The 133,263-nt window shown below is 37.9% G+C and overlaps 2 protein-coding genes and 1 pseudogene across 4 annotated transcripts; 1 reads left to right on the top strand and 2 right to left on the bottom strand.

Annotated features, from left to right (window-relative positions):
• The first annotated feature begins 10,172 nt into the window (after window positions 1-10,172).
• Window positions 10,173-41,492, top strand: ASIC5 (acid sensing ion channel subunit family member 5). The gene is made up of 10 exons (XM_035023203.1): window positions 10,173-10,212; window positions 13,158-13,464; window positions 22,978-23,215; window positions 24,845-24,970; window positions 27,571-27,720; window positions 28,880-29,027; window positions 31,693-31,749; window positions 33,934-34,102; window positions 39,234-39,325; window positions 41,302-41,492. Exons 1-10 carry the CDS (start codon window positions 10,173-10,175, stop codon window positions 41,490-41,492), a joined length of 1,518 nt encoding a protein of 505 aa, XP_034879094.1.
• Window positions 41,493-65,051: 23,559 nt separating this feature from the next.
• On the bottom strand, window positions 65,052-117,004 carry GUCY1B1 (guanylate cyclase 1 soluble subunit beta 1). Of its 3 annotated transcripts, XM_035022844.1 has the most exons (15): window positions 116,883-117,004; window positions 116,467-116,577; window positions 116,144-116,217; window positions 99,090-99,190; window positions 97,495-97,613; window positions 86,077-86,274; window positions 84,360-84,590; window positions 76,537-76,653; window positions 75,431-75,564; window positions 72,701-72,898; window positions 70,333-70,570; window positions 69,151-69,291; window positions 68,444-68,598; window positions 67,486-67,612; window positions 65,052-66,262 (listed from the first exon to the last, which is right to left on the bottom strand). In XM_035022844.1, the coding sequence occupies exons 5-15, from the start codon at window positions 97,585-97,587 to the stop codon at window positions 66,239-66,241; spliced, it is 1,656 nt and encodes a 551-aa protein (XP_034878735.1). In that variant the 5' UTR covers window positions 97,588-97,613; window positions 99,090-99,190; window positions 116,144-116,217; window positions 116,467-116,577; window positions 116,883-117,004; the 3' UTR covers window positions 65,052-66,238. The 3 variants fall into 3 exon arrangements, with proteins under 3 accessions (XP_034878735.1, XP_034878734.1, XP_034878736.1); XM_035022843.1 differs by lacking the exon at window positions 116,467-116,577; XM_035022845.1 differs by lacking the exons at window positions 116,144-116,217; window positions 116,467-116,577; window positions 116,883-117,004 and adding an exon at window positions 100,831-101,720.
• A 13,098-nt stretch (window positions 117,005-130,102) lies between these two features.
• LOC118022431 lies at window positions 130,103-130,621 on the bottom strand (annotated as a pseudogene).
• Window positions 130,622-133,263: the final 2,642 nt, after the last annotated feature.

The following is a 133,263-nucleotide window of genomic DNA, read 5'->3' on the forward strand; positions in this document are numbered from 1 at the left end:
GAAAGAAAGAAAGAAAGAAAGAAAGAAAGAAAGAAAGAAAGAAAGAAAGAAGGAAGGAAGGAAAGAAAGAAAGAAAAGAATGAAAGAAAGAAGAAGAAAGAAAGAAAGAAAAGAAAAGAAAAAAGAAAAGAGAAGGGAAAAGAAAAAAAAGAAAAGAAGAGAAAGAGAAAAAGAAAAAGGAAAGAGAGAAAGAAAGCATTGACAAAATAAAGGGGTTTGGACAAAAGACTATGGTGAAATAAGTAGAAAGATAGATAGTTTAACAATTTGTTTGCAGATTACTCTGGTGCCTTCTCCAGGCTGATAAGAGTCTATTTCCAGTAAAATGAGAATTTATTTACTTTTTTTCAATATTTTATTTATTTATTTGACAGAGACAAAGCGAGCGAGGGAACACAAGGAGGGGGACTGGAAGACGGAGAAGCAGGCTTCCCGCTGAGCAGGGAGCCCGATGCGGGGCTCGATCCCAGGACCCTGGGATCATGACCTGAGCTGAAGGCAGGCACTTAACGACTGAGCCACCCAGGCGCCCCAAATGAGAATTTATTTCTTGCCTTTAAGCAGAAAAGGGGGAGCTTTTTCTGCATCTACTACTTATTAATTGTTTTCAGCTTAAAATAATTTTTAAGTCAAAGAAGTATATTTTGGGGTGACATTTTCTGGTTTCCTTCATTAATTACTGCTTGATCACTTCAGTTGTTCTTAGTATTTTTATCTAACTAGGTATTTCACACACACACACACACACACACACATATACCAAACTTATTCACTTAGCAATTCTTTTGAAAACCCTGTTTTTTCTTCAGGAGAGAGGTTATATCAAATTGAAAGACCTCACAGAGAGAACAGGTCTTTGCTTTTTTTTATTCAAACAAAAATATACGTATTGTGACAACACATTAATACAAAAATGCACCAAGTCACAAATGAAAGTCACTGGAGGTCCACCTCCCAGAAATAACTAATCATTAACTTGAATCATATGCTCCATGAATTTTCCACTGTCCAGAAAAACAATTGTTTTTCTTCATTTTTTTTTAGATTTTATTTATTTGAGAGAGAGAGTGAGTGAGAGAGAGTGAGCATGAGCGGGGGGAGGAGCAGAGGGAGAGGGAGAAGCAGACTCTCCCCTGAGCAGGGAGTCTGAGGCGGGGCTCGATCCCAGGACCCTGAGATCATGACCTGAGCCAAAGGCAGATACTTAACTGACTGAGCCACCAGGATGAGCCCCGATTATTCTTAATATTATAATTTTAGGCAAAGTTTTCTTTACTTCTGTTGAAAAATAAAAGTTTGTCTACGAAAATGTCTATTACACAATATTTCAACCTCAGCCAAGACACATTCATATCCTAAGCAAACAGGTATTTCTTGCTTAATGGGTTATTTTCACCCTACTGAAAACCTCTGAAGGTCATCCCCTCTTCTTTAGCTATACTCCCTGGCTTGGTGACTCACTCATTCTAATGGACTTAAATACAATCCATTTACCACCAATTCTCAAATGTCTATCTCCAGCCCAGACCTCTTTTCTGAACTCCAGACTCATATCTCCAAATGCCTATTGAACATCTCTACCTGGATGGCTAATGGACATTGCAAACTCAACATGTCTGAAACTGAGCTAATCTTTCCCCATCTACAAAATCAACTCTACAGAGTCCTCTTTATCTAATTTGATAGTAATTCCATTCTTCTGATTGCTCAGGTCAAAACTCCTGGAGTCATCCTTGACTCCTATCTCTTTCTCACAACCCACATGTAATCCACAACAAAATCCTCTTGGCTCTACCTTTAAAAATGTAAGAATCCAACAGCTTCCTTCAACCTTCAACACCCACTCACTCACCCCACCCACCCACCACACACACACTATTCCCAATACCTTTAGCAAGAATAAATGTAAATTGGATCATGTCATTCTTTAGACAAACCTACAAAGATTCTCTGTTTTATTAAAATAAAATATAAAACCTTCACAGTGGTCTACAAGCCCAGCATTATATGTCTCCCCATTACCCTTCTGACCCTCTCTCCTCTCTTTCTCTTACTCTAGTCCACCTACTCTGGCTACTTTGCTCCTCCTCAAAAGCAAGTAGCTTCCACCCAGGACCTTGGCTCTAGCTATGCAGAATGCCTGGAATGTTCTTCTCCTCCTGAGTGATTCCTTTATTGCTCTCAAGACTGTTCAAATTTGACCTTTCCAAGTATGTCTACCCTGCCTACCCCACTTTTTATAATAATTCACACCATCTCCTCAAATTGAGAACTCTTGATCTCTCCTGCATGTTTTATTTCTTTTTTCCATAGCACATTTCATCTTCCATCTCATTAGGTAACTTACTAGTGATTAGGTTTATTGTCATCTCCTGCTAAACTAGAAGCTCCACAAAAATAGGTATATTTGTTTTGCTCATTGGTGCATCCTTCACAGCTGGAAGCAGTATCTGGGCCATACTAGCTATTTTATCTTTGTTGAAGGAAGGTAACTATCCCTGGGAATTTAATGCTAAACCCAAGTACAGTGTAAAAATATTTTTCATTATTCATGATTTACTGAAAATGTTACAAAGAATTTGGCCTTATGCTATGACATAGATGTTCATGAATTTTTTGCCTTTGTAATAACATTTATTTAAAAAATCTTCTCCATCTATCCTGGCATTCATCTGCGCTGTCACATTTGTTTTGTCATAGAGCTGCACAAGGGTTTCATCCCACATACAACCTCAGCGGTCAACTTTGAAAGACAGAGCTGAACTAGACTGTATCATAAGGCTTAAAATTCTTGTATTTGCCAAGGAACCTCACAACTTTTTATATATCCTCACTTAAAATTCATCTGATTTCTCTTCAGCCTGTGTACTAAGACAGCTATAACAAATTACCACAAATGTGGTGGCTTAAAAACCAGGAATTTATTATCTCATAGTTCTCTAGAAGTTTTAAGTTAGAGTGCTGTGAGGACCACACTCCCATCGAAGGCTCCAGGGGAGAATCCTTCATTGCTTCCTCCAGCTTCTGGTGACTCCTGGAGTCCCTTGGCTTGTGGCTGTGTCACTCCAATCTCTGCCTCTGTCTTCACGTGGCCTTCCTCTGTGTGTGTATCTGTGTCTACCTTTTCTTCTCTTTTCTCTATAAATACAGCAAATATTGGATTTAGAGTCTACCCTAAATCCAAAATGATTTCATCTTGAGATCCTTAACAAATCACATCTACAAAGACTCTATTTCCAAAATAAGATCCACTGGGGTTCCAGGTCGACATGAATTTGGGGGGAAACTATCCCACTGTAGTGTATAAAATCCACATGGTAAAATTTTTAAAATCACTTACATTATTCATCATGATTTGTGCCTCTTGAATGTTCAATTTTTAAATTTTGCCGTCTTTGAGTTGTGTTTTTGTTTTGCTTTGCTTTCTTTTTGTAAGATACACTAAGCACACAACTTACAACCTTCCTTTAGAATAGTCCTCAAACGTATGGAAATAATGACAAATAAATATTTTTGTTCTAAGTAGTTGAGAGCAAATGCATTTCTCTCAAATGTTCTATTGCACAGAAAGATAAGGGATTAGAGTCAAGAAAACAGGAAAAAAAAAACAACACATAAAATTGCAGTTAGAATGTTTGTATAATTGGACCCTGTCCAGGTAACCTTGACCCATGTACTACATGGCAACTTCCTGGCCCTACAAGTTAAGCATTAGTGGAGTCCTTCCCCCTACCTTGACCAATAACAGGAACATTTTCAATACTGTGAAGAAAACCACAGAGGTGTATAAACAGAGGATGTTTCACTGATGGTGTGGCTGCAGCTGAGTGACAAACAGAAACCTCCCACAGACTGAGCCAATAGCAGACCATGGCAGAAAAAGGGAGTAAGAAACTCACTAGCAGATTCTCAAAAGCCTTTCATTTTCAGAAAGTTGAGCACTCCAGCTAGGGATGGGCTTTTTAAATACACGAATAATTAGAATAGATCCATTGTACATTTCATATGTTTGTTAATGATGATGTCACAGATATGTAACATTTTCTTGTGTATACTACTCCTATATAAATTATAAAGCAGTTGCTTCCTATAGTTGAAGATCTAGGAATGAACATTTCATTCAATCAATATATGAAAACATACATCAGAAGAATTCTGTTTGGATAACAAGTTCAATGTCTTATTAGATACACTCAGGTAACAAGAAATAGAATAAAGAAATACATAATATGCTCTTCACTGTTGTTTTGATCCAAGAAGTTTGGCTTCTAGTACATCTGCTAGAAAAGCATAAAATAAATATAGCTTAAGCAAATTGTTGAGTTATTTAAAAGGAACATCTAGAAGTCAGCATGTCTATATGTTGCCTTACCCACACTTTTCATAACCACTCAAATAATTGAGAGCTGAGATGACCCTGAACCCTATCTCTTCTTCTGCAGCTAATTATTTTAGTGCTTTAAATTAATTAATCTGAGTCTAAAGCATTACAAGGTTTTCTTCTCAAATTGACAGTGTTTTTCTTCTAAAATATATTTGAATTACTGGGTTTTAATAGAAAATTATAGAAAATGAGACAGCAGTAAGCACAGTAAAGTTAGTTAGTCCTTCCAGAAAAGTTGCCAATTTAGAGAAAGAACCCCTTCAACGAGTAACCACAGGGCTATGTTTTCATGTATAGAACAATAAAATAATCCATTGCTTAAAAAAGAAGCAGGGAAATCAGAAATTAATGCTCTTGTTTCCAGAAGAATGCCAACAAAACTACAGAAATAATGATAGAAGGAGAATATCATCACTTTGGAAACACTGTTAGCAATGATTAATTCAGACAAGATTTGTTGATTTGTGTTAAAACTCACTGCATGAAAATCTGGTAACAAGACATTCTAATCTCAACGAATCACTCCCAGGATTACTTATTAATTACAAAAGGGAACAAGTACATTTACAAAGGACAAATCTGACAGCACCTTAACCAAGAGATCAACCATGCTGTCCATAATAGGAGAAACTGAGATTGCATGCTTCTTGATGTGATGCTTTGTGAAGAACACACATCACTTTGTTGTTCTCCAGTAACCTTAAATATTTGACTTGAACCTGATAATGAAGAAGAAACTATACAACCAAGAGTTGAGAGGCATTCTGCAAAACATCTGACATCAATTCTTCAAAAATAGCAGTGTAGGGGCGCCTGGGTGGCTCAGTCGTTAAGCGTCTGCCTTCAGCTCGGGTCATGATCCCAGGGTCCTGGGATCAAGTCCCGCATTGGGCGCCCTGCTCGGCGGGAAGCCTGCTTCTCCCTCTCCCACTCCCCCTGCTTGTGTTCCCTCTCTCGCTGTGTCTCTCTGTCAAATAAATAATGAAAATAAAATCTTAAAAAAAAAAAATTACAGGGGCGCCTGGGTGGCTCAGTCGGTTAGGCGACTGCCTTCGGCTCAGGTCATGATCCTGGAGTCCCGGGATCGAGTCCCGCGTCGGGCTCCCTGCTCGGCGGGGAGCCTGCTTCTCCCTCTGACCCTCCCCTCTCTCATGTGCTCTCTCTCATTCTCTCTCAAATAAATAAATAAAATCTTAAAAAAAAAAAAAAAGATTCTGGATCGGGGAACCAAAACATTATAAATTGCCTTACTGGAGGCGTGAAAATATTATAAATTAAATATCTTCTGTTTGGGGAAGACATGAGGAATTCTGAGAATGGAATGTATAATGAGTAATGGTGCTGTATCAGAGTAAAGCTTCCTGAGTGAAAAAAAATTTTTTTTTTTAAGATTTTATTTATTTATTTATTTGAGAGAGAGAGAATGAGAGACAGAGAGCATGAGAGGGAGGAGGGTCAGAGGGAGAAGCAGACTCCCTGCCGAGCAGGGAGCCCGATGCAGGACTCGATCCAGGGACTCGATCCAGGGACTCGATCCAGGGACTCGATCCAGGGACTCCAGGATCATGACCTGAGCCGAAGGCAGTCGCTTAACCAACTGAGCCACCCAGGCGCCCCTGACTGAAATTTTTGTATTGTATTTCTGCAGGAAGTTGTCCTTTTTTTTTAAGAGATAAGAGGATGGTGCATTTAGAAGTGAAGATAAAACAAATGTGGGAAAATATTAATAATTAGAGAATTATAGTAAATAGTATTTAGGTATTCATCGCACAGTTCTTGCAACTTTACTGTAAGTTTGTGCTTTTATTTTTTATTCTTTTAAAGATTTATTTATTTATTTAAGAGAGAGAGAGAGAGGAGGAGAAGGGACAGAGGGAGAGTGAGAAAGAATCCAAGCAGACTCACCCTGGAGCGAGGAGCCCTACAGGCGGCTTGACATGGGGCTCCATCTCTTAAGCTTGAGAACACGACCTGAGCAGAAACTAAGAGTGGGACGCTTAACCAACTGAGCCACCCACCATCCCAGTTTGCACTTTTAAAAATAAAAGTTTGGAAAAAAATTACACTAATTTTCTTATGTTAATGGGTGTCATGAGAAAACTACAAGGCTGGGACAAACTTTCTATTCATTCACAAATATTTACTGACTGCCTCCTACCTGCCAGACATTTTTCCAGAGTTAATAGATCAGCAAACCAAACAGGCAAAGAACCCTGCTTTTGTGGAGCTTCTATTCTCTTACCTCATGTCTGAGCTTACTCCTCTGTTATATGGGTGAGGGAGGGGATGGCAATAGGGTTAGACTTGGTGATGTCTATTGTAAGGTCCCTTTCTACACCAATGCTGTCATTTTAGATGCATGAATTTATTTGTGTTGAATACATGTGATATGGTGGCTAATTTTTTTTCACTTAGTGTTTTAGAAAAAGGTTATAGTGCATTGAATACAAAAGCACTCACCGACAATGCTTACACACAGGGTATAACAAAAACTAGCAGTATCACTTCTGCTTTTTGTATTATTACAAACCAAAGCAAGATATCATCAAAGTATTTATTGAAAACAAGCTAAGTTGTAGGTTCACTTTAGTTTTTCTTTCCAAAATTATTAAGAAAAAAATATCTATTTCCAATAAAAGAAGAAGTATTCTTTACCTTCTCTTCCTTTGCAGATCCCGTACACTTTTTCAAATCTGTCTAAATATAAACAGAAAAAAACGCATCACTATTAATGGTTATGCATTATCCTAAACAAAATGTGATTTTGTTTTAATTCAAAGCTAAATTTAAAAGTAGTAGCCAAAGATGACTTTTTAAAATACCTTTAGATACATGCCAGTTCAATAGGATCAACATTTTTATGAAAAACACATGAATTTTTTTGAAAAATAAAGTAGGAAATATTTGAAAAATACACATTTGTGTGTCTATATAATTGATACTGGGCCAGAAAATACTTCTCTAGACACTGCATAAAATTCTTGTGTTTTATGTTCTGGATTCAAATTCGGGGTCAGATGAGAGGTTTTTTTTCCCCCTCCTCTCCATTCTCCTTTATTTCACCTTTTGCATTTATCAGTAATGATCAGTGACTTTTCTGCAGTTGATGCTACTTTTGCTATGACAATTCGGAACTCTTTTTTTTTTTTTTTAAAGATTTTATTTATTTATTTGAGACAGAGAGAATGAGAGACAGAGAGCATGAGAGGGAGGAGGGTCAGAGGGAGAAGCAGGCTCCCCGCCGAGCAGGGAGCCCGATGCAGGACTCGATCCCGGGACTCCAGGATCATGACCTGAGCCGAAGGCAGTCGCTTAACCAACTGAGCCACCCAGGCGCCCCGACAATTCAGAACTCTTTAGATCCTTACTGCTTTTGGTTTGCCATTTAATGACCCACCTTTGTGTGTGTGTATGCTGTGGGGTCGTGTCGAAAGGGATCTGAAAATCTATCTTTTACCAAGTGCACTCACTATGCAAATCAACTGCAAGCCCAAAAAGTAGGAGGAAGGAACATGGGGGTGTCTGTACTTTTAATGAGATCTTTCAGAGAGTTAAGGAAGTTCAGGTGAGGAATAAAAAATAAGGGATACTGTGGAAAGGATACTCGGCTTCTATGTCAATCAAACAGGGAAGAACGGGGCAAAGGAGTGGGAGATTTTCTCGCTAGACAGAGAGGATGGAATTTAAGTTTACTAAAAGTTGCTAATAGAGTGGGGGAGACCGTGAAGTAATTGTAAGCTGAAGAGAGAAGCAGCAAAAAAGCAGCAGTGAAAAGTTCATCTTAAAGTGGAGGAGAGATGAGGATCAGCACACTGATGATGAGTGCAAGCAGGGGTAAATACTTTCATCATTTTTAAATGTCCCAGAAGAGAGGGACGAGTTTGAGCAAATACAAAAAAAAAGAAGATGCTTTCTTTTCTTTTCTTCTTTATTAAGTAAAAGATAGGCAAAAAAAAAAAAAAAAAAAAAAAAAAAAGATTTTTTTTTTTTTCTTTTTTTTTAATAAAAATATTTTAAAAAAAAAAAAAAAAAAAAAAGGAGAGATCTTGCCTGTTCGCCTTCCTTTCTGTTGCACTCTTTTTCTCTCTCTCTAATGCACAAAACCATTGTGGGGAAATAACTAAAGGTGTGGGCACCAAGAAAGAGGAAATGAAGTGGGAGTGAAAACATGAAGAAACCTTAAGAAAATTGCTAGTTATTTCCGAGACTTGGTTAAACCATGAAGCAAATGAAATATAGCTTTGGAAGACTGTTTTTCTCTTGATTTTTCTTCCCTCACCCCCGCCCCCCTCATAGGAACCCCTCTCCCCTCCCTCTTTATTATTGTTCTCCACCTGGACTGTTTTTTCTGGACTAGGCCCCCTTCCTACCAGTCTGTTCCCTCCTTGAATCAGCTAATGACTCTACCCTTGGAAGTTCAAACAGTGGATAACTGATAATTAGGCCTACTTAGCACTCTAATCTGTTACCTGGTTCATCCCAGGGCTCCCCAACTGCTCTGGAAAGAGAGTAGGATGAAGAAATGAGGCACAACAGGAAGGGAAGGAAAGGTGAATAAGTAAGTCAGCTGTTATTCCTCTCAGGTATAACCAAATTTTAAAATACTCTAGCTGAGGTTGTAATGTAACCCCAGAGAGGACCTCTTTCATAGAGAAATCCATACATCATGAGATTGACCCTCTTCCTGAAATCTTTAATTTGTTGGGGAAGTCATCCCAGGACTTTCATTTACATCCCTTGAAATTTCTTAGCTTGCTTCCATATAACACTAGTTTTAACTTATAGTACTGAGTTTCCAAGGAAATATATGTAAAATATATCTAGCCATGGGGCGCCTGGGTGGCTCAGTCGTTAAGGGTCTGCCTTGGGCTCAGGTCCTGATCCCAGGGCCCTGGGATCAAGCCCCGCATCGGGCTCCCTGCTCGGCGGGAGGCTTACTTCTCCCTCTCCCGCTCCCCCTGCTTGTGTTGCCTTTCTCGCTGTGTCTCTCTCTGTCAAATAAATAAATAAAAAATCTTAATATATATATATATAGCCATGTTAATGGTTAGTGTTACCAAACACTAGGCTCCAAGCAGAGACACATGCAGTTCCTCAGTTGTGTCAACAGGTGGTGCCATTTATACACAATCATGCATATTTTCCAGGTTATTATTTAATATAAGTTCTAATAACTTCTCAAAAATGTTAATATGAACAAATAATTGGCCTTTGTGTTTTACTGAATTTGTATGCTTCTGGCAATCATTACTTCTGGAGGAGAAGTTTTCTAATGTTTTATTTTGTCATTGTCATTGATTACTATTTTTGTTTAAAACAGTTTCATTTGTATAATAAGAAAGTAACTTCAACCGGAAAAAGACATTTTTACCCCCCAAATTTCATTTCAACTGTGTTTTGATTCAAAGCAGGATAAAAAGAGAGGTAGAAATAAAAGAGGCGGCTCTCGTCCAGGTGCATCACTAGGCTGCTCAGGGGTGATTCTAAAGCCACAGATTTCTGTCGGGATTCTCTCTTTAATTCTGAGAAAACGATTTCCTAATTATATTTTTTGGTTTCACTCTAAGATAGCTTCTCATCAGTCCATAAATACCCATAGCTAGTTCTGCCAGCATTTTTGGTTTGCAGATTATGTGTTGTATGAGGCAAAACATAGCAACACAAACATTTAAATTGCCCCCATGTTTTACAACCTCAACTGCTGTATTTTATATAAAGGCCACAAAATGAATATGGTTACTGATGAAAATTGGATATACACCAAGGACTCTGCATGCTGAACTTGAGAATGGAGCAGACTGAGAAACCAAAAGCATCTGCTGAGAAAGGTGGGTAAGGAGTCAACTCCTCAGAGCGGTTACCATGTTCATTCCTACAGGTTAGACATTAGCCAAGGGAAAGGGGGATTATTTTTTTCATTTGGGAAGTCTGATTTCCAATATTTCATGGATATGAGTAATAGTGTTTGTTACATAGGAAAGAAGCAATTTGTATGAGGGAGTTGAACGAAAATAGTTGTAAAATATTACTATATGCTAGAATCTATTTTTGGTTTTGTTTGTTTTTCTTTTTCATGTGCTTTTGTGTTTTTTTTGTTTTTGTTTTTGTTTTTTGGTTTCTATTTATCATGTGCCTACAAGTTTTACTTTTAAAAATACAGAAAAACATGTTTGATGTTCTTCAAAATGCCTCTATAAAGATCAGTGTTCAATGCAAGGGCCACTTGCCATAATTACGTAGTATTTACTTTGTTCAGGAAAGTAAGACTTTTCCTTTGCTTTGCAGGCACTCTGGTGTGCCATTTATTAAACCAATTTTAACCTTCCTCATGGTAATATTTCACCTTGTTTCTTCACTATTCGTGTACAATAGTAATTATTTACAAAATTCTTTTAAAACCTTAGCAAATGATTAAGAATATTCCAGTAAAACCAAAGCAATTGTCAAGGAGCAGATCTATATTAAACAAGCTGATTTTCAACAAATAAGCCTGAAACATATTTTTCAGGGTAATGCTTGCAAACAGCAATACTTTGGTTGGCCAGTTACTGATTACTAGATTACTCTTCCCTTTTGAACAGCTTTGAGCTCCATACTAGGAAGGGGGCCAGATGCCCAGAGACTGAGTTGTCCTTCTGTAAGAGTCATTTCTTCGTGTTTGTAACTAATGGCTACATAATACACAAAAGAACACTGTTAAATTTATTTTGCTAGGGAATAAAAATAATAGCTTTTCTTATATTTCTGATTCTGCCCTGGGACTGTGCCCGTTACTTTATATATACATTACCTAATTCAATATGAAAAACAACAGTATGTGGGACTATTACAAAATTTTTGTCTAAACTCAAGCTAATCAGATGAATACAAAATTTCCTGCTTAGTGTATAGTCTGTAAAATAATTTTAATATAATTTGTACTTCTGTCCTAACACTGCAGATGAAATGGAGTCCCTTAGAAATTGCTTATAGGTACCTTTTATATATCATGACATAAACTCAGCTCATTGACTGGGACCTATGAAGTATTAAATCATGATTTAATGATAAGCCACATTGAAACCTTTTAGAAATAAATTAATGCTGATCAGATGACAGAAATCATACTTCTTGAAGCAAAAAATATAAACATCAATTCACTTAATTATGAGCATTTGTGAGGCCATTAAGAACTCATTTCTTGGGCGCCTGGGTGGCTCAGATGGTTGAGCGTCTGCCTTCGGCTCAGGTCATGATCCCAGAGTCCTGGGATCGAGTCCCGCATCGGGCTCTCTGCTCCTTGGGAGCCTGCTTCTCCCTCTGCCTCTCTCTCTCTCTCTCTCTCTGTCTCTCATGAATAAATAAATAAAAATCTTTAAAAAAAAAAAAAAGAACTCATTTCTTAAATAAGAATTGTAGACAATGTTTAAAACTCCCTGAATATTTTACCACTTGCCACGTCACTACTAAATTAGCAGAATAACAAAAATAGCCAAGACAAATTGAGTACTTACCATGGTTCAGATGATACGCCAAGCCATCCCCAGGTATTATCTTATTTAATATTCACAACAAACTCATGAGGCAAAGAGTGTTCGCCTCTCAGATGGAAGAGGAACCAGGTATTTTTTTTTTTTAAGATTTTATTTATTTATTTGAGAGAGAGAGAGAGAGAACACAAGGGGGAGAGGGTCAGAGGGAGAAGCAGACTCCCTGCTGAGCGGGGAGCCCGATGTGGGACTTGATCCCGGGACTCCAGGATCATGACCTGAACTGAAGGCAGTCGCCTAACCAACTGAGCCACCCAGGCACCCAAAGAGGAACCAAGTATTAGAAAGATGAAGGAACTTGGCACAGTGTCTGAACAGTAGCACAGGTTATAAGAGGCAAGGCCTAGACCAGGAACCTGATATTTCTGTTTCAAAGACCATCTCATCCTCTGAGCAGTTCATAGCCTTCCTTCAGCGAAGAAATTCTCCATATCTTCTACAGAAAAATAAAAACAAATTAAAACAACAGAAAACTCGGAATATGTTCTATACTGCCAGAAAAAAATTTAGGGCCACCTTTACCAGTCCTTATCAGTCAATATAAATAAACATGAGGTGACTGATTACTGACACTATTGAAAGAATTAATTCACTTTCTCAAGAGGCTGAAGATACACTGCTTAACTGATAATGCAACTTTAGATATTCCAGACTAAATACAGAAGTTCAGCCACATAATACACTACTGTAGATCAGATTGCTTTTTAGCCCCACTTACTACCCTCAGAAGAATCAGCCTGGTTTTGCTCATGACATCTAAGGGACTTTGTGATTCTTCCACAAGAAACTGTATTTTATTTATTTATTTATTTTTAAGATTTTATTTATTTATTTGAAAGAGAGCATGCAGTGGCAGGGGGAGGGGCAGAGAGAAAGGGAGAAGCAGACTCCCTGCTGAGCAGGGAGCCCAACCAGATCCCAGGACCCTGGGATTTTGACCTGAGCTGAAGGCAGCCACTTAACCGACTGAGCCACCCAGGCACCCCAAGAAATTGTATTCAAAAATGAGAGCTAATTTTTTGAAAATTATGAGTTGCAAACTGCCCATTTGATCAGACCCATGCCATCAACATGTCTCCATCTTGATACCTAAAGAAACCATGGAACCCAAGATGAATTTGGAATATTTATGTATTATACATACAAAGGGTAACCTGTTTGAACTTCTTTATGTTTCTCGCAGACAGCTTTGAGGATTTCTGACTCACTACTTTTGTTTGTTTCATTATTTCGTTAAACGTAAGGACTCTTGGAAAAGATAAAGCTATGGCTTTCCAAGAAACCGCTGCCATCTCCCACTGATCGAAAGAAGTTTGACCATGACTTTGCCATCTCCACTTCCTTTCACGGGGTGCACAATATCGTTCGCAACCAGAGCAAAATTCGAAAGCTGATCTGGTTGGTGGTGGTCTTGGGCTCAGTCTTACTCGTCGTATGGCAGATCTACAGTCGCTTGGTCAACTACTTCACGTGGCCCACCACGACGTCTATAGAGGTTCAGTATGTGGAAAAGATCGACTTCCCAGCTGTGACATTTTGTAATTTAAACAGGTAAAAATTCCTCTTTTAGTATAATAAGTCTCTATAACTTTGTTAGTATAACCTTTCTTGTATCACTGAAATATAGAGTTTTATTATGTGATATTTAATGTATCTAAACCCATCAAGTTCTTAAATTATACTTAAAAACCCAAATTTAGGAGGGCAAAGAAGCGTGTTTGATTTCTTCTTTCTTTTCTTCCTTCTCTCTTTCCACAATTATTTACTAGGCAGCACACCAAATCCTGTGGTTAGATCAACGTAAAAGTCTGGATCCTTGTGATTAAAGAGTTTGTTAATCGGCAAAAAAGAGAGAAACATGAACAATCACAATGCAATATGCATGGTCATTGTGCAGTACCATAAAGTATGCTCTAGGGCTCTGAAAGCACAGGGGACAGGTGATGGGCTATGTTTGGGGTATCACAGAAGTCGAGTATCAAGGATGCCCTAGACATCTGCTAAACAGCGGTTTCTAGGTGGGGATGAGGAAGAACCTGAAGAGGGAACCACTGAGCAAAAGTAGTTTGGAGACAGGAAATGTTCGGATGCATTCACGATGAGACCTTTAATGTAACAGAGAGGGGCCAGCTTCATGGACGTCTGACCTGTGCAGTCACACAGGGCCCCGAGCTCGAAGAGCCTCACACTTGGTTTAATGTTCCGCTGCTCTTGAGTCCTTAACTACAACTCCCTCCAGAAAACAGCAATTCAACAATTACCCTAAGTCTCCTGTAGGAGGGTAGCTGTCCCCCAAGAGGCCTTCCAGAGAAAGCCCTGTATTTGCCTATGGATGAGCCTGAAAGATCACGTGTAGGATTTATCTGGGAGGTGGGGGGGGGGGTTGATTTCCTTAAGAACCACCACCGATCCACTACCTGTTCATGGACAAGCCACTTAATCTTCTGAGCTTCGTTTGCTTTTACATTAGATGAGATAAGAAATATACCATTTTGTCTCATTCCTGGGATCTTCCTTGGACAGGTGTTCCATATGTATTAGATATTATAGCATGTTTGTGTGACTACTAGATATGTGTCAAGGTGTGTGTCAAGAGTAAAAGCAAATCAACCCACCCCTCAAAGGTTTTTAAAACTATTGTCTATGTTAAATGGTCTGTGTTCTAATACAAGCAAAGGTTGGTTGAAGATATCTGTTATTAAAATAAAATGTATATGCTATTTTGAGAATGGCAGTATAAGGAATTTCACAGACCTTCTCTTCAGAGAAACAACCGTAACTGGTAATATATATTTTTAAAAAAAGCAATCATTGAGGGGTAAATCATCAAAATATAAAGAACTCCTACACCTCAATAGCAAACAAATAAAAAACCCCTAAAACGTAATGACCCAATTTAAAAACGTACTAAGGATTTGAATAGACATTTCTTAGAAGAAGACATATAAATGGCCAACAGGTATATATTAAAAAAAAAAAAAAAAAAACCCTCAACGTCTCTAAACATCAGAGAAATGCAAATAAACAACACAATTAGATATCACTTCACACCTGTCAGGATAGCTATTATATAAAAAAACAACAACAACAAAACAAAAACAAAGACAGCAAGTGTTGGTGAGAATGTGAAGAAATTGTAATCTTTGTACACTGTTGGTGGGAATGCACAAGGGAGCATCCACTATGGAAAACAGCGCAGAGGCTTCTCAAAAAATTAAAAATAGATTTACCATATAATCCAGCAATTTCACTTCAAGTATATATCCACAAGAATTTAAAACAAGATCTCAAAGAGATACTAACACTCCCATATTGATTGCAACAGTATTCATAATACCTAAAATGTGGAAATAATCTGAATGCCCATTGATAGATAAATGGATAAACAAAACGTGTTATGTGCATACACTGATATATTATTCAGCCTTATAAAAGAAGGAAGTTCTGCAATATGAGACAGCATGGATAAATCTTGAGGACACTATGCTAAATGAAATCACAAAAAGGTAATACTACATGACTCCACTTACGTAATGTATCTGAAATAATTAAATTCATAGAATCAAAGAGTAGAATGGTGGTTGCCAAGGACTGAGGGAAAGGGAATGGAAATGGGCAGTTAGTAATCAATAAGCATAAAGTTTCAGTTATACAAGACAAAGAAGCTTTAGAGACCTGCTGGGCGGCATTGTACCTATAATCAACAATACTGAATGGTACACTTAGATTTGTTAAGAGAGTAGATCTCTCTGTTCAGTGTTCCTATCACATAAAATAAAGTTTTTTAAAAGAATTAGTAGTGGGGCGCCTGGGTGGCTCAGTTGTTAAGCGTCTGCCTTCAGCTCAGGTCATGATCCCAGGGTCCTGGGATCGAGCCCCGCATCGGGCTCCCTGCTCAGCGGGAAGCCTGCTTCTCCCTCTCCCACTCCCCCTGCTTGTGTTCCCTCTCTCACTGTGTCTCTCTCTTAAAATAAATAAATAAAATCTTTAAAAAATAAAAAAATAAAAATAAATAAAAGAATTAGTAGAAAAAAGAGAAAATCATTGTATCTACTACAATATTTAGAATATAATAAAATGTACCTAAATACATTTTTTTAAAGGAACCATTAAAGTCTCTGGAAATTGTCCTCGGGGAATATAGCAAATGAAGAAACACTTATTTAAAAAAAAAAATCCACTAAATCTCAGTAAGAACAGCGAAAGTCTATAGAACTTGTGCCACAAACCTCTCCCTTCTCTCTTGACATGACGTGAAGCTAAGGTCTAGGTGGGTCTGACCAAAAAGACAGGGCTCTGTCTCTTCCCACTTTCCAGTCAAGGGCTACACTGTGCGCCAGGAAATGCAGGCTGCCAGCACTACTCATTCAGTTCAACTTCATATTGCAAAGGCTAAATTCTAGATGTGTACAGGTAAGAGACCGGGAGTTCCATTACTCGTGACTCCCACTTACAGGGTAGAAGCTCTACCCTGGGCATGGTAGACCAGAACACTTAATTGCCTTCACCTCAGCCTGCTCAAGGGTGGAGGTTCCACACTGAGAGAGCCATGGTCAGAAGACTATAAACCACTGCCCTGTCCAGAATGCTGCTTATAAATATTTTACCCAGTGGGAGAGGCGGGCCATAAGAACAAAGAAGTCTGCCGTTCTCCCTAATGGAACTCTTCTTGTAACAGAGTGTGGTGAAATTCAACTTGGCTTGTAACAGAGTGTATGGTTCAAGCCTAAGGATGCCCTCAAAACAACAGAGATTTTGGTGGTAAACAATTCAGAGGAGGTTAGTAGGTTTATGAGAACAAACTAAACTATAGGCCAGCTAGTTTTTCGTAAGAATAGAGAGAAGAGATATACAAGAAGAGTTCTCCTGGGGTTAGAAGAACTCTCAAAGACTGGCCTCAAAATCTACTCCTTTAAAGGGGCCCACACTTAATTAGATTAGACTGCAGGTCAGTCTATGCCCTGGAGAAATTAAGATAATGAAAAGAGAAACCACAAAATGAGAGAAATATTTGCCAAAGACATATCTGATAAAGGACTGTTATCCAGAACACACAGAGACCTATTAAAACTTAAAAATAAGAAAAACTTGATTAAAAAACGAGTCCAAGACATTAACAAATACCTCACCAAAGAAAATGTACAGGTGACAATTGAGCACCTAAAAAGATGCTCCACATCAAATGTCATCAGGGAAATACAAATTAATATAACAATGAGATACCACTAGACACGTATCAGAATGGCCAAAATCTAAAAGAGACCTCACATCCAGGTGAAGAATGTGGAGCAACAGGGACTCCCATGCATTGTTCTCATTATTGAATTTAAAACAAAGTATGTTACTGGAGATAAAGAGAGTCAGTTTATAATGATAAAAGGGGTGATCTCTCAGGAAGATATAATTCAACATATACAGTTGCATACTTCAGTACCCCACTTTCAGTAATCAGTAGAACAACAGAGCAGAAGCTCAACAAGGAAACGAAAGACTGAGCAGACTTGAACATCCATATAAACCAGAAACAAACTAGACCTAAAAGAATCTGTGGGCCATTCCATGCCATAGCTGCAGAATACACACTCTTCTCAAGTGAACGTGAAACATTTATGGCAAGGCCATAAAATAAACTTCGATAAATTCAAAAGATCTGAAATCATTCTGAGTATGTCCATCAACAGCAATAGAGTGAAATCAGAAATCATTAATAGAAAGAAACTGAGGTGTGGATATTAAACACCCTAATAGCCAACAAGTCAAAGAAGAAATAAAATATTAGACAATACTCTGAGGTGAATGAAAAATGAGGATACAACATAACAAAACTTATGGGATGCCAGGGTGCTTGGATGGCTCAGTCAGTTGAGGATCTGACTCTTGATTTTGGCTTGGGTCCTGATCTCGGAGTCATGGGATAGAGTCCCAAGGCAGGCTTCAAGCTCAGGGCAGAGTCTGCTTGTCCCTCTCCCTCTACTCCTCCCCTTCCCCCCGCTTGCATGCGCTTTCTCTCTCTCTCTCTCTCTCTCTCAAATAAATAAAGAAAATCTTTTAAAAAAATTATGGGATGCCACTGAAGCCATGCTGACAGGGAAATTTATAGCTGCAAGCACCTGTTCTAGAAATAAAGAAAGATCTCAAAGAAAATATTTAATAATCTATGATATATGTATTTTCATAATTTTTAGTATAAAAATGTAATTCATTTTGCATAGCTCAAATCACAAATCAATGATTTAGGCTCTTGTGTTGGTGTATCTTAAAAAAAAACTGATAGTGTATTCTAGCTCAGTTAGATACCATAAATACCCAGACCAAAAAAATATATATATATTCAATATTTTAGAAACTATAGTTACAGAATAGGGAAATTCTTAATTATAAGGGAGTTATTCTTTCTTAGATGACAAAGAACTTAGGTGACAACTGTACTGTAGGGGTAGGAGATATTTTCATCTCCCAGAGTTTAGTTTTATAGGTAGATACTTTGAATCTCAGTATATGAGCATCTTACTCAATATAGTTCAGCAAATTACTGGCTGATGAGGGAAAGGACTCAAGCCATCTACTGTCTGGTTCTCAAAGCCAGTGGTCTTCAAACGTTTTAGTTCTTGGGCCATATAATGGAACTTTGAAAAACTATTTATTCTACATGCATATTTTAAATTGATATCTAAATTTTAAACTGTAGTTTTAAATAAGTTTATTTCTTATTTTAGGAGATCAAAAATATTATAAATTTTACGAGATAGAGTAGGATAAGGATCGACGGTCATAAGAATAAATATTTTATGTGATTCCATGAAGTTTTAGCGATTTTATTGCATAAAGCACATTGATATAAGTCACATAAATTGTTATCTACGGACTTTACTTGATTTTCTCAATAATCGAGAAGTCGCACAGAATAACCCAGCTACATTTAAAATAACAAATTGTACTACTCTGTACTACTATAGCTTTTCTCAATTCAGAAGATCCCAGCAAGTGCTCAAACCCCTCGTGTCTAACGCCAAGCTTCACCCTAATCAGAAATATGTGCATGACAAAGCAAGACAAAATGTAAGGAGCCTTGATTAATTCTTAGGGTCTTTTCTGAGGCAAGATACAATTTAATTGTGTAGGGTCTACTAGAAGCTCTGAGTTTGCCAAACACCAGTATGCATTAGTATATGCTAAGATTTATGATGAGTGACAGGTAAAAACTCTCATAAATGGGAAAAGTACCATTGTGAACACAGGCTCTTTTTAAACCTTAGGTGAAAGTTGAAGATCTGGAAATTTATTCCCTTAAAACTGACTGTGCATGCGTACCCTCAGGTCAATACATGTCCCAGTCTGAAGACCATTATTCTAAGCTGCATTGCCTCCAATTCACACGAGAGAAAGTAAAGCGTACGATTGCGATTTCCTTTTTTTTTTTTTTAAGATCTTATTTATTTATTTGACAGAGAAAGACACAGCGAGAGAGGGAACACAAGCAGGGGGAGTGGGGGAGGGAGAAGCAGGCTTCCCGCTGAGTAGGGAGCCCGATGTGGGGCCCGATCCCAGGACCCTGGGATCATGACCTGGCCGAAGGCAGACGCTTAATGACTGAGCCACCCAGGCACCGCCCATTGCTATTTTCTTAAAGTCACTAGTTAGGGACTGGAAAAAAGGTCTGCTGTTGGCTCCTAATATCTGTACTCTTTCTAAACTACCTTATCAGCAGGAATCGATACCTGAGATGAGGAAATTTTCTCAGATTTTTCTCAGATTATTAGGAAGGGTTTACTTTTTATCATGGGTCTCAGGGGCCTGTGCAAAGTATATGACGGCCTAGAGTAGATAATTTTTGTAACATTCCCCTCCTTTATATAACAAAATTATTTTCAGTTACAATTATGAAATTAAACATACAGCAAAATGGCCTCTATGTATTTGTTCTAAAAAAATTTAATTAAGTAAATATAATACAAAAACAGGAAAAAAGTAATACATTGATAATTTTTAACATTAATGTACTTTTGAAATAAAAAGAAAAGAACTTTATTTTGGATCTGTCAGTGTGATGAATAATTGTAGCATCGTAGCTTCCGTTTTTCAGCCTTTTGCAAATTTGTCAATTGTTTCATCAAAATTAACCTTCTTTATATATTCATGCTGAATTGCCAACACAGCTGGGTTTGTAGGTATAGTTTCATCCACAGTTGACTGAAAAATACTTATTAGTTTTAATCTTGAAAAGTTCTTTCCCACGAAGCAATGACTAAATAAAGAGGACTTAAACTCATCAGGATACATTTGGCAGAGGTTTATAAAAATCACACCTCACAATAAATTCCAGGAATTGCAATACTGCGTGTGGTTTTGTTCCTGTGGGATCTATTCTAGGTTCTCTCAGATGTTCCTGTGTTAAACCTGTTCACTAAACTATCTTCAGCATAAAATTAATCACAGATTTCCATTATATCATATTTGGTAAAGAAACAAAACAACAACAACAACAACAACAAAACCTCTGAAATTTGTTTTCTTCTGCTAAACACAGAAATAAAATAAATAAAGAATAAAAACAGAAATAATGACTGGATATAGTGAATACGGATGTTATTTGAGCTATTGTATTAGAATGAGTAACTCAAGTTCCGTTTATTTTCCCAGTAGTCACTGTGCTTCTTGGTTTATTCCAAATCTACTGTTTAAATATGAGGTAAGGGATTTTAAATCAAAGATAAAATCATGACTCTTATACAAAGATAAAATGAGCACATGTCAAAGATTTTATTTCTGTAGAGAACTGTAAGAGACTAAAATTGGCTCATAGGAGAATCCAAACAGCAGACATTCTTCCCTATTTTTCCTCTCCATAAAATGATCTGCAAAATATACATTTCTTGTTAATACATGCTAGGCTTCGATCTGTTTTGGTGGGATCTGATGAAGGGCTGAATCAGGCATCAACTTGGACAGCAGATGGAATGTGTGCCTTTGTGTCCCCAAATCTGGGGTGTGTAGAGACATTCCCACATGCATTCTGTAACTGGCTATCACTTACTAACTTGTTGCAACAAAGCAATGCATTTTTATTAGTGTCTTCTTTTGCCAACCTCTTACTAGTATATGTTAAATAAAAGAGTAAGCCAAACTCTAACTAAGCAAGATTTCTGAAAGAATAGACGTGGGCAGGTTTAGAAATTTAAATTAAAGTCGGAAAGACTCAGAGCAAGACACTTTGGTGTTAGGCTGAACAATATGTCTCAATTTTTTTACTTCCTTTGTTCCAAACATTGTTAACTTTATTCATTAAGTCTAGTTCATCAGCCTAAATCGCCCTCATGGTCTCAACTATTTTGATGTAATAAAAAAATCATTTCAAAAGAATATTTTAAAATGCCCTCCCTTTTACCCTCTTCATTTATTTTATTTATACCTCCTACACGTGTGAGAATTCTTTCTTTTCTCTGCATAGTCGTTTTGAAAAGAATCCAGTGAACATTACTATCAGCCTGGGTAGAACCCCCAAAGTTGCAGGGCTTTGGAGCAGATCCCTGGTATGGTGTCATCATTCAGAGAGATAGAAAGCTGAAGGAAGTTCAAGGTCCATTCCTCAATTAGGTCTACCACTGTGATCCACCCCCACCCCAAATCACTTACAAATGTAGACTGTTAACTCCCCAAAGATCACTAGAAACACATTTGACCAAGAAAAGCAAGGTTGTTGGATATACTCTCATTAGGCAGAATACCACCATCAGTTAATAGTGTCTCTAAGGAAAGGGGAAGTCAAAAGAGGATATGTATAGGATTCTAGAGCCTGGGCTGGTGGCTATAAGGCAGGCCTTCAAGGTTCAAAGCTGGTTAAGTAAGAGATTCTATTTAGACTTGACCATGAAAACAGTTTCTCATCTCTAAAAGGATGTATGATGCTGGTTTGGGTGTGTTTTTTATTTTCCATGTTTTGTTTTATATATGCTCTACCTTGACTGAAAAAGGGTTTAATGTGGCTTGTAGGAGAAAGCAAAAGATAATAGAAAGTGAAGGTAAAATATAAAATCTGGGTCAGAAAAGAAGTCCAGGAGTGAGGTCACATACACACAACCCAAGCACCACATGGCTCTGTGTACTTAGCAAGAGTGGATATACTCTTCATTCTATGCTTTCCAGCAGTAAATTTGAATGGAGAGTGTTTGTTCAGTTTCAAGACTTACATAATATCCAAAATATGAAAATACCAATCAAATTTTGAAAAGAATATATGGTACGCAAATAAACAACCATACATAAGGCAAGGCAGAAATTGCTCAGCAGAAGGGAATTAACAGCGTACTTATTGTAGTTAGGGCAAATAGGTTCCTTCTGCTTTAATTGCCAGGAAAATATTTGGACAATAAAGGGGGCATTAATTTCATGAATAGTTGAGACTCTCACTATATTCCAGGCACACTTCTAAATGTTTTAGGAAAAATAACCTAATCATCAAAATAACATTTGAGGTAGGTTTTTAACATACCCTGATTTTACAAGTGAGGAAACCGGAGTCTCAATGAACTGATGTCATACCATTAAGCGGCTCCAGTCCTGGTTGTTGCCCCAAACTAACAAGCTGAGTCAGGAGATGTACCACAAAGTGCGTCTGAGACTGAAGTTCCCACTCTACCATTGTAACCAGATATATACAAGGAAGATGTTGGAAAATAGTTCCAACATAACCACATGGGCACAGTACAAAGCCACAATGACAGAGCTGGGATTTGAACCTGGGAAATCTGGCCCCTGAGTCTATATTCTTAGTAACTTCACATTCCCACCTCTCTCTTCATGTTAGATCTTGAAGATCCATTAGGATGTATCCAGATCAAGGTCTGGAAAGTATTCTAGGTAAATGAAACAACACGTTCAAATACAAGGCAAATTGCAGGATGTGGCAAAGACCTCTTAGGAATTCAGTTTTGCTTGAATGTATTATGAATGAAGGAGAATGTAGCAGATAAGCTGGAGAAGCTAATAGGGTCAAGATGTTTGATGTCTGTCCTCTAGGTCATAAGTGTTTGCTATTCTAAATATTGCCTTTATTCTTACTAATAGGTTCCAAACAGAAGCTGCAGCCAAATTTAGCGTTATTTTTTTCTTATGGAATATGGTATACAAAGTCCTCCGTTTTCAGGAAATCAGGTCCAATTACACTGGCTTTAAAGAAGCTATTGATTTTCTTGCAAGTCATCAAGACTTCAGCATTACAGAGTTTGTAAAAGAAAATGGTTTTTATCTCAACAATAGCACTCTGTTGGAATGTGACTTTTTTGGAAAGCCCTGTGGTCCACAGGTAACAATTTGATATTTCTTCAAATATCATCAACATAATAAACGACTGCACTGTACTGTTTCACACTCAGATCAAGTTTACTTTCATGGGGAATCAATCTAAATTTGCTCAAAGAGTATATTTCATTAGCTCAGCCTATGACATCAGGGGGTGTGGAATACACATGAGACATATTTCTTTTTCCAGGTAGTTAGATAAGAGAAGATAGAGAAGAGAAATCTTTGATTACTTTTATTGCAGGATAATCTCCAAAAAAAAAAAAATTAACCCAAGGGAATATTTTAATATTTCCCATTCTTCAATAACATATTCCAAGATAGCATTTTTATTATCATTAAGGAGCCAACATTCAAAAAAAAATTTTTTTTTCGCTTGGAGGCTGTAGAAAATGAGCAGCCACCAGCATTTGACTGTGAAAATTATATATATTTCTCTAATCACTCATAACATCCTGTTTTTATCCTTTATATAATTAATTTACATTTCAGATAAAATGTTGGGTATCCCTGGAAACTATTAGCAAAGGTATATGTAGGCACTTTGACACCCTAGTTCTAGTTTCAGTAATTCTGTAGCAAGTGTTGTTAGGTGATTCTGAGTAAACTTCACAAATTCATGATTCTGGGACACAATTCCTTATCCTTCTGGTAGCCTTCCTTAGCACACAGAAAACAGACAAAAAAAGGCCTGACAGACATCTGACTGACATGAAGCCCACTTCTAAACTCTTAATTTAGAGAAGTTCTTCTGTGTTGCTTGTTATTTACTAACCAACATGTTTAAACTTGTCACCAAGAAATTTTGTATTAGACAGGAATTTTTCAGTTGCAACTCACAGAAACCCACCTCTGGAAGCTAAAGAGTAGAAAGAATGCATTGGTTTAATTAACAGGGAACTCTTAAGAGTAGGACTGGCTTCAGAAAAGGCTCAACCAAAACACTTTGACAACATCATTAACATTCTCTCTCTCTTTCTTTCTCATGACTCACGTTGGTTTTTTCCTGTGTGAATTTTCCTCACAGAGCCATGAGGACTGCTGACAACCCTCGCCTCTCATTATAATAGGTTAACCCTTCAGTATCCTCTTAATAATTCCATGCAAGACTGATCAGCTTTACTTAGGACACATGTCAATTCTTAAACCAATCACTGAAGTGAGGGAGTGGGGTATTCAGATTGGTCCAGTTTTTATCATATGGGTGCCTCTGTGGTATTGGCATTTGGAGGAAGAGGATCCCCCAAGAAGCAAAGCAATGTGATTGGCTGCCCCAACATGGTGGGGGGGTGGAATGTTCCTCAAAGAGAGGATGTGAGAGCCTTCTCCATAGGTAAGAATACATGTTTCCATGAATCCTTACTAAATATCCAACAAATAACTTTTTAAAACATGCTTATTTACATAAAAAATCTCAATGAGATAATCACATACAGATTGACAAGTGCATATTAAAAAAAATAAAAACTATTAATGGACACAAACCAGAATCACCATATTACCTATTCTTTCTGATATTTCTGCTTTCTCATTTAGACATCTGATTTTTTTTTAAAGTTAGAGCAACTTAAACTTCAAAAGTGGCCAAAATACCTAACTAATTACATTTCATTTGGATTATTTTCATATTGAGGACTTTGCACATGTCTTCACTGAATATGGAAATTGTTTTACTTTTAATCATGGAGAAAATATTCAAGCAAAGGAAAAAGTCAGTGTCTCTGGAAGAGGCTTAAGCTTGCTCTTCAATGTCAATCAGGTACTGAATTTTCTTAAACCTCACCAGGGGTCAAGACAAACAGGAATGTGTAGGGGTTTCAAAAGATTTGATCAAAATATTTTGCCCTGTCATACTGTTCCCACCGTTGGTACTACTTCAGTTTTTGTTAGCCTAGTCTGGAGTCCCACGGATGCAAATATTGACTCAGAGATTAAAAAATCAAAATTTAGAGGCATAACATGGACATTTTTAACTATACTACTGACTGTCATTTTTGTGACTCCAGAAATGTTCATGCCACAAAATAAGGAAGACAGAAGTTTCTAAGTCACAATGTATATAGTTAATTTAAAATGACTTCATGTATTTTAAGAATATTTTTAGAAAGACTTTTATGTAAAAAAGGCAATATGTTTTAGAAAGAAGTCTTTATGCACATTTGACAAACCATGGAATCTATAGTCTGAAGGATGACTAAAAAAATACTTGTTATATAAAGAATGTTGTATAAATTGACTTTGCCTAAGCCTAGCTTCTACAAACTTGTAATTGGTCCAAGAAGTTTAAGTGTTTAGGCCTGAGAGGCAGATGTCCAGACACCTAAGCAATGCAGTAGTTGTCAGCTTCAAGGGTACTTGGTAGAGCTCCCCCCACCAAGGGATACAGCTGTTCCTAGTATTACACATGTAGAGATATTCTGCTTCATTACTGTGCTTTTGTAAATGAAGATTCTGAAATGCTGATAAATTAAGCATCCAAAATCATATGATTAATGTGAAGTTGAGAAATAAACTTAGTTTCCCCAAATCCCATTGAACTATCCTATCTCCCAATCCAAGTGAATGGGGCCATTGGCTACTTTCAAACAATTTTTCTTTAAGGTATGTTTCATAACTTCCTCTTGCATCCCACTCAAGACACTTTTTGTTCCAACAAAGTACTGCACAGTACAATGCATGTATATATATTTGATTTTATATATAAATGTATATATATATATTTATTGTACATATATTTGATTTATATTTCTAGGTCATTTAAATACTAGCCATATAGTCTGTTCAAATATTATATTATGAATTTTACAAACTAGAATTTCCCAAATATTTTTAGAATGCAATTAAAATCTGCAAATGCAAAGTAATATTCCATAAGTAAATGGCTCCTAAGTACTTGTCCAGACTAGCTAGTTGAGTGTTTCTTAGAGAGTCATAACAGACCCAGGAGAAATAGGGTCCTGAGTTACAAATAGAATATTAAGCATGTTTACTAAATGTAATTACATATGCAGTTGACCCATTCACAGGAAAAATCATCATATTCCCAAGCCCTATCTTTCTCCTTATAATCTAAAATTACAACTACAGACAGTCCCTGACTTAACAATGTCTCCACTTACAATTTTTCAACTTTACAATGCTGCAAAAGTGATACATATGCAGTCAAGTCATACTTCAAATTTTGAATTTGGATCTTTTCTCAGGCTAGTGATATGTGGTATGACACGCTCTTGTGATTTTGGGCGGAGGCTGCTCCCGGGTAGCCACGCAATCACCAGCATAAATAACGGATACACTTGCAACCATACTGTACCCATAAACCATTCTGGTTCTCACTTTCGGTTCCATATGCAATAAATTACATGAAATATTCAACATTCTGTTAGAAAATAGGCTTTGTGTTAGATGATTTTGCCCTACTGTGGGCCAAAGTGAGTGCTCTAAGCATGTTTAAGATAGGTTAGGCTAAGCTATAATGTTCTGTAAGTTAAGTGTATTAAATTCATTTTTGATTTATGATATTTTCACCTTACAGTGGGTTTATCAGAATGTAACCTCATTGTAAGTCAAGGAAAATCTTTAGTAACAAAATCACCAGAAGTTTAGTGTTCATTTTTTTCATCTGGCATAGGATTTATAGAAGAGCATGGGTATTAAAAACATAGTGTAAATCTTCGATCTTAGGGGGAAATGAATTTCAATTTTATTTATTTATTTATTTATTTATTTATTTATTTATTTATTTATTTAAGATTTTATTTATTTACTTGAGAGAGAGTGAGCATGAGTAGGGGGAGGGATAGAGGGATAGAGGGAGAGGAGAAGCAGACTCCCTGTTGAGCAGGGACCCCAATGTGGGGCTCCATCCCAGGACCCTGAGATCATGACCTGAGCTGAAGACAGATGCTTAACCAACTGAGCCACCTAGGCACTCCTGAATTTCAATTTTAAATAAGGCCAGAGATTTTAATTGCAAGGAGAAGAAAGGAGCCAAATGATTTTCTAAAACAAGCGAAGCAAAGAGAATAGCCAAGAAAGAAGCAACTAAAAGGCCACAAGGTGAAGAGAGGGCCCTTAGGAAATCAGACGATTAGCAGTCATGATATGTACTATGGTACTCATCTAAGGCGAAAGTAATCTATAGAAACTGTTGACACCTTGACAGGTGATTCAACCACAAAAAGTACGTCTTAGGGGTTTACTTTTCAGTCTGTATATAAAAAGAAATTCGATAGTGATAGGGAATATTTGATTTTAAATAAGTCAAATGTTCTCACAAGATAATAAAACGAAATCTTGAACTTGTATAGAATTGATATCAATTTGTAATTGAGGAAAATTTTTGGTTGTTTGTTTCAGGAGGAATTCACTGATGACCCAGCCCTCGGTTTTGTTGATGCTGGAATCATCTTTGTTATCCATTCACCAAAGAAAGTGCCACAGATTGATGGTTTAGGCTTATCGTCACCTGTGGGAATGCACACCCGGGTATCAATCCGCCAAGTCAAGGTAAATAACATGTACAAGGTGTAGAATCTGAGTCAATCAGGTAGGGTAGTAAGTGGATATACACATTAATACATCCACTAAAAACCTCTTTCTGCCATGCCTTTAGAAGACCTCTGGAAATTCCATAGTTAGTTTCATTTCAGATTCTTTCCCATTACTAGGAGGTACATATGTAGTAAAATCAGTGAATTCACATATACAATATAAGTGGCAGCTGGGAAGCCTGGCAAATTCAGGGCAACTTTAAATTTCATTAGAAATGGAAAGGATCAGTAAACATGAAGAGACCCTCACGTTGCTGAACTGTGTGTTTTCTCAATGCGATGTTCTGGGAAGAAGAAAAATAAGTGGGAAGAGCAAGAATCTTGGAGTAGGGCATGTCTGGCAGATTTCCATTTGCCACTCACTTGCTCTGCAGTTTCCTTGATTACCTTCCTGAAATTCCAACTCCTCTCTCAGATAAAGATAATATCTCTTTTTCATAGTTATTATAGTAACTACGAAGTTTAAGTAAAATAACATAAAGAAAGCACTTACAAGGCGCCTAAGTGACTCAGTCAGTTAAGCGTCTGACTCTTGATTTTGGCTCAGGTCATGATCTCAGGGTCATGAGATCAAGCCCTATGTTGGGCTCTGTGCTCAGTGGGGAGTCTGCTTGAGGTTCTCTCTCCCCCTCTCCCTGCACCCCTTCCCCTGTGCTCTCTTTCTCTCAAATGGATAAATAAAATCTTAATTTTTTTTAAAAAAAAGCACTTACCATATTGCCTGGCACATAATAAGTGCTCAGTAAAGGATTTTTTGTGTGTAATTTGGTTGCTGTTTTGGGAGTGAACTTATGAACATGTTAATATGTTATTTCCATAAATGATACTATTTTTTCTTACATGAGTTAATTTTTAGAGCAGTCAGTCTGTCTGATTTTATTGATTCACTTTAGGTACAGAGCTTTTGGGATATATGTTAAAGGACCACTGTTATATTTACCTTCAGGGATTTTCAGGCTAATAGAGTAAGCATCATAGGCAAAGGTAGTCAATTAAAAAAAATCAAAGAGCTCTGAGAGAAAAATAAAAATATATATATATATTAGCTTCTCTTGTTGGAATGGAAATGTATGGATTGACTCAGGTCGTGAGCCAGGTGTTTATTTTCTCTTAAGACAGTTCATCAAGAATACCCTTGGGGAGAATGCAACCCTAACATCAAGCTAAAGAATTTTAGTACCTACAGCACTTCTGGTTGCTTGAAGGAATGTAAAGCTCAGCACATACAAGAACAATGTGGATGTTTACCTTTTCTGCTTCCTGGTAAATAAAGAATGATAAATTTCCTCTTATGTAATTATTTTTATTTAACTTGAATCATGGGAAATAACGTATCATAAAATTGTTCTCCATTCTTATGAAATCTATGCCAAGGGAAAGTCATCTACTTGACAAATAATGACCTTATCCGACAGATTTTAAATCATGGAATTAGATCAGAGATTTCGGGAAAAGAAAAGAAAATTGAGCCAGTCTCCAATTCTTATTTTCAGGATGGAAAATTGGGTGCTCTTAAATATCTAAAACTGATCATCACCATTTTCTCAATTCGAAAGAGAAATTAGATCATCTATATAAATCTTAATCAACCCTGAATATATCATTTTTGGGAAATTCTTTTCTTTGTGGTCAGAAAAACAGCTCCAGGCCCCCTCTGCGTACAATTTGGAACATTTCCGGAGCCAGGGATATTCGCAGCCAACACTGAAAGAAGCAGTAGAGAAGGGTGGGTGGATCAGAGCTGGACTCTGAACCAGGCTGGTCATCTCAGCTACACAATTTCTCCTCTCCATGACCTTAGACTAAACCTCTCTGTACTTCCTATAACCTGGGGAGAACACTAACAGTGTCTTACCTTAGAGGATTGTCGTACAGATGAAAGAAGCGTGTAAGTGGTTTGAAACACGTCTGACACAGAATATATTCTATGTAAGTCTTGGTTATTTTTATTCAGATTTGCCTCATCCCCCTTGGCCAGCAAATTCATAAAGAAATGGAGAGTGTATTAAAGGCAATACCAGTTTGGCTCTTTAAATTGGCTGCTATGGCCCATCTCACACACACATGCACGCACTACCTCTCATACACAGGTAGACTAATGCCACCTCTGCTCTCTCGTTTTTTTGTTTTTTTTTTCTAAGATTTTGTTCATTTATTTGAGAGAGCGAGACTACAAGAAGGAGGAGGGTCAGAAAGAGAAGCAGACTCCCCATGGAGCAGGGAGCCCGATGCGGGACTCGATCCCAGAGTCCTGGGATCATGACCTGAGCCCAAGGCAGACGCTTAATGACTGAGCCACCCAGGCGCCCCACCACCTCTGCTCTTATTAACAATGGTTTCTAGTTGACAAACTGCTTCTTAGGAATTTGGAGAATCATCACTTCCTTTTTTCTAGAATTCTGATTATTGGTCTCTGGCCAATAATCCCAAACTGTCATTCTATAAAACTGCTCATGCTGGATCTGATTTGTCATGCCTAATTATCTTTCCAAAGTTTCTGGGGGAAAAAAATCTGAATTGGTAGATGGATTATAATGTTTATAATTTAATAATGTATTACTTCTTGCAAATTGAACTGGATAACAAATATGGACCAGAAACAAGATGAACTATAAAATACAAATCATGGCATTTTTATAAACTTTAGCATATACCAAGTGTTTTCAGAATGATATCTTATTTGGTTTGATCCTCACATATCCCTCTAAGTCTACTATGGATGAGGAAATTGAGATCTATAGTCATTAAATGAAATAGCAAAAGTACCTCTATGGATAATTTGCAGAGGCAATCCTGAAAATCAGCTTTTCAGATATGGATTGTTTCCAAAATGTCATTGTTCTTTGTAATGGGACAAATACCATTGGAAGAAGCAAGGCATACTTTGGAAAAGAGAGGGGTTTTTTAATTAATTTAATGCTGGAAGTAGGTGTTTTTTTTGTTTTGTTTTTTGGTTTTTTTTGCTTCTTTCATTTCTCTTACAAAGAACACTTCCTCATAATTAACCAAATTTATCTACAACTTGTAAATAGACTATCTCTTTTGGTTATTTACAAGAGCATTAAATAAACACTGAGCCTAACCCTAGGGACTGCAAAGGTTATAGCAATAGACAAGTATTTGTGTTAAGGTGCAATGACTAAAGCTTTAGAATCAGCCTGGAATTAAAATCAGCTCTGCTACATATTGATTTTACAATTTCTCTCAAGGTCCACAGCCAGTGATTACTAATATTGGTACTTACCTGCCCCGTCTGACCACTAGAAAGGCAGCCCACCAGGTGTGCGAGTTATTTAAATCAATGGATGTAAGTGTTGAATCACTAAATTGTGCACCTGACACTAATATTACACTGTATGGTAACTAACTGTAATTTAAATAAAAATTTTTTAAAAAGCAAGTACACGGTACGTTGTGCGTCCTTCAAATAATACCATAAAAAATAAAAACCAATCAATCAATAGATACAGGGAGCAGGACAGAAGGTGAACCAAGCCCTATTCCCTTGCAGGGGCTTGGACAAGCCACTTTCTGAACCTTAGTTTCTTTATTTGTAAAATGATGACTCCCACATCACAGGTTTAGTGTAGGAACAAATGAGATGGTAAATGTGAGAACAATTTTAAATTTCAAAGCTACATTTTTAAATTAGTATCTCCACTTAAAGGATTTTAGCATGATATAGACAGAGGAAAAGAAACATGGAAATAAACAAAAACATTATTATTTTTCCTCCCAATGTATATTTTCTTTAGATAGTAACATGTTTGTGTAGTTTTTGTTTTGTTTTGTTTTGCAAAAGAATGGATGGATGGATGGATGGATGGATGGATGGATGGATGGATGGATGGATGAAAGGTATTTTTGTCATTATATCACTTATTTCACAAAATGTAAAGTTTCTATGTTTACACTTATTATTTTTAAGGAAATGGGATAGAATGTGACCTACAAAAGTTTTACAACTGTGTTTCTCCTACACTTGGTAAGTGGTTTAATTTACTTCTTTAGTCTCAGGATTTATATGAAAGTTGCTCAGAGTTATACAAGACATTATTTTTATTTTTTTAAAGATTTTATTTATTTATTTGACACAGAGAGAGCAGGAGAGCACAGGCAGGGGAGTGGGAGAGGGAGAAGGAGAAGCAGGTCCCCCGCTGAGCAGGGAGCCCGATGGGGAGCTAGATCCCAGGACCCCGGGGTCATGACCTGAGCCAAAGGCAGACACTTAATGACGAGCCACCCAGGCGCCCCTATACAGCACATTAAATCATATTATGGCCAGTCCAGAAATGAAACAGAATAGAAACTGTAAAGAGGGAGTTTTCCAGTGTTCTTAAAATTAAGCACAGTAGCTTTTATAAACATAGACAGTAAAACAAAACAAAGCAAAACAAAACCCTCTGATTTCAAGATAAATCTGAATTAAAAAATTTTCAGTCACAAAGTAACAGCAAGGGAGTTTTGATTTTTATTTCTAGGTTTTATGTTTTTTTAAAATTTGATACTTTTGTATAATCAAAATAGCGTTGTTGCATTTTTCTTATTACATAAAGCATGCATGTTGTGACTAGTTCAAACATTGCAGAACAGAGAAGAATCTTGTGGAAATCAACAGAAGTTGCATCAGTCTGAGAATTACTGTCATTATTTAGGTGACCATTCTTTCATTTATTCATTCAATTATACATATATTATATATAAATACATACATAAATGCATATATAAAAATCTTATGCAAATGAGATCAAAATCATACATGCCACCTTTACTGGGGACAATTTCTTCTTAAGCAACATTTTTTTTTGCTTTCATATTGTTTATCTTAACCCCTAACCAATGTTAACTCTCTAGTATATTGTACCTTTATTTTTTTCTACATATGTAGCTTCATATTTATGATGTTAAATCTTGGGTTTTTTTAATTAAAATAGAATAATATTATATACCCTCCTATAAAACTTGCTATTCTATCCCATTGTGGAAATATCTCCAGTAAACCAGGAATCGAAATTCAGAGTTTCTTTTTCATTGTTGTAAAATATTTCATGGAATGGATATGGGTAGAAGGGATCTCATATATATTTTTAATAGCTTCCAAGCTGAATATGCAGAAGTCAGTTAGTGACCAGTGGAGTTAAGAGGTACACTGTCAAATTTCTTATAATTTCCTATATTTGATGGGGGCTGGAGAGAAATTTTGGGGAAACAAATCATGCATGTAGTTCTTCAGAGAATGTTGTAGGATAATGGGATACACAGACAAGTATATGTTTGTGAGAGTATATGTGTGTGTGAGTGAATGTGTCTGTGTGAGTAGAGGGAAAGAGTGGTGGTTTTAACCAATATAAAGAACTAGAGGACATGTGCAAAAGTCATGCCCTGAAGGAGTATCAAAGTTAGATTCTGGAAAAAGAAAGTCCAAAGTTTATCATTAATCAGGGGGTCTTGGTGAACAAAGGGTTCACAAGAGCAAAGAGTTTCAGTAACAAAGCCACAGGGAAAACAAGAACCAGAATATCTACCAAGAGTGAGGAGCAGTGAGACTGGACACTGGGACAAATATCACCTCCTGCAGGGGAGTTTTTCAGTATACATTTGCAAAGATAGCCTAATAGCTCTACAGAAGTCTAGAGAAGACAGGACAGAGAATCTCTGTGGCTGATTTAGAAGTCACTGGGTCCACAGATATCAGAGAATCTCAACACCCAGCCACATATTTCACAGAACTTGTGATAAACCCAAGAGTAAATTTACTTTAAACCTGTGTCATTGGCTTCCAGGATTATGTTTGAAATTTCTTCTCAAAGAGACACAATGTCAGATAAACAACTTTCCATCTTTTTCCTGTCCAAATGAATACTATTTTATGGAAATAAGCCCAGAGACTTTTCTGGAAAGAATTTCTGATTTCTAACAAAGATAAGAATCCAATGACTCAATGAATTTAGAAGATAACAACTCCCGTGTTTCATATTCTGTCTCCTTTGCTATATTCATACTGAAATATAAATAAAATATAAACACCATTTGCTAAGAAAGTAATGCTAGAACTGGTTAGCCACTTTTTTAGCTTTGAAAGTAAAATGATAAAATTTTTAAAAGCTCTGTCCTCCCCACTCTAGAATAGTCCTCTTCTCTGAATATCCTGTCCTGATTTTCATTTCAGACCTCATTGAAGTTAAGGGATTATGTACAATGGGAACACATAATTCTAGCTGCCCTGTTCCGTGTGAAGAAACAGAATACCCTGCTACTATTTCTTATTCTACTTTTCCAAGTCAAAAAGCTTTGAAATATCTTTCGAAGAAATTAAATCAAAGTCAGGAATATATCAGGTAATCTTCTTAGTCTTATAAATTATTTGTAATTAACAGGAATATTTTATTTAGTCAAAACTTTTAAAGGCCGAGAAAATAAAATTCGGATCAATGAAAGGAGGCAATGGCTTACGTCACTAAATTAACCATGAAAATCTAGAATTTTAAAAGCGGATAAGGTCATGTCTTTCAGTCCTTCAATTTAAGTGGGTGAAAAGTAAAATGAGGCCTGCTTGAGTAATGTGCTCATGATCTTACCTTGTTAACTGACTAGGGAAAATAATACTGCTGACTAATATCAGCTGATTCTTTAAAATAGGAAAACTCCTTATCTGCGTATCACATAGTTTGAGTGTTTTAATAACTACAAGGTTGATGGAGCACAAATTATTATTCTCATTTTACAGGCGAGGAAACTGACACACACAGCATCTCACGTAACTCTCCTAGGAAGGTAGTTAGTGGCACAGAAAGAACTTAGGCCCAAGACCTATGACTCCAGTCTTCTATGTTTTTCCACAAAGATATATCCTTCCAAGTTTGATTAACCAAAGATTAACTTAGGTCTCTTTTTGCTACACCATGCTGCCTCTTCAAAATTACAAGTCAAACTTCACTGAGAACTCTTTGTTCTAAAAGGAGGGTACGACCTTAACATTTCTTTTTGTTTTTTGTTTATATTTTTAAGCTGAGCACCTGGACCAGCAATACAGTACATGGGTGCTTGTACTTTAATATAATGAATATGTACTAACTCATTAAAAGCCAGGTATCTAACGTTGAAAGCACATTTTGATTCCACTTTTAGCCTGGTGTTTATTTTCACGAAATAAATAAAATACTCTCCCCATTGAAATGCCCAGTCAATAAAGTGATCTTTACAAGTCAGGAAGGAAAAGTACTTTCATCAAGACAGGGTTGATAGGTATGATTTCAAATACTCAGCAGATACAAAGATGAAAGGCATGAAAATTTGCAATTATCTCTTTGTTAATGCTCTTGTGTCTGGAACAGATGTCTCTTTGTATTCCATTTTAATATGGGAAAGTGATTTACTTATGGTATTATTTCTGTTATACTTAAATATGACCGAGAAGTGCAGTTGTGTGCCTTTTGGCTGGTCGAGATCTCCTGGGTTATATCATTACTTAATATGCTTCATGATGTAGTGAAATTGTTCAGGATTTAAGTCCAAGAATATCAGTTTGGGTCAGGAGAGGCACAATTATAAAATATCTGGATTTTAATAATGGTAAGGAGATCAAGGAAAAATTGAGTGTTTATTGCAATTACAAAACACTACATAAATACTTCCAGTTACTTGAGTATGAGTGCTATATTACGGGGAATGAATTCGTTTTGCATAAAACAAACAATTTCATACAATTTTTGCTTGAAAAATTGTTAAATTCAAACAGAACAATTTAAAAAGTTCATTTATTTAATGAACTAATGAGACTGGCTAAGATTCAGCCAAAATTTATCTTTATATTCATCTCCATAGTGCCTGCCTTAGTCAAGCTAAGCTTCCTATTATCTTTATAATGGGGGTCAGCAACTGGCTTCACATAGCATAGATTCAATGAGACCCAATTACTGGGCAAGTCACCTGCCTGAGAGAAGTTGAGTAAATATCACAGTATTTTTGTAAGGGATGAACTTATCTTCTCTCAGAAATACAGATGAATAATGATTGGAAATGGTTATGAGGTTTGTGCTTGGGAAGTTAAACAGTATTATCAGTGTACATGCAAATTAGGAGCACGATGGGGGACAAAAAGATTGCAATATTACTAAAATTACTGGACTTCCAAGACAACTTTATTATTTCCTTCACTTAGGCAACTCTTTTATTGTTTGTAAATATGACAGTACCCCCTAATTATCTACTTAAACATAGTACGTTCTCCTGTTACCCCAGGTTAAACCAATGGAAATTAAGTAAACATATTAATGATATATTTTGAATTAAGTGTACTTGGGAATATTGATTTCTTAAAACTCTGAACAATTAGGAGAGTGATTTACAACCATGTTCCTAAGATATATTAGAGGACACCATGTAATTCTAGGAAACATTGCTAATAGGATTCATTCTTAATGACAATTATTGTTGCCATCTGAAAATCATCAGGTGGTTGGTTTCCACCTCAGCTTATAAAACAGGTTAATATTTATCCCTTTGTTCATTGGTTTCATCTTCAATTTGTTCCCTTATTTGTTCATTTTATAAATATGTAATGAGCACCTATTATGTGTCAGGATTTGGGGTGTTCTAGGTATTAAGGATTCCTCAGTGAACAAAAGACAAAAACCCTGACTTGTTCACTTATTTTCATTGGGTTGAAGATGAGCAATAAATATATATACAGTCATGTCAGATGGTGCTAAGTGCTGTGTAGAGAAAGGAAGCAGAAAAAGGGGCCTGAGGAAGCCAAAGTCAGGGAGGGTTGTTCTCAGTGTTGAGGATTGTGATCAGGTAAGATCTACCTGGGAAGTTGACAGTTGAGTAAAGACCTAAAGCAGTTGTCCTCAAACTTTTTGATCTCAAGGTCCCTTTGCATTCTTAAAAGTTACTGAAGAGTCCAATGAACTTTTCTTTGCGTGAGTTGTAGCAATATTTGCCATATTGGAAATTTAAACTATGAAAATGTTATATATTAATTCATTTACAATGACAATAATAAATGTACTAGATGGCAATATAGATAAAAGCTTTTTACAAACTATTTTCTGAAACAAAAAATAATTCAGGAAAAGGAGTGGTATTATTTTAGAGTATTTTAAATTTCTTCAGTATCTGGCTTAATAGAAGACAGCTGGATTCTCACTTTTGCAATTAATCTGTTGACTTATGTAATTTTGGTTGAAGAATGTAAAGAAAATCTTGGGTCAAACAGATATGTGGTTGGGAAAGAGAGTCATATTTTAATAACCTTTGTAGACATATGACACTTTTCTTTGATAACACATCAAAACCCAACAAGTGTAGTTTCTTAAATGTTAATTGCAAGTTGTATCTTGTGGTTGCCCCATGGGGAGTGGGATTGTTTCTCCATTCAAAATTTGATTTGGATGTTGGGACCTATGATGCCACCGATGCATCAAGGGGGGTATGAAAAAAATTCACTGGTCATGTAATGAGACTTTCTGGGAAGGCTCTGGCATCTCCCAAGCAGATCCTCTCTTGGTTTGGAAGAGCAAGGAGAGGCAACTGGTTTTACCTTTCACTGTGGTCATGAAGTAGGACTTGGATGAGAGATCTTAAGGGTTTGCGCTTTCCCAGGTGCCAAAGGAAAAAGTACCTGGGCTTTCTTACCAGCCTATCTCTTATGGGACAAGAGGAGGGAAGGGTGTCTTTTGAAAGCTGCCATTTGAAAGTAGTGAAATATCAAAACTTATCAATGAAGTTTTCATATTGAAATATATTAGTATCTATTGATCTTGTATTTTCGATGGATCTTTCATCCATGAATGATTTTGAACATTATTTGCTGTCATTAGAAAAATTCTGAGTTGTGCAGATCTTCCAAATGTTGATCCATTTAATATATAATATACATTTCATTTTCATATCATTATTTATCAGAAAAGTCTTTAAAAATTGGGTAGCTGTCAAGCTCATCATAACAGACACAAATTTTCCAAAATTATAACTATAGCATAAAAGCTATAGTTGAAATTTATTATTAACTGCAAATCTTATCAGTTATTTCTCTTGAAGTAACAAGTCATTTTCTTCATTTTTAAGACAATGTCTGCCAAATATCATAGTCTGAATAACCATAGTTTGCCAGTCATTCTTTCAAGTAAAAATGATGTTCCATGTAAATGTGGCTACTGTAGCTTTTTGAAATAACAATCACAGTGAAAATGTCAAATAATATGTTCACATATTATGAAAATAATTTTGACTTTGTGAACCCTCCAAAAAGATATTGAGGACCCCTACACATCTGTGACTGCACTTTGAAAACCGCTGATCTAAAAGAGGTATAAGAACTAGACTCAATAATAAATGGTGGAAGAAGATTCCAGAAGGAGGGGAAATCAAATGCAGAGGGAGATCCCAAGGCAAGAGCATGCCTCATGTATGGAGAGAATAGAATGGAGGTTGGTGTGGCAGGAAGCAGGGTGAGCAATGGCTAAGGATGCTAGGGAATGAGTTGAGAAAGTTCAAAGTGAGAAGGTAGGTGGCAGAGACAGGGTCATGGAGTTTTACTTAGAGTATACTAAGACATATCTGGGGAGTTTTGGGCAAAAGAGTGATATGATTTGCAAGTTGCAGAAATATTATTTTGGTTATTGTGTGATGAAAAGAGGATATGTGTGTATTTCAGTGAAATACATTAAAACTGAAAGTGGAAAGACCAATCAGAAAGCTATTGGAAAAATCCAGGTGAAATGATAAGAGCTTAGGCAGAGGTGGTAACAGTGAATGGGATGAGTGGTGGTTGGATTCTGTATATATTTTGAAGGTAAAACAAATATTTACGCATGGATTTGGCTGTGCAGTGTTATTGCAATATAAATAAGGAAATATCAAGAGCTTGGCTTGGAATATGTTCAATTTGAAATACCTATTGAATATTCAACTAAAAATACCATGAGGCAGTTGGATTTTTATTGAAGTTCAAAGTAAGATCTGAGCTGGAGACAGAGAGTGTGAGGGTATCCAAGACTATATGAAGAGTTATTTTTTTTTTAAGATTTTATTTACTTATTTGACAGAGACACAGTGAGAGGGAACAGAAGCAGGGGGAGTGAGAAAGGGAGAAGCAGGCTTCCCGCTGAGCAGGGAGCCCGATGGGGGGCTCGATCCCAGGGCCCTGGGATCATGACCTGAGCCAAAGGCAGACGCTTAATGACTGAGCCACCCAGGTGCCCCTATATGAAGAGTTATTTTAAAATAGTTTTTATTCGCTCCGGTCTCATATAAAGATTTCTAGAAGACACTAAGAAAGCAGAATCTCTGCCTTAATATATTAATGATATAAAGTAAATGACTGCCATTTATTGTGATCACAATAGCTTTACAGTGTCAACATTAAATGACATCTGAATTAAAAATGAGTATTACTTTCATCAAAGAAGAATTAAAAGTAGTGCTGACAATCTTGAGCTAGATTAACTTTATTTTTATCCCCAGGGAGAATCTTGTGAACATTGAAATAAACTATAGTGACTTAAACTATAAGATAACTCAGCAGCAAAAAGCAGTGAGTGTGTCTGAATTACTTGGTAAGTGTTCTTTAGCTGTTCCTCAATTTTTAAGGCATTTTCTATCTTTTTTTTTTTTCCTTTTGTACTTAAGGTTTTAGCTTATCACTGGAGGAAAAGAGACAGTGGTTGTCTTTCGTCTGTCATTTAAATCTGACATTTTCCCACTTTCTATCCACAACTCCAGCAAACCTCACAACAGCTTTCACAAAGAAAAGGCTGACATTCGCATTTATACCCAGCATCTTACTCACCCTTCAGCCACCACCCCTTTCTCCAGCAAATGACTACTGTAGAGTGTTTCAGTTGTACTTCCTCTGAGTAGACTGTCAGGCATCTCAGACCTCCATGCGGAACTCCACCCAGACTGCATTGAAAAGAAGAGGCGGAGCAAGCAAAGTTGAACCTTTAAGTTGCAACCATTGTCTGTTCCTGGCCTTAACAAACTTAACAGCTGATTTCCTAGATCTCATGGACTATTTAGAGGAAGTCATGTGGGAGACAGTAGAGAGGGTCAGATTCAGGCAAAATGACAGCAGTCACACCCTGGCAGCTGAGCCCCTGAATGCGGAGGAAATACACAAATCCGTCAAAGTTCTAGGGGCAACCAATACTTCATTACCACACTTTACAAAAATAGCATGATCCTGAGAATGGCTCAGGGCAATGAGAAAAAGATTAATAATGTACTCTATTTAAGAAGTTAGTGCTCGAGGTGTCAAATTCATAGAGACAAAAAGTTGGATGTTGGTTTCAAGAGGCCAGGAGGCATGAAGGATTGGGTTTTTTTTTTTTTTTTAATGGCTGCAGAGTTTCAGTTGGGGAAGATGAAAAAGTTCTGGAGATGGATGGTGGTGATGCTTGCACAACAGTGTGGGTGTACTTAATGCCACAGAACCGTACCCTTAAAATCTATTAAAATGGTAAATTCCATGTTACATTTTACCACAAAAAAAAAGCACAAACAATAAAAACAAATATAGATTTTTTTTTTTTTTAAGATTTTATTTATTTAACACAGACACAGCGAGAGAGGGAACACAAGCGGGGGGAGTGGGAGAGGGAGAAGCAGGCTTCCCGCCGAGCAGGGAGCCCGATGCGGGGCTCGATCGCAGGACCCTGGGATCATGACCTGAGCCGAAGGCAGTCGCTTAATGACTGAGCCACCCAGGCGTCCCGAAACAAATATAGATTTTAAAAATTTCTTAAACACAGGGAAATATTGTGTTAACATATTTTTTGTTGGGGCGCCTGGGTGGCTCAGTTGGTTGGGCGACTGCCTTCGGCTCGGGTCATGATCCTGGAGTCCCGGGATCGAGTCCCGCATCGGGCTCCCTGCTCAGCGGGGGGTCTGCTTCTCCCTCTGCCCTCTTCCCTCTCGTGCTCTCTGTCTCTCATTCTCTCTCTCTCTCAAATAAATAAATAAAATCTTTTATAAAAAATAAAATAAATAAAATAAATAAAAAAAACATATTTTTTGTTGGATGAAATATTACAAATGCTTAAAAAGACAGTTTTCCAAATTGCTTGGAAATTTGTTTCTGGAAAACATCATCACTCAAAGCCATCTAAATGTTACATTTCTGTTCTTCATTCAACACAGGGAAATGAATTTGTAACTGTCTATGATGTTTTATTAATTTGCCTCGATTTAATATCTTCCTAAATCTTTGAGTAATAGTTTTGGAAACAGATTTTATAATTGACTTCTCTCTCTCTCTCTTCTCTCTCTCTCTCTCTGTGTCTCTCAAGGCATCAGTTGGTACCTTTTCTATAACTTTCTCCTTTTTGAGATGATTTATATAAATATTATTTTAAGATATTATTAATTGCTATTACTTTATTTATACCAAACTTAAAATGATACAGTTAACTCATCTTCTTATATTGGTTCTGATTAACTTATTAGCTTCAAATAATTTAAATTCTAGTAATGTTTAATTTGCTTTTTATAAAAAAACATGATTTATTCAATGTCATTATTGGCTTTATTACAGCAGATGTTGGCGGACAACTGGGCCTATTTTGTGGGGCCAGTATGATTACAATTATAGAAATTATTGAATATATATTCACCAATTTCTACTGGATATGCATTTTGTTCTTGCTGAAGATACCGGAAATGACGCAGGGGTCTCGTCCACCTCAGCCTCATCTGGGGAAGAGAAATCGCATAGAAGAATGCTAATGTGCCTGTAGGACAAAAGCTTTTGCTCTTCTCTTCATAACGCATTCAAATTTATTCATGGCTAATTCATTGTTATGTAACTTTATCTTACAGTTTGGGGATTCAGTAAAAGTCATTGTAGGTATCTACCTCTTTATACATATCTTTATGTCTGTCTGTATTTATGCATAAATATTAATTTATATAATAATTTATAAAATTTATAAGTACTGTTTTATTTTTTTCACCATTGAATTCCCAGCACCTACGACAGTAGAGATTGTGTATTAAGCATTTCATAAATATTTTTTTTAATGAATGAGTGTTTGTGTAATGCAAAAAGACATTCTTTATGACTGGATATGCAAGTTGCACCTGGTAAAAGAACTGTATTTGAGGAGACAAGATACTTTTTTATTGAGAAAATAGTATGTGTAATTTGTGCTTTACAAAATTTCAGAGAATTTTTATTTTCACTAAAATTCAACATTATTTTGTCTGGAGACTTCTACTGTATAACTTTTGGAGGAGAAGGAGTCTTTCCTATTCAGGTGAATACCTAAGATAAATCTATTTAAAAATAAATTTATGGTATACTGGGAGTACATAGTGTTTTGTCAGTTTCTCCAAGTATCTCCACATACTTATAAGCGCCCTGGAAATGAGGCCAGTGCAATCAGACAGAACTTAAGCAAATGAGAAATACGTATATTTCATGACCTGGAAATCCCAGTCATGATAAATACTTCAGAGAAATTCTCCCACAGACACGTGACAGGCTAGGAGTTTCCTTATCTACATAGCTGTCAGGCGGGAGACATATGTCAGTGGTGTGGGGACATGCTATGAAAGACAAAGCATCAGAGAATCACTGTGGAGTAAATGCAATCACCCCCAAAACTGATATATTGATAAATCTTAAAAATAAAATGTTAGGTAGAAAAAAGCTTAAAAGTCTCCTGGGTGGCTCAGGTCATGATCTCGGGGTCTTGATGGAGCCCCATGTTGGGGTCCCTGCTCAGCAGAGAGTCAGCTTCTCCCTCTCCTTCTGCCCCTCCCCCCCCGCCCATGCTCTCGCTCGTGCTCTCTCTCTCTCTCAAATGAATAAATAAAAAATCTTACAAAAAGAAAGAATAAAATCCCTTTAAAAAAAGAGAAGAAAAAAGCTTTATTAAAAGCATAAAACACTCCAAAGGCTATCATGGGAGAGTTTACGTAAATTGAATACACATGTACACAGAATAAGTATATATGTCTTAAGAGAACACGTATTTAAAGAGTAAACGAAAATATAATATAAAATATTTACATAAAAAACACATTTGAAAGATTGCCTGTAGTGGAAAGGGGAATGAGAAGTGGGGAAACAGAACAAAATGAAATAAACAAGGTGAATAAATAAACAGGAAATATAAGAATGTTGACAGTGCAATGTGAAAATCCACTCATTTCTCTGTCCTGTGGACCAAAAAATAGAATAAGATATTTGGCTGCAAAGCCATAGTTTTTTTTTGTTTGTTCGTTTTTGTTTTGACACTTGTGAAAAATAATTTGTTGTGCTAATAGTATGACTGAGTCTCAGGCTTAGTGCAGGCAGCTTCTCCCTTCTTATATTACAATTCTTTTCCCTTCTACTTATCCAAATTTGTTAAGCTAAACCAAGGAGATACTATTCTTACTCTTTTTTTTAACATATTGAAAAAAATATTTAAATGATTTGTATTGTGCGTGATTCACGGAAGAAGGACTCCGCAAATATTGTATGCCTAACATAAATGAGAAAGTAGCAAAATGTAATCAGGATGACTCCTATTTTTTGGACTTGATGAATCTTGAATTATAAGAAATTCTAAGTATTTCACATGACTTTCACGAACTTATCTTCTGATATTCCTATGCTTTAAAAATTACAAATGGGGGCACCTGGGTGGCTCAGTCGGTTAAGCGTCTACCTTCAGCTCAAGTCATGATCCTGGGATCCTAGGATCGAGCACCGCATCGGGTTCCCTGCTCAGCGGGGAGACTGCTTTTCCCTCCGCTGCTCCCCAACCGCCCCCGCTTGTGCTCGCTCACTCTTGCTCTTTCTCAAATAAATAAATAAATAAAATCTTTTTAAAAAATTACAAATATATATTGTTTAAAACAAATTAAATAAAGATTGTTGTAATGAAAGAAGTAACTGATTAAGAATGGAGATTCTTAGAACGTAAGCTTCACTTATCTTAATTCAGACCCAAGATCCTAGACTCTAGACCCTAGACCCTGGAACAATAATGCCAGTCAAGAGAATTGGGCAGTGCAGAGCAATATAAGGAGTAGCTTTTGGATCCCTGAATCAATAGACCAGAATTACTTTGGGGAAACAATAGGTATTATGGATTTCATGAGATTCTGATGCTCAATGGTTGTCACCGTACCCTTGGTTTAAAGTAGCAAAAACTCTAAAACAGATTTACCAGAGACCAATCTTTTTTTTTTTTTTTTAAGATTTTATTTATTTTTTGACAGAGAGAGAGAGAAACAGCTAGAGAGGGAACACAAGTAGGGGGAGTGGGAGAGGGAGAAGCAGGCTTCCTGCTGAGCAGGGAGCCTGATGGGGGGCTCGATCTCAGGACCCTGGAACCATGACCTGAGCCGAAGGCAGACGCTTAACCACTGAGCCACCCAGGAGCCCCATCCAGAGACCAATCTTATCCATAGACTTTGCATGATGTAGCTTTGACCCCTGGAAAGTTGGCAACATTGGTTGAAATAAAGACGCTGAATGAAAGGGGAAATGATGGAAAATAGGAGACTGCTGTTTCTGTTAATCACCTTTGTAAAAGTGAAATTACTGATGAGGAAAGGGAAAGAAAATGACGCACAAAACAAGGTAAAATTGAGACTGTATACGAAACAAACAAACAAACAAGATGGGCCTCATTTCTTGCCCAAAGTTCTATTGGGAACTTGGAAAGATAGAGTGCTCCCTCGTGAGGCTACTTCTTTAGGACTGTGCACCATCTCAATACTATACAGTAACAGGCCAGAGGAGAGTTGGACCACTTGGCTGAAAAGTACCATCAATTGCCAATGAATCTTTGCTGTCTTCATTTCTTTGCTTAAATACCAAGGGGCAAATAACTGAATAACAAACACAATGGAATGGAGGAGACTATTTGGGATGAATATTAATCTTTGGTTGGTTGCCATGTTCAGCATCCAAACAATTTTCCAGAATTTTAAATATACAAGTGTTACCTCTTTGGGACTTGATGAAGGTGGGAATACAGAGAGTCTGTGATTTGAAATTCAAAGTTACAACTCTGTCTCCTACAGGAAAATGGAATAGTTCTAAAGCATTTGAAGTATTGTGGGTACAAACAACCCTAGGCTTATGACATGATAATCCGCCATAAACCACCCTCCAGTGATACAACCCTGAGGCAAATAATAGTGGATGTCAATAAATGTTTGGGCCCCTACCCAGCCCTCCTACTAAAAGGGGGTAAGGTCATACAGGAATTCAATTGAAGCTATGAAGGGCAATACCCAAAAGCTGAAAGAGTAACTTGGAGGTGCACTGGTGCTGCAGAGGATGACATTAGTGTTAGTAAGAAACTGAAGATTGGAGAGCAAAAAAGAAAATAAGAAACACCCATCTTGTTGTGGCCTTACCTATACCTGAACCCATAATGGAATGCACTTATTATATAAAATAGAGGGCTTTGCCATTACTGGCTTCCAGCTTAAATAAATCAATTTCACCTTCCAGCTTAAATAAATCAATTTCACAATTTTAATTCATCGTCCTGAATGGGAACTTTAGGAGTACCCAATTTTTATGCACAGTTAATAATCTTAAATAAAACACAGATGATTTTGGAAGTATTGTCAAGTGGATGTATGAAGATTATCGTCCCCCTGACAGAAGTCTAGCATTGCATCTTAGCATGGAATTTTAGGCCTGCAAGTCACTGAATGCAGCAACTACAGATGATCCTTAGAGGAGTCAATCATTGATCTGTTACCAGGCTTTGGTGGAGACAGATCCTGCCAATGAGATATCAAATAATTCTAAACCCCAATACAGTTGCAATGTCAGAGAGACCTTCCAATAAAGGCAGAACAACTCAGAAGGACTCACTGATAAGATGGAAATGGTACTTACAGAAGCATGTTTGATGCCCGCTCTGAAGGAAGGGAAGGGTGGGAGTATATTGCATCCAAGAACAGGTGTAGCTGTGCAGTTCAAGCAATGACAAAAAAACCCAAATCGTGAGCTCCTATTGCTGAATGGCCCAGACATCATCATTTCCCTTCTGTTTTAGCAAAGCAAGCTGCCTGATGTGCTGATGGAAAATTCTTCACTGACAGATGTAAGTCAGTTTGGAAATCAACCCCATTCACTCTATGAGTGGTAAATCTTTGGTTAAAGAAGGCAGGGTAGGTCCACACAATGAACGTAAAAGAACATAAAAGAAAGCATTCTATTTGGGAATACTGAAGCTTGGGACTCCCACCCCCAGAATAACATTTGGATATTTATAGACTAATAGATTGATCAATAGCCTTGCTGGATGGCCAATCAAATAAGCCCTCAATAATTGGATAATTAGGAATATCTCTCTGCAGAGAATGCAATTTTAGAAATATCTCTAAGAATTCTGAAGAAAAATCTAAATGGGTTATGTAGATGTCCATCTGAAAAGTCTAGCAGTTCTCAAGAAGAGTCTGGAATGCAAAGACTGAGGCCCCTGGAGCTAGCTACTTGGTATATGAAATATAAGAACACAGAGGTGTTCAAACTATGCAGTGATGGGTAGAAAAGTGACCTATTCTTCTATCCTGTGGTAAAACACTTCCCAGAATGCCAAGGGGAAAGAAACTGCCTTATGAGACTTTGGGTAAGATAAGGACAATGGCTGGCAAGTAGGTTACCAGTAACCGCACGTGGAACTCTTTCCAGTCGTGCCAGGTGACTTCAAATGGGTTCTGACTGGAATAGGCATGGGCCTATTCCACTATTTGGGGCTTTATTACCCTTTGACTGAAGCCAATCCCCTCAAGGGCTTGGAACAAGAGACTGTGTTTCTGTTTGATTCTACCAAATAGATCAAGGTGACACATCACTGCTGTTAATGTACCAAGACGAGGTGAGAAACTTAACATCACATGCACTCAGGATATCTCCTGAATAAATTTATTTATTTGAGAGCAAGAGAACCAGTGGTGGGGAGGGGTAGGGTGAGGGGGAGAAGCACACTCCCCGCTGAGCAGGGAGCCCCATGCGGGACTCGATCCCAGGACCCTGGGATCATGACCTGAGCCGAAGGCAGACGCTTAATGACTGAGCCACCCAGGCGTCCCTGAAAATATAAATATTCCTAAGGGGACAAATGGACTGGTTCCACATTATGGGCTCACCTGGGACTGATTGGAAATGCCGGTCCACTGCCTGTAGTCGTGATACTGTCCCATGATCTTTACCTTTCCAATGGTACATTTTCTTGGAAATGGACAAATGGGAACACACTAGGAAGGCTATTTCTGCCTGTGAGGGGATGGTATGGCTGAATCTGAAACTCTCACCTAGAGAGGCCACGTCTGTGTTAAGACAGGTAAAAAAAGAAAATGGATAGGCAGAAACGGTGGAAGATGGAAAGGCAGCACATGAAGGACAAATAGCGTTGGGAAAGAATTCTGCAATTCTGTTCCTGCGAGGGCGCCTCAGAACAAGAGTCCTGATACTCTTAATTCTCTTGGGTATGGTGGTAGGTCATGATCCATGCTCATTTGCTTTTCCTCTGAGATAGAAAAGTGACCTGAGGCCAAATTATAAAGTTGACCCAATAATACCATTTGGGGTATTTGAAGAAAAGCTATCAATCGGCATCCCTTGGTGACCTGCCTGAAAAATGAGCAGGTTGGAATCATCTCTTAGGTTTTGTTTTTCAAGTTATGTTTATCCTATTCATACTTTTGTATAGCCATAAATCACTAATGATTCACCCACAGAATCTTCAGAAAGGGCGATACCTACAAGCTGAATATTTTGAACTCCCATTCTCTAGGGCGCACTGTTCACCGAGGTGCATAAAATACAATCACAAAGTGGCAATAGCTCCTCTGGGGCTTAGCCAATATCGTCTCACCATCCTAAGAGGGACTAGGTGCCTGAGAAACAGGATTTGGTGTGTTAATACATGGTTAAGCTTCAGAATGTTTACTGAAAAAAAAAAAGTTTCAGAGAAGGTGAAGAGAAATAACTATTCGCATTGTTGGAGATATCAAAACAGAGATGAATCCTATGAATCAGATTGGTAGAACTTGGATAAACAGAGAAAAGGCAAGGCCTTCAGCACAGAAGCTTGGAAAAGAATCTTACAGCTGCAGATTTGTACAGTGTTTTTTTTTTTTTTTTAAGATTTTATTTTATTTATTTGACAGAGAGAGAGAGAGACAGCTAGAGAGGGAACACAAGCAGGGGGAGTGGGAGAGGGAGAAGCAGGCTTCCCGCTGAGCAGAGAGCCCGATGCGGGGCTCGATCCTAGGACCCTGGGATCATGACCTGAGCCGAAGGCAGATGCTTAACGACTGAGCCACCCAGGTGCCCCTTGTACAGTGTGTTTGCCAAACATCAAGGAGATTAGTTTAGAGAGAGTGGAAGGGGAGTCATGGTGAACTGGAAATCCCTTTGAGTACAAAGAGTGGTCAGATTATAGGAATCCTTGAATTCTTATCTAAGGTCATTGATCTTCATCCTGTAACAAATTGATAAAGAACCACTATAGGTTCTCGAATGGAGTGGTTAGATTGTGGTTGGAGACAGAATGGAAAAATAGGCCTAACGGTACAACTATGAGCACAGAGTATGGGAATCTCCATGCACAGCCAATAGTAATGTTGACAGAAATAATTCTGGAGATCAATATGCAAGTACTTAGGCAGATTAAATATACACATAATTAGGATCCAGCAATTTTACTCTTGGGGACATAAATGCATATTATATATAATCTATATTTGATGCTGTGCAGTATATTATGTATTTGTTTTATGTATATATCATCTATATCATAAATAGCATAAATAAAATATATAGGTCTTTTAAAAGCTTGTATGTTGGGGCTTGTCTCTTTGGAACACTGAGAGTCCAGCTGCCATGTGTAGGCCACAGGAAAAGAAAAAGGTCATAGAGGAGTACTGGGGTACTTAATAAGTGGATAAACTCTTCTTAGACAGTGGCCAGCTAAATAGAGCTGAGTGAGTGACCCTAGCTAAAGCCACATGGAGCAGAAGAAGCACAAAGATGAGTATGTTGTTTTAAGCCCTAAAGTTTAAATAAAGAGGATTAAATTAATGTAGAAATATGTGAATAATCAGAAAAAAAGGGAGATGTAAAAGAAAGAAAAAGAGAGACAAAGGAAGGAAGGGGGAAAGAAGGAAGGAAGGTAGGAACGAAGGAAGGAAGGAAGGAAGGAAAACCAGGTAGCTACCTCTACTACATGGGAACTGCATAATTGTTATCTCATGCAGGATTCTTTAAAAACTATCTATAGCAGGGACGCCTGGGCAGCTCAGTTGGTTAAGCATCTGCCTGCAGCTCAGGCCCTGATCCCAGGGTCTTGGGATCAAGTCCCGCATCGGGCTCCCTGCTCAGCGGGGAGCCTGCTTCTCCCTCTGCCTGCCACTCTCCCTACTTATGCTCTCTCCCTCTCTCTCTCTGACAAATAAACAAATAAAATCTTTAGAAAAAAAGCTGTCCACGGCACTCATTTTTTAAACATGATTTGGAGAAGGAAAGGACACACAGTTGCATGCTGCACAGTGGGACACATAGTCTCATAAATGTGATGCAGACAACTGTAGGAGAAATCCATCTCTGTGATCTGGGCATGCTGGAAACAAAAAAACCCTGAATATAAAATAGTTCTACTACACAGAAGATGACTCTCCACCTGGTTAGAGGTTGTCAGAAGATCTAAGTGACAAGGAAGAAAAAAAGAGAAGAAAAATAAATAAATAAAAGACAAGGAAGAGCTATCGAACTCAGGAGACTATGCTAATAGTTAATGCTCAACCACAAATAAACATTTTGAAAGAAATAGAAATAAAAATCAGTAAAAAATGTGTATATTAGCAGAGTATTAATATCTCTATTACATAGTATGTTCTTTTTTTTAAGATTTTTTTTTAATTTGTTCATTTGAGACAGAGAGATACAGAGAGAGAGAGAGAGCATGAGCAGGGATAGGTGCAGAGGGAGAGGGAGAAGCAGGCTCCCCACTGAGCAGGGAGCCCGATGTGGGACTCGATCCCAGAATCCTGGGATCATGACCTGAGCCGAAGGTAGAGGCCTAACCATCTGAGCCACCCAGATGCCCTTACATAGTATGTTCTAAAGAGTTTATAAAAACAAACATCCCACCCATGAAGAGGCTAAAGAATGCAAATATGTCATACCGCCAAGAAGGAGTAAGAATGATCCAGAAATACATGCAAATGTACTCAACCTCACTAATCATCACAAAAACACCAACAATAAATGAGGGCCTCAGAGATTTAATAAATATAAAAACACTAACAACACTACCTGCCATTGCCAACAGTACAGGAAAATGGACCTATTCTTAAACTACTAATTTGTCTCACTGTGAGCATAACTTGGAAATACATTGAAAGGTATTAAACATTATCAAGAAATTTCTCTTGAAATTTATTATCTGAAACTAAGAAGAAATAGGCACAAAAATTTATGATTAATGAGGTTCATGGCAGCATTATTTGTAATGGTTAAAAATGGAAACAAATGTAATTTTAAAAATGTGTTAAATTCAATGAATGATTATCCAGAGATATTTTGGGTTGATATGGGAAAATTCTCACAAATTATAAATGGTATGTATAATATTATTCAAATTTTACAAAAGAATATATGAAATTTGATTATATGAGGCTTAATTAGAAGATAAATTTGCATATTTGTCAAAGCATATAGAATATGGAGAATAGAAAACAGGGACTGAATGGTAATTTAGGCATACAAGCTAGAGAAAACTCCAAAACAAATATACAGTATGTTATGTACTGATTAAATATAAGAAAAATGATTATCAAATTATTCAACATATCAAAAGTATTATCACCTTAATTACCTAATTAAAAGATTAATCAACTATGGCCAAGTAGATTTTTATCTCAGGAAGGCAAGGATAGTTTAATATTTAGTAATTCATTGATATGGTATGGATTTCAAAGCATACAGAACACCTGATTATCTTAATCAATGCTAAACAAGTTATTTGATAAATTTCAACATCTATGCCTGGAATAAAAAAAGCTTAAAAAAACTAAAAAGGAAATTTTCTTAACATGGTAGAAAAAAAACAAACTTGAGCTGCTGGCCAATATTACACTTAGTGTTGAAAGTCCAGAAGCTTTGCCATTAAAATTGGTACATAATTTAGAAGCACATTAATGTTTCACCATGTGTGGGAAGCCCTGACTAATTCAATGAATCACTGAAAGAATAATTATTAGATATAGCAATTGAAAACAGGAAAGAAACAATATTATTGGTAAAGGTAATGATTAGCCACTTAGAAAAAACAAAATCCAGTGCAAATTATGAACACAAGAATACAGAATGTGTAAAAACTAACTTAAGAAATATTCAGGATTTTTATGATGACAGCTATAAAAGTGTATTGAAATATGTAAAATAAACACATGTTGAATGAGACAAAGGATTTAAAATTGCATTTTGCTAAATTGTCAGTTTCTGAAACTATTAAATAGGCTTATTATTCTAACCGATGTCTTATTGGGCTCGGGTTTTTTTTTTTTTGTAGAAATTAATAATACTAAGATTTACCATCATTTAATATAAATTTAGTTATATTTCAGAGAAAAAAGCAGTAATTTTTGAGGTAAAGGTTAGGGAGACTTTATCAAATGCTTAAATGTATTATCAAGAATTTACATAAAGAACTACAGTCCTGGTTGGAGAGATGACCAATAGGTACATGGCACAACCTGATGACCCTAAGACACACCCCAGTATGTAAGAGTTCAGTCATAAATCAGTTCAGTAATAAATCAGCATTACAAAGCACTAGGGGAAAGAAGGCTATTTGAATTTGCAGTCAACTCTTTGGATTTTACAAGTTCAGTTCTTATTTCTTATCATATACCATCATAAACTCAATATCAATTAAGATGAATACAAGAGGAATAACTAACTACAAAATGTAAAAGACAATATAAGGAAATACGTGCATAGTCATTATGACATTTCTCCTGCTGCATACCATAAGATCCTCTTGTTCTGTCCTTATGATTATTGCTTTGTGACCTCCTCTGAGTTTTATCATGTGTTCCTTCTCTGGACCTACTTTTATCCCCTGCCTGTACCCCAGGCCTCCAAATCCTGTCATTCAGTGTTAGTCATAAGGTTTCAGGCTAAAACCACCTGTCGTATCTCCCTCACACTCCGTGCTCACTTGTCCAACTCGAACTTCATCACCTGACAGATAGCAATCTAATGTTCAAACTCGCATCAGAAGCTCACCTCTCACCAACCGCTTTGCTTACCTCTAATTTGGTAGGCATCAGACGTGCTGGTCTGGAAGCTTGGGTTCTGGCATCCAGTTGCCATGTGTAATTACTAGCTCTTCCACTGTTTGACTTTTGGCAAGTTAACCAAACTTTATGTGATCCATTTCCGTTTAAGTAAAATGGACGTACAGAAGTGTAAAGAAGAGGCAAGAATGAAACAATGAATCAGGGAACACTACATCAAAAACTAATGATGTAAGGTATGGTGATTAACAGAACATAATAATAATAAAAAAAAGAAAAAAAAAGAATGAGATCTTAAAAGCAGTGAAATAAAAACAGGCACTAAGATAAAGAAAAAGATAAAAATAAGTATATAAAACTTCCTTATAATACTAAGTACAGTTATTTCCATTAAAGTTATATTGTATGAAAATAAATACATAAATAAGTAAATAAATAAGTAAGTCGTGTATTTTTTTATTTATAAAAAAATAAAATAAAAAGAAGAGACAAGAATGAGCCCGGGACGGCCAAAGGCCAGCGCCTAGGTCCCACCGCCGCCGCCATGCCCAAGGGGAAGCCTGGAGGAGATGCTAAAGGAGATAAAGCCAAGGTGAAAGATGAGAAAAGATCTGCAAGGTCATCTGCTAACCGTGCTCCTCCAAAGCCAGAGCCCAAGCCTAGAAAGGCCCCTGCAAAGAAAGGAGAGAAGGAACAAATGGAAAAATGGGAAAGCTGCTTCTGGCAAGGATGAGAATAACCTTGCAGAAAACAGAGGTCCCCGCACAGAGCAGAAACGGAAAGCTGAGCGTGCTGGCCATGTCCCACGTGAGGTGTGCACTTTTAATGTGCTTCTGGTCACTGTACCATTTAAAATACTGTTTCTTTTTTATCAAGTTTTATAGAAATGTAGGATTTTGTTTGACTTTTTTTTTTTTTTTGAGGCTATGCTGTTAGCACACAGAGTTTTCATTGTTTGGGGGAAAGGCATAAGTCACTAATAGGGTATCCCCGAAGCTAGATTGATATGGGGGGGGAACACCTTTCCCTTCTAGTTTTGAGAAACTTCCCTTGGTTCCCGGGAGGAGGGATTCCTTTACGTTGACACATATTAGCCACATTGGCACAGATGCTTTGTAGTGTGAAGAAAACAAAATTCATTATTTATGATCTCTTCTCCTTCTCTGCCTTCCCGGTAGCTTTGACTCCCTTAAACTCAGAGACCTGTTGGAATCTGATGCCAAGACATGGTTCCCAGTGTGTCAGGCAATCCAGACTTTGCAGTGTCACCCTGGAGATGGTGTCCCTCCAAAGAGTTCCTTTTTTAGCTTGTGGATCTTCAGATTGGTGATTCTGCCATTTCCATTTTTTTTTTTTTTTTTTTTTGAAGTCAGGGCTGGCTTGTGGAAAGTTGTTAAACAACATGCTAAATGTGAAATGTGAACACTCGCTCTGATGTTCAGAGCATCACATGAAGACTTCACTGTGTTTTACAGAGGCTTGCTGATTTCGGGAGTTCTTTGAGGAAGGGAGCTTGAAAGTTGTTGTATACTGTTAATGACTGTTTGCCCATGTCCTGCCTGAAACACCATGATTGTTTATGGAAAGTATCTTTAATAAAGCTCGATAGAGTTTGAAAAAATAAAATAAAGTGGAGGTGATAGACCAATGGGTTCCTGTAAGGATTAAACAAATGCTTAATGCAAATGCAAAATGTTCCAAACAGTGTTGGGCTCATGGGGCTACCCAGGGACAGTAATATTGCTCCCTGTCATCGATTCTGTAGGTTTTATTGTGAGCTTGAAGGGCAGCAGGGATTCTGATCACCTCTTACCGAATCTTTTCCCGGCCAAATTCAAATAACTGTTACAGTACAGTATTTAAAGAAATGTAAGGGTGCCTGGGTGGCTCAGTCGGTTAATCTCTGCCTTCTGCTCAGGCCATGATCCCGGGGTCCTGGGATTGAGCCCCCACATCAGGCTCCCTTCTCAGCGAGGAGTCTGCTTCTCCCTCTCCCTCTGCCCCTCCTCCCCCCACTCCTGCTCTTTCGTGCGAGGCTCTCTCTCAAATAAATAAATAAAATCTTTTAAATTAAAAAAATAAAATAAAGAAATGCATACTGAAAGAGGTTTGTAACATTTATTATAGTTTTAACACTATTTTTAAAAGAACTTTTAAAAGGAATTTACATGTTAACAAATGCAATGAGCTATATATAAAGTTTTGAATCTGAAAAAATGTGTAAATCAGGAACAGCGTTTTAGCATGAGAGAGAAGAGCATGTGGTCAGTATGAGAGGTACCTTTTCTCCCACTTAAGTCTGGAGAGCTCTTACATTTTAGGGACATTTTATTGAGCACAAGTGAAGTAAAAATTGCTCGTGTGTCCACAAGTGTGCAAAACGGCTAGTAGATAGCTTTTGCGTAATTCATTTTCAGTTAGTACTTTGGTAATATTCTTGTCAAGTGTAAAAATAGGCTCAGTCAACAGGGAAAAAGCAACATTTAACAGGAATACAAATGAAAAGGAGAAATGGAATGTGGGTGGGAAACTAGATCTTTATAGTCTTAGCTTTGTCAGAAAACAATAGGTGCTTAGTGCTTTCTAATTGCTTCTTGCAAAACTTACAAGAAAATTGTCAAGTGAAAATGTAAGGTTCTTTATAATCTTTATAATATTAAAACATTAAGTTGCTACTCTTAGCAACTTATAAAAAGGTCCGATTTCTCTTTCCTTATATATTTTTCTAAGAATCTCTCAGCTAGAACTCATTTTCCTTTATTACTCTTCTTATCACTGTTTAGATTATGTTGTAATACATAGAGTGTTGAAGCTCAGAAGAAAAGCTCTATTTGGGGCCCCTGGGTGGCTCAGTCAGTTAAGCATCTGACTTCAGCTCAGGTCATGATCTCAGGGTCCTGGGGTCCAGTTCCACATCTGCTCTCTACTCAGCGGGGAGTCTGCTCCTCCCTCTCATGCTCTCTCTCTCACTCGCTTTCTCTCAAATAAATAAATAAAATCCTTAAAAAATAAGTCTCTATTCAAACTGCATATTATAAATTAAATAAAAAAGTATAAGTATATATATACTTTTTTTCTTTATCCCATGACCACTTTCACTTTCAACTATTCAGCTATTTTTCTTGTTTTGTTTGTATAAATGACAAGGTATGATTCAATGTGCTGGTAAGGAAGAAATAAAACAATAAAATATTTCAGATGACTATTCACTTTTTATAGAAGATCCAGTCAGCATCCTGTGTAGTTAGGCCTGACCTGTCCGATAATCACCATCAGCTTCTAGTGACCACTGAGCACTTGAAAAGTGGCTGGTGTTAAATTAATTAAATGGGGCCATTAGACTGATGTGGCTGGAATGCCACGGAAGCTAACATAAACAAGCCAAGATCTAAGTCTGTAAATGCCTCTAGGTTATGAAATTGAAACCCAGGCACAACCAATCGCAAACAGCTACATAGGCTTTAAACTATAGCCAAAACCATTTTCCCCAGCTTTATTGAGGTATAAATGATAAGTTAAAATTGCATACATTTAAGGTGTGCAATATGATGTTTTGATGTATGTATGTACACATTATGAAATGATTACCATAATCAAGCTAATTAGCATACCTATCACTTCTAATATTTACCACGTGTTGTGTGTGTACAACTCTTAAGATCTTGGCAAATTGCAAGTATTCAATACATCATTATTGCTAACTGTAGTCATTATCCTGTACATTAGGTCTCCTGAACTTTCATCTTAAGTTTGCACCTTTGTTTTTGTTTTGTTTCATTTTTATTTATTTTTAAGAGAGAAAGAGAGTGAGCTGGTAGGGGGAGAGGCAGAGAGAGAGAGAGAGAATCTCAAGCAGACTCCCCACTGAGCACAGAGCCTGACATAAAGCTGGATCCCAAGATCCTGAGATCATGACCTGAGGCGAAATCGAGTGGGATGCTTAACCGACTAAGCCACCCAAGTGCCCCAAGTTTGTACCTATAAACAACATCTCCCCATTTCCTCCAATCCCTATTCCTTGGTAACCATTCTTCTACTCCCTGTTTCTAGGAGTTCACCTTCGTTAGATTCTATACGTAAGTTGGATCATGCATTATTTACCTTTCTGTGTCTGGCTTATTTTACTTATCGTAATGACCTACTGCCTTCAAAGTCTATCCATGTTGTCACAAATGGTAGGATTTCTCTTTTTTAAAGGCCGAATAATATTTCATTTTATATGTATATATCACACTTTCTTTATCCATTCATCCATTGATGGACACAGATTGTTTCCATGTTTCAGTTATAGAGTTCTTTTTTTCTTTAAGGGAAATGTTTTGTAAGTTAATACAAAATGGGCAATAAATTTCACTAGCAATAATCTTACATGTAACACTGATACTTTCTGTCTTTAAGAGGTAATTTTCTATTCAAAGGAAGACTGCTTGAAATAGAGGTACACTTTTCTCCTTATTTTTAGAGAATCAAAAACACAACTCTTTATTAAGGAATTTGAACTTATGTAACATAATTAGGTAAATAATATAAGACCAGTTTTTAACAGAAACACATACATTAATACTTTCATACACTAATCAGGATCTAGTCATTCTGATTTTAGCTTGCAGCCAAAAGTTCACACCAGGTCTTTGCCTTGGATCTGTGTATTTCTTAGAAGTTACCTTTAAAATCCCTCAATTGATCTACTCAATGTTCCTTAACCATTAAAGTGAGTACAGTTAAGTACAGATTGTCTAACTATTTCCAAAAGGGCCAGGCCAAAGTCACAGCATCACTGCATTGAAATTTTTACTGAAGAAATAGTGAATTTTAGAGTAAGAACTAATTTTAGATATCATCTCATTCAACTCCTTTTTTAGAGATTAGGAAACTGAATCCTAAGAAGTTAAATGATTTGTCAAGAACACAGGGCTAACCTTGAGAGAACTAGACTCAGATTCTTGACTTTCTGTCCAGTGTTTTTTTGTTTTGATTTTTTTTTTAAACCTACCCTAAGTTATTTCCTTTCTCCATGTGGTAGAAGTAGCAAAGAAGAATTTTTTTTTTAATTTTTATTTATTTATTTATTTGAGAGTGAGCAGGAGAGAAACAGCATGAGAGGGAAGAGGGTCAGAGGGAGAAGCAGGCTCCCCGCTGAGCCGGGAGCCCGATGTGGGACTCAATCCCAGGACCCTGGGATCATGACCTGAGCTGAAGGCAGTTGCTTAACCAACTGAGCCACTCAGGTGCCCAAAGATTTTATTTATTTATTTGACAGAGAGAGACAGAGCGGAGAGAGGGAACACAAGCAGGGGGAGCGGGAGAGGGAGAAGCAGGCTTCCCGCCGAGCAGGGAGCCCGATGTGGGGCTCAATCCCAGGACCCTGGGATCTGACCTGAGCTGAAGGCAGCTGCTTAACGACTGAGCCACCCAGGCGCCCGAATTACTTATTTTTTTTTTTAAGGAAGAGTCATTTAAATACATTTTTAATTAATACAAAATAAGTTTTCTGATTTTCTTCCTGTAAATAAATAGCACTTTCTTATGTCTTTGATAGCTTTTAACATGAGACAAATACAACTTAGTTTGTCTATAATAATTCTGTACAAAATTATAAGCTTCTGTCACAATTGCCTGTTTTAATAAATTTGGACAGCTTCCTACAGAATTAGCAGGAAGTATTTGGGTGAAATTTTGGAAAAAGATATGTGTGCCTAGGTTTCATGCTACACAAATAGTTAAAATGAGATAGAAATAATTATTTTTATGACATTCCTTTAAACCCTGGGGGGGAGGTGGATGGGATAGATTCAAGGCTGCACACAGGAAGTGACAGTCGGTTGGGAGCCAAGGTGGTGAACTGCCCTTCTGCGAGATAACCCCATGTCCCTCCCAGGTTTACAAGCTTACATTCTAAATAGCATTCTTTGCTGCCCTCTAGAGCGTCTGAGTTGTTAGTGAGGACAGCAAAAAGAGAAACCTACTTAGGTTGGTAAGCAGGTAAGTGAGTTTTCCCCTTTAAGAATTTGCACCCACTTACAATATGGGTTTTTGTTTTTGTTTTCTCCTGTGCCACCAAGCAATTCTCAGGAAGTCACAGGAAGTCAATTATCAGTCTTACAATTCAACTCCACTCTAACACTATCTACTCAGAGACAGTATCAGAGTCCACCGGACAAGGGCTCAGTCCTACAAGACTGTCCCCAACTCAGAGGACAACTGCAAGTCTAGGCTGTCACCTGTGTTTCTGATCTAAGATTCTCACAATCCCTTATTTGGGTTTATTAATTTACTAGAGTGGCATGCAAACTCAGAGAAACATTTACTTACTAGATTACCAGCTTATTATAAAAGGATATAACTCAGGAACAGTCAAATGGAAGAGATGAATAGGGCAAGGTGGGGGGGGGGCGGTAGGGCAGAGCTTCCATGCCCTAGCCCAGGGCACCACTCACCCTTTATCTCCACATGTTCACCACCAGGGGCTCTCTGAACCCTGTCCTTTTGGGTTTTTATGGAGGCTTCATTACATAGGCATGATTGATTAAATCATTGGCCATTTGGCAATTCGATTCAACCTCCAGCTCTTCTGTCCCCCCTGAAGTTCGGAGCTCAGGTGTGGTACTGAAAGTGGAACCCTTTAATCAGTGGCTGGCTCCACTGGCTACCAGCCTCCATCTGTAGGTGTGACCTAAAAGTCACCTCACTGATGTAAAAAAGATACTTTCATCACTCTCATCACTTAGGAAATTCAGAGATGAAACATATATATATTCTTACTATTGATTATAATATCACTTCAATGACAAAGAAAAGAGAACATGTCATTTGGTGAATCATTATGTATTTAAACCAAATAAAATAATGAATTGGTTCTGAAAGATATTTTTTTGTGTATATAAATTGGTATTCTACTGTGAAAGTTTTAAAACATGTACTTATATCTTCAATTCAAAGTGTCATAAAATTTTCCTAACATTTGGCTCCAATTTTTTTTTGGTGGTTGTCACTAGTTTGTTTCACTGAACTTTGATCTGTCTTCAGTAAAACTTCTGTCCTGCCACCACATTAAAGCAGGCCCCAAAACAAAGTATGAGAGGCTCCCCACCACCCTCAATCCTGATTCTTTTCTCTCTAAATCAGCCCCTCTCTCTAAATCAGCCCACCAATGATAATGGTTTCCTCCAAATACAAATTGAATAATGCCATTTTTTGAAGTCTTTTTTTGTCCAGTCCCCATTTCTCATTCTCTTCAATTCTGATTTTTGACCCCACCACTCAAAGAGACTGCTCTCTCCCTGCCTTCACTCAACAAACATTAAGTGTCCATTTTGTGGTGGGCTCAAGGGATAAATCTAGGGAAGGAATAACTATTTTAACCTTAAAAACTTAAAGCCTAAGATAGAAACAGACATATAAACAAATAATGTGCTAACCATGGTAAGTATTGTGAAACAATAAGGTTAAGAAGAACTAAATTTGCCTAGGAAATCTCCAACGAGAGAACACTGAACTGAGTGCCAAAGACAAGTGGGAATTTGCCAGCAGAGTATGAGTACAGGGTATTCCAGAAAGAGCAAAGTAGAAAATTACAAAGGCAGCGACCAACAGATAAGGCTGGTAAAGGTGACAATTGTGTATGCTCTCCTAGGGTGTCTAGACAATGAATAGCAATTAAGTGTTCTTAGGCAAAGAGTAATTTTGATTTGAGAAAGACCACTCTGACAGCACTTTGAGAGTGGGGAATGGAAAGGGGAAAGACAGGAAGGGGCGCCTGGGTGGCTCAGCTGGTTAAGCGACTGCCTTCGGCTCAGGTCATGATCCTGGAGTCCCGGGATCGAGTCCCGCATGGGGCTCCCTGCTCAGCGGGGGGTCTGCTTCTCCCTCTGATCCTCCCCCTCTCATGCTCTCTGTCTCCCATTCTCTCTCTCAGATAAATAAATAAAATCTTTAAAAAAAAAAAAAAGGAAAGACAGGAAGTAGAAAGCCTTAGAAAGATCTTGTGATTGTTTAATTTAGAGATGATGAATGCTTGAAGTAAGACGTGTAGGCAGAATAAAGTAGACTTTAAAAAATACTCAAGATGCCAAAACTGAAATTTAAGTGCTTCAAACGAAGGGATGTTTGTTCACTGATGCATCCCCAACACCTAGAACAGTGCCTGCCACAAGTTAACACTCATTAAATGTACGCTGGATTCTGGGAAGATGGCAGTTCACTGTAGTTTTTGACTCTTCCTGAATGTCCCTTAAAGACAGGAGTAACAATTAAAATTGCAAAGTCAAAAACCCACAGATGCCTAAATCAGAACAAAATCACCTTAACTGCAACCCAAATGTACCCCCAAACCTATGGATTGGGAACCACTGATAGCTAAAATCATCAGACGGCGTTACTATCTACGAGGGGGGAAATAGGAGGAAGGACCTGGTCTCCAAATCAGAGAATCCGGTATCACAAATGCATACTTACTAGGAAGCTCAGTTAACCAATCTGAGACTATAGCAACCAAAACTGGAACAGCAATCTATAGAAACCAACTACTGAGGGAGTATAAAGAGACTAGGGCAAGGTCTGATGATGATGGGATGTGATGGGATCCATGATAACGGAAAATAACCTACAAATTCTCCTTCCCAGGACAAACACTGTACAGAAAAGATGGCTCCAGGAATAGAATCCATACTGATCAGGACAGAACAGCTGGGACAAAGAAAAGAGAAGGTGGGGAAAAAAAGTGAAAATTAAAAACACATGATTACACAAGTCCTGGAACAAAAGGAAAATACCAAGTAAAATTGGAGAATTAAAAAAATAATAATAATGAAAAAATTGTGATAACTAGAACAGGATATATCAGAATACTGGTCCAAATGCTTTTTATCAGAGGACATTTTATAGCATTCAATTTTTAAGACAAACATATAACTCAAAAAAGCAGGACAAAGAAAACCTGAATTAAATAAAAGAGAAAGAAGAAATTAATGATTAAAACAGAAATTTAAAAGTTGGAAAATAGGAAAATAGTAAAACTAATCCAAAAGCCGGTTTTATAAAAACAGGAAAAAGTCACTAATTAACAGGACTAAGGGACAAATGAAGAAAACAAACACTATTTGAGGCAAAATAATCTTCAAAAGTGAGAAAAAATTTACGTATCATAAAAGTTTACTTTGTATATCTATTAAAATACTTTTAAAAATCTGAATGAAGGGGCACCTGGGTGGCTCAGTTGGTTGAGCGACTGCCTTCGGCTCAGGTCATGATCCCGGAGTCCCGGGATCGAGTCCCGCATCGGGCTCCCTGCTCGGCGGGGAGCCTGCTTCTCCCTCTGACCCTCCCCCCTCTCATGTGCTCTCTGTCTCTCTCATTCTCTCTGTCTCAAATGAATAAATAAAATCTTTAAAAAAAAAAATCTGAATGAAATTGATAGTTTTTTTTAAATAAAAAACTAATATTAAGTCTAATTAAGTTAAAAAGTTAGAGATCAGTTCCCAGAGAAGCAACAGAGAAAACAATAGAAAGCTACTCCACAAACAAAAACAAAACAAAACAAGGCACTAAATCTGGAGATCTTCATAGGAAATTGTTTCCAACCTTTTAAGGGTCAGGTCATGAAAATGTTAGTTAAACTATCCCAGAAAAAAATTGGGCAAGCTTTCATATTTGTTATGTGAGGAAATATATGATCAGTTCTCCAAACCTGACAAGGACATCATCAAAACATACAAAACTACGGACTATTCTTCTGTATAAAAATGGATGTAACAAACAAACAAACAAAAATGGATGTAACAACCAAAGTGAAATGCTAGGAAACAAAATACAGTGGCATGTTAAAAAATAAAACACACTTATTTAGGTTGTGAGGATGTTGATGAAATAAGCCATATAAAGTGGCAAGAATAAAACCTTGCACAAAGTAAAGGTGCAACTCCTGTTAGTCATGATTATTAGTCATCACAGACTGGACAAGTGAGATTATTAAAGGACATGAGGAAGAAATCAAGGAACATCAATGCTTAACTAGCTGCTAGAGAACAAACTTAGAAAATTCGCATTTCCCAATCTCAAAACTCACTACAAAGCTGCAGTAAACAAGACCGTGTGACACTGGCATAAGGATAGACCTCAATCAATGAGAGAGAATTGACAGTCCAAAAATAAACCCTTACATTTATGGTCAATTTATTTTCAAGAAGGGTGCCAAGACAATTTAGTGAGGAGAGAATGGTCTTTTCAACAAATCATGCTGGGATAAGTGGACTTCCACCAGCAGAAGAATGAAGATGGACCCCTAGGGCCACCACATATAAAAACTGACTCAGGAGGTAAATCTTTGTGATCTTGGATCAGGCAATGGTTTCTTGGAGATGTCTAAAGCATAAGCAACCAAAGAAAAACAGAGAGAAATTTAACGACATCAAAATTTAAAAATTTGAGCTTCAAAGGGTACTACCAAGAAAGTGAAAAAACCCCATATATTAGGTGAAAATATTTGCAAATCATGATCTGATAAGTCTAATGTACGGAATATAATAACTCCTGCAACTTCACAATTAAGAAAGCAAACAGCTCAATTTATAAATTTGGCAAATAATTTGTTTTTTTCCCCCCAACTTTTCAATAGCCAAATATCTTTCATTGGTAATGTTATTAAGCTTATATTTTGCAGAAGAGGAAAAATGTCCACAAGACAGTGAAAGAAAACAAAATGCCAGGACCCTCTCACCCATTCACTTCCTCTGAAAAAATCCACAGGGAGAAAATGAGCATTCCTGTATTACAGATGATGATACCGTGGTTCAGAGAGGTTCGCGAGCCTTCTCACTTTTACCCCTGCCAAGTTCCTCGCCCATGTGGTGTAGTAATCATCCACGCTTTCCTACCTCACCAGTCCTCATCAAAGCCCAGCACACTTCAACTCTGCTTCCCACACCACCACCATCGCTCCTGCGCCTCTGTGGGCCCCTGGTGCGTCAGTCACCAGTCCTGAGCACGGGAGGAGCTGCCCGGGTCCCTCCGGAGCTGTGGGACGCCCACGGTGGGCGCCAGCGCCAGAGAAGAGCCCAGGGGCGGTGGGAGCCCGGGGATGGGGGAGTTGGGGGTGCAGATCCTGGGCATCCCAGCGGGCAGCTGGACATTCCCCCTCCAGCTCTGGATCAGCACTTCTACTCAACGCCTTCAAGGCGGAGGGCGGCGGTCAGGCGGTCAATGGGGACCCCATGGGTGGCCTGGCAGCACCGCCCACCCACCCAAAGGGCAAATAATTTGAATAGGAATTTCTCCAAATAAGATATACAAATGACTACTCAGCACATGAAAAGATGTTCAACATGATTAGTAATTAGGGAAATACCCACCAAAACCACAATGGATGGCCCTTCATGCCCACCAGAATGGCTTAGATCAATAGGACGGACGATATAGCAAGTGCTGTGGAAGATGTAGAGAAATTGCAAGCTTCATACGCTGCTGGTGCGAAAGAAAACTAGTGCAGCCACCTTGGAAAACTGCTTAGCTGTTCCTCACAAAGTTAAATCTAGAGTTCCATGTGACCCAGAAATTAAACTCTTAGGTATACACACAAGAGAACTGAAAACACAGGAACACAAAAGCTTGTACACAGATGGTCACAAGAGTATTATTCATATTAACCAAAAGCGGAAACAACTCAAATGCCCATCAGTTTATGAATGGATAAACAAAAAGTCCATACAATAGGATATTATTCAACCATAACAAGTAAGGAAATACTGATTTATGGTACAGCATAGACAAATCTTGAAAACATTACACTAAGTGAAAGAAACCAGATACAAAAGGCCACATATGTATGATTCTGCTTTTATGAAATGGTCAGAATGGGTCGCTCCTTAGAGACGGAAAGTAGATTAGCATTACCAGGGGTTGGGGGAAGCGATTCATTGGGATCAACTGCTAACTGTTACAGGATGTCTTTTGGGTTAATGAAAGTATTCTGGAATTAGATGGTTGTACAACTTTGCGAATATACAGAGACTACTGAATTGTACACTTTTAAAAAGTGAATTTTATTGGGTTATAGCTCAACAAAATAAAATCCAGCAGGCCACAAAAAGCTACAAATGGATTAAAAGGGAATTGTTGAAAATTTAGTAAATTTTTAATAACTCTAGAATCCAGGTGGCAGGTGAATGGTTGTACCCTATACAAGTCCTTTGACCTTTTCTTTATGTTTAAAATTCTTACCAAAAAATGTTTGTGAAGTAATTGGCCAGAAACAGTTTTTTTAAAAAATAAATACGAAGCAGTCATCAGGGTCAGTGCAACAGAGAGACTTCAAGGAATTTAGAAATTAGGAAGAGAACTTTATGCAAAGCAAACTCAATGCACAGGATCCGTGTTGCCCATGAGGATGAGGCAGGGGAGAAACAGGAGACACTGAGCGTAGGCCACTGGACTTGGCCTAGAGCCTTGCTTCTTTTTTTTCTTTTAATCTTATTATGTTATGTTAATCACCATACATTACATCATTAGTTTTTGATGCAGTGTTCCATGATTCATTGTTTGCATATAACACCCAGTGCTGGCATTAATTCACCTTTAAATGAGACCCTCCTAAAACCCTCCCCAATCTCCCTACCTTCTCCTGTTCCCATCCTACCTTCATCCTCTCCTTTCTCATTCGCTAAGTGTCCATTCAGTATGTTAACTATGTTTTATCACTACCAGTGTCACGCATTTTAATTATTTGTATCTGTGTCTTTCACTCCTAAAAGACGGAGATCCTCAAGGGCTGTTGTCATTTCCTATAGATCTGTGGATCTGCCCTCCAGGTCTAATCTTGTTTCTGCCATTTTGTTGGTACTAAAGAAAAACAGCGTTTGAGGTTTAAGGCTATCTAAGAGGAGCCATTCAACTGTGTAAGAACAGTGAATCAAAATTAATTTAAAGTGCAGAATCAGGAAAATTATAAAATATACTTATAAAAATGAGAGTAATAACATGGCCCATAATAACATTAATATCATTTTTGTTGAAATACAAACAATCTAGAGACAAGTGGAAAAAATAATTTATTGCAGATTCTCTTACACATAAACATGGGACATTTATACATATTTAGATGTGCTGATATGAAATGCTAAATTTAAAGACAAACATTTTTACACAAAAGTAGTTGCACTATATTTTATAAAGGTAGGTATTAATAAATTATCAGAGATATTTAAGAACAATAGGCCAATTATTCCAATAGGAATGCTTTCTATGTCAAATTTAAAGTAACTTTTCTGAACATGGCCTGGATATAATCACATTCTTCCAAGTTAAAAAATAGAAGCTCATTTCTGGAAATAAAGGCCAGAAATGGCTCTTTCAGGAGTATCCCAGCAGTGTCTCCAATTTTATTCTTGGATGTGGTTAGAGCGCCTCACATTTATCCTAGGCTAATGTAATAGCTCAGTGTGAAACAGAACAGCTTTTTATAACAGCTGCATGTGGATAATGAGATTTAATACAAGGGATATAGTACAAATGATAGAATTTTAGAGGAATTATAATGCCACATGATTTGAGTGAGCAACCAAATACTTTGGTAACAGAAATGTGCATCCTCTATTTTTGAAGGAAAATGAGCACAATTCAAAATAGTCACTATTTTCTTAGCATGGTATATTAATTCTTATTTTGGGAATCTGCAAATAAATGGCATTTTTTTTTTCCTAAAACTTAGAATTCACTCCTTTATAAAATGTTTTCTATAATGAGGTACACCGACATGATATAAACTTTGTTCTATGTTATTATAGTCATGAAAATATACATAGACATATACATGGAACACTAAGCAGATTTGGTAAGCCATGATATGATATATACACATGACCAAATACTGTTCAGTGTCACTTAATTAAATTCAACAAATATTTATTGGGTGCCTACCACTTGCAAATTACCATGCTCGGCAATGCTTGTGGTAGATCTTAAGACACAGGAAGCTCACATCATTCACATCTAAAGCCAAACTTCAGGTAATATACTAAACCTTGAAAATAATCAAAAGCAGAGCTAAGGTTGAGTGATGAATCATGAAAGCTATACCGAGGAGAAAGGCTTGGGATAACTGCAAAAGACAAAGCGAATCTGTATCCACAGGGAATAATGGCTCCCAGGCTTGGCGTGTGACAGTGGACAACAAAAGCCCGTTCTGCCATCTTCTTCATCCCACAGTCTAACATTCAGTCATCATCCTGGGTTGTTTCCTTTAAAAAGTGGAATAAACAGGGATTCATTTTCAGTGATAATAAAGCTAGTAGTATCCCCCAAAATATTTTCTTTCTTTTTTTTTCCTTCAGACAGAAGTGTGATCTGCATTCACATCTGTTCTTCTGTCCTCCTACCCTAATTCTGGGTGAAACAGGGCCACCCACCTAAAATGAGCAACACTTGAGGTGGAGTTTAATTTATCAGAAGAACATCCGTAAGCATGCCAACACCACAAGTAAACTATTTAAAGTAAAAAGAGCAGAAAGAAGATAAAGACAAATATTTTAAAATTTGGCATTCCATTCCTTTTAGGACTTAGGCTCTACCAGCATTTTTAGGGGATGTATGCATATGGAAAAAAGAAATAATCAGCGAGTCTCACAGCCCTCTGAAGAACCAATACATCAACAGGGGAACAAAGTATCAAACTCGCTCCTGATGCAGCGCACTGCATTTGGGAACAGAGGGGGCATGACCTTGTGCAAGCCTGGTGGGAGTCGGGATTCCGGGTCGGAGGGCCAGTGTTTGAGGACTGTTCTAGCACATGGCTTCCAGCTAGAGTAAGACCATAGCACTAGCATGAAGCTGAGGCTCCCTTACACAAGCATTCAGGTTCGGGAAGATTATAAATTGCTCTTCTTTCTGGGAAAAATGCCCAAGGGACTAGGATGTCTAAAGATCACCAAACATTCCACAGAGAGATGGCTTGACCCTCGGAAGGATCCGAAGCTTCATGATGAAGAAAACTCCCATAAATTGTGGTCCTGACTGCCCAGTGGTGACCTCAGGATGGCTTAGGGAGCTAAGGAAAGAGGCCGGGGAGTCTCTCAGAGCCCTCTCACCTCAGCCGTGTTTGAGCCAGATTATGGTGGAAGAACAAAAACAAAACAAACAAACAAAACAGGTCTTCCCCATCTGGTGCTTTTGGTTTTAATTTCATTAGAGGACAAAAGCCGGCAACCCTAAAGTATCCCCTAAGAAGTTTTTATTGTTCTAACTGGCTCATTAATGTTTCAGTATTTCCGCTACTTTATTTGAAGGTTCATTTCTGTAAACAAGAGTTCTTTTCAAATAAAACATATTCTCAGTGATTATAATTTAGCTCTCTCTAGATTTTATTTATTTATTTATTTATTTATTTATTTATTTATTTATTTTTAGCTGTCTATATTTATATTCTGTCTTTTAAAAAAAGGAATTGCATGCTGTTTAGTCATACCTCTGTTCCTGTATTTTTTCTGGAAAGAAACCAAACTTGCATTGGCTCTTTTTTGCCCTTCATGGACACAGGGCCTCGGTGCTCCAAATGGAACTGTGGATCTGAGTTTTCTGGTGTCATAAGACATCTAAAGGACAGGGGACAGGGAATAGGGAGAGACATATGCGGTATGGTTGCATGGAGAAAGTGACATGAACCTAAATTAGAAATAGAGACAAGAATGACACACACTAAAGTTTTATTTAAAAGTAACACAAGGGGCGCCTGGGTGGCTCAGACGTTAAGCGTCTGCCTTCGGCTCAGGTCATGATCCCAGGGTCCTGGGATCGAGCCCCACATCGGGCTCCCTGCTCGGCGGGAAGCCTGCTTCTCCCTCTTCCACTCCCCCTGCTTGTGCTCCCTCTCTCGCTGTGTCTCTCTCTGTCAAATAAATAAATAAAATCTTAAAAATAAATAAATAAATAAATAAAATAAATAAAAGTAACACAAGGTTTTAGTAACAATGATCATACAGGGAATTCCTAAAATGGTGTGAAATCATTAAAAGTGGGAGTAATGATCCAGTCTTCTCAAATAAGAAATAAACAATCCGAAGAGCATTAAGTGATGACTGCTTATTTTTTAAAAGATTTTATTTATTTATTTATTTATTTATTTATTTATTTATTTATCTATCTATCTATCTATCTATTTGACAGAGAGAGAGAAAACAAGCAGCAGGAGTGGCAGGCAGAGGGAGAGAGAGAAGCAGGCTCCCCGCTGAGTTGGGAGCCTCACTCCAGGCTCGATCCCAGGACCCTGAGATTATGACCTGAGCAGAAGGCAGACCCTTAACCAACTGAGCCACCCAGGCGCCCCATGACGACTGTTTAAAAATAACAAAATCACTGAGAGTTAAGCCACACGTAAAGAGACATTTTTCTTGCAGATCAGTAAATACTAAGACATGTTTTCTTACCTGTATGTATATTCAGACACATTTATTTTTCCTTTTTCTCCAGTGGTTTCTGTTCTGCTTGTGAGGTTAACGGTATTTCCAAAAAGGCAATATCGAGGCATCCTCTGCCCTATGACACCAGTAACTACCTCTCCAGTGTGTATCCCTATTGTGATCTGCAGAAATCAAAACTTTGTTTCAATAAGTTCTGTCACCAAAACACTAATTTTTGATTACTTTATATTACAGAATGTGGAGTCATCATATAAAAATCGTAAGAATTCTCTAGAACTCCGAGTGTATTACAGCATATTTATAAAATAGAAGAACTCCAAGCGTATTTATAAAAATAAAAAACCCTCACAAAATCTGTCTTCCAAGAGAAACATTCTTTCTCTAAAGTCTGAAGATTTCAAAGATATGAATCTGGTAACTTGTATGAGACACAGGAAAAGAGATTTTAAAAAATAAACCAGAAAGGACAGGAAGTTTTATCTCATCCTCATGATTTCAGCACATGAAATAGACTAGGTAATTTCAAATAGGTGGACAGATTTCCCATCTCTATGAAAAAATGGAATACAATGGGTTTGAAAAAGATTATATACAGTCTTTGTTCTCAAGGAGTCTTTCCTTATACATAATTAATAATTGCCTGGTAAAAAATGTGAGTCAGATGTCCATAAAGGTCTACTACTACTATTATAATATCTATTTTATTTACTAACCTGAACAGATTCGCCATCCACTTGAACCTGACCAGCAATTTCCATCATGTCCAAGGCCAGGTGGCAAATGGATCGTGCATGGTGGATGCACGGCTCTGGTAAACCACTCACGGTCATATACTTATCACCAACTGTCTCCACCTAACACAGCACATATAATTTACATGTTCATTAGTTAGAATACACATTACCGTTTCATTTACTACCTTTATATATAAACAATGTTTTTCCGAGGCTACCAATAGCTTTAAACTTTCCTTCTCTGAATTCTTTTAAAATTCTAGTGCATTCAACTCCAATAAGATGAAACCTTGTAATTATTTCAAATTTACACACTGGCACTTGAGGTCTTTGATTACAGGCAGGTACAGACACAGCATTATTCTCCCCCTAATAATTCCTGGTTTCTCGCCCCAGATACCTTACAATTCAATAGGACATTTAATTACCAATAACTCCCTAAAATAATGATGAGTTACAGCACAAGAGCCACTGCCCAAAGCCCAGTGATTTATCACGTTCATTAACCATTTATATTTTGATGTGCTCACAAAGTGTTCCAGTGTACCTCAGAAAACCACTCTAAAATAGACAGTTTTTGTGGCACTCCTATTACTCCAGATGCCTGGAGATGGTTTAGTTAACATTCTTGCTTTTATGAAGCAGTATAATCCCCTGACTTCAGTTTTCCAATATTATCGCTGTTTTTAATTGAAACAAAGGGCAGAAATGCCTTATAAATGTTTATCTTCAAGTCAGTGTTATCTAAAAGCAGATCAGAGTCCCCAGTGCCCTTCTCCTGCTCTCCGACTTCTTTCCTAGGCAAAGCATTTATCTATTTCAGTAAAAATGTCTCCTGCAGAGCACTACAACGAATGTTACGTTTCTATTACGTGTGATAAACCACCTGCACAGATTCATTAACGTAGGTGCAAATGAGCTGCTGAACATTTCATTTCCACCAGGGGATCATCAGTGCTATTCCTTCCGGTTACCAGGAAGAGAAAGTTTTGTGACAAGAGGGAATTATTTGAGAAAATGGTAAACCGGGAATACACGGAGGCTGGCTGCAGCATGGCTACAGGGCTAGCCTCAGAGAAGGTGCCGGCAGTGCCCCTGAGCGTTAGGGTCCCAGAATCCAGACTCGGAGGAGCCCCGCATTAGGATACGATCTGGACTTGCCTTATAAACAAATGGATTTTTCCGGGAGTCGGTCAATGTGTCAAATCTGGTGTAGAGGTCATTGAGGAGGTTTACAATCTTCATGGCCCCTTCCCCAGATGCATGCTTGCTACAGAAAGCATTGAAGCCCACAATGCCACTGAAGAGGATGGTCACATTGTCGTATCTTTTGGCAGGCACCGGACGCTTGTGTCTCAGCTCATTGGCGACAGACGGAGGGAGGACAGAATACAACAACCTGTTCAGTTCAGCGGGGTGGGGAGAAAGCCAGAGTAAGAGATGCTGGGAAGAGCTTCAGTGCTTCTACTGTCCACCTCCTAAAGCTTTGATGTCATGTGTACTGTAAAATCCTCGAGTGGTAGTAGGACACCCATTACTGGCCGTATATGTAGGCGAGGTATCAAAGATACTGAAATTTATTTGTTTTAATCACATACAACATCCCCACACACAAACCAGTTCACGCCAAATGAAAATAAGCCTAACAAATAAATAGGCAAAGCGGAAGACTGGCCATAGGACGGCAAAGTTTTCATCTGTGGGACTGAATTCCGACCTGTCATTATGGTTCACAGTATGAAAGCTGTCATCACGAGCACTTAAAATGCTGTCTGCGCAGCATAATACCAGGACCACGTTTATCTCTTAGGATTAAGAAATCTACCCGAAGGGCGCCTGGGTGGCTCAGTCGGTTAAGCGACTGCCTTCGGCTCAGGTCATGATCCCAGGGTCCTGGGATCGAGTCCCACATCGGGCTCCCTGCTTGGCGGGGAGTCTGCTTCTCCCTCTGACCCTCCTCCCTCTCATGCTCTCTGTCTCTCATTCTCTCTCTCGCAAATAAATTAAAAAAAAAAAAAAAAAGAAATCTACCTGAATTTGTGTAAATAATATCAAAAGAAGTAGATTTCTGGGCGCCTAGGTGGCTCAGTCGGTTAAGCGTCTGCCTTCGGCTCAGGTCATGATCCCGGGGTCCTCAGATCCAGTCCCTCATCCGGCTCCCTGCTCAGTGGGGAGCTTGCTTTTCCCTCTCCCTCTGCTCCTCACCCCTGCTCGTGCTCTCTCTCTCTCACTCACTCTCCCTCTCTCTCTCTGTCAAATAAATAAATAAAAATCTTAAAAAAAAAAAAAAAGGAGATTTCTCTTCAGTTTCATGCATGCCTCACTCCTCCATGGAAGAAACTGATAAAACAGATGAAGATTGGACTAGACAAGAAAATATTGTATTTCTATAGGTAATACGGAGATTACTCTGATGGCTTCAGGGATTACACTGAGGGACAAGTGTGGTAAGCACAATAGGAAGGGGATGAGAGCCGAGGGTTGACAGGAGAGAAGCAGAAGCGAGGGCGACCGATGTCTCTTGGCATGAGGACCCAGCAGAACAAATGATGCCTCTCTGCTTTTTTCTTCCCTGTAGCCAGAGGGCATTCCGTGCTAAGTTTAATCTTACAGGCTTCATAAAATATGTTATTTTCAGGGATGAAGTTGTACCACTCACTAATCAAACCTATAGTTTGAACTGCTTTTCAAACAGGGGGAGGAATTTGAGCTGCCTGCCCTATATACTTTCTGAAATTTGCAAAATACCTGGATAGATTAAGTAGTCCACTTAGGGCCACAAGGAAAGTGAAGAGGTCTCCAAGAAACTAAGCATATCTTAGTCCAGACAAGTGAATTAAGAAGCTAAAGATAAAGCAAAAGGAAAGAGAGAGAGGCTTTCAAGCAGACTCTCCATTGAGCACGGAGCCCAAAGTGGGGCTTGATCTCACAACCCTGAGATCACGACTGAGCTGAAACCAAGAGTCCGACCCTGAACTGACTGAGCCATCCAGGTGCCCCAGATTTTATTTTTGCTAACATATATCATTACAGATGTAATTGTTGTGATTACAAATGACATCACTATCTGTCAAATTCATATCTGCCAAGCCCTAAAATAACCTAGACTCCGAGAAATCTTTTAAAAGACAATGGCCAGTTCTAAGTACAGTGTTCAACGTAACCCTCAGAACCCAGGCAGCCCCTGGCACACAGAGGATGCTCAGGACACAGCTCTCCCATGAAGGAAGGAATGAATAGAGAATTCAACATTAAATACGCATTTGAATTATTATACTGATTTTCCGAGAGAGCTATTTTGGCATCTGTTCTTTCAACATGGTTTATAAAAATAGAAGACATATTTCCACTACCATTAAGACTGATTTATTTCTGTACGCATAATTTCTTTTTAAGTGACATGGAAGGTTTTATTTACTACTCCGGAGCTACAGTGGGCTCCATGCCCCTTTGGTGTGGTGATCAGACTTAACTGTAGCTGAGTCACATTATACGATGCCCTTCCTTCACCACGAGGTTACATTCTTACGTGTCTGTCTTTTTCTTTTCATCTTCCAAGGCTCTTAATGTGAGCTGCAGCCTGTCTGTGAGGATTTCCAGTTCTTGGGTCAGTTTGTATTCCTCTCTGAATTGTTCTCCCAAAAGAACGAGATCACGTGTGGCATCGTGCAGAGGGATGTCACTCAGATACAGACCTCTCCTTGTCAGATCGTCCAGATTCATCACACTGTTATACAGGGAAATGAGGCAAAATCAGTGCCAACTTGTCTGCATGATAATCCTGAGCCTAATGACTGTCAAGGAGTATAACTCTGTCATCTCCTTCTATTCAATTCCTCCTACCCATTCAATAGATCAGGTTAAAGACAAGAAAATTTGGAGTCACATGAAGACTATGACTTCATTCTCTTACATATTTAAAAATCTATCAAAGACATATATTTTGCCAAATCACACTTTTAGATGCCATCAGCCTAAATTGAAAGATAAGGTAGAAACCCGTCCCATGCCTCCTGATCAGGTATTTATCACAAGGCCGTTATTCACTGCTATCACATTTTCCTCTCGTTATAAAGAGATGAAGAAAAATTTCTTTTTACCCTCTGTAACAGGGATGATAGTGCTTCTTTTGAGAAACCAGTTCATTTTGGCCTTAAGGATTCTTTGACTCTTGTAACTGGTTACTTTTCCTTTTTAGATGCAATGATTAAAAGTTTATAATCAGATTTATGACCTGATGTATTTTATATATTTATGACTTTTTGACATGTATTTTATGTGCTATTCTTCCTTCCGGTTCTAATTTCTTCTACTACTCTTCTTTTCTTGGAAAATTTTTCTCATTTTTGAAACATTATTTAATCTTGCTAGATTTTATGCATCTCTGTAACCTAAGTTATTTTTACCTAAGTTATTTTTAGAATAGCATACTAATACTTATTGATTCAGTGATGATCTGGTAAGTGACTGCTTTTTAAAACTATTCTTTGGTTAAAATGTCTTAAGGTTATGTTATTGGTTCAAATTTTTTAAATACAAAGAAAGTAATTACTTCTGGGCATTCCCAATAAGAATTTCTTTAAAATGACATAACAAGTTTTGACTTTACTGAAGAATTTTGGATTGATAAAATGTCTCTTGTTTTACGTTCTCAACAGAAATGTCCAAAATCAAAACAAAAATTAGCATGTCAATATAGAAAAATAAAATGATCAAAGAGTTAACTAATGAAACACATGGTCTCTTTAGATTTTGTTACAATGCATATGTATGTTAAAGCTCACTTTCAGAAAAGACCCATCTGAAAAGAGGTCAGATCATCTGCTAAATGATATAAAAGACCTACCCAAGAGCAGAGAAAAAAAGATTATAATCTTAAAATGAAAATGGCTGAAAATGCTCATATTGAGTTAGAAAACAATCAAATTATGTCTCACTCTTTTAAAAATTATTTTAATGGACTACTAACATTTTTTTCCTAAAGTTAAACTAATCGTCTTGAAATTATTTACTTTACAAGTAAAACTGCTTTTAGGTGATCTCATTTAATGTAAGTACAAATCTTTCTATACATATGGACAGGTACAATATAACAAACTGTGAATATGTCACTATGTGAATTTCTGCATATGGTAATTAACAAAAAGACTCCAAATTGTCTGCTTCTGTTTCCAAAGAGAACTTTATCTCCATGAACAGAAATTGTCCCTACTGAAAAGCTGTCGTTCTACTAAAGCTCAACTGGAAAAGAGACAGAAGAAACAAACACTTACAGCAGATGAAGATACAGTGATCAAGTAGATGACTAATTAAAAAATATAAAGAATTTATGTTCTCTAATTTTGTCTCTTTTATTTTTATGATACATATTCTCAGGAAAAAGAGTCATTAGTCTTATGTAGTCTTTAATAGTGTATTAAAGGAAGTTGTACAAAGTTCCTTATATTTTTCAGAGATTTTAAGGCAGTATCTTTAAATGAAAAGTGATCATGGTGAACTTTAAATTTTTAGCCAAAAGCTCACCAAAACATGCTTGATTGAATGTGTTACTAAATAATGTGTATAGCTTTCAGTTATACAAAGTTATAAATACACAAAATATCACCTAACAAGTTCCAGTTACCTTTTTCTATTTTTCTAGGTAAATGTAGATATATTTTTCTTATTGTGAGTTCCCATGCATCTTTTAGTAAAATGGTTTGTCAAATTGGAAAAACAGCATCCTACAGTTTTACTTCCCTCTGATGTTTATTATAAATAACATAATTTACATAAATTTCAATGTAATACTATATTTTAAATAGTGAATCCTGATTAAAGTTGCTGTATATTTTTGATATAAAATAGTTCAAATCCAGAAATAATTTTAAAAAGTAATTTCTCAGTGCCAAACATATCCATGTATTCATGCCCTCATAGTGGATGCTCTACAGAATTGCTTTTCTATATGACACCTCTTTGGAAGGTATAAAGCTATAGAATTAGCTACCTGCAGATTAGATTTTTCCATGATCTAATGGCATAAACACTCAGCAGACTGATTAAGACAGGACAAATAAAAAAGAATACATGATTTCTTCTGAGCTTATTACAAATGTGAAATGAAATTATCTCTGTTATAGAGAGGTATATAAACAAGGTTGTAAAATCTAATTATACTTAGAACATGTAGACATGATTAAATAAAATGTTATTGAATTTCTCTGTTAGCTAAAGATGGGTACTTATATCCATTATAATTAATCTAAAAAATGATTACCTTGGTGAACACAGAAAAAGTATGCTATCTGCTTCAGGTAAGTAGATCATTTGACCCTTGAGACGTAAGCAGCTGATCTCAGTCCCAGTCAGTTCATCCTCACATTCTAATTTCTCTACATCCAACAATCCTTCCTTGAAAAGGCAAGACATAACCATTAACTAGTACCTTTCTCCCTACCTAACAACTCAGCAAAAAAGCAGGACACGCATGCTTCATTTCCCACCAAACCATAAGGGAGAATAAATGCACCAAGTAGATGAGGAAGGGCATTTCACCAAAATGGTACTAGGTAGTAAGCAAAGTTGGCTACCTGGCAAAAACTGCAGGAAAACGAATTGACTAGCTCCTTGAAACCCAGAAAGACAATAGCTGTACTTCTGTTGGCATATTTGTTTAAAGCTTCCATGAATCGTATTTCTGATTTTCTAGTATGGCTACAACACATAATACTAAGTTCTAGCAAAGAATAAACCAAGCGTCTCCAGTCCCCACGCGTGGATTCACAGAACAGCTGGGAGTAGTTCCAAGTACATAAAGTACATGTGGGTAAGGCCTTTGCAAGGGCTGCAGGAAGGTCAAGATGTGTACTCTACGACACTTTTGCTATACCAATCTGAAGGATGGAAACTATGAGATCTGGGTGCTACCTAAATAATCAACTGAATGAACATGTTTCACTTTTATTTTCCCACAAAAATGGCATGAAGAATAATAGACAATTTAAGGAAGAATTAAATCAGGGCTTTGGTTGAAGTTTAAAAACATTTTCTTTGTCAGTTTTGATTTCTAAAATAGCACATGGTAGCTTTAGGGAGTAAAAGATGTTTGTTTTATTATGTGAAACTGACCTGTCCCGATGAGACAGTCTCAAAACTTATTTTTGTTAATTCTGATCAGTTGATAATGGTTCCACTGGCCCTCAGGCAAACCAAAAATCAGTACCATTGCCTTTGAAATAGGACTCCCTCTGAGGTTTTGGTTGGGATCTGTCTCTACCTTCTCCATATCATAGAATGGTAGAGTAGCTAACTTTCCCTCAGGACCACTTCTAATTTGTAACATCCCTTACTCAATCACATTGAAAGAAATAACATCTTGATTACCTTGCTTCTCAATACGAAAACCGTATTGATGTGTGAAAGGATCCCATGGAAACTAATGTCAATATGAGGACGAACGAGAGAGAAGACAGACAACAGGCTGCAGTTCCCAGGCTGGAGCTACAATGTAGATGGAAAGAAAAGAACATGTGATTAGCTGAAATAATTCTTTTGATTTGAGATTAGATTAAGCCAGCTCAAAAAGACTTAAAAATAGAAAACCATAATCATTTGGTAGGGGAATTGCCTCAACTATGGACTCCTCTCTTGACCTATGTCACTCGGCAATCAAATGGGCATCATATCGTTGCATGAACATGAAACCTAATATGGCTTCAGAGCATTCATATTCAAATATAAGCTAATATAAGTAAGGGAAGCATTTTCAAAGAAGGAAGAAAAGAAACGTGTCTTTTAAAAACGTAGCATGAGGTCTCAAATGCCTGTGGTTTAAGATGAACTTTAAATAGCAAAACCACCAGCCAACACTCATAGTTTATTAAGAGATGGCTAATAATAATAACAGGTAACAGTTAATAATTGCTTAGACACTGGACCAAATGTTCTTTATGCACTCTGTCTCCTCACATTGTAATGAAGGGAAAACAGGCAGAGAGAGGTCAGGTAATGTGCTCACATTCATACAATGAGAGAGAGGCAGGGCCAGCATAGGAACCCACACTGTACATTACCCGGCTTCTGGATATATAGGTCTACAACAGATCCCATATGGGCTAATCCTCAATTAATAAGTCTCTTTAATTAAAAGTGGAAAATATCTCTAACATGTTAGATACAACTTCAAAAGTTAGTTAGGTGAGTTTGGAAAAAAGATGGCGGAGGAGTAGGGGACCCTATTTCAACTGGTCCCCGGAATTGAGCTGGATATCTACCAGACCACTCTGAGCACCCATGAAACCAGCCTGAGATGTAAGATCTGGATCTCTACAAACAGAATATCGCAGGCGGTTGGTTTTGAGGTACAAAGTGGGGAGCCCTGATTCCGTGGGCAGGTATCAGAGGATAAACGGCAGTGGGACGGTGCCTGGCCGTGGGGATCCTACACCTCCAGTGAGTGACAGCCTCGCTCACTGGGGACGGGCACAGACTCGTGGGGAAAGGACTCTAAGACAGGCCGCAGGGCAGAAACCAGGAGCAGCGGGGTCGCGCCTGTGAACTGCAGCCCCCAGGGCGGAAACCCAGAGCTGTGGGGTCACGCGGGCAAACTGGGAGCGGCTGGCGGGTTTAGAAGCACAAAGGGCAGAGACGTACCCCGACCTGGAGGCAAGACTGGGGAGCGCTGCGGAGGGGCGCACAACCCAGGCTGCCGCAGTTTATAGCAGCACAGACAGAAACGGAGACGGTGTGGCCTGGAGAGATCACTGAAGAACAGACTGAGGTCTCTCTGCTCTGAGGCAGAGGGTTGGAAACGGTCTCTTCTGCTCTGACTCGCGGAAGAGACGCGGAAAGCCGCCAGGGAGAGGCGCCAGAGAACAAAAGCCCCAAAGACTGATTCCTGCTGAGCACATCCCCCGCCACAGGGGCGCAGGGCAACTCCGCCCAAACAGGGTTGCCTGAGTAACAGCGCGGCAGGCCCCTCCCGCAGAAGACAGGCTGGGAAAACAAGAGGCCAGCAACCCTAAGGTCCCAAGAAAACAGGTGCATCTTGCTTGGGTTCTGGTCGATAATTTCGACTCTATACATTCCCTCAAACACCCATCAACAGAATGACTAGGAGGCGGAGCCCCCAAAACAGAAAAGACTCAGAGATTATGACTTATGCTGCAGATTTACAAATGGATGCAGATATAACCAAGATGTCGGAGATGGAATTCAGGCTAGCAATTGTGAAGACAATGGCTAGAATGGAGAAATCAATTAATGGCAACATAGAGTCTCTACGGGCAGAAATGAAAGCTGAATTGGCAGAACTTAAAAATGCTATCAATGAGATCCAATGCAATCTAGATAATCTAACAGCTAGGGTAACTGAGGCAGAAGAACGAATAAGTGACCTGGAAGACAATATAATAGATAAAAAGGGAAAAGAGGAGGCCAGGGAAAAACAACTCAGAATCCATGAAAATAGGATCAGAGAAATAAGTGACACCATGAAGCGTTCCAATGTCAGAATAGTTGGAATCCCAGAGGGAGTGGAGAGAGAGAGAGGACTAGAAGATGTATTTGAGCAAATTGTAGCTGAGAACTTCCCTAATCTGGGGAATGAAACAAACATTCGCATCCTAGAGGATCAAGGAAATTCCATTCGCATTCCAAGATCAAGGAAAACAGGCCAACGCCCCGGCATGTAATAGTAAAACTTGCAAATCTTAGAACCAAGGAAACCATCTTAAGGGCAGTTAGGGAGAAGACATTCCTTACTACAGAGGGAAGAACATCAGAATAACGTCAGACCTTATAGTATTGTCAATCTGGAAAAAAAAAAAAGAATAACGTCAGACCTATCCACAGAGACCTGGCAAGCCAAAAAGGCCTGGCAAGACATATTCAGGGTACTAAACGAGAAGAACATGCAGCCAAGAATACTTTATCCGGCAAGGCTTTCATTTAGAATGGATGGAGAGATGCAGAGCTTCCACGACCGGCAGAAGCTGAAAGAATATGTGACCACTAAGCCGGCCCTGCAAGAAATATTAAGGGGGGTTCTATAAAAAGAGAAAGACCCCAAGAGTGATCTACAACAGAAATTTACAGGGACAATCTATAAAAACAACGTCTTCACAGGCAACATGATGACAATTAATTCATATCTTTCAATAATCACTCTCAACGTGAATGGCCTAAATGCTCCTATAAAACAGCACAGGGTTGCAGATTGGATAAAAAAGGCAGGACCCATCCATATGCTGCCTACAAGAGAATCATCTTCCATGCCAGCGGACCTCAAAAGAAAGCTGGGGTAGCAATTCTTACATCAGACAAATTAGATTTTAAACTAAAGTCTGTAATAAGAGACACAGAATGACACTATATCATTCTTAAAGGGTCTATCCAACAAGAAGATCTAACAATTGTAAATATCTATGCCCCCAACATGGGAGCAGCCCTCTACATAAGCCAACTGTTAACCAAAATAAAGAGTCCTATTGATAACAATACGTTAATTGTAGGAGACCTCAGTACTCCACTCTCAGCAATGGACAGATCATCTAAGCAGAAAATCAACAAGGAAACAAGAGCTTTGAATGATATATTGGACCAGATGGACCTCATAGATATTTACAAAACATTCCACCGTAAAACAACAGAATACTCATTCTTCTCGAGCACACATGGAACTTTCTCCAGAATAGACCACATACTGGGTCACAAATCAGGTCTCAACCGATACCAAAAGATTGAGATTATTCCCTGCATATTCTCAGACCACAATGCTTTAAAACTGGAACTCAATCACAAGAAAAAATTTGGCAGAAATTCAAACACTTGGAAGCTAAAGACCATTCTGCTCAAGAATGTTTGGGTCAGGGGCGCCTGTGTGGCTCAGTCGTTAAGCGTCTGCCTTCGGCTCAGGTCATGATCCCAGGGTCCTGGGATCGAGCCCCACATCGGGCTGCCTGCTCATGGGAAGCCTGCTTCTCCCTCTCCCACTCCCCCTGCTTGTGTTCCTTCTTTTGCTGTGTCTCTCTCTGTCAAATAAATAAATAAAATCTTAAAAAAAAAAAAAAAAAAGAATGTTTGGGTCAACCAGGAAATCAAAGAAGAATTTAAACAATTCATGGAAATCAATGAGAACAAAAACACATTGGTCCAAAACCTATGGGATACTGCAAAGGCGGTCCTAAGGGGGAAATACAACCATCCAAGCCTCACTCAAAAAAATAGAAAAATCCCGAATTCACCAACTACCTCTACACCTTAAAGAACTAGAGAAAAAGCAACAAACGATGCCTAAGCCACGCATTAGAAGAGAAATAATTAAAATTAAAGCAGAGATCAATGAATTAGAAACCAGAAACACAGTAGATCAGATCAACGAAACTAGAAGTTGGTTCTTTGAAAGAATTAGTAAGATCGATAAACCACTGACCAGACTTATCCAAAGGAAAAAAGAAAGGACCCAAATTAATAAAATTATGAATGAAAGGGGAGAGATCACGACTAACACCAAGGAAATAGAAACAATTATTAGAAATTATTATCAACAACTATATGCCAATAAACTGAGCAATCTGGATGAAATGGAGGTCTTCCTGGAAACCTATAAGCTGCCAAGACTGAAACAGGAAGAAATTGACAACCTGAATAGGCCAATAACCAGTAACGAGATTGAAGCAGTGATCAAAAACCTCCCAAAAAACAAGAGTCCAGGGCCTGTTGGATTCTACCAAACATTCAAGAAGAAATAATACCTATTCCACTGAAGTTGTTTCAAAAAATAGAAACAGAAGAAAAACTTCCAAACTCATTCTATGAGGCCAGCATTACCTTAATCCCCAAACCAGGCAAAGAAAACATCAAAAAGGAGAATTTCAGACCGATATCCCTGATGAATATGGATTCCAAAATCCTCAACAAAATCCTAGCTAATAGGATCCAACAATACATTAAAAGGATCATCCAGGGGTGCCTGGGTGGCTCAGTTGTTGGGCGTCTGCCTTCGGCTCAGGTCATGATCCCAGGGTCCTGGGATTGAGCCCCACATCAGGCTCCCTGCTCTGCGGGAAGCATGCTTCTTCCTCTCCCACTCCCCCTGCTTGTGTTCCCTCTCTCGCTGCCTCTCTCTCTGTCAAAATAATAAATAACTAAAATCTTTAAAATAAATAAATAAATAAATAAATAAATAAATAAATAAATAAATAAATAAATAAATAAAAGGGTTATCCACCACGACCAAGTGGGATTTATCCCTCGGATGCAAGGGTGGTTCAACATTCGCAAATCAATCAATGTGATAGAACACATTAATAAGAGGAGGGAGAAGAACCATATGGTCCTCTCAATTGATGCAGAAAAAGCATTTGACAAAATACAACATCCTTTCTTGATTAAAACTCTTCAGAGTATAAGGATAGAGGGAACATTCCTCAAGTTCATAAAATCCATCTATGAAAAACCCACAGCAAATATCATCCTCAATGGGGAAAAGCTGAGAGCCTTTCCCTTAAGATCAGGAACACGTCAAGGATGCCCACTCTCACCACTGTTGTTCAACATAGTACTAGAAGTCCTAGCAACAGCAATCAGACAACAAAAAGAAATAAAAGGCATTCAAATTGGCAAAGAAGAAGTCAAACTCTCTCTTTTCGCAGACGACATGATACTTTATGCGGAAAACCCAAAAGACTCCACCCCCAAATTACTAGAACTCATCCAGCAATTCAGTAATGTGGCAGGATACAAAATCAATGCACAGAAATCAGTTGCTTTCTTATACACTAACAATGCAACTGTATGAAGAGAAATTAGAGAAACGACTCCATTTACAATAGCACCAAAAACCATAAGATACCTCGGAATAAACCTAACCAAAGAGGTAAAGGATCTATACTCTAGGAACTACAAAACACTCATGAAAGAAATTGAAGAAGACACAAAAAGATGGAAAAATATTCCATGCTCATGGATCAGAAGAATAAACATTGTTAAAATGTCTATGCTACCCAGAGCAATCTATACCTTCAATGCCATCCCAATCAAAATTCCAATGACATTTTTCAAAGTGCTGGAACAAACAATCCTAAAATTTGTATGGAATCAGAAAAGACCCTGAATCGCCAAGGAAATGTTGAAAAAGAAAAACAAAGCTGGGGGCATCACGTTGCCCGATTTCAAGCTATATTACAAAGCTGTGATCACCAAGACAGCATGGTACTGGCACAAAAACAGACATATAGACCAATGGAACAGAATAGAGAACCCAGATATGGACCCTCAACTCTATGGTCAAATAACCTTTGACAAAGCAGGAAAAAACATGCAATGGAAAAAAGACAGTCTCTTCAATAAATGGTGCTGGGAAAATTGGACAGCCACATGCAGAAGAATGAAACTCGACCATTCTCTAACACCATTCACAAAGATAAACTCGAAGTGGATGAAAGACCTCAATGTGAGACAGGAATCCATCGAAATCCTAGAGGAGAACATAGGCAGTAACCTCTTTGACATCGCCCACAGCAACTTCTTTCAAGACACATCTCCAAGAGCTAGTGAAACAAAAACAAAAATGAGCTTTTGGGACTTCATCAAGATAAAAACTTCTGCACAGCAAAGGAAACAGTCAACAAAACAAAGAGGCAACCCACAGAATGGGAGAAGATATTTGCAAATGACACTACAGATAAAGGGCTGATATGCAAGATCTACAAAGAACTTCTCAAACTCAACACCCAAAAAACAAATAATCACGTCAAAAAGTGGGCAGAAGATATGAAAAGACACTTCTCTGAAGAAGACATACAAATGGCTAACAGACACATGAAAAAATGTTCATCATCATTAGCCATCAGGGAAATCCAAATCAAAACCACATTGAGATACCACCTTACACCAGTTAGAATGGCAAAAATGGACAAGGAAAGAAACAACAAATGTTGGAGAGGTTGTGGAGAAAGGGGAACCCTCTTACACTGTTGGTGGGAATGCAAGTTGGTACAGCCACTTTGGAAAACAGTGTGGAAGTTCCTCAAAAATTTAAAAATAGAGCTACCCTATGACCCAACAATTGCACTCCTGGGTATTTACCCCAAAGACACAGATGTGGTGAAAAGAAGGGCCATATGCACCCCAATGTTCATAGCAGCCATGTCCGCAATAGCCAAATTGTGGAAAGAGCCGAGATGCCCTTCAACAGATGAATGGATAAAGAAGATGTGGTCCATATATACAATGGAATATTACTCAGCCATCAGAAAAGATGAATACCCAACTTTTACATCAACATGGATGGGACTGGAGGAGATTATGCTAAGTGAAATAAGTCAAGCAGAGAAAGTCAATTATCATATGGTTTCACTTATTTGTGGAACATAAGGAATAGCATGGAGGACACTAAGAGAAGGAAGGGAAAAATGATGGGGGGGGGATTTGGAGGGAGAGATGAACCATGAGAGACTATGGGCTCTGAGAAACAAACAGGGTTTTAGATGGGAGGGGGGAGGTGGGATTGGTTAGCCCGGTGATGGGTATTAAGGAGGGCACATACTGCATGGAGCACTGGGTGTTATATGAAAACAATGGATCGTGGATTACCACTTCAAAAACTAATGATGTATTGTATGGTGACTAACATAACATAATAAAATTTTTTAAAAAAGTTAGGTGAGAGAAAAAAGTAGAAAGGATTTTTCAAATGGGTCTGAATAATACAAGTCCAAGGCAGACTCTCATCATCACCCCAACTGTTGTCCTTTCATGCTTTGTCTGCTCAACCCCATGAGAATCTATCATTTTCTTAAGTGTTTGTAAAATTCCCTTCATTCCCTGAAAATGTCAATGATTGACTTTGAAAGATATTTGAAGTCAGCACATATTTACTCAATGAATGAATAAATAAGTGAAAGACGCTCGTTACCAGAAAATCACCCATTTTCTCCTTTGAAAAAAATAAAAAGCATTACCATATAATTTTCCCACAGTCCCTGTAAGTGACTAAAACAGAAAAATAAATAAATAAGTAGCCTTCCTAGGGAAAGTTGCAGTATGCTCAAATATACTCAGCTCACATTTGAAAACTTTATGATACATGATGTGTTGCACATCACGTGATATACAATGTGTTAAATGAATAAATGGCCATATGTAACAATGGTGTCTTCATGGCCTTTTGTCTCAGGCCTCAAGGAAGTGTGAGGTCATTTTACCTGGGGAAGCACTCTGTATATGGCATTGCCACACTGAGTGACCACTAGGTCCCGGTCAAATATTATGTGAAAAGGAAAAGCTTTGCAGAAAGTATAGGGGCTGATGCGTGATTCCTGGGTACCATTTTCTTCAAATCTATCAAGATCTTCATAAAAGTCTTCTTCTTTTGACTCTTTTTCTTCAATTAAAAATTGAGTATGATCACATTCTTCATTTCTTTGCTGAATAACCTGGATTTCAAAGGGGAAGATGGTGTTGATTGTCTGCATTTCAGTTTGGTTAAAATACCTAAATACCTAAGAAACTGGTTATGAGAATTCCATTTAGAGGGTTAATTATGCAAATACTATGCATGTCTTAAATAGGAAACTATTTCTAGACATTGTCTTGTGCAATGTGAAAACTGAATAATTATTTACAATAAAATTGCGAATCTGGTATGGGTCCTTTAGTAGCCCAGACGGCCTCTTGGGTAGAATTAGGAGAAAAGCACCCCTTGTCCTGTAGGCTCCCCCTCAGCCAGTACACTTGTTCAGTGAACAATCTACAAAGCATACAAAGTGGCTCTATTTAATATGATAAAAAATGATATTCACAGAGAGAAATGAAATTTAATAGAGATATATATTTTAAAATACATGCAATGTCACGGTGCCTGGGTGGCTCCGTTGGTTAAGCATCTGACTCTTGATTTCAGCTCAGGTCATGATCACCGGGTCGTGAAATCGAGCTCCATGTTGGGCTCCGAACTCAGGGAGGAGTCTGCTTGAGGTTCTCCCTCTCCCTCCACCCCTCCCCCTGCTCCCACTAAATAAATAAATAAAATCTTTAAAAAAATACATGCAGTGTCATTTTTATCCATCAGTTGGCAATTATGCAAAATACCAAATTGGGTAAGACACGGAAAAAGAGTCATCTCAAATACCACCAGTGGAAGGGGATCTTGATTATACATTCTGAAGGGTAGATTGACAATATACAAGTAATCCCTAAAAAGTTCTATATTCTCTGATTTAATTACAAATCTAGGAACTCATTCTGAGGACCGTGTGGGTCACAAAGAGTCAAAAAACAGTTCTCTTTATTGCACAGAGCTAAGATCGTGTATTATCAATAGCAACACAACTTTTAAAGTCTAAGACCTGGCTTCTTTCACCTCGTAATCTAATAAAAGAATTAGAATTAGAATTAGATCTTTAAAAAAAATTAGACTAGATTTAGAATTAGATCTTTTTAAAAAAAAGAGGAAAATTTTTACATCACAAAATGAGAGATTCCAACTATATTCCAGGGACAGACGAAAAAAACCTACAAAGAAATAATGAACAGCAGAACAATATCTGATTTTATATTCTCTTACAATTTGACTATCCACATTATGGGTTTTTTGTATGTTGAAGGCTACAGCTTAGCCAGTCACATACCCTTCTGCTGCCCAACTGGTGTGTGCTCACAGGAGATGCAAACTAGGTTTCATGTTGCCTTAAGCAATGTATAATTGGAAAGAGATATCTGCTGCCCCAAGGAAAAAAATATCCTGTAGAATGAATTTCCAAGGCCAAATGTAGAGTATTGCTGGTGCAGCACTGTTATAGCTCAAATATATATCTGATGAGGTCCACTGGCAGTGATAACTAAAGGTAAATTCACGGAGTATCATGCTTAATATTCTATATGTCACATGCGTTCAGAAGAGTCTCCATCACTGACCATTACCTTCATGTCTATTTCAGTGCCATGTATCTGTTGAGCTACTGTTTTGATGATTCCGATGACAATATCCTGAAGTCCTTCTCTCTCTGAGTAGTAGTGCAGAATGAGTCCTTTGCCCTTTTCTGCATCGGTGCATCTAAAGGAAGGAGCACGCATACCCGGGTAGATAGTAGCGAGGTGGTCATGCAGAGCATCAAGGTTCTGCAATAAAGAGGAAATGGGAAGAATAGATGATGCCTCCACAATGGCAGCTGACATTGAGAAAACAAGATAAGGAAACAAGGCCCAAATCTGAGGTTAGTTGGCAGAATGATTGAGTGAAGGTTCACACAGCACACAACTTTCCCCTGTGTACCTGGACAACTGTAAGGGATGAGCCATAGAGAACTTAAAGCTGAAGTAGTATGATTAAGACAAATATCTGAGGCTATTAACAGTTAATACACTTAAAAGAAGGATAAATGAACAAGTGATATGTAATAAGAAGCAAGAAAAATATAGTTATGGGCTAAAGCAAAGATATGCATATTTATAAGAGTTTGGGGAAGTTGTATATCCATGTTATAACAAACAATATGGATGCCCAAAGTGACCACATATTACCCTGTTTACACTACAATCCTAAAAAGTATGAATGCAAAAAATTATATCAGTGATAAGCCCATGAAACATAAGCGTATTATTTTGAGAGGTAATATTTTAGAATTAAAAACATTTTATAAGTTACAGTAGCAGGATTGTTTCATATTATTAGTACCCTCCAATCAAGATACAGCATCACCGCGGACCTGTGAAATAATTATCTTTTGGAATGGAATCTTGGAAAACTAATACATTTACCAGTAAATGTTTTCTGTACTTGTAGCTTTGCCCTTAACATAGAACATACCAAACTCCCCAACATCCTGTTTTACTCACTGATACACAAAACTTATTTTATAATAAATTGCACCATTGCACCAGGAGGAATGGGGTAAACTGTATGTTTTATTTGGCCCAACATGGTCTTTCAAATAACAGTTCATAATGTGCTCGCCTGTGTGTGTCACACGTATGTCGTAAGATACACACATCGTAGCACAGTATAAGAATTAAGAGTGAGGTAGCTTTAGAATTAAGTAGACTTTGATTTAAAACATGACATTGTCCTCAGCCCTATAACAGCAGCGAACTAAACTGTCAACACCTAAAGGAGCAAGGAAACAATTATCCCCTAGAGACTACATAAAGGAACAGAGTCCTGTTGACACCTTCCTTAGGGTCTAGTGAGACCTTAATGGACTTTGACCGAAAAAATACAGAATAAATTTGTGTTGTTTTAGGCACTTATATTTGTGGTGATTTGTTACGGTGGCAATAAAAACTAATACACCAAGCAAATAGTAATCGACCAGTAACTGGTCATTATCACTAAAGACAAACAGGTGAAATAAAATAGTTTCAGAATCCCATGAGGATAAAAGAATGCATCAAAAAAGAAGGTGCTGGAGAGAGGCCAAAATCGAACTACGGTTCTAGTTCCAAATGTCTCAAAGAAGCCAATTTAGGAAAACAGAAGAATCCAGTGAGATATTAGGAAGTGAGTACAAGGTGGCTCCATGGGTGCCCAAATTCGAGAAATACCCCACCAGGGCACCGATGGCACTGTGGTTTAGTTTTTTTCTGTCCCCTCCATTCAATGATTCATTCATTCTATAGTTACTCCATATGCATTATATATCATGAACTGTATGAAGTACAAGCTGGGGGCAGGGTAGAGAGTCAGACACAAATCTGCAGGACATGGACCTTGACTTTAAGCAGCTCATGGTTCATATCACAAATAAATGTGCAGAGTGGCTTTTGAGGCATAAAAATCGGAGCCAGTAGCTCAGACTGAAAGAATGGGGTCCAAAGACTTCAAAGTGAAGAGAAGCCCTGAGCTAGGTCATAAAAAAGGTTGACATTCTGATTCAGAGAAATGTTTCAATAGTCTTCTCAATTGAGCGAATCTGGTTTCTTTTTCAACTGCCTTCATGCCTAGTGATTTTTGTTTTCTTCCTGAAAATGACACCTGTTAAAATCCAATCAGGCCCGCTCTTAACAAAAATTTCAGTTTGTCCTGATTGCCTCTAGAGGTTGCTATTGTCATATAAAAGGAATCCAATATGGCAGATGCTAAGTGTCGGACAGTTTATAGAAGCTGCAAGCCACTGAAGGCCTAAAACTATTTTACTTGGTTGAGTAGTAGGAAGTTCTTCCTGTAAGTTTTCCTCATGAAAATTCTTCCCTGGGAAGGGAAGACATGAAGACTGTTCCTTTATAACTCTTCCAGATCCCTTCTGCAACTACTGGGGTTGCAAAAAAATGTGAGAGAAAATCTGGTGCTAAGAAACATCATGAAAAAAGTTTAGTACTTATTTCCATTTCTCACAAAGTAAAAATTGAGCTTGTTGCTGCATTTAGGAAACGTCTAATGTGGTCAGTCCCGGGTACTATGCTGTGGCTGATTTCGAAGAAAAAAGAAATTGAGTCCAATGATAAATTGAAATACGGATCTTGATTTCTTTACATTTTCCCTCTACAAAATGTTCAAATACACCACAAATCAAGATGCCAACATCACTTCCATCCTCACCTATTTTCCTCTTGTGTCAAATTGTACCATTAGCACATTTCTATATGCATCTAAACAGATGGCATGAGACAGTAACTGGCACCATTTACATAAGCAGCACCACTGATGCCAACGAAGGCCAGAGATAGGCCAGGATAGCCCAAGACCCTTTGCCATGAGTCACACAAAGGTAGACGCGGCACCTTAGATGTGGACCCATTTTAATTTAAATAAAAATACTGATAATCCTAAGGTATTAAAATTGATAATAAAATATTGCTTGAATTCATCACTTCAAAGCAAGTGGAATGCCAAAACGCATCAAGCCAGAATGTTCACCTTTTAAGTTTTTGTGGTAACCAACTCTCCAGAGTTTTATTGTTTTATTGAATTTGCTATTAATTAAATGGACAAGTAAAGTGCTTTCCTGGAGCATAAAAGATTTAACACCACTTAATCTAAGATTGATTTTCTTTAGATAGTATCTAACACACAAAATACTCTCGGGATTTCTTTAGTTGCAGCTTTCTTTACTTGGTTTTATTGGTTTTATTCTCTCAAAATTCAAGTGATGACCACAGCCTGTCTACTATTAGAAATGGACTTCATGATTAAAAATTAAATTGATTTCATTTGAGTACATTTCTATTGCTAAAAATGAGCCTTCTTCACAGTTACACTGTACTTCTGGGCAGCAACCTGAAAGACGACAAAAAAAGATTCTCAAAAAAGCCAAGGGACAACTCTGTCCACCTTTTATAATATGATCTATATAAAGCTAATTATTCATCCACATGATGGTAGCAATGTATTCTGGAGAACAAGAGTTTCATATTAAAACTGGTATTCTGTTTTATTTCTAAATATACCATGGGAATAGGTATACAAAAAAAGACCTGAATGGCCAGTTATAAAGAAGTACAAGTACATAAAAGAGACATAAAAAAATGTAAACACATATATTTTAGCACAGTAGATTCCCAGCAAACAATAAAGCAAAGCTTAAGTATGCTCTGACTTCATTTTTCTTAGCTTTATAAAGTCAGAAAACAAGAAAGGGATAGAGAGCAGGTTCATTTATCTATTTTCTTTCAAGATGCCAAAAAGAGTAGTCAGGTTTTTATTTCACTTCTTATGTTCTGATATCATTTTACTGCTTTTTCTACAAGCAAAACGAATATACTTTTTCTACTCAGGAATTCTGCTAATCCATTAAGTCCAATTCATCTTGTCACCTAGCATTTATTATTTACAGAAGAAAAATGAGTGCTGGCATCCTGGGAAACTGTGGTGGAGATCTGGATTTAGTACAATCCACAGATTTAGGAAACAAATGAGAATTTATTATTCCTTTGAGAAATACTTTGAAGTTCCATATTTTCAAAGATCTTGGAATGGTTCAAAATAAATGCAAGTTGTCTCTGTAAGATGCACAGTAAAAATACGTTCATACATAATTATAGAGGCAGAGTTTCCAGGAATTAACTACCTCATTTCCCTGCTTCCTCGGCATCTAATGAAAAAATCTCTAAATGATCCACATGTTAAGTGGGTGGAGTAAGTCGTCGCCTTGAAAGTTTTAAGAGAGATTTTTCAGTCTCCAAGTAGCCTTATCCTAGTGACTGGGGGGAAGGGAGTGGCCTGTGTTACTGGAGAACATGACTGAAGTTTAGATTAGGAAGAAACCTTCAAAATCAGTCATTTCAAACCTCTCTTTTTTAAGGAAGAAAGATGAGATCATTTCTTTTCTTTTTACTTCTTATACTTCTGAAAAACATGACCAACACCAGCATTTGTGTATAAAGTGGCATGCAGTTTGAAACATATTTTGTCAAGTTTTATAAGACATAAGTCATTTTAGAATTTGAACATCAAAAAATGAAACAAGCAGGACCTAAATAAAGGTGGAAAACCCAACCAATATAACGGGAAGCACCAAGGTTGGGGTGTGAATAGCATGAGATCAGAACAAGTAAGAAGTTAATGCATTCATGATACCCCTCCTGCCTTTTCCTCTTGGAGCTACTTCATGGGAAATAGCCTTCCAGCTGAAAAGATACAATCTTTTTAAGAAGAAATAATGTAAGGCACTGTTTAAAAAGAAATTGTATCAGTCACGAAAACTGTTTCACTGGTAATATTGTTAAAACTACATATAATTATCATTACCATCCTCTCAAGAAAAGTATGTTAATTAAAGAAAAAAAGGCACATAATCATAGAATTACCTCTGTAAAATATTTTACTTATTATACTGTTTTTAAATTCATGTTTACAAAATATCCCATTTATATACTGCAATTGACAATGCTTTATAAAATTGTGAAAATATATGTCAGTTATTCAAAGAGAAAACAGTCTTACAATTCTAAAATACTCATCTTCCCTTATAAGTCCTTACTTGTCCATTTTAAAATTGCAGGTTATAGAAATTGGCATTTTGGGTGTTGAGAGAAACAGGTCCTTTTGAAATTCAAAGGTTAAAAATAAAATGAATGGTGCATTTTTGTCTAAGAAATATTATAAATAATTTAGGGAAGTATTAGAATTTCACAGCTGTTCAGGAAAATCCTCATATTTCCCAAAATAACACCACACAAACATTTAAGAATTTTAGATCCATCATCAATCCTAGACTGCTCCTGGTAGGCTGGCCAAATCACTGCTGTGTTTTAAAAGCCAAAACCTCGAGTCAACCTGAATTTGAAGAAAATCCCATTGCAGACTGCAGAGAGGTACCGGTAGAGGAACATTCATGGATATGAACTGAACGAATGAGTGAAACTGCCACCATACCAAAATTAGTGGAAGGAACCAGTGTTTCCAGCAAATGATAACAGAATATTTGCTTGATATTCAACTGAGATTCTGATGCATATTTAAGCAGGCTCATAATTTAAATCCTGACTAATCTCTAAGATTGCACATTGCTCATTTAGTTTTCATTAGTCAACCTGGCAACTTTCCATGCTCATTTAAATTTCATTTTACCTCTGTAAAAGTATTAGGAGGTAAACAATATACAATGTAATAGCAATACAACACCATTGAGAATGAATTGGTGGCCCCACTGTAGATTGACTTGGGTTTCATTCCCCAAGGCTGTATATCATTCTTATCTTATCAAACATGGCCTGCTCAAAACTCTTGACTCATCCGTAAATATGTAAGTGCACATGTACATACTAACACAGACATAAAAAATGAAGAGCAAAACAATACACAGAGTGCTGTTCCAATTATGCATTACTGCATGTCAAAGCACCCCAAACTTATTGGCTTAAAACAGTAAGATATTATTATCCCTAGTGGTTTTGTGAATTTTCTGGACTCAGGAAATTCTTGGGTTGCGTTAGATGAAGCTGGGGATGGTGTCATCATGTCAGGTCAGGTCACCCAAAAGCTAGGAGTATTTGTTGGCCCTTTGCTAGGAGTTAAGCAAGCACTGCTGTCTGAGAGCCTACACATGACCTCTGCATGTGGGTTGGGCTTCTCACTTCATGACGCTGGGTTCCTGGAGCGAGCATCCCAAGAACAACTATTCCCAGATACTCAGGTGGAAACTTTAAGACTTCTTATGAACCAGCCTAGAAAGTATCAAAATGTTACTTCTGCCATGTTCTATTGGTCAAATAATCACTAAAGCCAACTAAGATTCAAGGGAAGGCAAATTCTACCTCGTGATGGGAGTGGCAAAATCATATTTCAGGGGAGCATGTGATGTGGGAGATATTAATGCAGTGATTTTTGGAAAACACAATCAGCAATAATGCAAATAGGACACTGGAAGTAAGATGAGTGTGGATTAAGGTGCAAATACTGTCACTTCGGACATTCCTTACGAGCTAGTTGTTTTTTTTTTTTTATGAAGTTTTCAAGTCCTCCATATTTTCTGCACTGTTTTAATCAATACACTAGAAGCTTCAAATAGAAATTTACTACAATAGCAGCATGAAACTGCACATTTTATTCCTAATTTACAATTAAGGAAATGGCAGAATAGAAGAAAAACTCTTGCTGAAACATGATCTTATCTGTAAAACAACATATCCAAGTAAAATGTATGAAATTCAAAAATCGAAATCAAAATGTCTTCCTGTTTTTATCTTTTTGATAAATCATGTTTCCGTTTACTAAATCAATTAAAGGCTAATAAATTCCAAGGTTTATCTACTTTTTTTTTTTTTTTAGAGAGCGAGAGAGAGAGGAGCGGGGAGGGACAGAGGGAGAGGAAAAGAGAGGATCTTTTTTTTTTTTTTAAAGATTTTCATTTATTTATTTATTTATTTGACAGAGAGAAACACAGTGAGAGACAGAACACAAGCAGGGGGAGTGGGAGAGAGAGAAGCAGCCTCCCTTTGGAGCAAGGAGCCTGATGCGGGGCTCGATCCCAAGACCCTGGGATCATGACCTGAGCAGAAGGCAGACGCTTAATGACTGAGCCACCCAGGTGCCCCGAAAGAGAGGATCTTAAGCAGACTCTACACCCAGTGCAGAGCCTGTCACGTGGCTTGATCTCACTATGGTGAGATCATGACCTGAGCCAAAATCAAGAGTCGGATGCTTAAACCGACTGAGCCACCCAGGTGCGCCAAGAACCATTCTTAATAACGTATCCAACTGAGACGCTGAGGAAAGACAACGTCCAGGGAGTTCCTCCCTGGAACCGTGATGAGTGGTCAGAGCTGCCCAGCCTAAGGCATAGTCAAATGGTTTTCCATGTTACAATTCCAGTAGCTATTTTACTGTGGCCTGGGAACTCCAAATGGAGATATTAGAATGATCATTTTAAAGTTTCTAGATATAAATAATGTAACTTGTAAATTAATTAATAAATAGTAATTTGCCATGTCCACACGAGGTGGACATTGGTCTAGTGTGTCTATTATTATATATTTCAAACTGTAATTCATCTCTAAAGAAGTTATATAGTCTCATCAAAGGAATAATAAAATAAAAATAAAATAAATTTTGTTATCTTTAATAAAAGAATTAATCTTGTGCTGTTGGTGTATTTGCTTCCTCTTTTTGTACAAACAACACATCTTCATTCTTCAATCTTCAAAAATGATACTTATTCATTCCCAGATACAGATTGTATCTGTGGAGATACCATCATTAAGAAATTGTACATGGTTTCTGGCTCATGAAGTTTACATTCCAGCCCAACAAACAGGAAATAATAATAGAGTGTGAGAAATATGAGGGCTGGGGAAATAAGTGTACTGTGAAAACGTGGGAAATGACAATTACCCTGACTTAGAAAGGGCAGAGATTGGAGAGAGGACTAGTGTCCTCCTGGAAGAAGTAATTTGACCAGCGGGATAAGCAGGATTTATTTAGGTGAAAGTAGCAGTAACAGTGTTCCAGACAAAGGGAAGAGCAGGTGCCAAAGGTCAGAGGATAGAGAGAACAAGATAAAAACAAAGATTTTAAAAAAGAAGTTCTGTTTGGCCAGGCTGCGGGAGAGGAAGAGGAAGGATGGATAGAGGATGTAAGTAGTTTCAATCATTTTAATTATTTTCTACCTTTTCCAGCAAGTAATTGGGAATCGTTGAAGGATTTAAGCAAGAAAATGATATAATGAGATATATTTGCATTTCAGAAGAAACAGCAGAGTTATAGAATGGAGAAGAGATCAGAAGAGGCTTGAAGGGAGGCTAGGAAACCATCCAATCTCTAAAGAATGATAGCTCTCACAAAAGTGTAGAGGAAATGAAGAAAAGTGGTAGAATTTTCAAAATACAGTATTTAGGAAATTGACTCTAAGGCTTTGATGACTGATTAAAATCAGGGGGTGAAAAAGAAAGAAAAGTATTTGAACTCTCTTTAAAATGAAACCCAGTTTATCTTACTCTTTAGTGAAGGATGAAAGTTTACAAAAAATAATGTTTTATTAATTTATATAATGAGAAATGTAAATTGTTATATGGGAACAAGGATCTTAAAACAATGTATGAAAATCAGTTGCTTTGTTTTGTAATCACTTATACAGAAAAAAATATTCATTTAATTTCTATGTAAATAGCCTAATCATAAGACAAATACCTAGAGTATTTTAATCCATTCAATTTGCCAGTAAGATATGCAATTTGAAAAACAGGGGAAAAAAGAATTAGGTAAAACATATCCAATATTGGTGAGAATTTCGCAATATTCTAACTTTCTAGTTTCTTCATTATTCACACTCACAGTGAAAGAAAAATAAAATCTTATGTAATTTAAAGATACATTAACTAAAGTTGCATATTGACTTTGAGGAAAAAGGACTTAGGGCTACTTAAAGTAATGCCATCCAATGGAAACAGAAGGCAATAAAAGCCACTAGAGCAAGGTGCAAATACTAGCCACATAAGTAATGTTAAAGTTAAAAGAGAAAAAAAGAAACAGGTGAAATTAATGTTCATGATTTTTTTTTAAAGATTTTATTTATTTATTCATGAGAGATAGAGAGAGAGAGGCAGAGACAGAGGGAGAAGCAGGCTCCCCGCGGAGCAGGGAGCCCTATGCGGGACTCGATCCCAGAACCCTGGGATCATGACCTGAGCTGAAGGCAGACGCTTAACCGACTGAGCCACCCAGGCGTCCCCATGATTTTTTTATAGAACTCAGTATATCCAAAATATTATCATCTCAACATGGAATTTATATAAAATATTTATCAGCAATTTTGTATTCTTTTTGTACTGCCATTGAAATCTGTTCTGTATTTTACCCATAGCACATCACATTTCAAATACTTAGTAGCTACATGTGGCTAGTGGCTATCCTATTGGATGGTGCAGTACTAGAACGCAGGGAAACCCACCAAGAGGCTGCTTGCTCTCTTACTATGCCGTTACAAATTTAGTAGAGGGTCACAAGGAGTAAAGGTTAAAAAAATTTTTTGTGGGGCACCTGGGTGGCTCAGTCGATAAGCGTCTGCCTTCGGCTGAGGTCATGATCCCAGGGTCCTGGGATCGAGCCCCGCATCGGGCTCCTTGCTCCGCAGGAAGCCTGCTTCTCCCTCTCCCACTCCCCCTGCTTGTGTTCCCTCTCTCTCGCTGTGTCTCTCTCTGTCAAATAAATAAATAAATCTTTAAAATTTTTTTTTTTTGTAAAATCATTTGGATAGTTGTTTTGTTATGGAGATGTGGCCATGAGAACAAAAGTTAAAGTTAAGACAGAGAAACTGCAAATTGCAACTTTGCCAATAAGGGGACAGGAGTCAACAAAAGTTTTAAAAAACGGAATATGCATTCAAAATTCCAAAATCCCAAAAAACTTTCAATATCAAACTTTAATCCATTTAAAATAACTCATTTAAATACAGCCTGTCAACGCTTAATTTAAAAATCTCCTGGCAGCGACTTCATTTGGAATTGGCAGCTTTTTTTTTTTTTTTGACACCAGTAGTTTTATAAATCCACGGCAGGGCATTACAAACCAGTTTCCATCTTGATTTAGTGCTGTTTTAAGTTTATAAGAAAAATGTCACTATGTAAACAACAGACATTTTGATTAAACACTACAGTTCTTATTTTGGCTGTTAAATCAATAATGCAGCTGGATTGAAAGTAGTTTACATTCCCTCCAAACTGGGCCTCGGCTCAGCTAGTATTACGCTGACATCATTTTCCAGCAAGATCTGGCCACTCTCAGCAGCTGGGTCAGAAATAATCCTTTACAAACAACCAAATAATTTTCAACCTTAACACATTTCAAGAAGAGGGTCTTATAAATGCCTGTGCTTAAAATAGGGCAGTCAATCCAAAAATAGCCTCTCATCTAATGGGTAATTTAATAGTAAAAACTTTTAAGGTAATTTAAACAAGCATAGAAGACAAAGGTCTTTGGGGACATTATTTTTTTCACTTCAACAGAAATTGACTTTGGGAGTGCTCCCCTATTTTCTTTTCTACAGTAGCTTAATTAATATGTAACTGGGAGCAATGCTTCTCAAATTTGTTTTGGTGGCCGAGGACCTGAAAGCCATTGTGCTTTCTCCCAAACTTTGAGCCCACGGAGAATGTCATCGATACTATTTAATTATACTATACAGGGCGCCTGGGTGGCTCAGTCGGTTAAGCGACTGCCTTCGGCTCAGGTCATGATCCTGGAGTCCCGGGATCGAGTCCCGCTTTGGGCTCCCTGCTCAGCGGGGAGTCTGCTTCTCCCTCTGCCCCTCCCCCCTCTCATGTGCTCTCTCTCATTCTCTCTCTCTGAAATAAATAAATAAAAATCTTAAAAAAAAATTACACTATACAAACTAAGAATACCTTAAAAGAGAAAAAATAAGACCGCATTATATATCTGAAACATAAAACCACAACTACTAGCACATATAAACCATGAAAAAGGGGGCAGTTAAACAGATCACAATAGGCCATGCTGAGATTCTCAGAGAGCATTAATTTACAGCTTGAATATTCAAGGTCAGCAACCAAAAGTTAAAGAAAAATATATGAAACAAAAATGCTAAAATGTATTCAATACCACCCAATAACCATTATTTTATGTGATTCACTGCGATTCCATTTCAGGAGCAAGACACCGTCATCTAGCTGGCTGAGCAAAAGTATTCCAGAGCCTCTGTTTAAGAATCAGTTAACTCAGGGGCGCCTGGGTGGCTCAGATGGTTAAGCGTCTGCCTTCGGCTCAGGTCATGATCCCAGGGTCCTGGGACCGAGTCCCGCATTGGGCTCCCTGCTTAGCGGGAAGCCTGCTTCTCCCTCTGCTTCTCTCTCTCTGTCTCTCATGAATAAATAAATAAATAAATCTTTAAAAAAAAAAAAAAAGAATCAGTTAACTCAGAACTTTTAACTACGAGACTTCAAATTACTTACCTGTAGAAATTCTCTGACATTAGATCCCAGGACACGCAAGATTGTATCATAACCAGACTCTTGACAAAAGACAAAAAACATCTTCCCGAACATTTGGAGGATTTCCCCAGCATTGAGATCTATTTATAGGTTTGGGAGAACAACAACAATAAAACATATTACAGCTAGAATATTGTTAATGGGAAGAATGAAAATAGGTGCATAATTAAAAAATTAAAATATCCTCAATTTTTGCGCAGGTAGACATTGATCACAAGAAAAAATTCTGACCTGAACAATACAACGAAATCTGTGAAGACAAAATATTGACAGGTCAGCAGTGTAGATGTGTACCTACGTGCAAAACAGTTTCTCAGCTTTCACAACAAACTACTTTATTAATTTTGAACTTTTTTAAACCTATATTTAATGTATTAACTTAGTTTTTCTGAAAAACACAGAAAAAAAAACAAGAATGCACATGACAGTATGTTGGTGAAAAATGGCTTTCTTAATGTAAATATGCATATTTAATAAATTGGTTACATATAATATGTACCCCAATACCCTGCTTTTTTCTTAATGTTCAATTATTAATATTTCCTAAAATCTTTACATTTTTTTCTGTAATATCCATTTTAACTGCCATCTCATTAACTTAGGGACACAACAATTTATTTAACCAATCCACTCTTATTAAAAAGGTAGACTTTTCCAATTTTTGATAATACAAGTTATCCTGAAATGAAAATATACATAAATCTTAATGCAAATAGATCTAATAATTCCTTTAGGAAAAATTCCTAAAGGGTTTGTACATTTTTAAGAGACTTTGACTAATGATGCAAAAGTATTCTCTACAATGTTGTCTTAATTTACCATCAGATTAACAATGTGTGCGATTTCTTCTTTAACTCTACTTTTGACTACACTAGATGCTTAATTTTAAAAATTACCAAATCTATATGAATAAAATTTCATATTTGTTTCAGTTTTGATTACTAACGAGGCTGAATATTTTTATTATTAAAAAATTACCATTCTTTCTTTGTAATTCTTGTATTCTGTAATAGGTATTTGCTCTTCTAGTTATCAGTGGCAAAGCTAAAAAGTTTTTCTATTCTACCCAAACTGTGGCCTAGTTGTAAATTAAGCACAAGAGAATAATTTTGAGAACAACTTTTTTTCCCCATGAAGCTGTTTTTGAACTTTGCCTACTTTGCATGAGCTTTCCCTGATGTAGACCTGTTTCTTGTTTCTTTTACCAATAGTTAATGGAACACGAGATTGCAAGAGAGGTTTGGGGACAATATTTTCTGCATACTACATTTTAGTAATTACTGTGTTGTTGACACCATAACTGAAGTTATTATTACATGAAGTCTCAATAACTTTTTTCCACCCCAACACATGGTTTTCTGTGAGGGCGTGCAGAGAGCTTCTCCACTCTCTAAAGAGCTTGTGAAGGAAAACTAGGACTCAGGAAAGCCTGAGCCTTCCCTCCACTGTTGTGCAGTGTACAACCTATGGAACTATACAATGGGATCTTGGTTCATGTATTCCTCTGGGCTTCTATGTATAACTTAGCCAAAGAAGGAAAGTCACATTCAACTTACTGAGGACTTTGCTTGCAGCAGCAACCAAATCATAAGTTTTAGAATCATCATATATTATTCTGACAAGAAATTGTCCTTCTTCATCTAACTGTGCCTCTTTTCTGGAAAACAAAAACAGACAGGAGGCAAATGCTGAAATAAAAAAATAGCTAGTATAGCTAAAACTATTGTATAAACGATGGTTTGACACCTGAAATGGGATGTTTTTGGCAAATTTGTTTAAATCAATGCCATTTGCCTAAAAGTCTAATGATTAAGAAGAAATTATTTCACATTCTCCTCCCCAAATCAACATGATATATTTAAGCATAATTTAGCAAGACTAATATTTACATAGTACTCTAATGCCCAATACAATGCCTGATATTAACTATAATCAAGAAATAACTTTTGGGGGCGCCTGGGTGGCTCAGTCGTTAAGCGTCTGAATTCAGCTCAGGTCATGATCCTAGAGTCCTGGGATCGAGTCCCACATCGGGCTCCCTGCTCCGTGGGCAGCCTGCTTCTCCCTCTCCCACTCCCCCTGCTTGTGTTCCTGCTCTCACTGTCTCTGTCAAAGAAATAAATAAAATATTAAAAAAAAAAGAAAGAAAGAAAGAACTTTTGGTTCAACAAATAGTCAGCAAATATCGGTTGAGTCCCTCGCTGTGCCAGGCATGGTTTCAGGCATTAGGTATCGAGCATTTAGCAAGATAAACAAAAATACCTGACCTCTTGCAACATATGCATTCTAGCAGGGGAGACAGACCAGGCATATAATAAGTAACATATAATGGTAAGTAGTTTGAAGAAAAATAATGACAGATAGTGGGGTAGGGAGCTTGAGTACAAAAGCCAAGAAGCTGAGATACTGGCAATTGAGTAGAGTCTGAAAGAAGCTCTGGGAGTGAGCCAGAGCAATGTGGGGAAGAGGGCTAGGCAGGAGCAGCCTGGGGCATTGGGGGGACCAGCAGAGGCCAGTGTGGCTGGAACAGGCATGGGGGCAGAGTAGCTGTAAGGGAATGGGTCAGAGTGGTAGCAAGGGGCCTGGGTGGACATTAGGATGACTATGGCATTTACTTGAAAGAGATGGATGGTTTTTGCCTTTGTGACCCAAGAGCGAGAGGAACAGACCTATGTTAAAGGAATCAATCCTGCTGTTGCACTGAGACTGGACCAAAAGGGTTTAGGAGAGAGCAAGGAGACCAGTGAGGAGGCTACTGCCAACACTCAAGCCAGAAAGGCTGGTAAGTTGATTCAGAGTGGAAGCAGTGCAAGGAGGGAGGAGTGGTCCAAACTGAATATATTATGAGGGCAGAGTCAACATGATTTGCTGGTGGATTGGATAGAGGATGTGAGAAGAGGACAGGACACACAGATGACACTGAGGTTTTGGCCTGAGCAGCTGGAAGGATATCATCACCAACGGCTGAGCTGGAAAAAGCTGTTGGAAGTGGACTGGAGCAGGGGTGCGTTAGATCAAGGGTTATGTTTTAGGGGCGCCTCGGGGACTCAGTTGGGTAAGCATCCAACTCTTGATTTCAGCTCAGGTGTTGATCTCAGAGTCGTGAGTTCAAGCCCCACCTTGGGCTCCAAGCCCAGCATGGAGTCTACTTTAAAAAAAAAAAAAAAAGAGTTATGTTTTAAACATATTAGGTTTGAGGTGCCAAGTGGATGGATAAAATCTCCTAACATATCCTTAGCTTATTAAATACAGTAGCTCAAAATATATACAGTATTCATGAAAGGAAATTATACTTACCATTTTTAATGGTTGTCATGATCATAGAAGTATTTTTATCTTGATAAGATTTGGATTATTTTTCTCAAACAAGTGTCCAAAGGAGAAATCTATTATTCAAAATATTGCCAGCTGTAGAAGAGAACTGACAAGTTTGCTGATATCTTTTCCAGCGTTAAAAATCACAAATAGGTGGAGCTTGGAAATCCATCTGACTCTCAATCCAATTCATCTAAATCCCTGTAGGCTGCCAGGAGAATGCAAGACAAACCAGCCACTATCATCAGGTGAACTTGCAACACAGTAGCTCGAATAGCTACTCATGAAATGCTGCCAAGGCAGGCCACAGTCCCTTCCTCTCTCTCCCCGGGCCAGAATACCAGCGTCTGCTCAAGGGAAGAACTCCAAATGGTGCCATGGATTAGGTCCAGGGGGCATGGAGATATTCTTTAAAAGTACCCTGTGTGCTTAAGGGCGTACCATTTATTTGCCTGCAGTTGTGCATAACATTGCATGTAAAAAAAAAAAAAAAAAAGAACTTGATTTTGGTAGGCACAGAGATCTGAATTTCAGAGCCCAGAATTTACCAGCTGAATGAACTTGGACAACTCACACAAAGCACATGAACATTAAACCCCCACTTTTTAAAAACAAGAGCAGTACTATAACCCAGCTTCCACATTTTAAGAGATACAATGTGCAAAAATATGTTCTAAGCTGTTGAGGAGTGTATGTGTGTGTGTGTATTATTAATGGCCATAGTGCTTCCCATGTCTACGTATTCAAAAAATTAAAGAGCTGTATATAAGAAGTGGAAGTCTTCCTTTTGCTGAACTTACATAGCTATTAAATGAAGGGAACACAGGGTGCCTGGGTGGCTCAGTTGGTTAAGCAACTGCCTTCGGCTCAGGTCATGACCCTGGAGTCCCAGGATCGAGTCCCGCATCGGGCTCCCCGCTCAGCGGGGAGTCTGCTTCTCCCTCTGACTCTCCCCCCTCTCATGTGCTCTCTCTCTCTCATTCTCTCTGTCTCAAATAAATAAATAAATAAATAATCTTAAAAAAAATAAAATAAAATAAAATAAATGAAGGGAACACATGTTCCAAACCTCAAGTCTTTTTAATACCAAAGGTCAGTGAAATATCCCCAAATTATGAAGATGTAATGTACAAACACTGACTTATCTCTCGATAAATGCTATTATGTGTCTTATACATTCTAATTTCTAATTGTATAAAAATATAAAATATAGGCAGGGAAACCTTTTAAAGAATCCTCCCCTATCCCAATAACCACTGCTAACACTATATTTGAGTTGTTCATGCTTGAATATACTTGTATGGATGACACACACAATTATACTGCCTTAAAAATCTCCTTTTTTGACTTAGTATTTGATGGATATCTCTTCATTTCATTCAATACATTTCTATACTTTGCATAAAATTGCATTGTATAGACATATTGAAGTTTTAGTAGATACTGAGATTTCTTTTTTTTGCAAGTATAAACAATGTTGTGATGAGTATCTTTGTACCTATTAACTGTATTTCTATGTAAAAACGGAATAAATTCCGGGCACCTGGGTGGCTCAGTTGGTTGGGCGACTGCCTTCGGCTCAGGTCATGATCCTGGAGTCCCAGGATTGAGTCCTGCATCGGGCTCCCTGCTCAGCGGGGAGTCTGCTTCTCCCTCTGACTCTCCCCCCTCTCATGTGCTCTCTCTCTCTCATTCTCTCTCTCAAATAAATAAATAAAATCTTAAAAAAAAAAAAAAACGGAATAAATTCCTAGAAATGGGATTGCTGAGTTGAAGGATATGGATAGCCTTATTTTTCTCACTTTGCCACTAACATTTTATTACAAAATAGCATTGGTCAACAGATTACAATTTTGAATGCCCTCTAATTTAGGGCATTCTAATAAAATATAGATACATTTTAATTAAATATATAATAAAGTATAAATTAATCTATGCTCTCACTGTGCCCTCTTTTCTCTCTTCCAACTGGGATAAATCAGATGACATAAATTTCTATAATAAACTCAGTTCCTCAGAAACACTCACCAACCCATAACAATAGTTAAATGAATGAGGTACAAACAGAATACTCAATCCCTCTGCATAAAATAGAAGAATGGCCATTTCCCTAGAAAACCCCTAACTATGAGTCTATGCATTCCTTCTTTCTTTTCTCTTGTTTTAATAAAATAAACTCCCTCATCTTTTAAGCTTTACTTCCTGAAACGATCAGCCCAATGTGCTCCCTGGAGGGAGTACATGGAAGGAAACAGTAGTATATGGAAGGAAATAATCATCTTCTTTGAAAAATGTCACACTAAATTCTAATGAATTATTTAAAATACTTAGGATTCCTTATTTACATTTATCTTAGAAATCTTTTGGAATTTTGAGTGGCTCTTTAATTACTCTCCCCCCACCTCACCCCAGAAAGGGGTATTTTGCCACAAATATTTGAGCACCTATTATGCCCCAGGCACTTTTCTAAGTACTTTTAATATATTAATGAAGGAAATAAAGATCCCTGCCCTCAAAGAGCTTACATTTTTACTGGTAAAAACAATGAGCAATAACTATATACTCAAATTTTATAACCTATCTTGAGGTGATGAATGTTACAAAACAAAGTAGATGAGGATAAAGGGATGAAAGTAGGGATGTAGGAAGAAGGGGAAGGATACAGTATTAAAATAATGATTAGGGGCGCCTGGGTGGCTCAGATGGTTGAGCGTCTGCCTTCGGCTCAGGTCATGATCCCGGGGTCCTGGGATCGAGTCCCGCTTCGGGCTCCCTGCTCCTTGGGAGCCTGCTTCTCCCTCTGCTTCTTTCTCTCTCTCTGTCTCTCATGAATAAATAAATAAACTCTTTAAAAAAATAAATAAAATAAAATAAAATAAAATAAAATAAAATAAAATAAAATAAAATAATGATTATGAGAGGCTTCCTTGGAGAAGTTAATTTCCCAGCAAGATTTTAGGTGGTAAAATTGATCTCTATGACCTAATCTTTCTGGACCCATTTTCCTTTCTTCTGTAAATCATTCTTCATCTTTTTCCCTCTTCAGGGGAAAGGAAAATTTACAGTGCAAAAGGAGTAGTATGCAAAAGAATTAACTTCAGGCAATAAGATCAAAGAAGCTACTAGAAATACCTTCTCAATGTGTCTTAATTCTCAATACTACTTTTCTTCTAACTTCTGGACAAATTTGTATTTGTTCCGACTTTATGCTGTCAAATGATTTAGCCTCCAGAGGGTGCAGAGATGATAATAACCATCTCTCAGATACATCTTGAAGATATATCTGCCACTATTTTTGGGGAGAAGCTTCAGTGGGCCTCCTTCTGACATTACACTCTTCCTTTGCTCCTCTTGGAGATGTTTTTTTCCCTCGCTACTTAAAACCACAGAGGATAACCAGCAAAGAAAAGCTGGGAAGTAAGCTAATACTCAGATTACATAAACAATTTCTATAATTCAGGTAATATTAGCTCACCTCATAATTCTCCATAAGTTTCTTTTTTCTTAAAAGCAAAAGTAAGGGATGCTTCAAATATATAGATACAACGTTTCTAACAAATTTAAGGTTTATTTTCTTGACAGAATTTCTTTTGTGCTTAAATTATCCAAATTCAGCCAAGTACACTAACCCAATTTTCTAGATTCACTCACCTTTCAGAATATATTTTCTGAGCATTAACTTTGTTTAAATTGTAGTATAGACAAAGCAAGGATGTAATTCCCTGTTATTTAAATTATATTTAGTTTACATGTGAAAAAAACAGAGGTTGATCTGCGAAACAATTTTAAATTTTCTCAAAAATGAAAGATTTTGGACATACTTTTTTTCCCAATAACTCTCACAACAATGTTGTGATGAGTATCTTTGTAGCTATTAACTGTATTTCTATGTAAGTGGAATGACAGCAAATATCATATGAACCCAGAAGTAAACTGGATTAAAATATATTCAATAGTGTTCATTTATGAAATGCAACCGATAGAACTATTATCATCATATATCCGAGTTTGTTATTATATCCTGCTGCTTCCTATTATTTTAAATATCTCTTGGATAACCCCAAAGAATACAGTCTTCCCCCTCTTTCCAAATATCGCTTGTAGTAGTTTGTGTTATCTTTACCTATATACTCAATAACTGTATTTGGGCTAAGCATTACATTTTTCTACTTGGTGCATTATTCAATAAAAGAAGTCAGCATACGGTAAGACATATTAAGAGATTTATTTTTAAAGTGGCTTAAATGAGGTTGGATGAAGTGGGGGAAAAAAGGCCCTTTCTTTGGTTAACAAGTAAACCTAAACAGAGAGAAACTCATCTGGTTTCATCTGTACCATAAGTCAGAGTGTTTTCTCACGCAGCATGCAAAAGAAGCAGCTAAGCTACTTCCACAGGAGGCTGCACTAAGCTTGGGCAGGTTCACCTCTCAGTGGTTCTGTTTCTTCATCTGTAAAATAGAGGAACAGCAGTGCTTACCTGGAGTCCTGTTGGATGGCAGAATTAGTCTACATAACAGATTGAGAATAGTGTCTCCCACCCATTTAATGCCCAATACACCCAACCAGCAATATTTTAGTTGTTGAAGAAGAGGAAGGAGGAGGAAGACAAACTGGTAAGTGGAGAGGAGAAGGAAAGAAATGACAATCAAATATTGGGAATTTGTATTCAGCATCAAAAATGTCAAACTAAAGGTGCACTTAATTTGTTGATTTGATGGTAAGTTCTCTTAATTCAAATAGCCAAGAACAAATAAGTCCTGTCTTCCCTAAGGACTTTAAAAATAAAAGACCAAGCTCTCACCTAGAGATGGAATAAGAAATCATCATGTTCCATATATTTGTAGCCACAGCAAGTGTTTAAAAATTAAGTAGGCGCACATGAACAATTTTCCTAGTAGTCATTTCCCTCCTTTTAGTGATGGCTATTTGTTGGAATATAAATTGATCATTTATTTACACTAATTACCTTCCCCAAAAGAGTAGTAGGTATTTTTACTGTGGTGTTCTGTGGTTTTGGCTTTTGCCTTTTGCTTTTCTAATCATTGGTGCCTAACCCAAGTGCTGGAACATGAGCTCAATAAATGTATGAATCTTTTAAAAGAAGTGAATGTATTAACTAAACCCATTTCCCTCAAATGTTTCTAAATGCCTATTAAAAATCAAGCAATCAAACATTACTGGCAAAACTGAGCAGTTTGTTTTCAAGCTACCATTTAATTTTTAAAGACTAGGTACACAATTTGTCATAAATATCCAGGCAGCATTTCTCATAACTCCATACTTAAGGAGTTAATCCTTAACTGTGAAATGTGAATGTACAAAAAACTGAATTCATATTCTGACACTGAATTCCTGCTGTTATACACTTTTCAGATAAGTTTAGTGTACTAGAAGGACCTGACTTTTAAGTAAAGAGGTTTCTCATAGAGGTAAGAAAGCAGGTGTTCTGTGATGTAGACCCTGAATACAGGCATCTTAAAAATAAAGTCTCAAAATAGGGTCTGACCTCAGAAGGAAAAGGTGAGCACACATCAAACAATCAACCTGACCAGTTATCTTTGAAAACCATTATCACAGAACATGTTTAATTAAAAAACAGAATGTAGATGTCATCTTGACAATAGCCCCAAGATGGTCTATTTTAGTGCACATTTTAAGGACATCATAAATGCTGAGTTGTGTCCAACCAGTACTAAAATTGAAATCCCCCACTTGCAAAACACAGATTACTCTATATAATATCTAAAAAGTTAAAAATTCACATTGTTTTTCTTCTGAGTGGTTGTGAAGTATTAATGATCTCTCAATTTTCAGTAGTGGATTCACACTAGGTCTGAATCTGCAAAGGAGAAACTCTGGATTAAGGCAGCTGCCGAGGGGAGAAGGGGAGAGATGGGTCCTTTAAATGCAACGATGGCTTCCTGCTTGGAGTCTCTTTCAGTTAATAAACGTCCCTCCTTAAGGCAATGTGTTCACTCATCCAAGTACTATAAACAGTAACAGTAAATGCTGTCAAGAGTGACACATATTGAGGCAAAGTGACATCACTCTTGATATATAATTGCATTTTCTTTCTTTGTACAGGTTGCCACAGAGTCTCATTAGTAACTGCCCGAATTCTGAAGGCACATCTATAAACATCTCATATGAGGCACTTTCAGTAGCTTCATCAGACAAATGAATTCACTTAGGTCTTTGTGTGTGCACTTCATCATGAACTCACCTTGTGACCTGCTGAGTCACAAATCTTCTAAAAATAAATGAGTTGCTCAAAATTTCTGAGGCTCTGGTTTTCTTTAATAAATGTGCTAGTTGGTGAATAAAACCACCTCTAAAAATGTCATAGCCAAAATCACCTGTATAAGTGCTTGAAAAGCCCAGGAAAACAAAAACAAAAATGAGTAGTACTAATACACATGCATATTGCCCAGGCCCATGCTAAACTGGCTGCCTTTGGAAAGAAGGTTCTTCTCTTTGCGGGAAAGCACATAATATAATCATTGCAAGCCTACCTCTGTTCAAATCCTTGCTGTGATGATTAACAGCTGAGTGATTTGACACAGGGCTTTAAAGTCTTGAAGGCTCAGTTCCCTTACTTACAAAACAAGGACAATGAACAACTCTATTTTCTCTGGTGGTTGTGAGGATTAGGTGAGACAATGAGTATAAAGCACTTTTCAATAGTGGGGACTGGGACTGAGGAAGCTTATGGTAGGTGTGCAGTATATATGAGCTGTTACGTTCAAAACTCAATGACATGATGAGCATTCTCGTCTGGGTTTTACATTTAATTTCAGTATTACAAACATTTATCTACAGATTATAACACTGACTTTAAACAGCACTCTATCTACCCAGCTTTTAGACACTTGCTAAAGGATTCAATCCTGTCCTGAATCCAATCCAGTAGCTGGTTTTTGGTATATGAAATTGGTAATTCAACAGTAGTGTTTTCAATCTTCTATTATATACATACACAGAGGGAGATGACACAAAAGAACTCTGACTCTTCCAAAAGGAGCTGCTATAATATACTACTCTATCTTCTGCCTTTGCTGATATTAAAAAAAAAAAAAGTCCATTTCAACAGAGTTTATATTGTGTTAAATAGTGGTTATAAATGTCATCAATCTGACATACTAAATCCTGGTTATAGAAAAAAAATCTGTGAATGTGTATGTGTTCTACTCCCTAGAAATTAAAAATGTGAAGGATTATATATATAATATATTATATATATAATAACACACCACACATATACACACACACAACACATACACACATACACACATACACATGGGGGAAAGAGAGAGAGAGAAGATAAAGACCACAATATACCAGGCTCTTTCTTAGATAACTGCTACAAAGCTTAGAATCTACCGAGACAAAACAAATATTAATCAATAACAGAAATACATAATTATAAACCCTGGTATGTACCATAAAGAAAAATCACAGTTTCGGAGGTGAGAGAAGCCTTCCTTTAAGAAGTCACATTTGTTTTGCCATCTCAGAGCTGAAACACATTCCCATTTCTGGGTAGGGGATGGGGAGAGTGAAGAGGAGAATCTGCTAAGCACAGGTGTTATCCAGACACATAATATGACCTCACTGATAGGAGGAATTCTTAATCTCAGGAAACAAACTGAGGGTTGCTGGAGTGGTGGGGGATGGGAGGGATGGGGTGGCTGGGTGGTGGACATTGGGGAGGGTGATACACATTTTCCCCCAATGGGATAGCTTATCCAAACTGATAAGCTATGGTGAGCACTGTGAATTGTGTAAAACTGTTGAATCACAGACCTGTATCTCTGAAACAAATAATACATTATATGTTTAAAAAAGAAGAAGAAGATAGCAGGAAGGGAAAAATGAAGGGGGGAAAATCGGAGGGGGAGACGAACCATGAGAGACTATGGGCTCTGAGAAACAAACTGAGGGCTCTAGAGGGGAGGGGGGTGGGGGATGGGTTAGCCTGGTGATGGGTATTAAAGGGCACGTTCTGCATGGAGCACTGGGTGTTATGCACAAACAATGAATCATGGAACACTACATCAAAAACTAATGATGTAATGCATGGTGATTAACATAACATAATAATAATAAAAAAAATTCAAAGTCTTCAGGAACTGAAAACTGGCCCATGAGGTTGGAGTGCTGAGAGAAAGCAGGGTATGTGGACTGAAAGGTCCCCATGTTTGAGTGATATGAAAATTGATCACAAAGAATTTCAATAAAACAAAAATTTAATATTTCTTGATTCGACAATGAATGGTAAGTAGATCAGAATATGCAATGGATCCAAAACCACAGTAACAAAGAGGTACAAAAACTACTTCAGAATATTTGCCTTTTACCTGGAATAGGGACTTCTTTAACCTCAATATTTTTCGACAGAAAAAAGGTGCTCCGTCTTACTAGGCACAAAAACACCATTTTCCCACTGTTTCCTGTTTAATGAACAATGAAGCAAAGAAGCAGATGGAAAAGCTGCAAGTACTCATGTCTTCTGAGTTGTCACCCTCTGAACTGGGCCAGTTATACAGATTTCTTAAAGCGTGTTTTCCTGTTAATGTCTACACACTATCGACTCATAACTATCGCCTTCCAACACACTGAAGAGAAACATGTGCTCAAGTCCCTTTTCCTGCAGAGAGGCAAGAGTCGAAAGGACATTGTTCCTTGTAAACAGTAGCAATGTCTAGTTAACATCGGCCACAGCTATGTCTGGATAGGTCAAAAGGGAGAATACAGATTTTCTAATTTTTCCTCTGGCTCTGATGTTAATGAACAAAGCTCCTTCTCTGAAATACCTAATTAAATATGTTTCTATGATTTTTTGTTCAATTCTCAAAAATTGCAGAAAATATTTGCAAGTATTTCAAGTAAAACAAAGACTTAGCTTGATTTCAGGGGGATACTTCAAATCATCAAAGAAATACCCTGAGATCAGGCTATGACCTGGCCTATCACTTACACATCATGCTGCTCACCAGACATGGTCCAGGTTCCGGGAGAGTCTTAGGTGAAGAGCTCACTGGCAGATATGTGGAGGGATTTACACACGGACATCTTTCTCCTAGTAAGAATAACTTCAAATGCTAGTGACCTTATCAACCAACAGACTGTGCCTACCTCCATCTTTCAGGCTAACTAGCAGGTCTTCCTACAGGAAAAGGTCTCGATCCTAACAATTATCTAATTTACCTATTTTTATCTGTATATTATTTTTTTATTTGGACCGAGGAAGTTTCTGGGTGTGACAATATGGTTTCATTTTTTTTTTTAAGATTTTATTTATTTATTTGAGAGAGAGAGCATGAGAGGGGTGAGGGTCAGAGGGAGAAGCAGACTCCCCGCTGAGCAGGGAGCCCGATGCGGGACTCGATCCCGGGACTCCAGGATCATGACCTGAGCCGAAGGCAGTCGCTTAACCAACTGAGCCACCCAGGCACCCAATATGGTTTCATTTTTATATGTATATTACATTAGCTCCTATTTCTATCTTAAAAGAAGCGTTTCTATCATCTGGCACCAGAAGAGCAGGGTTGGAGTCCCGACCTTTTAGCTTCCTGTATATAATCCCCTAGGACAGTCCCTTAACCTCTTGGAAGCTCAAGTTTATCACTAAAAATAAACAAACAACAAACAATGTTGCACTCACTTATCTGTGGAATCTACAAAGGACAAACTCAGAGAAACGAGTAAAGTGGCGGTTACCAAGGGGTGGAGGTGGGGGAAATGGGGAGCTGTTGTGCAAAGGGTAAGACTGCCAGTTGTAAGATTAACAAGCTGATTATAACTAATAACATTGTATCATATACTTGAATGTTACTAAGAGAGTAGAGCTTAAATGTTCTTACCACAAAAAAGAAATGATAACTGTGTAATAGAAGTGGTAACTAATACTATGGTGGCAATCATTTCACACGTGGCAATCATTTCACACTTCATAAATGTATCTAATCAACACATCGTACGCCTTAAACTTCCACAATGTTATGTGTCAATTATATCTCAATAAAGCAGGAAAAAAAATGAGCTGGAAAAGTCTTTCCAATTTCAAATGGGTACTGTTGCACTCAACTGAAATTGCATGGAGGAAAGGACTGGAAATTTTAAACAGTTTTTAAAATATAGAGTACCAGTGATATATAAAAACCTACTTGAACAAGGGTACAGAAAGGTATAGAAATTTAATTGTATGGCCTCATGAATATGAAAATCTGATTAAAATATGACAAAACATAGGGGCACTGGGTGGCTCAGTGGTTTAAGTATCTGCCTTCAGCTCAGGTCATGATCCCAGAGTTCTGGGATCAAGCCCCATCAGGCTCCTTGCTCAGCGGGGAGCCTGCTTCTCCCTCTCCCTCTGCCTGCTGCTCCCCCTGCTTGTGCTCTCTCTCATTCTCTCTCTCTCTATCACATAAATAAATACAATCTTAAAAAAATAAAATATGGCAAAACATAGTGCCTTATTTTGCTTGTTTTAATTTTTTTTTTTTTGATAAAATGTATATGAGGAGCAAATGCTACATTTTCAAACAGTAAATAAGGATTAGGGGAGGGAGGATGAGAAAAATGTAAGATTGATTCCAAAGTGGAAGCAGCATCATGAAAGTAACAATCCTCCCACAATCTGCAGAATGGAGAGGGAGGGTGGGACAAGTCAGACACAGAGAACCCAGTCACAGTGCTGTTAAGAGAAGGACAAAGGAAAGTGTTAGGAGCCAGAATGAAAGAAGAGGAGAGTCTCAGGGGCACTTCAAATTCAAAGAACTGGTATCAGTTGCACAGAATGGACAAAAGAGAAAAACAAGTGAAAATGACAAGGAAGTTACTACTTATCCTAGAGTGATGAGGGAACATTTAGTTTATGTAGACCTCAATGAGCTACTGTTGCTTAAAGGAGAACTTCTTATCTTTCAGGTGAGCTGGGAAGAGAAAAGTTGAAAAATTTTGGTTCTGGATGAAATTAATAATAGTTACCATTTATTAAATAGTTCCTTTTCAAAAACTGTGCTAAGCACTTTCGGATATTTTTCAACATGTTACAACAACTCTATACAATAGGTATTATGTTCTCCTTACTCCGAAAGGCTTAGAAAACTTAGGCAACTTGGGAAAATCACATAACTAGCTTATAGCAAAGCACGTGCCTATATGAACCATAATGATTAATTTGTGATTAGCAAATTCAACTAGATACATTAATTTCAAAACTGGAAGATAAGCATGTTTCTATGCTTGAGTTACGGGCAGAAATCCTTCCATGTCTGTGTTATAGGCAGAAAATTCAAGAAAAAATAAGACAAAAATATCCTGATAACTCTGAAAAGAGTTAGTAGCATGATAAGATTTTATTTAGAGGCAAGGAGTATATCTTACTTTTCTACCCTCAGTGCCTAAAACACTACCCTATGCTCATTAAGACTAAGCTTAACTAGAAAATGAAAAAAAGGAATAAATCAATGAATGAAAAAGTATGCTGCCCTGCTGTGGGTAAATCAGTTAAAACCATACTAAACATATATGAATTCTTTATTCAAGGAAGATGATTGACAGCCTTCTAGAGGAATTGCTCCAACATGTACCAACTAATGGTGTGATTACATCTTTTCAAATCTCATACTAAAATTTCGATCCAAATATTTATCTCATACCTTTTAGTAAGACAGAGAAGGGCTAAGCCATGTACTGTATAGCACTATGGAGTTTCATATCTATTTTTAATTTGTTCCTTGGCCTGCTCAACTCGAGGCAAAATAGTTTTTAGGAAGTCATTTTGTTTGCTTGTTTTCGATAAACTTTTAATCATCTTAGATTTTTTTCAGTTTTTTGAATCCATCTTTATGTTTCAGTGAAGTTAAACCAATCTAAAATTGAACCCATTAATTTGATGCAATGATTAGTTTTGCCAGGGATGATGGAAGAATAACAGAAATGATTAAATCAAGTAGTTCGGTGCTTTTCTAATAGCTATATCCTGACTTCATGTTTTCTCTGAAATGATGATTGATTTTCTTCATCACCTTGGGACCACGGCTTCTAGAAAGGACCATGTGAAAATTGAAAAGAAACCAACAAAACAAGATTTAAAATAGATTCAGAGGTCTCTTTTTCTTTTTCATATGTATATTTGGTCTGGATCAGAGGTTAGCAAACTACAACCCATGGATTAAATCCAGGCCACTGCCCCAATTGTCTGGTCTGAGAGCAAAGAATCATTTTTATATTTTAGATAGTCACATTTTAACAGTTATGTCCATACCTACATAATAACCTCAATATTGACTTTTGGCCTGCAGCGCCTGGATTATTTACTATCTGGCCCTTTAAGAGAATGTTTGCTGACCCTTAGTCTAGATTTTTTTTTTTTTTTCTTAAAAGGAAGAATTTAAAGCCTCTGTGAAATGGTTATATGATTGGTAAGAGTGTAAGTGGATACAGAGTTTACAATGAAGCATTTTTGGCTCCTACCACTTAGAATTTGCTGTCTGGAATCTGTTACTTAGGGTTTTATTTGTCATTAAATGTTTGGCATCCTTTCTCATGAAGAATGTATAGCTATTTCCTACTAAACCAAAAAAAAATGTTATGTAAAGTTTTATAAATATTGATTTGTATAGTTTCTCACAAACCAAAAAGGAAGATGGAGACGTTTGGTACTTACGGAGACCAAAAAAAAAAAAAAAAAAAAAAAGTCACACATTTAGTTTTTCATAAAAAGTTAAAACAGAAAGTGTATTGTATATTTTGCATATTGAACCATTGGTTACAGTGATCCTTCCCTCCTGGAGTAGAAGATGAAATTGAGAGGAGGCATCAGAATCTTCCAAGGAGCATTTTCAAATTAAGCTCCTCCAAATTCTCCTCTCCTGCCCCTAGGCAGTGAGAATCTCTTTGCTCTGCTAAGCAAATGCTCTTCCAGGGAGTACAAAGTCACCCCTCAGGGGTACTGACTGGGTTGGAAACCAATGAGCTGCTTTAATCCCCCTCAACACAGAAAACTGAACAATGTTCTCTATTCCAGATCCTAAATGCTACCCAAGACAATAAGGGCTCCAACAAAAGGGATGCTCAGACAAAAATGATTAAAGTTAACACCTGCATTACAACACTAGTTTAACTAACAGTATTCCCCTTGCTGGGGTACATAATTGTTGCAGGGGTACATATAAAAAGACACATATGATTTGTTTCATTTTACCAGAAGAAAAGATTTTGAATGATTTAAATTATCAACACTTGAACAGATTAAGAATACTGTCCAGAAATACTTAGAGATAAATTAGTGAGTTAAAAGATATTGATGTTTAACTTAAAATCAATACACTGTTTTTTAAAGTAGAATGTAACAAAGTTCTTAGCCTACTTTGAGAGAGTTAAGTTCTCACACCAGTGGAATTTGAATATTTTTCGATATTTTGACCTTCTCTGGGGAAAATGTGGCCAATACAAACAAATCAGTGATAATTTAATTTTTGAAAATTTCTGATACATTTCTCTATAAAGCATATTTTTCATCTTTGTATTTAACAGTGATTTAAGTTGGTAGTGGGTAGGACATACACTCTAAATCTGGTTAAAACACATAATAGCTATTTAGCCATAATAGCTATCTTTTATTGTGCCCTCAAAATTTCAAATATATTGTCATAGCATATTCTCTCAGAAATTTGGAGATTTCTATATTATGGATGAGAAAACATGTGGGTGATATGCATGATGCTTTCATAAATTCACAAAGTGGCTTAAAGATAATCCTATACTTAAATTACAGTCTAAAATCTTGCTTTTGACGTCTGCCTCCTCTATAACTCTAACAAGCATAATAAAAATTATGAAGGCATTAATAAAGTAGATCCAAATCTACTTTATTCAAATCCCTAAGTAAGCTTTAGTACCTAAATACTCATTTGATTCAATCCATAATTTCCAAATCTCCACTGCTCTTTATAATATGTGGATATGCCCTGTGGGTAACATAATTGGCTCATGGAACATGAAACCAGGCTCAAAGGTACAGACCCAGGGAAGAGAAAAGTCGCATTCTAGAGCTTAATATTTAACCCTGGCCGTTTCCATGGAAACGGATATTTAAAAGAAATCATTATCATGTAACTGCATAATAAGACTTGATAGAATTGACTGCCAACAGTTGCAATGTATTTAGAAAAAAATAGCATGAAAACACCACCTACTTGATATAACAAAATGAAATCAGTGAGGTCAGGAAATGAAAGTAAAGAATAACAATGTGTTCTCCTCCGCCCACCCAGGTAATCACTTCCTCTACTTCCATTTCAATGTGACCTATTGTCGCTCCATCGCTCCAGGATGAAAACCCTTATACATGGTTTTGGTATAGCTAGTTGGTTGTGCTCCTCTATACAAGTCAAACGCAAATTTCACCAGAGTAAGAGAAGAAAGAATTTTGTGAGATCGAAATGTTCAACATGCCCGCGGAAATGATCCATCATTCCAACAGGCTTAAAGTCTCAGGTGGCTGTGGTATTTCCGTCCGCATCCAAAGTACCGTCAGCGCTAGACTGAAACTAGGATGCGCTCCTACATGGCAGCCTTCACCATAGCAGAAGCCAAAAAGAAGGGGGAGGGGTAGATTTTGAGAAAATGAAAGAAAAAAAATCCAATTTTACTTTATTTCAAATGAATAAATGCACTTGATTCAGTTGCTCAAGAAATCATCCCAAGAGAAGTGAGTTTTGGCACACTAGAAAGGCTTAACTATTTTATGTGTCTTCGAGGTGTGTAAATTCTAAACGAGCCAAGGTTTCCTGTTTGTTTCTAAGGCCTCAGGCTCTTTGAACGTCGCGGAGGCCTTAGTGGTCCCCGGGGCCCCTCTCCGCGTGGGAGTCGCCCGGCTTGCAGAGGCTCGGAGCCGCCCGGGCGCTGGCAGAGCGTTCCCACGCTCAGGCCGGGTCGGGAGGCCGCGGTGACCCCGGGGGCTCCTTCCCCTGGCTTTCGCCCTCGCAGCCCCGCCCCGGCCGCCCCTCCTCTCCGGGTCCCCGCTCCGGAGCGTGGGAGCGCAGCTGCAGCCGGGAGCGGCGGGCGGAGGCATCTCCGAGGATGAGCGCCCGCGCCCCAGGCAGGAAGCGGAGAATGCAATGAGGCGCGGGGGACAGCGCCGGGGCCGCCCCGGGACGCCCCCCACCCCCACCCACCTCGCGCGCGCACACGCACACACACACACACACACACACACACACGGACGCACGTACACGCAGCGCGCGCCGCCAGAGCGGGGCCCAAGCTAGAGGGGCCAGTCACTTACTTGATGTCTTCCCACACCTCCGGCCCGTAATTGCGGATCACCAGCAGCTCCAGCGCGTGATTCACAAATCCGTACTGCAGGGACAGGGGACACCTGAGCGCCAGGGACCAGCGGTGGGTGGGAGGGGGCTCGAGGGTGGGCTGCAGCATCAGCTGTCACAGCTCTGGTTTAACCTTGTCCCCCGCCCTCTGGCTCCGCTCGGTTCGGGGTACTGGTGCTAAAGAGAGGCATCAGACGCGCGCCACCTCCACCCCAATCAAAGGCCGATCTTTTCCGCCACCGTCCGCCCCGTCGCCATGCCACCTTCTTATCTCTCCGCTCACCTGTCACCGCTCCGAAGCAGGCTGGGCATCCGGGAGAGTGTGGCAAAGGGGACGCGAACCCGGCACATCCCCCGCCACTGGCCCTCAGCCACCCACGCCGGTGGGGTCCGCCTGAGACGAAAGCCCCCGCGCCTCAGCCGCAAGTCCCCTTCCCGAGCCCGGGAAGTGGCGGCGCGATGCCGAGTGGCGGACCCTCCCCTCAGGAGCGAAGGCACTGACCGCCCCCGTCGCGATCCCCAGCGTTCCCGCTACCCCTGCCCAGGACACAGGCAAAACAGAGAGACTGCTCCCGCGACCTGCGGTGCGCTCCCCCGGCCCCCGCGCCAAGCTCGGGTGGCGCGGCCGCTTCCCTTGGGCAGCCAGGCCCGCGAGGCACGGCGTGAGGTTCCTAGCCTGCCCCGGCTGGAGGCACTCACCATGGTGTCTGCGACCCGAGCCGAGGAGGCAGCCCCCACGCAGAGGCACGGCCGAAGGGACCCGGGTGGCGGCTGCAGCAGCGACCGCGCAACAGGACCGCGGCGGCAGCATAGAGCTGGAAGCCGCGCAGAGCCTCGGCCCGCCCTGATTGCCACCTCTCCGCAGCCAATCGAGAGTCGAGCCGCTGGAGGCTGGTCGTTGCCTCCCAGTTTTCAACCAGTCAGCGACAGAGGAGGGAATTCGGATGCTCTCTGCGCTCGGGCGCTCCAGTGCCTTCCAGTCCCCGCCCCGGTGACAAGGCTTTCATTTGAGGCCATTACATGACGACGGAGAAGCCCCAGTTTTGCTTCTTGCATGAATTCCGGGGGAGGAAGAATACAGCTGTTGCGGTCCCACCAAATGTATTCTTACCCAAAGGTCTGCCTTCAAGGGTAGCAAAAACTAAGGAGAGAGAGAAAGAGAGAGAGTGTGTGGTGTGTATTGCAACAGACAAGCCCTAAAAAGGAATACACCCTCATGGTCAGCATCCTCATGTTCATCGTCCTCTTGCAGATAAACATTTCCTTTGTGGCTTGATTCCTCAACAGCTTTTGGCAAACTGAAAGCTAATAATACTGAGCTTAACACATACTACTTGTAGTTAATGAGACTAGTTGAGTGAGCCAGCTAAAGTATTCATTCAATTTGATGAGCATGATAATACAGTTTGGTGAGCATCCTGTCAAACCCAACTTTGCCCATTATTAAACTGCCCTACAAGATCCTGTATTCTGCGCTTGATCCTGGTGGGACACCTGACCCTATATCATAGACAAGAGCTATGACTCCAGGGAATTTTTAACTGTCCAGAATTGACTTCTGTTCCTCTTTCTCAGAGGTAACAGATAAACTGGGGGGGGGGGGGGGGGGACAGTACAAAATAAGCAACCTTTTAAGTAATCTATCTCCCAGTCAACATTCTACCAGACACTTAGGTTCCTTAGTGCTCTGAGGCCCACCGCAGGGAAAAGATGAGAGGAACAGGAACTTTCTGTTGATTAAAACTGCCCGAGGCGCATGGATATGGTTAACTAGTGTTAGGGAAAGGGAAAGCAAGCACTGCTTCTAGGTCACCAGTCTCAAGTGGACCTGAGAAGCCAGGATACCATTCTGTAATGTGAATAGTTTACTGTGAGAACAATTTCAGTATGGTAGAGAAAATGTCAAAGCAAGAAAACTATACTGGCATTGGTACCCAGAGATCTATATTGAGGTGTAATTGATAAAGAAATAATTATATAGAGGGGCACCTGGGTGGCTCAGTCGTTAAGCATCTGCCTTCGGCTCAGGTCATGATCCCCTGGGTCCTGGGATCGAGTTCCGCATTGGGCTCTCTGCTTAGCGGGGAGCCTGCTTCTCCCTCTCCCTCTGCCTCCCTCACTGCTTGTGCTCTCTCTCTCTCTCTGTCAAATAAATTTTAAAAATCTTAAGAAATAAATATGTAGAAAATAAACAAAACAACAAATAACTTATAAAAACACTAATTTTATCAATGATGAAATGATCAATTAGATTCATACAATGGAACACTACACAAAAATTAAATACTAAACTATTATTTATTATTAACTATTACTCTTTAACCATTAAAATAGCTTATTACTCTATACAACTCTGAAAAAGATAGATACATAACAATACAGAAAAATATGTTATTAAATAAACAAATGACACATGAATGTAATTTTTTTGGTTATATAAGATAAAATGCTATTTGGGTAATAAGACCACACACACACATTGCTGTAAGCATAACCTTTGGGGAGATGCATAGGAAAGTTTTGATTTGCCTGTTGTCTATAATTCAAACTAGTGGTTGGAGAGATCAAGACTTTTACATTTTGTAAGATGATCTTCTATACCTTTTGATATTTTTCTATGAAGATGTAATAATTTTTTAATTTGTTAAAAAGAATTTTTATCAGGGGCACCTGGGTGGCTCAGTCAGCTAAGCATCCGCCTTCAGCTCAGGTCATGATCCCAAAGTCAGATTGAGCCCCACATCGGCCTCCCTGCTCAGCGGGGAGTCTGCTTCTCCCTCTCCCTCTGCCTGCCCCTCTGCCTACTTATGCACTCTCTCTCTCTGTCAAATAAATAAATAAAAATCTTCCAAAAAAAAAAAAAGAATTTTTATCATATCTTGACCTGTCTTCTTGTGACCAGCGGTAGACCCCTGTTGCATCTCAGTCTGGAGTGTGCTGTGGTGTCCTCTACCTTAGACTTTCATAGGTAAAAGATAAAGAGGGGAAACTGCTCTCTAACTATGAAAAATAAGAAAAGTCCACCTGGAGAGAGATATGAGAGGAAATGAAGGATGAGCGTCCCTGTCAACTTTTGTTCTCTCTCTCTGAAGTTCAAACATTCCCCCATCATTGCTCTTCTGTCTGGTAACTTTTTGCAATGATTATCCTTCTGTCCAACACCTATTTGCATTTGTAAGTATATTTTGCTGTTTTGTTTTCTAATTGTCTTATATTCACTCTGAATCCAAAAAAAGTTTTGTTCACCAAATCTTTGCCAGCTTTTGTTTGGCCCAGAAGATACTACAAAGGATATGATGTTCGGGGAGAGGGGGTTGGCCACCAGCAGTGGAGGATCCCAAAAGGAAGTCACTCTGCTTCTGCAACACCCTACCCATTGTTGCCACCACCATTCCTATGACAAAGGAGCAGAGGAATACAGTCACAAGTAGTCTATGTGGTATTCTCAGAAATAATGTCTTACCTTTGTAGGGACCAAGGGCAGGCCACCCCAAGATGGGACACTTCGGTATGCAGACTATTTTTTAAAGGTTGCTTTTTGTGTGTGTAATTTTTATTTTATTTATTTTTTAAGTAAACTCTAATCCCAACGTGGAGCTCGAGCTCACAACTCTGAGATTAAGAGTCATACGCTTTACTGAGCCAGCGGGTTGCCCCTGGTATGCAGACTGTTTTGAGCAGAAGGCAGTTTGAGACCCTGCAAGCTCAAGAGAAATTTTACCCCTCTCTTTACTGCATAAAAGAATTGAAATTGAGGGTCTTTTTTCAGAATAAGTTTGACCAGTAGAGATAAATTTTATCTGAGCGACTCATCTGTATGGCAGGACAAACATCTGCTTATGAAATGTCTGTTCTTCTTATTGCCCTGTGAATTGCATTTCTTCTGTTAAAAAAACAAAATTAAACTAAGTAAATGTGAAGATCTAATTGTCTTTATTAAATAATTCATGAAGCAGGCAGCACCCTCTCTAGCAAGTAGAGAGGCACTCCAAGAGTTGTTCCAAATGGAAGATTTTTATAGAATAATGATGGGAGGGGCAAGAAGCTTATTAGCAAAAGAAAAAGATTGTTCCAGGTGAGCTGGTTTCTAGGGGGGAAGGCAAGATGTCTCATGCAGATTACCTCATCTTTCTTTGGGGGATGGAGAGGACCCAGGTGGCAGACTCAGTGGCACAGACCAAAAACTTCTACATTTCTGGGTTTCCAACCCAATCAGACATTGAAAGTGCAATAAGATTATGTATTGAGCACTGTATATCCAGTGAGATACTGGTTTGAGAACTCTGACGAAGTGACACCATTTGGGGCCTGTGTTTGTCTTTTAATAGTTTCCTCTAAAGTCCCAGACCCCTTCTCCTAAGTTCAGGATGACATATATACTTCATTTTGCCAGACAGTCTTCGTGATTTCCGTGTCTGTGGGGATTGCCTGTTTGTACACAGTTACATTTTATTGTCTCCTGTGAATCTGTCTGTTAATCGAGGTAGAAGAACGCTTGAAGGGAACAGGAATTCTTGCTCCGGGAAAGTTGGCATAGTGGACGGGATACTTTCACTCGCCAGACACTGCTTGCCCTAGATATAGCTGCCACTGAGAGATCCTGGGAAATCCGACATACAGCCGACAGAAGGTAGGATTTCTTACCATGTCAGCCCCCGGAATCCATCTGCGGAGTTCGATGGAGCAAGAGTGGTGAGAGTCGTTTCTCTCTCTTCCGAAATTTAGATTAGAAGGAGAAAATATCTGTGCAAGTAGTCCCTTGGGCTTAGCAACTCTTTGGTTACTGATCCCTTTCCTCCCAGAGATCATCTTTGTTTTCTTTTGTCTGTGTCTTTCATATTGTTTGTCAAATAGACTTGGAATGTGGGTGCATGAGGTAAAGGCTGTTGTCGATGGACAACTGTGGAAGGCAAAGCTACAAACCTGGTGGGCAGGAGTCGAGCTTTTAAAACCTGTTAGAGCATTCAGCCATCAAACTCAAAGACTCCCATGATAGAAGTTGGTCACAGATGGGTCAGATTGATACTAGGCGGTCCACCACCTTCAAGAAAACTTCCATGCAATCAGGTGTGCTATAAAACAGCACGCGGTGCCCATGGCACAACTCTCCTAGGTATGAGTGTGGATCCAAGAGATCCAAGGCTTAGATAAAGCAGTTAATGTACATATTCCACATAGAAGTTTTTCTTTTTTTAATTTAATTTAATTTTATTATGTAATGTTAGTCACCATACACTACGTCATTAGTTTTTGATGTGGTGATCCACGATCCATTGTTTTCGTATAACACCCAGTGCACCATGCAGTACGTGCCCTCCTTAATACCCAACACCGGGCTAACCCATCCCCCCACACCCCTCCCCTCTAAAACCCTGTTTGTTTCTCAGAGTCCATAGTCTCTCATGGTTCATCTGTCCCTCCAATTCCCCCCCCCTCTTCATCTTCCCCTTCCTTCTCCTAATGTCCTCCATGCTATTCCTTAAGTTCCACAAATAAGTGAAACCATATGATAATTGACTTTCTCGGCTTGACTTATTTCACTTAGCATAATCTCCTCCAGTCCCATCCATGTTGATGTAAAAGTTGGGCATTCATCCTTTCTGATGGCTGAGTAATATTCCATTGGATATATGGACCATATCTTCTTTATCCATTCATCTGCTGAAGGGCATCTCGGCTCTTTCCACAATTTGGCTATTGCGGACATGGCTGCTATGAACATTGAGGTGCATATGGCCCTTCTTTCCACTACATCTGTGTCTTTGGGGTAAATACCCAGGAGTGTAATTGGTGGGTCATAAGGTAGCTCTATTTTTAATTTTTTGAGACACCTCCACACTGTTTTCCAAAGTGGCTGTACCAACTTGCATTCCCACCAACAGTGTAAGAGGATTCCCCTTTCTCCACAACCTCTCCAACATTTGTTGTTTCTTGCCTTGTCAAATTTTGCCATTCTAACTGGTGTAAGGTGGTATCTCAATGTGGTTTTGATTTGGATTTCCCTGATGGCTAAAGATGATGAACATTTTTTTCATGTGTCTTAGCCATTTGTATGTCTTCTTTGGAGAAGTGTCTTTTCATATCTTCTGCCCATTTTTTGACTTGATTATTTGTTTTTTGGGTATTGAGTTTGAGAAGTTCTTTATAGAGTTTGGATACCAGCCCTTTATCTGTAGTGTCATTTGCAAATATCTTCTCCCATTCTGTGGGTTGCCTCTTTGTTTTGTTGACTGTTTCCTTTGCTGTGCAGAAGCATTTTATCTTGATGAAGTCTCAAAAGTTCATTTTTGCTTCACATAGAAGTTTTTCTTTCATCTTGTTCTATGTCCTAAAAGCTTGGTTTTTTCACCAGTGAGAATATTCTCTTTGGTCTACACCCTCCGAGAATGCACTTAATAGGGTGCACTTTGATGGCCAGTCCAATAGACTGGGGCTTGGGGTCTCTCTGTCCTGCTGTGCCAGCTCTTAGGGGAGTTTCTCAGGAGAGGGAGGAACCCATAGGAACCTTTGTTGTCTCAACCTTCACTGTTTGTTGGTGCTGGAAAATTTTCATCTCACTAGCACCAGCCTGGTGTCACAGATTAGTGGACCTGTGACCAGACATGTCTCATGTTTTCATGGAAAACCAGAGATACACCATTCTTGTTGTCTTATTAGTATAATGTCTAATCTTAGGGACTTCCTTGACAAGATAAAAGAACAAAAATCAAACTTAGGACAAAAATAAATGTCCTTATCCAATGTAAAATCCCCTTCTTAAAATCCAGCCTCACTTCCCTAGAAAATTTACAGAGATCACTTGGGCCTAATCTCTAGGTATAAAGTATACAGGTTGTTCATGTAAATGCTGAAAGCCAGAAATGAATTTAACAAAAGCATCCAGACTGGCCATAGGGCTTGCTTTGTGCCTACCTTCCAGGGCTCTTGCAATCAGGCTCTGCCAATTTCAGACATTATTACTCTGCAATATCCTTTATGGGTGTATCCCAGACCCCCACCGCAAAATAATCTGTGTCCCCTGGACAGCAGCAGATCTTTTAAATTATAAAGTCCTTTTACCTCTACTTTCAAAAGATTCTACCAAATTTAGAAAGATTATTTGGCTCTATTCACAACCTTCCCTTCAGAGAGGAAACAAGATGACCAAAGTTTTTCATAGGTTCTCCTACAAATGGTCAGTGGAAGGCCAATATTCAGGAGCTGAAAGAAGCCAAGATTGAATTATGTACCTAGAAAAAAAAGGCTTTTGTTAAAATACATTATACAGACTTCATAAAGGCATAGATCTTTTGGTTCCTATTTTATTTAAAAATTCTCCCTGATATAAAGAAGCAAATTCTGTTAAAAAGACTAGTTTGTCTCTTGATATTTAGGCTGTAATCCAATTCTTTGGGGAATTAGAAACAACTGTTTTTGACTTACAGATTTATGCAAAACCAGAACCGCAGCTCTAGAAGCAAGTCAAAACCCACCTATCTTTATCAATCACTAAAGCTCACCTATTCCTAACAAAATGTTTGTGGATATTATAAAAGATCGGGATATTGGAACAAAATTATTCTGTACTTAAAAAAAAAAAGGTAAATTTTAAATAGCAATTACCCTGAAACTCTAGGGAAAATTTTTTTTTAATTACATTCTTTCTCTGTCCCTTCAAATTATAAATCTTACTGTATCTTTTAAATGTAAACACAGCCCACGGTTGCCTGAGACTGAAGAAAGGAAAAAAAAAAAAAAGGGAGAGAGAGAGAGAGGAAGAGGCCTTTTTAAAATACAAACTACAGAGTCTAACACTTCAGATAATGGACAGATATATTCCAAATATCCACCTTGGCAAAATCTTGGGTAGTCTCTCTGTGCCTTTGTGATGTAAATTTTCTACCCCCACATTCTCTAGGAACTAAGAACCTTTCTTTGAAATGCAAACTTAAGGGAGAAGTTTTTCATCAGAAAAAAAAAAAAGAGTAAGGTTTTTTGAAAATTGAGCCTATAATATCCTCTGCACAAATATTAGTAAAAACAAAAGCTGTAAGATTTTGTTTGCATCTTGTCTGTGTATTTTTAAAATGTGTGTCCATGTATGTTGCAAATGTGAGATATTTTTTCTACCTCTGGATGGTGTTGCTAAAATTAATTGTAAAAGGGCTCTATTTAATCAGTTTAAAGGCAAGCCCTTGTAAGGATTGGGTATTCTAAAACTCAGAAAGATAAGAGCTAACCCAGATGTTTTCAGGTTCACATGACCTGGGAAAATATTTGGTATCATAGTTAATTTAACGTCTTTGGTTTAATTAAGATATACATGTCTTAATTATCAGAATTATCAGCATTAAATATAAAACTTTTATTCTGCTTGTGTTGACTGTAAGTCAAATAAGGTCATGATATCCCTGTTGCAATTTTTTTTAGAAAAAAAGGTTAGAATGGCTGAATGTGTCTAGTGCCTCATTAAGTTTTATTGGTAGTCTAAACATAATTGTTAAGAACAAATAAACTAAATAGATGTAAATAAATGAAAAGATTTGTGGATAAACTTTTAAATAGCTCCCAGAATATTCGGTAATCTAAAACAAAGTTCTGTTAAGTTAAATGATGAGTCAAGTTAAATTTGTTGACTATCTAGGTCATTTCCAAATAAGATAAAATAATGAAGCATTAAGTACTAAACCTGGGTTTATCTACTTTTGTCTTATTACAGAAAAACTAAAGATAAATTTGGGTCTTTTCATAAATATGCTTTATGCTTTATTGAAAAATTATACTGTGAAAAAGTTTCTAAAATTATGAAATATATTAACAGCTTTGCCAATCTAAAGAACTCTTGTGGGGCAGCTGGGTGGCTCAGTCGGTTAAGCGTCTGCCATCTGCTCAGGTCATGATCCAGAGTCCTGGGATAGAGTCCCATGGTAGGCTCCCTGCTCAGGGGGAGTCTGCTTCTCTGCACCTCCCCGGGCTCCTGCGCATTCAATCTCTCTCTCTCTCAAATGAATAAATAAAATGTTTTTTTAAAAAAAGAACTCTTGTGTAACAGACAGTTCACAATTGCTCATTACTCAGCTTTCACAAGAAATTAAGGTTTCTAACCATTACAAAATCTAATCAATATAATGAAGACTACTGGAAATGATAAGGGAAACAACTTTCCATGCAAGGAAAGTAAGATTTGTGATTTCAGTAAGAAAAAGTATAAAGAATAAGAATATGGTTCTGTTTGGGGGAAAAGAAAGTGGTATTGTCCTAAAGTGAGGCTGGTTATTTGGGGAGGGAAGACTGAGGACAAAGTCTGAATGTAAACAGGTTGCAGGTTTGTGGAGAGGGAATCTTTAGAGAGGAGTTACATGTGTAATCAATGTTTGCTACGATTAAGATAAATTTAAGTAAGCAAATGAGTTCTAATACCAAAAGCACACTAGTGCAGGGCCCCCTGGGTGGCAGAGTCAGTTAAGCATCTAACTCTTGGCTTCAGCTCAGGTCATGATCTCAGTTTCCTGAGATGGAGCCCCACATGGGGCTGTGCTCAGCCCTGTATCTACTTGGGTTTCTCTCTCCCTCTCCCTCTGCTCCCCCACCTCTAAAATAAACAAGTAAATCTTAAAAAAAAAAAAGTACACTAGTGCAAAATATTTGTGTTCTCTTTATTAAAAGGACAAAGATTTCTTGAATATTGGTTTGCTCTTAATAAGAAAATATAAACGAAAGTTTTTCTTTACCTTTTAAGTTATTACCTAAGAAAAAAGAATTCCATGTTTTGCCAAAATAATTTGCTATGTTCATTATATATAATTTATTGTTATATGTTTGCCCTTGATTACGTAGGAAAACTGAGTGTTGACATTGAAAGAGCTAAGTTTTGCTCACAACTATGTAACCTACTGTATTTGCCTTTGATATCTTTTATTGTCACTTTGATTAAATGTATACTTCAGTATTGTTTCATAATGATTTCTGTTCATATTTAATCAAATATTCAAACCTTTGATATTTTTTGACATACTTCCCAAAATCAAATTCTAAAATAAAACAATCTAACTGAAATTTTCCAGCAGGCCCTTGAAACATTTCCAAACAATAACATTGTGAGAAATTAAACTAATTAGGCTTATTTCATATGTTAAACTACATGGGAAGAATAAGTGATATTAAACGCTCTTAGATTCTATTTCTAGAGATATGTTATTAAAATAAGTTTTCTAAAAATTGTACAAAACTCCTAGAAACTAATGATAATAATCAGGTATGTTTTTATCTTGAGGTGGTGTGTGGTGTGTGTTCAAAATAATCAGATTTCCTTATCAACTGCATTGTAATTAATTTGAATCAGCTCGTTAAGCATGGCCATTTTTAAGTCTTTTCTCATTTACAGAGTTACACTGTTACTCAGATGCTCTTGTAAGAGCTTCCTGAAGATGTGTTTCAACTTCAGTGAGATTCATAGAAAGAACTCTGAGTACAGGTTTCTGATAGCCTTAAGATCATAAAACTGAACTAGGTAAAAATTTCTGGTTTGACTAGAAAAACTGAATTCAAGCAGAGCGAGAATTAATATCATGGGACTTGAATAAACTAAGGAAGATAATTATAAATTTTACAACTTATTGTTTGTAACATTGCTGACTTTTAAAAAATGCTTTGTTTTTCTTGATTTAAGAAAACTTTTTATTTTAAACAAACTGACAGTGATTTGATAAAATATACCTTTGTGAATAAATTGAAACATTTATGTTGCTCCCTGCCTGAACCCTCTAGAACTCAAAAACTCTCAGGTAGTATACTTAAATTTTTATGGCAAAATATTTATTTGCATAAGTTCAATAAGAATCCATATTTCTTATGACAGGAACACCTGAACTTATTGGTTATATTACTAAAGCTTTGACTGGAACGTGTTATTTGAGAGAGACATGCAGATACGACCAGCTTTGAGGAACTCAGGTTGGCTTTATGGAGTCAATAAAGCCCCTTGGAAATAAGAGCCTGGTACCTTGCTTACAGACTTCCCAGAGCCTTGCCAGGTAAGTAAAGAAGGTCATTCCTAGCAGGTGCAGGAGACAATACTTTGAGGACCTCGAGAAGAAAAGAATTCACCCAAATCTATAGGTATTGTAGGCATAGTCTGATGACAAGTATTTGGCTTGGGTTCTGGCCTTCAGAGGCTGTTAAAAGTTCAGTCTAGAGATTCCTAATGAAAATTCCAGTAAAGTAGTTTTTAAAGAATCTATATGGTTATTGCAAGACTTATGAAAATCATCAGGCCAAGTTTTGTTTTTGTTTTTTGAAACTAGACTTATTTTGCAAATAGTGTTAATTTGGCTATCTTTGGTAGAAATGAGAGCGATTATAGAGAGAAAATTTGTTTCAGTAGTGCATTTTTGTAGATATTTGATTTGGATACTATTCATTATAAACTGGACTAAATCCTGGTTTATTCTAGTCCTCCAATGCCTGGTTACAACTCTCTAAACTAACATTTGATTGTTTTCCCCCATCTTTTGACTTAGAATCATTTGAGAGCTAATACTACCCTTTTTTCTAAATCCCTTCAAACTGAATATAAACAACTTGATGTAAACTGCAGAGAAATTACCACAATAGTTGATGTATAGATGATCTTTGTGTCTATTGCTCTGTGGGCCACTCAAAAAGATCCCCAGACATTTAAACTACAAACCAGGACAATCGATCAGATTGTCACTGCTTGCCCTCACTCTATCTGCAGATGCTTGGAGCCTGACATCTAGAAATCTTGACTGGCTACCTTTGAGAACTCAGAAACAAGTTTATAATTTGATCCAATCATTAACTGTTGTTTTTCTTTTGTTTCCATAGAAATACTTTTCATTTAATACCTGACTACTGGAACCATAAGCCTAACTTTTAGAACACAACTGCATCACTGCCTCATGAAATGAACTTAACTGAACTAACCTATTGTTGGGAGTAAGGGACTAGTTCAAGGACATGAAACAGTATACCAGGTCACCTTCCCTGAAGTTTCAGAGGAGGGAACTGTAAGGGCCAAGGGCAGGCTGCCCCCAGATGAGCCACGTGGCATGCAGACTATTTGAGCTGAAGGCAGTTGAGACCCTACAGTTTCCTGAGAAATTTTTCTCCTCCCTTAACTGCATGGAAGAATCTAAATTGGGGATTTTTTCCAGATTAAGGATTAATAGCAGACATAAATATTATCTGAGTGACCCATCTGTATGGCAGGGCAAACATCTAATTATGAAACATCTGCTCTTCTTATTATCCTGTGAATTGTATTCCTTTCCTCTCAAGTTCCAGACCAATACCCGCCCCCTCTTCTTAGTTCAGGATGACAAATATTCCTCATTTTCCTGACTGTTTTTGGAATTCCTATGTCTGTGTAGATTTCCTGTACATACTATTAAATTTGAATATCTCCTGTTAATCTGTCTCATGTCAATTTGACTCTTGGTCCAGCTATAAGGATTCTTGAAGGGGAAAGGAATTCTTGCTCCCTGATACCCTTTTCTCTGTATTCCCCATGCTGAAAAGAATTGGTTATGTAGGAATAGGAGGGGCTTAAGGAATTGCTTAGCCAGCCCTAAAGTTAACACTATTTGAAGATCAGTTCAATTCATGAAAAATAAATAAATAAGAAGGCAGTATGTGACTTTCAGAACTATCAGCTGAAATGACTGACAATAAGTTTAGTAAGTTAAATATTAAATGTATTTTAACCACTGTTTTCAAGGCTTCCAAAGATGTGAAAATAATAAATCTTAGGTCGGTGATAAAAAGAAACACATTTTTGGAGGATGTTCTCAGGTCTGTGCATGTGTTTTTCAAGTTTTGGTGTTTAGCCAGTTTTTCCTACCATGGAATCAGGGTTTCTATTTTGGATCATTTCATGGAGCAGTATGTTCTTTAATTTCAACAATTCTGATTTGATTTATATTTGTATGCTTCTTAATCTGCATGGTTCAGAGCCCAATTAATATTTCTTCGTGGAGCCTCTGGTACTTGAGCTACATGTATCCATTCCAAAACAGTTCACTATTCTTAAAAGCCTCTAGATATTTCTAGTCTATGTTCAGTTACATGACTGAGTATTACTGATACGAAAGGAAATAGGAGAGAATGAGCTACTAATTCATTTGTTTGAATACTTCTCTTTTTATCTTTTCTTTTTTTTCTTTTCTTTTTTTCTTTTTTTTATTCTTATGTTAATCCCCATACATTACATCATTAGTTTTAGATGAAGTGTTCCATGATTCATTGTTTGTGCATAACACCCAGTGCTCCATGCAGAATGTGCCCTCCTCAATACCCACCACCAGGCTAACCCATCCTCCCACCCCCCTCCCCTCTAGAACCCTGTTTGTTTTTCAGAGTCCATCGTCTCTCATGGTTCGTCTACCCCTCTGATTTCCCCTGCTTCATTCTTCCCCTCCCGCTACCTTCTTCTTCTTCTTTTTTTTTTCCTTAACATATATTGCATTATTTGTTTCAGAGGTACAGATCTGAGATTCAACAGTTATCTTTTCTTTATTAAAAAAAAACAACGATCAAAGTCAACTCTGAGGACAATATGGTAAAGTAGTTAATTGCATAGATTCTTCAGTCACACTGCTTTTCTCCCCATGATTTATTAGTGGTGTAAGCATTGGACAAGTCACTTGAGTTCTTTGAATACAGTTTCATCACTTATAAAATTGGACAAGTAGTAGGTCAATACACTCCAGTGTTGAGAAGATTAAAAATAGTACCTACCTCACAGGTTTATTGTGAATAGCAAATTGTTAATACAAATGTGATGCTTAAAACAAGAGTGGCACCCATTATGCACTGAGAAATTATCAGCTAATATTATTTTTGAGGTTGTTGCTGTTATTGCTCTTTTTTTTGTTTTGTTTTTTTAATAAATGCTTAAAATTTTTAATACTTCTGTCATTTCACAAAACATCTTTTGTTGACATTCTACAAATGATACCATCCAATAATGTTCCAATACTTTCTTCTTTTGAACATAGTTTATGTATCTTTTTGACTTCTGTAATATTTGTTATGTCAGGAAGGTTTTTTAGAGAAACTTGATGACCTTCAACCTGAGATATTAGGTCTTCTTGATTTCTTTGTTTTTCTCCCTCTTCAGTGTAAAAATAAGAATTGAAGAATCATTTGCTGAGATACCAAATTTTTTCAAAGCTGAAATATTGTTATTTGGGGAAAGGTTGAAAATAATTTCAGTTGATAGAGTTCTTGTCTTCATTTTTCCTAGTTTGTAGAGATGAACTTCTTTGCTACCACAAGTATCTGAAATGGATCGACAATCACCTTAAGGTTTATTAATGAACCATCAATAGCACCTTCCATGGCCTTTTTTCTCAAGACTCCAGCATTTTTTACATCTTTCAATAACAGAAGGGTCACCCTGCATTCGGAAATAGGTCCAGCTGATATGTTAACTGCATTTCATAGACAAGTAGGATTCAGGGCGCCCAGGGCCCCGGGTCCAGGTTCCTCTAAGACGCGCTCCTCGGCCCTTTCACGACTTCAGGGAGCAGGCGCCTGACCCTGCCGCGCTGCGTTCCGGGTCTGGCCTTCCAGGCCTCGGCTGTTATTGCTGTTTTTACAATCAACCATTAACCTGACTAAACCCCTTGAGTACCCCCTACAGAAAGGTAGGGGGAGCCAGCCCTAAAGTTACCTGGCAACCACTGGCAACGAATGCATAGCGTAAAGAGCAAAAACACAGCAATTGGAAGATCTGGATCAGACTTGTCAGTTACTGCTTGGCAAGTTAACCTGAGTCCCAAATTCCCCATTTTACAATGGTGATAACACTGCCTGGCCCACTTTCCTAAGCTAAGGTACTAGGAGAATCAAATGAGACATGTTTGAAGGCTTCTCTTAAACCTTAAAGAGCTACTCCACTCTGTTACTAATTGTATGGAATTAACAATGGAATAAATCAAAGACTCATGTAAGAAGCATTGAGTGACAAGTGACAACTATCTCTTGGCTGTGTAGGGGCCAAGGGCAGGCTGCCCCAAGGTGGGCCCCTTTGGTGTAAACATTGTTTTGAGTTACAAGCAAACACAACCCAGCAGATTCAGAAAAAGCTTTCTAAGCTCCCTCTCAACTGCCTGCAGGTACCAGGATGAGAGCTATTAACAGAGATTCCTCTTTATCCAAGAGACTTATTTGTATAATAGTATGCAAACTATTTGTTTTGTCTTCCAAACATCTCCATTCACCCTCCTCCTAATGGTCTTTCTCCTCTATATCCTCAGATTCTTACCCCTTTCCTTAGCTCATATAAGCCTCATGTTGCTTCACTGTCTTTGGAATTTCATGTCTATGTGGATTCCCTATGTGTATGAAATTCAATTTGATTTCCTCCTGTTAATCTCTCTCATGTCAATTTGATTCTTAGTCCAGCTAGAAGGATCTTGAGGGTATAGGAAATTCTTTCTTCCCAACAGCTGCATCTACCTTTGACATTCATATCGCTGTTCTTTTCTTTTTTGTTGAAAATAAAATCCAAACATAACTAAATGATACACTAATGTTATGCATTTTCTAACACCAGTAAAAAAAATGAAAAGGAAGTAAATTGTCCATTGATCCATTTGCATAGAGCATGAGGTTCTTTTTTTCTGAATGGGAACTTTATCAGCAACATAAAAAATTAAAATTAGCCCATGCCAATATGATAAAATAATACTCATTTCCAATGACATTTACAGCAAAACAATTTCATTGAATGTAATCATGAGTATGTTTACAAAACATAAGTATTTAATAAAATGTCATTTAGAATGCATTTTGAAGGATCTTTATGATTTCTGCTGTCTCTATATTATGGCTCCCCACATGGCAAAAAACATCAAACTGGCATGCAGAAACAAAAAGTCCTAAACTGGTTTAACCAGATTCAAAGAGCTGAGAAGCTCTTCACTTGAGAAGCATCAATACCCTATTGAAAAGATTAGAGTGTGAAACAACATTTGCTCTACTAGAATGATTTTAATGCTGTTCAGTTAAAAAAAAATCTTGCCTCTAAATACCTTTTGCAATTTACCAAGTACTTTCATACACGTCATCCCCTTGTTTATGAGGGAGAGGGTTTTGCTTATTTTAGATGTGGGGACCCAAGGCTCAGAGGAGTGAGGGACTCATACAATGATAAGGGTCATGGCTCTACTCATTCACCCAGGAGCCCATCATTAGATTCCAAACCTATAGCTCCTTCCTTAAGACATCATTCTTTTCCTTTATGTGTCTGGAGAAATCAACAGTTGGTGTTTGTTTATTATAATGCATGATAGAATAAAAAGAAATCAAAATAGAAGTTATCTGTAATGAGTTATGTAAATTGGAGGGAATTGACATAATCTTCACTTTTCTTGTCTTTAAACCAAGGACATTATAGATAGTAACTTTTATACCTTCTGTAGGGTTTTGGTAAGGATCAAGTGAGTAGATACATATAAATGTATTTTATGTACAGTACAACTTAATGTACATTGGATTTGCTATCTTTATTATATGGTTTTCTGTCTGAATTATATGAATTGTGAACGTTCTTGTGAGAAAATACCACAAAGGAGATATGAGAGTGAACTACATAAGACTTTTGACCTTTGGCCCTACTATGACAAGCTACTGAACTGTCTAAACCTGTGAAAGTAAGGCAACTGTAAAGAAGAAATATGATAATTTATGTAAATGACATAGTACAGTGTTTGACACACAGTAAACACTCATCAAATGTGAATTTACAATCTATTTAAGAAATGTATTCATAAAAATGTAAATAGTCCACTTTAACATGAAGTAAGATAACACTTGAATCTTAAATGACATTATAGAGAATAGAAGCCATGGTTTCCTGATCCCTTCCTCTATCACTCCAGCCCCACAGATAGGAGCTAAAGTCAGCAGAATAAAGCAGCTCTAGATTCATTCCATTTTATTATCCTAAGGGAATGAAAATCAAACCACCCAGGGCTATGTTTTTATTTATCTGCCAAAATAATGTGCATTCATTTTATTGAACTCATCTCCCTTCCTTTTCTTCCCTCTTCCCTCCTTCCTTCCTTCCTTCCTT

This window comes from Mirounga leonina, unplaced genomic scaffold (assembly GCF_011800145.1).
Source record: "Mirounga leonina isolate KUSES-001 unplaced genomic scaffold, KU_Mleo_1.0 Mir_176, whole genome shotgun sequence".
NCBI lineage: Eukaryota > Metazoa > Chordata > Mammalia > Carnivora > Phocidae > Mirounga > Mirounga leonina.

Excerpts from the sequence above, each read along its gene's own strand:
- ASIC5 (XM_035023203.1), top strand. The coding sequence starts at position 10,173 with ATGGAGCAGACTGAGAAACCAAAAGCATCTGCTGAGAAAG. Across the intron at positions 29,028-31,692 it reads TTTACCTTTTCTGCTTCCTG|GAAATGGGATAGAATGTGAC; the intron begins GTAAATAAAGAA and ends ATTATTTTTAAG. Across the intron at positions 34,103-39,233 it reads CAAAGTCAGGAATATATCAG|GGAGAATCTTGTGAACATTG; the intron begins GTAATCTTCTTA and ends TTTTATCCCCAG.
- GUCY1B1 (XM_035022843.1), bottom strand. Across the intron at positions 84,591-86,076 it reads GCACTGAAATAGACATGAAG|GTTATTCAGCAAAGAAATGA; the intron begins GTAATGGTCAGT and ends TTTGAAATCCAG. Across the intron at positions 76,654-84,359 it reads TATACAGAGTGCTTCCCCAG|CTCCAGCCTGGGAACTGCAG; the intron begins GTAAAATGACCT and ends TCTACATTGTAG.